The sequence below is a fragment of the Dasypus novemcinctus genome, chromosome 13 (assembly GCF_030445035.2).
Source record: "Dasypus novemcinctus isolate mDasNov1 chromosome 13, mDasNov1.1.hap2, whole genome shotgun sequence".
Taxonomy (NCBI): Eukaryota; Metazoa; Chordata; class Mammalia; order Cingulata; family Dasypodidae; genus Dasypus; species Dasypus novemcinctus.
Genome location: NC_080685.1, coordinates 23,134,590 through 23,250,429, shown reverse-complemented (window position 1 = coordinate 23,250,429; position 115,840 = coordinate 23,134,590). Strand labels below are relative to the sequence as shown.

Sequence of the window (115,840 nt, the reverse complement as noted above, 5' to 3'; positions counted from 1 at the left end):
GCCTCGTGCTGGGCTTGCCAGGAGCCAAAGGCGGACACACGGTGGCGGGAGCCAGGCCTGTGGACCAGGTGGAGGGGAGGCAGCGAGAAGGGGAGGGGCGCCAGGGAGCCCAGGAGGCTGAGCACCCACGGGCCTGCCTCTCCCGCCTCCTAAAGGACTCAGGCAGATGCCATGACTGGAGACAGGCTGGATGGAAACCTCCTTCCAGGAGCAAGGCCTCCAGGTCAACTAAACTCCGGCTCCTCTGCCTACAACCTGCCGCACCTGCAGTTTTCCCAGCTTCGGTGGTGGACACTCCATCATCGTCTCAGTCCCAGAAACGCAGGGCTGTCTTTGCCCCGGGGCTTTTCCTCAGACCCCACATCCAGCGAGTCAGCAGTTCGTGCTTCCTCGTGGGTCCGGCGTGGACTCTGACCTACACCGGGCTTTCTCCTCCTGGGCACTATGGATATTTACCTTGGACAGTTCTTTCTGGAGGCTCTCCTGTGTCTCTGCCGACTCCATGATGGTAGAACGCCCGCCAACTACCACCCACACACACAAAAAACAAAAAACACAGAGGGCTAGGGTAATCAAGTACCTCAGACGGACCTCAGGGGTAGGTGGATTTGGGAATGGGAAGTCCGTGATATTGCAGACTCAAGGTTTGTGAGTCTCTGGAGCGTGGGCTACCAGGGTTTAGGGGATACAGACCTTGGAACCATGCATCCGGTAAACACAGGGTTTGGGAACACTGCAACACAGCAATGTTTTCAGGGATAACCACAGCCAGGCCGCCAGCCCTAGGGGAGTGGTCCCACCCCCAACTTCTGACCTCCATGTCAGAAACCCAAAATTCTACCTCTTGCAAGAATCTCTTCTCTTACTGTCTCACCAAATCAACGTCCAGACACCTCCTGCCCTGCGAGTCCCCGAAACAGCCCGCTCCAGCAGGACTCCAACCCTACTCAGCTGCTTCTTTGCAGGAGAGATTATGAAGTGCACACACTCAGATGCCATCTTGCCCCACCTCCCTCTTATGGACTCTTTATTTCATGCAGTAGTTGTGAAATACCCTTCCTCATTTTCCAGTCTGTGTATTTGCATCTTCTCTTTTCTTGGTTACTTTAGCTAAGGGGTTTTTCTATTTTGTTGATTTTCTCCAAGAACCAGCTTTTGCTTTCATTTGTTTTTTTCTAGTGCTTTCTTATTTTCTATTTTATTTAGTTCTGCTCTAATCTTTGTTATTTCTTTCTTTCTACTGCCTTTAGAGTTAGTTTGTTGTATTTTTCTAATTCCTCAAGGTGTGCTGTTCATCTGATTTTTTTTCTTTCTACTTTTTTTATATATGCATTTATGGCTATGAATTTTTACTGCTTTTTCTGCATCACATAGGTTTTGATATGATGTGTTGTCAATTTCATTTGTTTGAAGGTAGTTACTGATTTCTTTTGAAATTTCCTCTTTGACCCACTCTTTGTCTAAGAGTGTGTTGTTTAACTTCCATATCTTTGTGCCTACTATAGCTCTTTGGCCATTACTGAATTCCAGCTTCATCCCTTGTGGTCAGAGAAATTACTTTGTATGATTTTAATCTTTCTGAGTTCACTGAGAATTCTTCTGTGACCTAGCATACGGTCTATCTTGGAGAATGATCCATGTGCACTTGAGAAGACTGTATATCCCACTGTATTTAGGTGTAGTGATCTGTGTATATCTATCAGGTTGAGGTCCTCAAATGTATTATCCAAAGTCTTTGTTTCTTTATTGATTCTCTGTCAAGATGTTCTGTCTCATGGTGATAATGGTGTATAAAGTCCCCCACTATAACTGTAGTGGCATCTATTTCTCCACTTAAGTTTTCCAGTGTTTGCCTTATGTATGTTGAGGTGCCATGGTTAGGTGCATAAATGATTATGATTGCTATTTCGTCTTGAAATATTACCCCTTTTACTAATATATAGTGTCTGTCTTTGTCTCTTACAATAGTTTTTCATTTAAAATCTATTTTGTCCAATATTAGTATAGCTACTTCCATCCTTTTTTGGTTATTATTTGCTGATAAGATGGTTTACCAGCCATTCACCTGCAGTTTCTTGAATCCCTGGGTGTAAGCTGGGTTTCTTGTAGACAGCATATAGATGGGTCACATTTCCTTATCCATTCTGCCAATCTGTGTCTCTTGACAGGTGAGTTTTATCCATTATCTTTCAGTCTTATTACTTGCAAGGAATTACTTATATTAGCCATATTTTCTATGGGTTTATGTATGTCATATGTTGCTTTTATTTCTCTTTTTGTCTTTTGAGTTTTTCTTACATTCTCCTACAGCTCTCTCTCCTGTTTTTTCCTTTCAACCTGCAGAACTCTCTCTAATATTTCTTGAAGAGCAGATTTCTTATTGGCATAATCTCTTCATTTCTGTTTATCTGTAAATATATTGAACTCTTCCTCTTTTCTGAATGCCAGCTTTGCTGGATACAGAATTCTTGGCCAGAAGTTTTTTTGTTTTGTTTTGTTTTGTTTTTAGCGTCTTAACTATGTCATACACTGCCTTCTTCCTCCATGGTTTTAGATGAGAAATCAGCACCTCATCTTATTGAACTTCCCTTTTAGGTGATGGTTTCCTTTTCTCTTGCTGCCTTCAAGTACATGTGTTAGAGTAGGCCTGTTGGGATTTGTACTGTTTGGGGTGGTTGAGCTTCCTGGACATGTACATTCATCTCCCTCCATAGGACTGGGATGTTTTCATCCATTATTTCTTCCAAGACTCCTCTGTCCCCTTTCCCTACTCTTCTCCCTCCGGGATGCCTATATTGTGTATGTTTGTGCATTTTGTGTTGTAGTTCAAATCCTTAGGACCTTCCTGGATTTTTTCTCTTTTATGTATCTGCTCTACTATCAGTTTGATTTTGGATATACTCTCTTCCCCATGACTAATTCCTTCCTCTGCTGATTCAAATCTGCTGTTGTGTGCTTCCAGTGTATTTTTTATTCCTTTCATTGTGCCTGTCTTCACCATTGTATTCATCATCTTTTTATCTATGCTTACAATTTCTTAAGTATATTATCCCAGTATCTTCTTAAAATCCTTCATCTCTTCCTTCACTCATTAAGTTGGTCCATGATATTTGTTGGACAGCTTTGACTAGTTGTTTGATGTTCTGCATCTCTTCCCAGTTTGTAGTTTGTTCTTTGTACTGGGTGATGTCTTCCTCTTTCTTCATATGGCACACAATTTTTGTTGCTGTCTAGTCATCTTTTTATCTTGATGGGTTTATTCCATTGATTAGCTTATCTCTCTGCTCTAGGACCTTGTTTAGTTGCTGTTTTTTTGTATATGTTAATTTTTCTCATTGACACTTCTTCTTCTTCTATTTTCTTGCTGATTTCTATGTTCCCCTGAAATAGGGAGCTGAGATGGTGCAAGAGAATGATCACCTCTCTCCCACTCTGGAAGTCCCCAGGTTTGGTTCCCAGAGCCACTTAATGAGAATACAAGCAGACACAGAAGAACACACAGCACATGGACACAGAACAGATAATGGAGGGAGGGTGAGGAATAAATTAAAAAACTAATAAATTCTATGTTACCCTGAAAGAAAATGTTTAGGTGCAGAGAAAGTGAATGAGGTAAGAAAAGTAAAAGGATAATACTACTAATAATAGTAAGAGTTAGAAGAGGACCTGTATGAGACCTAGGAAAATATTTAACTCAGTAAGCAGTGTCATGTAATAGGAATAATAAAGTGGAGTACCTACAATGAAATGGGAAACCGAACAGTGAAATATATATGGAATGAATTAAAAGGCTAGAATGATAAGGAGAGAGGGAAAGAAAAATGAATGGACAAAGGAAAAAAGTTAATAAATGAAAACAGAATAGATGAGATGAAATAAAAACCAGAAAAATTGAGGACTAAACACAGGTGGAATGTAAAAACAATGACTGAAAGCAGGTGATAGAAAGATGAAGGAAGAAAAAGAAGATAGCATTGGTAAGCAAAATTGGTATACACAGAAAAGGGGGACTCTAGGAAGAGGAAACACAACAAACAAGAAAGAACGCAGCTGCAATTAATTTACAAAAGGGGTATCAGGAAAGAGGAAAAAGAAACAAGAAAACAAAAACAAATTAACAAACACACAAGCAAGCAGTAAGCAAAAGCTAAGGAAGAACAACTTTCCCTCTTAGGTCCCTGTGGACCTTCGAAGGCTGAAGGTATTCATCAATGAATTAACCTGCAGCCTTCCCTGTGCAGGTTTTTGGACTGTGTTTTAGAGAGTAAACTAAGTTAAATTGTTTTAAAAAGTAACCTTTTTTTTTGGGGGGGGGGAATAAGAGACCGAAGAGCAGCTAGTACAAAACTAATAATTATGTGTTCCCTGTCCTGAAGGATCAGCTGGATGTTTGATATCCCAGTGGATCACTGCTCTAAGAGGAGCTAGAATTGACCTAGGGATCTCATGCATTCAAGGCAGACACTCCTCCACTGAGATAAATTTGCTCTTGGGCCAGTTAGTTCTTCAGAAAACTCTCTAGTCACTTTTCCTCTTGAGTAGGTTTGACTCTATACTTGTATGGATTCCTGCTGATTAGGAGTCTGTCCCTGCCCTGTTTCTATTCTTATTCCTCTCTCTCCCAGGGCAGCAGGATGCAATAACTTGTGTGAGGAAATCATCCCTCCCCTCTGTCAGGTTGAGTTCCCATTGGAAATACGAATGGGACCCTGGTGACTGAACTCACCACAGAAAAATGACTCTCATCAGTCTTCCAGACCACCACTCCTTCCAGGGGATCCTAAACAGGCTCTTGGAAGCTTATTAAGCCCTTCCTACTGCACACCTCCCTTAGGGGAGTTGAAATTTTGATAGTTTTCACCACAGACTAGACAATTGCCTTACTCTGCCCTCTTCCTGGCCAAGTTCCTCAACCCAAGTTGGCTAGGGAATCCTGGTTAGCTCCAAGGGTGAAGCAGCCTGAGGAATGGGGAACAGGTTATTTTAACCCGAGAGACTGCAGGAGCCAGGTGGGAGGGGAGCAGTTGGGAAGACAGAGCATCTGGCTTTGACTCAAAATACTCAGGGTCTTGACTCAACGTCTCTAGCACCAAATGTGTGCTCAGCAGAGCACCGAAGCGGTGGGGGAAAGTTCTCAACCATGCCATGAATATTCAAGGTGTGTCTCTTCAGGCCATTGGCTTTGGCCTCAGCTATTAACTGACAGGTTGGTGGTTGAGCCACCCAGGGCACCGGGCATGTGAGCTCTTCATAATTTATCAAAGTCTTTCATCCCTACCTAATTTACAGATAATAAAACTCACCCATTTGAAATCTACAATTCAATGATTTCTAGTACCTTTATACAATTGTACAGCCATAAACATAATCCAGTTCTAGAACATGTTCTTGGATCTTCCAAATTCCCTCTAGCCCCTTTGCAGTCAGTCTCTGCACTCTCTCTCAGCCCCAAGCAACCACTAATTTGCTTTCTGATCCTATAAATGGCCTTTTCTGGACAGTTACTGCAGATGGAATCACACCATATGTGCTCTTTTTGACTGGTTTCTTTCATCAGCATAACGCTTTTGATGTTTATCTATATTGTGGCATTTTCGGATTCCTTTGTTTTTTTTTGTATTGCCTAATAGAATTCCACCCTGATGATGCCCCACATTTTGTATATCCATTCCCCAGTTGATGGGAAACTGAATTGTCTCCATCTTTTGACTATTATAACTAACAAAGTCTTGAACATTCATGCACACATCTTTTTAGACATACTTTTACAATTCACTTGATCTCTTCAAGTGGACTCACTAGGTCCTGTAGAAAGGTTAAGTTTAACTTTCTCAGCAATGGTCACACTAATTGCCAATCTGGCTGCACCATTTTTATATTCCCGCCAGCAGTACAGGAGGCTTCCAGTTTCTCCACATCTTCAGCAGCTCTCTGTATTTATCTTTTTGCACAGAGTCAAAGGAGTGGTGTGAAGTGGCATCTCACTGTGGATTTAATACGAAATTCCCTAATAGCTAATGATACTGAGAACCTTTTCAAATGCTTAGGAATCATTTATATGTATTCTATGGTAAGTGTCTATTCAAGCCTATTTCTGGTTTTAAAGATTGGGGTTTTTCTTATTAAATTAAGAGTTCTTTTTATAGTGTGAATGCAAGTCCTTTATCAGAAACATGATTTGCAAATATTATCTTCTAATTTCTGACTTGTCTTTTCATTTTCATAATGGTGCCTTTTGAAACTCAAAAGGTTTAATTTTAATGAAGTACAATTTATTAGTTTTTTTATAGCTCATGCTTTGTGTGTGTTGTCTTAGAACTCTTGTCTAATCCAAAATCACACAGATTGCTTCCTATCTCTGCTTCTTTAAATTTAAAATGTTAACTCTTACATTTAGGTCTCAAGCCATTTTGAATTAGTTGACAGGTAAGGTGTGGTATCAAGCAAAGTCCCTCAGGGGAGGTTCATCCTTCAGGAGAACATGGAGTGTGAGTTAAATCTAAGAGTCTTTCTGCTCCAGTCCAGGAAAAGGAGATTTCCTATGTTTGCCCCAGTTATTGATTGTTGGGGAGTGGGGTAAATGGGGTTTGGGGGTCACACACTCCCAGGTTATTCTGGATGAGGTAGAGCAAAGTGGCTCCAGTACCCTAAAGGTAGAGCCCTCAGAAGCAAAACCCAAAACAGGGGAAGATGCCCAGAGGGTAAAAGGGCTCCCTGTTGATCTGGCTGAGCTGCTAGAGGGTCTTCTTCTGGGAGGATGGAAAGGAAGGCTTGCACACAGCCGGAACTAGGAAACCCAGGACTGGGCATAGAAGCAGAGTCAGGCTATTATGTAGTTAGTACTTATTTTTGCCAATGGAAAAACAGTGTTGTTTTGTGTTTTTCCTTTGGTTATCATAAACTGTCTGTATCTGTAATCTAGAGTTACAACTACAAAGGAAATAGGGATGTTCGATTATCAAGGATCCTGCCAGATCATGAGCCAATCTGAGCTCTGAGAGGATTTCAATGATGGTTGAATGTTCCCAACCCAGAGACCCTATATTGTTAAGGTTGTTGGGCTTCCTGTGTGTGCTACAGGTAGACATGCACACTAATGATGATACTTTTAGTACACAAATAGACAAGGAAACCAGCTATTACACAGACGTATCACATTACTTATCAGCCTCCTTGTGCAGCATCCAACAGGGCATGGGGAAAATGTGTAATTCTGGTTTATTAGTTTAAATTATTTTGCATCCTCAGATTGAATTGAAGGCAAGTAACATAGGGACTCTACTGGAATATTCTCTAGGTTTGGGAAGTGAAAAGGTGGGCAAAAAGGACAATTCAATTGTACAACCCAGTATAACAGATAATTTCTTAGCTTTCCCACTTCACAAAAGTTTTCTTTCATTTTTTCCAACCCCATGGTCCCTGACCCAGGGCTAAACATACTTATACCAAAGAATTGGACATAATAGAAAAGGCACGATATCTATATCTATATGTTTGGCAGTGCATATTCCTTCTAGGACTTTAGTGTGGGTTATGATGTCACACCACGTAGCTAAATTAAGGGTAACATTTGACCTACCTCATGCAGACTTCCTTAGGCTTATCCTTAACCTCCTCTCTAGGTAAAGGTACATCTGAGCTGGCTCAACTATTGGTGCATGATATGAGTCAATGGGGGAGATGACAGCAGACAGAAGGTGAGCTCCTTTAAAGTATACCATCCACGAGATCTGGCAGAAGCGCAGTGAAAAGCAGAGAGTGGCTGTGTTTCCAGGCCCTCCAGCAAAGACTGCAAAGGCCTTGATGGGCCTGGATGGTGAGTAATTTTTTAAAAATTATCTCTTCTTCCTTTATGTTCTGAGGTGCCTGATTTGTTAAAAGTAGAGTTAGTAAAAGAACACATTTTCTAAATAGCTTTTTGTTAAAATTCATATGAACTATTGTGGGGTTATTTGGAATGACTAAATCTCCTCTCTGGGTAGTACACGTTTTGTGCACTGGTTTGGAGAGGAGGGAGAAGGACCTGCCAAGGGCTCTATGCTAGTGTGATTATAAGAGACACGGTTAACCACTGTCCCTACATTCATGCATTTGGTTTTCCACTGTGCTGTGTATATAGTGCATATAATGGACAAACACAACCTAATTTACCATATCTAGTCCTCTAGATGTTAAAGAGGTGGCCAGTGTATGAAAAGTTGAGTTAGTAAAATTAGCATGTTTTATACACTTTGTGTTGAAATTCATTGCAAAGCTTTTCTTCTGGACATGACTTTTGGGTTTGACTTTGTTCACCCACCTCTAGTCATTACACTTGCCTGCACTTGTCCCCTGAATTGGTGGTGGAGAAAAGGGAGTGAGGAGGGGATGGTTTGAGGCCAAGATGGTAATGCTTAGACAGATTATAGATTCATAATCTATGGTAGACTGATGGTCAGAGTACAACCATTGTTGTGTGTGTGTGGTTTTATTTAGCAATACTATTTATGTAAAGGACAAGTAAGGTCTTTTTTGAAATAACTGGTCTTTAAATATTTTAGAAGTGTTTGATTTGCATGAAAATAGAGGTAGTAGAGCACTAAAGAGCCTTTGAAAGTAGGTCAGAAAGGGGTGTGGATGTGGCTCAAATGATTGGGCCCCATCTGTTATATGGGAAGTCCAGGGTTCAATTTGTGGGGCCTCCTGGTGAAGGCAAGCTGGCCTTCATGAAGAAGTGGCCCACACAGAGTGCTGACCTACATGGAATGCTGACCCGCACAGAAGTGGTGGCCAGTGTGGAGAATTGGAGCAGGAGGATGACACAACAAAAAGAGACACAGAGGAAAAAATGGGAGACTTAGCAGACCAGAGAGCTGATGAGGCAAAAGAGATTGAGAGCTTCTCTCTCACTCCAGAAGGTTCTCAGTGCTGCCTAAGGAGAGGGCAGGTAGACATGGAAGAATGCGCAGCAGGTGGACACAGAGGGAAGACAGTGAGCACATAAACAAAGGGGGGGGGGGGAGAAGTAAATAAACCCTTAAAAAATTGGTGGGAAATATTGTTTTTAGAATTGGAACTGTACTCTTGTTTATTGGTCTGAGGAAGTTGTAGGGAAGAAGGTGCAAAAGTTATTTACTAGTGTGTACTAGAGTACATCTGATCATCCATTGGTTGATGGATGATCCATTGATCATCCATTGCCCTGGTGTTACGTGCATTCAATTAGACTTTGCTGTGCTGCACATATTGTGTATATACTGGGCAAATTTGTCCCAATTTTATAACATCTAGTGTCTAGATATTAGAAGTTTGCCAATGTATGGGAAAAAGTAGGGTTATTAAACTAAGACATTTTGTACTCTTTGTGTTAAAATTCATAGAAAGGCTGTCTTCTGAAAATGGTTTTCATAAATGAGATTGTAAACCATTTCTAGTGGCACATGTGCCTGTCACTCGTCCACTGGGTTTGTGGTGGAGAGAAGGGACTGGGAGAAATGAACAACTCTAGACCAGATATTTTCTATTTAGAAGCCACTTTTAAATGTAACCATTGTTACAAATGTATAGTTTATCAATACTGCTGTGTATACAGTGGGCAAATTTAAGTCCTTATTTCAAACGTATACTATTTCTAGATATTTCAAAGGGCACAAAGTATTTTAAAAGTATAGGGAGTGGGGAAGCAGATGTGGCTCAAGTGATGGGGCCTCCACCTACCATATAGGAGAACCTGGGTCTGTTCCCTGGGGCCTCCTGGTGAAGAGGAGGAAGAGAGGGACATTTGGGAGCTTCTAACAGATACACTGTAGGTGTTGATCTAGGAGGGGTTACATGTTCATTTGAAACTCTTTATATAAGCTCTACATTTGTATGCCCTTTCTACATGTTTTATTATATAGCTAAGACAAAATATCATGTCTTAAGGACCCATCTTCTAAGATTTGATATTAACTGAGTTTTCTTCATCTGCAAATTGCTTTAAATGTGTAGCTGATTAATCCCAATCTGCACATTTTCTGAGGTGTGGGTCCTACTATGTCCACAGTGAATCACTGGAAAAGGAGAGGAGGTGGCCCCTGGCCCAACCTGTTAATTGGTGGTGCCAGGTTGGGCATGAGTCTTGGGTGACAGAGGCAGAACTGACAGCCACAGACCCGAGTGAATGTCCCTACCAACAGCAGGGTCTGTGAGGGTCCTGGAACCTAGTGTTTGGTGGAAGACTTGGCCTGAGGAGTCAAGCATTGTCGGGGAGAGAGAATTATCCTAACTTGTGGGGCTTGCATGGTAAGAAATGTAGTAGCCATGGCAGAGAATAGACTTCCCAGTACCTTGAGGTGTATTTTACTCATAGCAGAAGTCATCTGCATAAGAGCAGCAGATGCTTAAACAGCAGCCTCTGCAGGTGGCTCACCCACATACTATGTCCCCTTTTGTGATCTCACTTGACTTGACTTTCCCTCCAACACATGCTCCACCTCTTCCCTGATCCTTTCTCCTCTCACTCTGCCAACTGGCCAATGGCAAGCCAGCACAGGGAGGGAGAGGTGACTTAATGAATCCCACACCATTTTCACTGATTCTATGGCTTTGTCACCCCTTGATGCTTCTTCATTCAGAATACAACTTAACAATATTGCTTTTGGAAATTAAAATGATAATAGCAAGAATATAAAAAACACTTTGCAAGATTTTCAATATAATATTAAGGATGTCCTCTGGAAATCAGAACAAGAATTGTAAGGAAATAGAGGAGAAGAAAGATAAGAGCAGAGGGTCTGCCCACAAGTGCAGATACGTGTCTCAGGATTTCCAGTAGAAAAGAGCTGTTTGGATATTAGGGACTCACTCTCAACAGGGGGAAGGAGTTGAGAGCAACATCCTGTAGTTACATGGGAAGAGACAGGACAGAGGGGCCAGGGGCCTCCTAGAGAAGAGGCTGGACAGCGCCTTCCACTACCCAGAGAATAACCTTTCTACAGGATCCAGTAAAGCATTTTAGAACATCATACATTAAAGATAGGTGGGGGAAACCTACCAATCTATATTAAATGTCTCCTAAAGAAATGTAGCCTTTCCTTGGATACTAGGTATATAGAAATTGTGTAAATTTATTGCTAACAGAACTTCCTGATCCTTTACATATTGCTCAAGTATCTAAAGGAACTCAGTGTTTAAGTTGGACCACCAGAAGATTGGAGAGCACTTCAGCTTGATGGCAGAGAGAGTACACATGGTGCTCAGTGTGTGTCTCTGTCCAAGAAGTTGGTGGTTGGAGTCCATCTAGGCAAACTAGGTTTTGCCTAATCCAGGCCCTTGAAAGCTGTGTTTGTGTTGCACTTTCTCATTTAACCAGCCTTTCAACATTATCCTCCATCTCTCTACTTTAAATCATACTGGGAACACCCTGGCAGAACCCCGAAGGTTCACATTACTAAAATGGTTTAGCAGAAAGTATTATTTCTCAAAATAATTTGAATCAGTAGGTGTGTAAAGATATAGCTCTGGCTTGCCAGATGCTAAAGCTTGTTTGCACATTGTTCTGGATTTGTGAGTGATGAGCTGATTCACAGGAGAGTCTTGAGATTGGCTGCATTTGACTTGCCTTGACTGTGATCCCAGGCTGCAGTGCATTGGTGACTCTCCCAGTCTGAGAAAAAGAACTCCTTGATGGAGATTGAGAAAAATAAAAATTTTCAAAAGAGAGATGATTTTTTTCTTTGTTTTTTAAATTTATTCCCCCCACCCCTTGAGGCTTGCTTGCTGTCTGCTCTCTGTGTCCATTTGCTGCGTGTTCTTCTGTTTCTGCTTGACTCTCTTTTTTGCATCATCTTGCTGTGTCAGCTCTCCATAGTGTGCAGGCTGTCAGCTCTCTGTGGTGCACAAGCCAGCTTGCCTCCACAAGGAGGCCCTGGGATGTGAACCCACAGCTTCCAATATGGTAGACAGGAGCCCAATCAATTGAGCCACAGGTGCTTCCCAAGATTGTTTCTCATTTCCATTCAATTGGGACTTTAGATAAGAGGGAAGAGTTATAAAAAGAGGAAGATTGCAGATGTCAAAGTTGAGCTGGAAGAAAATAATGGTCATTGTTTTATCACTCTTCTTGGATTTGTTTCATCTATACTGGTAAGTGATACTTAGTAAAAACCTCCAAATGTGAGCTCAGGTAAACAGAGGCTAATACCAACTTGCCATAGGAAATAAAGCTAGATCATGAACTCCCAGATACTGTTAAACTGACATCCAGTATTTTACCTTCTTCATTATTTCAGAATTTTGGTTCAGAACATTAAGGAGACATTCCTCAAGTGAGTGAAATGTCCCTTAGAGTGTCTTTCCTTCAGGAAGTAAGGACTTTGTAAGAGTTCCATGAAAGGGAGTGCAAGGTTTTCATCTGTGGTTCTCTGATTTCTTTTACTCATGTTAGTTTTAGCAGACATTTATATGAAAATAAGAAATCAGAGAATTAGAGGGTGCAAGATGGTGGCTGCGTGAGCTTGCCTGGTAGTGTCTCTGCAGGGGGCGGCTGGGCAGCGTTGAAGGCTGTTTAGGACTGCGCTGTTTCGGGGATTTTTGCTGGTTGGAAGGTGTCTGGACGTCAATTCAGTGGGAAGGTAACAGAGAGGATATGTCTATAATATATAAACGGAGATCCCAGCTGGGCGCGGGAAGTTCCCTCCTTGGGTGGGCGGAGCCGCGGTAGCGGGTGCTCTTGCAGCTCGGGAGCCGCGGCGGCCAGGGTTTTTGTTTTTTTTTTCCTTTTTCTCGAGGCTTTGCGGTGCTGAGAAATTCGCGGATACTGTGCTGGCTTGTGGGGGATTGTTGGGACAAGACTCCTTGGCGGATTGATTTGGGGAGACAGACGGTGTTTTCTTGTGAAGCGGGGGACGTTTTAGTCGCCGGGCAGGGGGGGTTGCGCTTCCGCCTGGAGCCCCATCCCCACAGGTCCAGCTGCCGATCTGCAACGGAATTGGATTTTGAGCAATAAGGGGACATAATTGGGAGACTGTTGTAGGGTGCAGTGAGGGAGGAGGACACGTCTGGAAGCTGATTGGGGAATATTTTGCGAAGTTTGGGATTTCGGATCTTAGAGTCTGTTTTCCGCGTTTCCAGCTGAAGCCCAGCCCACCCGGCGGGGCTTGGGATATGGGTCATTGAACTGGCCGTGGTGTAGAGGCGCCCTCAAGTGGCCGTTGCGTGGGAGCACAGGGAGCGAGCTGTCCAAAGGCTGATACCCTGAGGAGAAGGTGAATTTCAGGGATTAGACATTCAATTTAGAATTCGCGGATCTGGCTTCCCCCACGGGGCTGGCACCCAGCTACAGGGATCCCTGAGGGCTGTGTTGCACTGCGGGGCTCCTAAGCTTTCTGTGGACCAGATTTGAGGTTCCCAGGTCTGGGTCCCCTGGACTCTGGCGGTCCACACCCCAGACTCACACCTCTTGAGTCTTCAGTGTCTCAGACTTTCCACCCCTGAATCCATCACGCTCTGGGGTCTACCTGGGATCCTTGAGTGCTTTGGACCTTAACGTTTGTGTTTTATCTATATTGGTTCATATTGTTTTGTTTTTATTTTCACTTTATCTTATTTTTTACTCTTTTTGACGCCCTGATTGCTAATATTGCATTATCCCCTAGTCTTTTCTCCTAGCGTGTCCCCCAAAGTCCTTTTTTTTTTAATATACAGTTATTTAGGGGTTTTTTTGGTTGTTGTTTTAGACAGTGTTACAAATGTGACACGTGTATACCTGTATCACTCTTCCCCCTATCTGTTCCCCACCGTTTGCTTATCCTCTTTTTCTTTCTTCCTTTCTTCTTGTCTTTCTTTTTTTCTTTATTATAATTAGTTTTTTTTTTCGGTTTTCTCTTTCCCCCTTGTCCCTCATTTTCCACTTATTTTATTTTAATTCAAGTACACAATAGGTGCTACAGGGAACACCTCACATTTGCTGGGTTTTCCCATCCTCCACTGCCTCATTTCTGTGTGAACTGATTTAGGTTACCTACACTATCCCCCTTCCCCTGCATCTTGATATCCACTATCATCTACTGTCTCTACTATATTCCAACCCCCACCTCCCATTCTCTGATCCACAAAGTGTCTAACTCTTAATTTCTAATACCTTTGCTCTGTTTTCTGTCTGTTATCCACTCTTGAAACTATTACCTTTCTTTTCTTTTTCCCTCTCTCATGAAAACAATAGCTTTGTAGTTCATACCATATTCCGCCCATATTCAGTCATCTACTTCATAAAAGGTACTCTACCTACAGCTATAACTCTGTACAATCTACATGAATCTAACCTCCATCCTCCCAGATCTCATATTCTTGCTTTGTTAACATACATTACTAATACTACTTTACACTTTTCCCTTGCTGACACAATTGCCTTTCCCCAACACTAATACTTTCTTCTAAAGTGAACTTAACCAACAACAAGTAACTAGAATAAGAAGAAAAAAGTGACAAAGAGAAGATATAACACCTATGCAAAAATAACAACTAATTAACCTCCAAAAGCAGACAAAGAAGCTAAGGAACTGATTAAATTCGTCAAAATAAAGAGATGACCAGAAAGCAACAAAAATCTACAAACCAAACCAATAATCAGGAAAACATGACTGAATCCAATCAACAAACCAATAATCACGAAGGGGAGCAAAACTTGGCACAAGCAATGAAAGAACTCAGAACATTTATCACCGACAAATTTGATGCAGTAATGAAAGAGGTTAACAACATGAAGACATCACTTGGAGGGGAAATTGCAGACATACGCAAAAACATAACAGATATGATGGGAATGAACACCACAGTTCAAGAAATCAAAAATACACTTGCAGCAAATATCAGCAGACTAGAAGAGACAGAGCAGAGAATTAGTGATGTGGAGGACAGTACATCAGAAATCAAACAGATAGTAGAAGGGGTCAATAAGAAGATAGAAAAAATCCAATTAGGATTTAGGGACCTGAATGACAATGCAAAACGCTCAAACATACGTATTATAGGCATTCCAGAAGGTGAAGAGAAGGGAGAGGGGTCAGAAGGAGTGTTGCAGGAAATAATGGCTGAAAACTTCCCAAATCTACTGAAAGAGACAGATGTACATATCCAAGAAGCACAGTGCACTCCACAAGTCATAAACCCCAACAGGCCCACCCCAAGACATATACTTATCAAATTATCCAAAGCTCAAGACAAAGAGAAAATCCTAAAAGCAGCAAGAGAAAAGAAAACCATCACATACAAGGGAAGCTCAATTAGATTAAGTGCTGATTTCTCTTCTGAAACCATGGAGGCAAGAAGACAGTGGTATGATATAGTCAAGGTACTAAAGGAAAAAAACTTCCAACCAAGAATACTCTATCCAGCTAAACTAGCATTCAAACATGAAGGAGAGTTCAAAATATTCACAGACAAACAGAAACTGAAAGAGTATACCAACAAGAAACCTCCCCTTCAAGAAATTCTAAAGGGAGTTCTGCAGGAAGAAAGGAAAAAACAGGAAAGGCAAAGTTGGAGGAGAGTATAAGACCAACAACAACAACAAAAAAGACAAAAAAATATACAAACAAAATATGACAAACACAAATCCAATCAAAATATGGCTAACACAAATAATTCCTTGATAGTAATAACACTGAATATCAACGGATTAAACTCACCTATCAAAAGATTCAGACTGGGACATTGGATAAGGAAATATGACCCATCCATATGCTGTCTACAAGAGACACATCTTAGACCCAGAGACGCATGGAGATTGAAAGTGAATGGCTGGAAAACAATCATACAAGCTAACAATAACCAAAAAAAGGCAGGAGTAGCTATATTAATATCAGACAAAATAGACTTTAAATGTGAAACAATTGTGAGAGACAAAGAAGGATACTACATTTTAGTGAAAGGGAAAATCTGTCAAGAAGATCGAACAATCATAAATATCTATGCCCCTAACAAGGGTGCCTCTAAATACGTCAGGCAAACGCTGGAAAAACTAAGTGAAAGAATAGTTACATCTACACTTATAGTGGGGGATTTTAATACACCACTATCAACTCTGGACAGAACATCTCAAAAGAGAATCACCAAAGAAACAAAACATCTGAATAGTATATTAGAGGAGCTCGATCTAATAGACATATATAGATCGCTACACCCAAACACAGCAGGATATACATTTTTCTCAAGCGCACATGGATCATTCTCCAAGATAGATCATATGCTAGGCCACAAAGAAAGGCTGAACGAATTCAGAAAGATTGAAATCATACAAAACATTATCTCTGACCACAGTGGAGTCAAGCTGGAGATTTGCAAGGGACAGAAGCCCAGATTTCACACCACGATTTGGAAATTAAACAGCACACTCTTAGAAAAACAGTGGGTCAAAGAGGAAATTTCAAAAGAAATCAATGACTACCTTGAAACAAATGATAATGATAACACAACATACCAAAATTTATGGGATGCAGCAAAAGCAGTACTGAGAGGGAAGTTTATAGCCATAAATTCATATATCAAAAAAGAAGAAAGAGCAAAAATTGAAGAACTGCACATTTGAAGGAATTAGAAAAACAACAACAAAGTATCCCAACAGGAAGAAGAAGGAAGGAAATAACAAAGATAAGAGCAGAACTAAATGAAATAGAAAATAAGAAAGCACTTGAACAGATAAACAAGACCAAGAGCTGGTTTTTTGAGAAGATTAACAAAATTGACAAACCTTTAGCAACACTAACAAAGAAAAAAAGAGAGAAGATGCAAATACACAAAATAAGAAATGAGAAAGGCGATATCACCACTGACCCCACAGAAATAAAGACTATCATAAGAGGATATTTTGAAAAACTATATTCCAACAAAAATGACAATCTAGAGGAAATGGACAAATTCCTAGAAACACATAAGCAGCCCATATTGACGAAAGAAGAAATTGATGATCTTAACAAACCAATCACAAGCAGAGAGATAGAATTGGTTATCAAAAATCTCCCAACTAGGGAAACGGACTTTGGCCCAGTGGTTAGGGCGTCCGTCTACCATATGGGAGGTCCGCGGTTCAAACCCCGGGCCTCCTTGACCCGTGTGGAGCTGGCCATGCGCAGTGCTGATGCGCGCAAGGAGTGCCGTGCTACACGGGGTGTCCCCCGCGTGGGGGAGCCCCACGCGCAAGGAGTGCGCCTGTGAGGAAAGCCGCCCAGCGTGAAAAGAAAGTGCAGCCTGCCCAGGAATGGCGCCGCCCACACTTCCTGTGCCGCTGACGACAACAGAAGCGGACAAAGAAACAAGACGCAGCCAATAGACACCAAGAACAGACAACCAGGGGAGGGGGGGAAATTAAATAAATAAATAAATCTTTAAAAAAAAAAAAAAAAAAAAAAAAAAAAAAAAATCTCCCAACTAAGAAGAGCCCAGGGCCAGATGGCTTCACAGGTGAATTCTACAAAACATTCCGGAAAGAACTGACACCAATCCTGCTGAAACTATTCCAAAACATTGAAACGGAAAGAACATTACCCAATTCCTTCTATGATGCCAACATTACCCTAGTACCAAAGCCAAACAAAGACATCACAAGAAAGGAAAATTACAGACCAATTTCTCTAATGAACCTAGACGCAAAAATACTTAACAAAATACTTGCTAATCGTATTCAACAACACATTAAACGTATTATACACCACAACCAAGTGGGATTCATCCCAGGTATGCAAGGATGGTTCAACATAAGAAAATCAATCAACGTAATACACCATATAAACAGATTGAAGGAAAAAAACCACATGATTATATCTATTGATGCAGAAAAAGCATTTGACAAAATACAGCACCCTTTCTTGATAAAAACACTCCAAAAGATTGGAATACAAGGGAATTTTTTGAACATGATAAAGAGTATATATGAAAAACCTAAAGCCAATATTGTTTACAATGGAGAAATCCTAGACTCCTTCCCTCTAAACTCAAGAACAAGACAAGGATGCCCACTGTCTCCGCTTCTATTCAATATTGTCTTAGAAGTACTTGCACGAGCACTGAGGCAAGAACCAGAAATAAAAGGCATTCAAATTGGAAAGGAAGAAGTCAAAATTTCATTATTTGCAGATGACATGATCCTATACATAGAAAACCCTGAGAGATCTACAACGAAGATTCTAGAACTCATAAATGAGTTTAGTAAAGTCGCAGGTTATAAGATCAATGCGCAAAAATCAGTAGCATTTCTGTACACCAATAATGAGCAAGATCAGGAGGAAATCAAGAAACAAATACCATTCACAATAGTAAATAAAAAAATCAAATACTTAGGAATAAATTTAACTAAAGAGGTAAAGAACTTATACAACGAGAATTATACAAGATTGTTCAAGGAAATCAAAGAAGACCTAAATAAATGGAAGACTATTCCTTGTTCATGGATAGGAAGACTGAACATTATTAAGATCTATCCTACCAAAACTGACCTACACATTCAATGCAATCCCAATAAAAATCAACGCAGCCTTCTTTAAGGAACTAGAAAAACTAACTATGAAATTTATTTGGAAAGGAAAGAGACCCCGAATAGCCAAAGACATACTGAAAAAGAAAAACGAAATTGGAGGAATCACACTACCTGACTTCAAAACATACTATAAATCTACGGTGGTGAAAACAGCATGGTATTGGCATAAGGAGAGACACATAGACCAATGGAATCAAATTGAAAGCTCTGATATAGAACCTCACATATACAGCCACATAATATTCGATAAAGCCACCAAACCCTCTCAATTGGGAGAGAGTGGCCTATTCAACAAATGGTGTCTGGAGAACTGGATAGCCATATGTAGAAGAATGAAAGAAGATTACCATCTCACACCTTATACAAAGATCAACTCAAGATGGATCAAAGACCTAAATATAAGAGCCAAGACCATTAAAACCTTAGAAAGCAGTGTAGGGAAACATCTACAGGACCTTGTAATAGGAAATGGATTTATGAATATCTCACCAAAAGCACGAGCAGCAAAAGAACTAATAGATAAATGGGACTTCCTCAAAATTAAAGCCTTCTGCACCTCAAAGGAGTTTGTCAAGAAAGTAAAAAGGGAGCCCACACAGTGGGAGAAAATATTTGGCAATCATATATCTGATAAGAAACTTATAACTTGCATATATAAAGAACTCCTATATCTTGAAAATAAAAAGATAAACAACCCATTTAAAAAATGGGAAAAAGACTTAAACAGACACTTCTCCGAAGAAGAAATACAAATGGCAAGAAAGCACATGAAAAAATGTTCCAAATCTCTAGCTATCAGGGAAATGCAAATGAAAACTACAATGAGATACCATCTTACACCCATAAGATTGGCAGCTATGAAAAAAACAGAAGAATACAAGTGCTGGAGAGGATGTGAAGGAAGGGGAACACTCATCCACTGCTGGTGGGAATGCGGAAGGATCCAACCATTCTGGAGGACAGTATGGCGGTTTCTCAAAAAACTAGCCATAGATTTGCCATATGACCCAGCAATACCACTGCTGGGTATATACCCAGCAGAACTGAAAACAAGGACACAAACCGATATATGTACACCAATGTTCATAGCAGCATTTTTCACTATTGCCAAAAGTTGGAATCAACCCAAATGCCCATCAACAGATGAGTGGATCAATAAAATGTGGTATATACACACAATGGAATACTACTCGGCTGTAAGAACAAACACACTACAAACACATGTGATAACATGGATGAATCTTGAGAACCTTATGTTGAGTGAAGCAACCCAGACATTGAAGGACAAATACTACATGACCTCAATGATATGAAATAAACAAGCTGCCCTAGATAGCAAGAGACTGAACGATAGGCTTACAGGAAATCGGAGGGTGGAGGAAGGATATGAGCCGATGTCTGCAGGGGGGGAATTTAAGACGAGATGGTGGTAAGTATGAACACAAAGAAGAGATAAAAGGGGGGCAAGGGGTTGCCTTTAGTTGGGGCTTTACGGGTTTGAGGGTGGCTGGGGAGGGATGGTTGGGTAACGTTGCCCAAAAGTGGGGGGAGGGAGGGGGAGCATACGAACACAGGAGAGGGTCAGGAGGTGGTGGAGAGTAAAATGCCGAGAAAATCATATCAAAATATAATAAAGAGGGTTACCTGTTTAGAATGCTCGGAGGGGAGGGTCTGATGCAGGACGGGCTCCTGGGGAATGCCTAAATGCTCATTCTGCCAGAGTGGGTGACACCATGGGGTAAAATCCCAAGTAGTGAGAGTGGGGGTGGACCCACATCCTGGGGAGGACTAATGCCACCAAATAGAGGGAACTGTATCCCTTGAGAGAAAGGGTGGCTCCCAGGGCATTGGGGCAGTTGAGCAAGTTAGGCCCTGAACACTATTCCATCTATCTCTGGAAGTGGCTCCTCAGGAAACGAAGGTTGGCTGTCACTGTGGGCACCAAGGTGGAAGGGAAAATGGACGTTAAATGTGTGGAACCAAAGTAAAAGGGGGGCAAGAGAGGAGTTTTTTGAGAGTACACAAGGATGGATATAAAATATGTAATATTACACCATAACATATAGGAGATGACAGACTGATAATGTAAACCATAATGTAAAACATAGGATAACTAAAAATGTAAAGAACTGTGTATCCTAAAGTATGCACCATAATGTAAGCACAGATATTACCTTGTTAGAAAGCTAATATCTCAGACTCTGTACATCACCTTAAGTAAATATGATGTGAAAAGGGTGTAAGACTATCGCTGTGGAAGGAAAAAGGTTTTGTGGTGGATGTATGGGAGTGCTGTATATTATATATATGCATTGCTGTGGTCTAGGACTCCTGTGAAGAAATGCTGAATAATTAGGGGGGGGGGGGGGGAAAGGATAGGATGTGGAATTTTTTCAAGTCAACATTCTTTATCTAAGTTCTTTATCTAACTTTATCCAAGTTCTTTATCCATCCTTTAAACCCATCGCTATATACCATTCCCTAGTAAGGGACCATGACATTATATTGGGCTTCAAATTTCGGGGAGTTCTGGACCACAGAGTGTTTCAACAATGGCAATGGAGGGATACTGGTATGGGATACCAATGACAGGTGATATATGGCTGACAGGGAGCTGTACAGAACATATGTCCAGGGGGCATGGTAATGATTGGATATACTCATAGTGGCAACAATTAAAAACCACAGCAGGGGGGGTACTGGGTTCCTGGCCAGTGGTGCTCTGCCGCGGTCCCTAGGGGAGCAGCGACAGTCTCCCAGGTACAGCGGCGGGGACCTGGAGGGAGTGAGGGTTCAACAGTGAGCCCCTGATGCTAATGACTATGCTTGTGAGCTGATAAACCTAAAATAAGAACAAGGCCTAGAGCAACATTGTGCCTGGGAATTTCCTCCTGTCAGCCTTCATGTTACTCAAATGTGGCCAGTCTCGAAGCCAAACTCAGCATGTAAATGCAATGCCTTCCCTCCAGCGTGGGACATGACACCCGGGGACGAGCCTCCCTGGCAACGAGGGACCACTATCAAATACCAACTGATGATGCAACTGGAAAAGGACCTTATACGGAAGGTTCAATGCGGATCAGCAGAATATCCATGTCTACATAAAATAACATGACTTTAAAATGCTGTTTGACCTAAAGTAAGGGGGAAATGGAAAGGAGAAATGAGTTTATATGGCTACAAGTTTCTAAAAAAGAGTCTGGAGGCTGGCAGAAGGATTGCCCTTATGCACAACTGAGCAGAGTCAGAGAGACAGATAAAGCAGATACAACCCCCAGATATTGGTTCCTTTGAAGGCTAAAGAGACCCATGAGAGTTATGGCCATGGCTGATGGGGTTAACTACCAGGTCAGATGGCCCCTCTTTGGAAATGGTGTTTATGTGTGATGAATCTGGACTTAGGTGGGATCTCCCTTCATAAGACTTTCATGCTAATGTGCTGGAGGTGCGGTTAACGTTGGGATTTAAGATATATTTAGGGGATTTGAATCTCTGGACTGACAATGTGATAGCCAGGTCCTGAGCCTCAACAGACTCCAGCACCTACAATCTGATTTATTGGACTTACCACACTCAGCTAAGATGGAGTTGAAGAAGGACAATCACCACACCATGGAGCCTAGAGTGATTACAACTGAAAATGGGAGGATTGCATCCAGCATCCATGTGGAATTTGAGCCTCCTATTGACATAGAGGTGCAATGGACACAACCAATCCAATGTCCACATAGAAGAGGTGGTACTGGATTGAGAAAAGTGGACATGGTGGACGATGGGTATGGGGAAAGGCAGGAAGAGATGAGAGGTGGAGGTGTCTTTGGGACATGGAGCTGCCCTGGATGGTGCTTCAGAGGCAATCACCGGACATTGTAAACCCTCACAGGGCCCACTGGATGGAATGGAGGAGAGTACGGGCCATGATGTGGACCATTGACTATGAGGTGCAGAGGTGCCCAAAGATGTACTTACCAAATCCAATGGATGTGTCATGATGATGGGAACGAGTGTTGTTGGGGGGGGAGGGGGGGTGGGGGAGCGGGGTTGAATGGGACCTCACATATATATTTTTGATGTAATATTATTACAAAGTCAATAAAAAAAATAAAAAATTAAAAAAAAAAAAAAAAGAAATCAGAATAGCAGAGAGAGGCATCAGGGTATAGGTTTCTATTTTTGCAAAACAAATTACACAGAGCTATTGAATAAGTGTGTGTTCAGAATAACACACACTTAATAGTGCACAGTTCACCTCATACCAGCCAGACCAATCTCTGTGCATTTAAGGAGTCATGTGATTAGTCAGGCCCACCCCTATAATCTTCTACTTGAAGTCAACTATGCCATAGAAAATAACATAATCACAGAATTGATGTCTCATTATACACAAAGATTCTGGGGGTCTGAGTAAGACATAGTCAGGGGGCCAATTTAGAAGTTCTGCCACCAACGTTGGCACCCTGGGCCTCAGAGTTTCACATTCCTCCCTCATGCAAAACATTTTCACGCCTTCCTAAGATTCCTTAGGTCTCATCCTGATGCAGCATCATTTCAAATTCAATAAAATCTAATATAAAACCATTGGGTTCAAAAATCCAAAATCTCTTCTCCATCATTTACAGGTGTCGATGAGGCTTCTGAGGCAATCCATTTAATAAACATCCTGATTCCATTTCTTCTCCATGAGTGGTCCTGTGAAAATGAAGAAACAATTTATCTGCTCCCAACATATACTTGCAGGACAGGTATATGATAACATTTATTGACATTCAAGTTCAAAATGGGGATATTAACAGCAAAAGATGAGGGTCCCAGCCAGAGAGGCAACCGGGCTGACTGAAAATCACAGTGACAGTAGCAATCAGTTTCTTTCACCCAGAGTGACCTGCAATTCTAGCCTAGGCTTCAGCCCCACCTCTGGCAGTGGGGAGGCTGGTGAACCCTGCACCAGTCTATCTGGGTAACTACAGGTACCTTTGGCTGGCACGAACAGAAAATCTGAAGTCTATCAGGGCAATTGCAGTCATTTTGGACCCACACTGCACAGATTGCTGCCCATACCTGCAGCTCCATCCCTGCCCCAGGCATGGTAGAAAGGGGCATGAATCTTCATCAGTCTCTCTGGGCAACTGCAATCTAGACCTGCATGACTTGGATTATTCCACACAGCTGTGTCTCTGTCCCTATCCCTGGCAAAGGAGAAAGTTGGGAGATGCTTCATTGGTCCCTGAGATAATGAGGGCAGTTTGAGTCTCCACAGCTTATAGTATCAACTACAACCTTGGCCCCTACCACACAACCTGCAAAGGCAGAAAGGGCAGGAAGCACTAAATTAAAGAGAAAAATACTGCACCCTGAATAAATACTCTACTAAGCCAGATGTCAAGACACCAACAAAAAATTACAATCCACACCAAGAAACAGGAAGCTATGGCCCAGTTAAGGAATAAGATGATAAGCCTCCAGATGACATAAAGGAGTTCAAACAAATCTCCTTAATAAATACAATGAAATGGCTAAAGAGATTAAGGATATTAAGGAGACACTGGAAAAGCACAAAGAAGAATTTGAAAGCATACATAGAGAAATAGAACTTATGTGAATGAAAGGTACAGTAAAGGAAATTTTAAAACATTGGAACCATGGGGGATGTGGCTGTGGCTCAATCAGATGAACTCCCATCTACCATATGGAAGGCCCTGGGTTTGTGTCCTGGAGCCTGCTTATAAAGGCAGGCTCACCCATACATTGCAGAGGGCCACCTGGACCACAACTGCTGGGGAGTGATGCCCAGTCCACAGATGTGATGAAGCGCCACTTGGCCCACAAGCACTGTGGAGTGCCACCTGACTCACAATCGCCATGGAGCACCAACTCAGCAAGATGACACAACAAAGAAGGAAGACGAGCAAGTACATAGAAGTGCACTCAGTGAATGGACACAGAGAGCAGACAGCAAGCAAGCCACAAGGGGTGAGTGGAAATTTAAAAAAAAAAACATTGGAATCATGTAATAGCAGAGTTGAGGACGCAGAGGAAAGGACTAGTGAGCTTGAAGAAATGGGTTCCGAAAGTGAACATACAAAAGAAGAGATGAAGAAAAGAATGGAAAAAATTGAACAACTTCTCAGGGAACTAAATGACAGCAAACTGTGTGCAAACATACATGTCATGTGTGTCCCAGAAGAAGAAGAGAAGGGAAAAGGATCAGAAGGAATATTTGAGGAAATAATGGTAGAAAATTTCCCAACCCTATTGAAGGAAATGGATATCCATGTCCAAGGAGCACAACATACTCCCAACTGAAAAAATCTGAATAGACCAACTCCGAGACACATACTCATCAGGATGTCAAATGCTAAAGACAAAGATAATTGTGAGAACAGCAAGAGAAAAACAATGCATAACATATAAGGGATACCCAATAAGATTAAGTGCTGATTTCTCACCAATACCATGGAGGCAATAAGACAGTGGTAGGATATATTTAAGATACTACAAAAGAAAAATTTCCAGCCAAGAATCTTATATCCATCAAGACTGTCTTTCAAAAATGAGGGCAAGATTAGAATATTCACAGATAAACAGAAACTGAGAGAATTTCTAAGAATGAGACCAGATTTTCAGGAAATACTAAAGGGTGTGTTAGAGTCTGAAAAGAAAATCAGGAGAAAGGGGCCTGGAAGAGAGTCTAGAAATGAAGATTATATCAATAAAAGTAACTAGAGAGGTGGGGCAAGATGGTGTCTGAGTGAGTGTACCTCATAATCTCTCCTGCAAAGCAACAGCTGAGGAGGGTTGGAGTCCTGCTGGATCAGGCTGTTTTGGGTGTTTGCAGGACAAGAGGTGTCTAGACATCAATTTGGTGGGACATTGACAGAGGAGATTCCTGCAAGAGGTAGAATTTTGGGTCTCTTGCATGGAGGTTGGAGGTTATGGGTAGGACCCTTCCCCCTGGGGCTGGTGGCCCAGGTGCAGTGATTCCTGAAGGCTTTGTTGTGCTGGGGTGTTCCCAAGACCTGAGTGGGCTGTTTCAGGGGCTTGCAGGGTGGGAGGTGTCTGGATGTTGATTTGGTGAGACAGTGACGGAGGAGATTCTTGCAAGAGGTGGAATTTTGGGTTTCTGACATGGAGGTCAGAAGTTGTAGGCAGAACCCTCCCCCTAGGGCTGGCGGCCCAGCCACGGTGATCCCTGAAATCTTTGTTATGCTGCGGTGCTCCCAAACCCTGAGCAGGCTGTTTTGGGGGATTGCAGGGCAGGGGATGTCTGGATGTTGATTGGGTGAGACAGTGAAAGAAGAGATTCTTGTGAGAGGTGGAATTCTGGGTTTCTGACATGGTGTAAGAAGTTGTGGGTGGGACCTGGCAACCTGGCTGAAGTGATCCCTGAAGGCTTGGTTGTGCTGCGGTGTTCCCAAACCCTGTGTTAATGGGATGTGTGGTTCCCAGGTCTGTGTCCCCTAAATCCTGGTGGCCCACACTCCAGAGACTCACACACCTTGAGTCTGCAATATCACGGACTTCCCATCCCTGAATCCACTGTGCCCTGAGGTCCATCTGAGGTCCTTGATTACTCTAGACCTCCATGTTTTGTCTTTTTGTTGTTTTTCTCTCTCTCTCCTTGAACAGGTTGACTTGGGGACAGTCTGGGAAGAAAGGAGAGGTGAATCTGTCAAGAAAGCCCAATTTACCTAAATGTCCTGGCATAGGAAACTTGGCCTGGGAGAAGGTGGAGTCAGAAAATCAATTAGACCTCCCCTAGCACACCTAAGGGGGAGAGACTGTAGGAGGTGCTACCCAAGCTTCCAATAGCATATTTGGGGGTGCTGGTGAGGTGTAGGTGCTCTCACGCTGGAAATAAAGAGTCATACTCTTCTGCATTGAGTTGGTTCAACAAGGACCTACTTGAATCTCCTACCGGACATGTCAGGCAGCTTTCCTGCTGCCCGGGGAGAGAGAGAAGTGAGGAAGGGAGAAAGGGGGGAAAAGAAATAACAAGGGGAATTAAGAAATAGGTTGAGGTAAATGAAAATGAAAACACAACATACCAAAACTTATGGGATGCAACAAAGCCCAGGTTGAGAAAGAAATAGATTAACTACTTACATGAAAAAAGAAAGATCTCAAATCAGATAACAAATCTTGTGAATGAAAGATGTAGAAAAAGAACAAACTAAAGCCAAGATAAACAGAATGGAGGCAACAAGAAATTTAGAGTGGAGATAAATGAAATAGAAAATTTACAATATAGAGAAAATTAATGGAACAAAAGTCAGTTCTTTGAAAAGATCAATAAAATGGACAAATGTTTTGTCATTCAGACAAGGAAAAAGAGAAAGAAGATGCAGATGAGCTAAAATTAGAAATGGCAGGCAGGCATTACTATCAACCCTACAGAAATAGAGTATTTAAAAAAACAAAAGACAGATGTTGTATGACCTCACTGATAAGAAGTAATTAAAATAAGCAACATCTCTATTGTGAGAAAAAAGAATACAAGTGACCAGGGGCCAGGGCAAATGTAAGGAATGAGGAGGTAATGCTTAATTGGTATATAGCTTCTGTCTGGGGTCCTGGAAACTTCATAATGGATATTGGTGTTTGTAGCACAACATTACAAATGTTATTAATTTCACCGAATTATAGATTTTAATGTGGTTCAAAGAGGAAATTCTATGTTGTATATATATTACTAGAATAAAAAATTAATAAAAAATATAGGACTGCATTAGAAACATTCAACTCTAATGTATATTCTAATGTATACTATGGAGTATAATTAATAGTACAATCATAATAATATTCTTTATTTGAATAAAGATACCATATTAGTACAAAGTGTTAATAATAGCAAAAACTGTGTATGTCAGCAAGGGTGTATATGGGAAAGTAGATGACTTGTTATGAAAGGACAGAAGGAGGGGAGAAGGAAGATTTGATGCTTGTGATATAGAGTGTTTACAAATTTTGGAATTTAAAAAAAACTAATGAAACAAAATAAAATTAAATAAAAAGCAATAATATTAAATTACATTAATGGAAAGGACTTATACACTCTGGAAAAGGGATTGTCTTCCCAGATATAAAGAATATCACAGAGTTACTCAAATTTTCAACAGTGAAGTTCCTCCAAGGACTTAATGGTGCTTAATTATTTCCCTTTGTTTTCCTTTCTTCAAAGGATTGTTTTAGACACAATTGCTTCTGTTTCCATCTTAAGTACATTACGTAGCACAATTAGTTCATTGTGAATGTCAGGTAATTTAATGGTGTTTTTCTGTCTTATAAACGTGTGCATTTTCTCAGGAAACCGATTGATATACTTTGTCTTCCTTTATAAGAAATAATCAAAATAGGTCCCTGCACCAGTTTGATATCGTTATGAATTCCAAAAATAGATATTGGATTATGTTTGTAATCTGAACTGTACCTGAGCATGATTCAGTTATGATTAGGGCATTGAGTCCCCACCCACCAAGGTGTGGGGACTCACAGATAAAAGGCATGGCAAAGAACAGAGTTGAGGGTTTCTAATGTTGGAGTTTTGATGTTGGAGTTTAATGCTGAAGACTTAAGCAGGAGCCCCGGGAAGTAACCCCACAGAGGAGAGAGAAGCCAGCCCCATGAGGAAAGGAACCTTGAACCCAGAGAAAAGCAAACCCCAGGAACGTAGGAACCCAGGAAGCCTGAACCCTTGCAGACCTGGGCAGCCATCTTGCTCCAACACGTGAAAATAGACTTTGGTGAGGGAAGTAACTTATGCTTATGGCCTGGTATCTGTAAGCTCCTACCCCAAATAGATACCCTTTATAAAAACCAACCAATTTCTGGCATTTTGCATGAGCACCCCTTTGGCTGACTAATATAGTCTCTAAAACTTTTTTAAAATTTAAGGAATTACTGCCCCAATTAGTTTATGATCAGTAATAATCATTTGTATTAATTTTAAATAAAACATTACAAATTCCTAGAGACAGTTAGCTACTTATGCTTTAAATACAATGTTTCTTTAAGGAAAATTTTTCTTGCTGAATCTGTAAGACAGAAAAGTAAAAGATTTAGCTATCGTTTAAGTTAATGGTGTTGAAAACTATGCATAAGAAAAGGAAAATATCAAGGTGATAAAAGGGAGGGAACTTTAATACTTCTAAACAATTTAAAGAATTTAATATTTGATATATACTGTCATAAAATGCATATGTTATGTCATATTTCTTATTGGGATGACTTCTTGGACAGGTTAGACTAGTTGAATAATTTTATTCTAAAAGCAAGTATAGGTTTTCTGTAAGATTTTCTCATACTGTAAAAAATAATGATAGCATTATATTCTACTTTATGCAAGTCTTGGGCTTATGTCTCTTGAAAATCCTTCTTAAATTTCCTATACTGTTTGGTGTTGTTTTTTTTTTTAATTTTCTTTTTATTCATTTCCGTTCACCCTCGTTGTCTGTTCTCTTGTGTCCATTCTTCTGTGTTCGCTTGCATTCTCATCAGGTGGCACAGGAATCTGTGTCTCTTTTTTGTTGTGTCATCTTGCTGCATCAACTATTTTCATGAGGGTGGCTCTCCTTGTGTACGGGTCACCCCTATGCAGGGGACACCCTTGCATGACATTGCACTTCTTGTGCATGGCAGTACTGCACATGGGCCAGCTCACCACATGGGCCAGGAGGCCCTGGGTTTGAACCCTGGACCTCCTATGTGGTAGGTGGATGCTCTATCAATTGAGCCACACTCCCCTTCCCTAAATTGATTGTTCTTCTCAAAGAATCTAACATTACTTTCAATGGATTTTTTCTTAGGTACTAGGGCAGGGGAGTGAACCCTGAACTCATGTGGGAAGCTGATGCTCAACCACTGAGCCACATCAGCTCCCCTGAGTTGGCTTTTCATTTGTTTGCTTGTTTGTAGGAGGCATCAGGGACTGAACATGGGAACTCCCATGTGGGAAGCAGGCATCCAACCACCTGAGCCACATCTGATCCCCCAATAGATTTTTAAATGTATAAAATTTTAAAATTACACATTCAAGTACATTAAACATGCTAAAAATATCTTTTGAATGGGATTAATTCTTATAATTCTAGATGCCATAAGACACAATTGTTATCATTTCTATGTAAATGTTTCAGGCATCAGCTACTATATGACTACTGCATTCTCCATGGCAGCTTCATTTGTGATTTCAAGATGTAGAGTCAACTTCACAATCTCCTACTAATATTAAATGAATTAGTGAATCATCTTTGAATTTTGTATTAGTTAGTGTTCTCTACGGAAACCAAACTGACAAGAGATACCTATAAATAGTGTGAGATTTTATAAAATTTTCTCACATGACCTTGAGCTTGCACAAGTCCAAATTCTGTGGGGCAGGCTGCCAGGTGGGGACCCTCATGGAGGTGCTCATTGCCCTCCCCAGGAGATGCCTCCTATCTGCAGTAGAGATGGGAGCTCTCTCCCTGAATGTTGAAGTCACTTCTCTTTTTAAACCCTTCAGGTGCTTGGATGACACGTCACTCATTGCTGAAAGCCATCTCCTCAGTTGATTGTAGGTGCAAGCAGACGTCTGTGCAGTCAAGAAATTACAGTCCATGAGGTGCCCTTGTATTTAAACTAGCCCAGTGCTTGCTTGACCAAACAACTGGGCACCATCACCTGGCCGAATTGACAAATTAGCCTAACCATCACAATTTCCTAGAACCCGCTCCCCTTCTGGTCACTTTTATCTCCTAATAGATTGGCCTACAACAGTAATACAAGTATGTCACTCTTCCTGGGGAAGGCTGAAGTTTCCTGGCTCTCATCTAGTTCTACATTTTATGGGAGTGTGGTAGTGCTGTGGCTATTATTCTCCTGGTTCTTGGGAACTTGCTCCTCTCCCCTCTTCCTGTCTCCTGACAGCTGTTGACAAGGTTGCCTTTGCTCCAGTGCTTTTCCACTACTCCTTATTGACTCTGGGAGACAAGAACCTGCTGCAAGTGTCTGCAATTCATGATAGTCTAGTAAGCGAATCAGACAGGACAAATGCCAGCACTTACAATATATTGGGCTCACAGCACCCAAGAACCAAGGACATTTTCAAATAAATCCAAAAGTTAACTTTAAATTTTTAAATCTTCTCATGATTTCAAATACCTGCTACCTTATGACTATGCTGCCTTGTTTTAAAATGCCAGCTTGCCAAACTCAGGATAAGTAGAATGATTTCCCCATTTCCTTTTCCTCAAAAAGCTGAAATGATTGTTACTACCACTGGTAGGCTTCTTTTGGTTTTTAGTAATTATAAATTGGTTAGATGGTGTGGTAAAGGGAAGTCTATGAGTCATTAAATGAAGAGTGCCTTCTTGGCGGTGGACTTGGCCCAGTGGTTAGGGCATCCGTCTACCACATGGGAGGTCTGCCATTCAAACCTTGGTCCTCCTTGACCCGTGTGGAGCTGGCCCATGCACAGTGCTGATGCGCCCAAGGAGTGCCCTGCCATGCAGGGGTGTCCTCGCATAGGGGAGTCCCACACACAAGGAGTGCGCCCCGTAAGGAGAGCTGCCTAGCGTAAAAGAAAGTGCAGCCTGCCCAGGAATGGTGCCGCACACATGGAGAGATGACACAACAAAAAGAAACACAGATTCCTGTGCTGCTGACAACAACAGAAGCAGACAAAGAAGAACATGCAGCAAATAGACACAGAGAACAGAGAACCAGGGTGGAGGGGGGGAAGAGGAGAGAAATAAGTAAAGAAATCTTTAAAAAAAAAAAAAGAGTGCCCTCTCTATATCGTGTTGATATAATTAAATAATACATTAATATATTTGTATATAAAACACTCAGATCAGGCTGAAATCCTTTTGATCACCAATCTTCATTCGTCCTTTAATTTTTTTAAAGCATCCATTTCCCAGGTGATTCAGTATTCTTCAGAGAATCAGAAACTCAGTTTGGCTCAAACCTACCTTTGAATCCCAGACCTGCCTTTACTACACGTGTGACCTCAACAAGTGGCCTGACTGCTCTTTGGGAAGTAAGGTGGGATTAACAACCTACTTCTTAGGGATGTTGAGGGGATTCAGTGAAGTAATGTGATGTGCATAGAACAGTGTTTGGCATCTATATAAGGACCATTCCTAGATATGCTAATACAGGACCTCCAGTCCTGTGTAAAGTGTTCCCCAATTACTTCTGAACATCCCCAGGGATGTCTCACATAGTATCTGGCCGTGAGCCTACAGAATAGATTCTGCAAGAGTTCAGTGGGCACTTGAGACCAAAAACGAAAAGGCCACTCCCTATAGCAAACTAGCAATCCGGGAAGCCATTCCTGCACAGCCGCAGGACGTTCAGAGTAAAGGTCAGCGCTGCCCTGGAGCTTCAGTGGTTATGTCGGGTATATCCGGTAAGAAGAAGGAAAGCGCAGAGCCTTGTCAGTACTTATATGATGGTAACAATGTTTCTTTGAAGTTACTGTTAAGTGGAGGAGAAGTTTAGTACAGATAGCTATTGTGCTTAGGAATATGCACGTGTGCTTTAGGATGACTCTACAGGGAGGGATTTTTTTTTGCTTTATCTAGGAATTTACAGCTTCTCTGGTTTGTGGCCTCACAGGTAGGATCATAGATAAGGTCTGCCTAAGGTAACAGGGTATTAGTCCTGATCGTCTTAAACAGTGGAATTCCCTACCTCTAAAACAAAACAAATAATTCACTGCATACCACAACAAACAAACAAAAAAACATATGCCTTGGTGTTTTGTACTGCACAATTTCTCACAGCTTCTCAGATTGCCACCTCATTTCTTGTTACATGTTGATTTCTTTTCATGGTACTTGGTTATTATCATAGCAACCACCAAAATCCCAGCATTGCAAAGATATATCATTGAAAGGAATGTAATATATAGTGTTGAGGAATTTTGCTGTATGAAAATTATACCTCATTAAACCTGAACAAAAAATAAAAATAAAAAAGAAACAATCTCAAATGCTGTCAGGATGGAGAACACTGGAAACACTCAGTTATTGCTGGTTGGAGTTTGAAAAGGCTCAACAACTTTGGAATATTGGTCGATAGTGTCCACTAATAGTAATGCATCACATAAATAAATGCTGTGACCCAGCAAGCCTACCTTCAGCTCTCTCCTCTACAGCTGATAGCTGTGCTGCTCAGTACACTGCTCAGTATTAAACACGTGACATGCTGCTAGTGTCTCATGCTGGAATGACAGTATTTGACACGTAAGTTTCAATAATATACATTGTTAAAATTAATTTCCCACAAAGCGGATGTGGCTCATGCTGTTGAGCTCCTGTCCACCATATGGGAGGCGCTGGGCTTGAGGCCTGGGGCTCCTGGTGAGGGCAAGCTGGCCCGCGCCACAGAGAGCCGACCACAGTGCCTTGGAGAGCTGCACAGGAAGAGGATGCAGCAAAGGGAGACGCAGAGGAGAGACAGCAGCCCAGGGAGCCAAGGTGACTTAAGCTATTGTGTGCCTCTCTCCCACACTGGCGGTGCCAGGCTCAGTTCTCAGTGTCTCCTAAAGATGAGAGGACAAGCAGACACAGAAGAACACACAGCGAATGACACCGAGAGCAGACAGCAAGTGCAGGTGGCAAGGGGGTGGGCGATAAATAAAAATAAAATAAATGTTAAAAAAATTAGTTTCCCATCTTTCTCTTTACTTTTTAGAATATCTGTACTAGAAAACTAAAAATTGCAGATGTAGCAAGGATTTTACTTCAACTGGAATGTACTGCCCTAGAGATATGTGTGACTCTGCCCACTGAAATGCGTAAGAATGCATGTATTTACTCAAAACAGCCCCAAACAGGAAACAACTCAAATATACATGTAGAAGAAAGAAATATTTGGCAATAATTCTTTAAAACATATACACATTGAAAGAAAGAACTACACGATATATGGTTGAATCTCATTGACATAATGTTAAGAAAAAGAAGTCAGACCCATGCCACTTGCCCCCCTGCAAATAACATACTTTGTGATTTATATATGTGAAAACTGAGGGCAGGAAAAACTAACCTATGTTGATAGAAGTAGGGAAAAGGGATAGCTCTGCGGGGTCACCATAGCCTGGGAAGAGGCATGACAAAGCTTCCTGGAGTCTGGAAATGTTTACACATTCATCTGAGTGGTGGTTACTCAAGGGGGGGACATATCAGAAAAAAAAAATTTTAATTGTGCACTTTGAGTGCTTTATATTTGTTATACCTCATAAAAATTTAAAGCCGCTTGGTTCTTACTAGAGTGGTGTTGATATCTATTCTCCTTGTAAGGCCTAGGCTAAGATACAAAAGATGTTCAAAATATTAATTGTGTGTGGGGGCAGGTGTAGCTCAATGGTTAAGCACCTGCTTTGCTTATACGAGGTCCCACATTTTATATATGAGCATATTTAGGAGGTACTGGGGAATGAACCCAGAACCTCACACATGTGAAGAAGGCACTCAACCACTGAGCTACATCCACTCTGTGTACTTTAAATTTGTTGTACCTCATTAAAAATATTAAAACCACTTGGTTATTACTAGAGTGATGACGATGAAGTGAGGAACTTGTACGTGGGAAGCAGGCACTCAACCGCGGAGCTCCACCCACTCCCTACACACATACCTGCGTTTATGCGCCATTCTGCTGTCCTCAGACTTTTGGCCTTCCTCTGCCAGCTGATGTCATGTTACCCCTATGTTCCTCACAACCACTATCTCGAGATGACACCCAACTGTTAATGCTGAGTCCAGGAGACTGAGGTGCTCATGGTCAAATTTGTTGTTTTAAGAGTAATTTTGTTTTTTCTTTAAAAAAAAAACAGTGACAATTAGAAAGAAGAGCAATAATGATCCAAAAGTGGGGGTTAGAATTGAGAAATACTGATGAGGAAAATGGTGCACTCCTGGCTTAACTAACATAGAGGTGACAATGAAAGGACACATTAGATATTACACAAAAAAAGCCACCACAGCAAAACTTCCAAAAACCTCTTGAGGGAGCCATAAACAGCCAAAGCTGTTTTCCTAATATGTTAGCCCACTGCACCAGATTAAACTTCCAAACTAGTTGTTTGACAACTTTCAGCTCTTAAATTTTCCAAGAAAAGGAAAAAACAAAGCTCTCCATTTCCAGACGTGGGTTTTTTGTTCCTCTTTTCTGCCTTTTTATTTTTAAAAGGTTTTTAAAAAAGATTTATTTGTTTGTATATTTATCCCCCCTCCCTCCATTGTCTGCTCTCTGTGCCCACTCGCTCTACGAGCCTATGTGTCTATTTGTCTTCTCCTTAGGCAGATCCGGAAACTGATCCTGGGACCTTCCAGACTGGGAGAGGCAATCATTCTCTTGCACCACCTTGGCTCCCTGGTCTGCTCCCTCTCTTATTATCTCTCCTCTGTATCTCTTTTTGTTGCATCATCTTGCTGTGCCAGCTCTCCATGCGGGCCAGCATTCCCAGATGGGGCAGCACGGGGCAGTACCCCATGCATGCCAGCTTGCCACATGGGCCAGCTTGCCTTCACCAGGAGGCCCTGGGTATTGAACCCTGGACCTCCAATATGGTAGATGGGAGGCCAATTGCTTGAGTCACATCCATTTCCCTCTGCTTCTTTTTTTTTTTTTCATTTTTTAAAAAAATATTACATTCAAAAAATATGAGGTCCCCATTCACCCCCACCGCCCCCACCCCACCACTCCCCCCACAGTAACACTCTCCCCCATCATCATGACACATCCATTGCATTTGGTGAGTACATCTCTGAGCATCACTGTACCCATGGCCAATGGTCCACACCATAGCCCACACTCTCCCATGTTCCATCCAGTGGGCCGTGGGAGGACATACAACTTCCGGTAATTGTCCCTTCTTCTTATTAAAATCCTATTTTTGTCTTTGTTTAATGACAAAATTCTAAGGAGTGTTTCCCTTTTTTTTTTTGAGCGTAACCTTGTGAAATAACCCATTGATGTCTCTTATTTACTATTATTTAAACAAAATTTTCCTATTAACCTCTATATGCAAATCATAGAAAGCTTTAAAATATATTCTGGGGTGGAGACACTCCCTGAAAAATGTAACCCTGGAATCACTGGAAGACAAACCCATCTTCATCTTTTAATAAAACCTGCACCCAATCAGTGTATGGTCTACAAGCCCAATCTAGTACTTTCTGTGTCTAAATTCTTTGGTTCTGTATTTTGGCCCTTGGACCTTACCCCTGAGGGGCGTGGGGACCAGTTGTGTTCTGCTTGTACAGGGTGCCCTTTCCCTGTCAGGAAGGGAAGTGGCACACATCGTTGAAGCCCCTGAGGCCCCAGAGATTCTCTGGGTGCTGCCATTTGGCTCCTGATGAAGGACGAGAGCCCTCCACCACCGTTCAAAATCTACTTCAAAATTGTTCCTCCCCAGTCCTCAAGGCCATTGTTTTTTCTGGCTTCCATTCTTATTCTGCAGTCTTGCCTATGCAACAGAGAAATCAACTTTGCACAACTCAGTAAACAGCACTTCTTGGCTTGTGGATCAAGCAAAAATTCTGACACAATTGTCTTAAACATATTATCTAATTCACACAAATATTGTGTAGCCCATTGTGAGCTATACCATCACCAGAGCCTGGACTTCCACTCACTTACCCCAGGTGCCTTCACAAACAGGGAAACTCCTGCAATGTACAGCACTTCACATTTGGACAAGAAGAGCATTACAGTGAGATCAGTCAAACTTGGGAGGAAAAGAGAGAAGCCAGCACAGCTGAGGCTGCATCTAAGACAACATGACTGGTTGAGACCCCCAAGCCCTTGGTGAAGATGAGAAGATATGATGAGGAAGGAGAAACCACAGGGGAGATGGCTACCTTGGGGCGGAACTGGCATTCAGGTGGAGAAAGTCAGTCAGAATTGTTATTAAATGTGGGATCTTATTCAATCTGTTTATTGCTATATGAAAATAAAGCAGACAAATTTTTGTATAAGGGTTATTCTCTAATTGGTGTTTTTCTGTACTGCATCTTCAAACTATATGTGACTTTAAATTAAAATCCATTAAAATTCAATGAATTTAAAAATTAATTTCTTCATCATATTAGTCACATTTCAAGTGCTCAATAACCACATGTCTAGTGGCCACTGTGTTGGAAAATGCAGGTCTAACTCACTCATTAGTGCAGTCAGTGGCACATAATATTTTTTATTTGAAGGTCCCAAAGTCTCGCAAAGCATTAGACTCGCTCTGGACCATTTAGTTCATCCCTAGTACCAGCAGCTCCTAGGCCTGTACTGATGTCCAGGGGGTTCTTGACCTGTGGCTGAGAGGAGGAACTAAGTATTTTCTCTTGCCAATAAATTTCTATTTCCCTGGCAATTGTGGGGTAGTGGTGAACTGTGCAGAACCATAGCTTCTTATATGGATTATTCCAGCCTCAGCATTGTCACTGTGAAGGCTGGCACTGCACAGGCCTCGAGGAAAGCTGTGGAAGCTCATGGGCTCTGTTAGTGCTTCCCTTCTCTGTCTCCCCAACAAAGACCCTCTATTAGTCACAGTTCTCTAGGGAAACAGAATCAACATGAGATCTGTCAATAGTATGTGATTTTGTAAGAGTCTCTCACGTGACCGTGGGGATGCACAAGTCCAGGTTCCGCAGGCAGGCTGCAACCAGGAGATCTGATGAAACCCCAGTGAAGATTCTTGATGAGTTTTGGGAGACGTTGGCTTTCCAAAGATGAGCTGGGAAATTGTCACTCAATGCTGGAATCACTCCCCCTTTTAAGGCATTCAACTGACTGGATAAAGCATCACTCATCACTGGTGGCAATCTCCCTGATTGATGTAATTGTAACCAGCTATCTGTGATTTACCACTGCAGTAAAGTCAATGGTGACTAAAGTCCAAAAATGCCCTTGTATTACAGTTAGCCCAGTGCTTGTTTGACCAAACTGGGCATCATTCCGTGGCTGAGTTGAGACAGTACATAACCATCACAGACCCCAACTTGCCCTAACCAGAGACTTGAGGAAATGTTCTCTCATCTCCCTCTCCAAGTATATAAGTCCATTACATTATTTTCATTCACTCCTCCTAAACATCTATTTTAAATTTTAAAACAAAACATTAATTTTGGGGGTTTGTCACCCAATAGACCTGGGCTTGACCTTGGCTGTTTCACATACTAGCTCTGTAAGGTAAGTCCAAATTTGCATTTTAATGCTCCTCAGAGCACTAAATTGCCTAGTGCACTTTGTGCCAGTTCGTAAGATGATCATTTTGTTTGAAAGACTTTAAAGTGTTATGCTATAATAATACTGACTTGTTTCCTTTGTCTTTATTTTTACAGTTACATCATCCTTGTTACAAAAATTCAAATGGGCATTTCACTTGCACTGATACAAAATTAATTTTGAAGTAAATTTTCTCTATAATCAATGTAAAGAAAATATTAGCCATTTATGGTAATCTTTACCATGAAGATGGTCAAATACAAAAGTGCTATGATAATTCATGAACTTGAAAAACATGACAGTGTTCTTTCTACAAGCTACCCTCCTCTCATTACTCCAGGAGAACTCCCTCCTGCACAGCAGTCCCCTCCATGCCTTGAACACTAAAGGTCCTGCCGACCTTCCCTGTGAGCCCCTCCAGGGAGCTCCCTTGTCCAGTCCAGTAAGAAGAATCAAGGTCCACAAACACTTCTCTTTGGGAGTTGTGATTGCATCGTCCCTGGAGCCCTGGAGTATGTCTGGGGAAGACTAAATAGTTTTGTTTCCTCTTTCTCCTCTCCTGCTTTATTTCATTATTACTCCTGAACATTTGGTAGGGTGTTTTTTTTTTTTTTTTTAGATTCATGAGATTGAAACTGGGATCTAATACGTGGAAAGCCGATGTGGCTCAGTGGTTGAGTGCTGGCTCTTGCTTATTGCTTGCTTTTTCAGGAGACACTGGGAACCCAACCCGGGACTTCCCGTGTGGGAGGAGGGCACTCAACTGCTTGAGCTACATCGCTCCCCTACAGCAGGTCTTATTTTTAATCTCCGTTTTCTCTTAGAAACCTTTGAGGTTAAACCAGAAGGAAGAGGGAGAATCTGTGTGGGCTCTTCTCAGTTACCCCTGAGCGTGATGGCTGAGGCAGGGGCTCAGGAGGAAAAGCGCCTGGGCCTGAGCCCTGCTCTCACCATTGTAGAGGCGGGGCCTTTGGGAGGGTGAGCTCAGGCTGTCAGTCCTTCAGTGTTCTTACCTGCAGCAAGTGGTGTAATGAGCAACACTGACTGACAGGGCTGTTATGTGGACTGAGTGTGTTTTTACATGGTAAAGCAGCTAATAACTAGGCTGATCACAGTGTAATGCTCTGAGGAAACTATCAATATCATTATTATAAAGTGATTTGTTTCTTTTTTATGGCTTAAATAATCTTTTATTAAATTTATCAATTGAAAGATTTGAGCACAATAAATAAAGATATCTATAAAACTATTTTGGAAAATAAGACATATTTAATAAATTTTAAAATGTTTGTGCTCTACAGCCCTGTAATTCTATGCTTTGAACTGAAGAAAACATAAATAAGAATTTTCAAATACTGGAAAGTGACAAAAATGGGAAATTTTCTGTGGTATATATGTTATCACAATAAAAAATTTTTAAAAATTTAAATACAGCTTTGATTAAACTATTCATTCACTGTAATGTCTGGCAGCAGGAGAGCAAGAAAATAAATCATAAACTAAAATACCAAATAGCTACAGAAATTAATGCACAAGAGTGCATTCATCATAATATATACGCATACATGTTAGTCATCAAGGTCGAACATAAAAAACAAGCTTAAGACAAAAACAATAGAATACCATTTATGTAAAAATGTAAAACCTGCAATAGCACATCATGTTTATGGATTCATATACTTATAGAAAAACTTAAGCAAATACACAGTAATGATATAAATTGATATTAGGCAGTGGATACCTTGGCGGGAGGAGTGAAGAGAGGCAAATGTGGGAGCTTCGACAGCACTGGTTAAGTACAGGCATTTTACCTTAGTATTCTTCATCTTTTTTCTTTTTTAGGTAAAATGCATGTAACATGAAATTTGCCATTATAACCACTTTTAAGTATACAAGTCAGTGGTTCCCTATGCCTTTTTGTATATCTTATATAGTTCATAATAAATTAGAAAACATTTTTCTGTCAGGTGACAAGGTCTTGTTGATGCTGCCAGGTTTAAAGGAGTCTTGATGATTTCTTGGGAATCTGGTTGGATGACTTTAAGTGTTGGAACATCCATTAGTGTCATCTGACCCGCATATTCTCCGGTGTAACCTCAAGAACATCAAATACCACAGCATCAAAGCTTTTCTTCAGTTCAGGACCTTCGTCCTTAATGATTCAGAGCTGCTACTTTTCTCAGAAGCAGTGGCTGCACTGTTAATGTCGCTTGCCTGCCGGTTCATTAGGTCCATCCTTCCACAACGTCAGTCCCTGACCCCAAGTTCACAGCAACAGGGGACTAATTACTTCACGTCCAAGACCACAGACACATTATTCCTGTCCAGCCGCGGCCGCCCCCTGGGAGGGTGAAGGAGGACGCCTGCCCCAGCTCGGCCGCCTCCAAGGGCGCCGCCTAGGGACGTGCTCACCCCAGAGCAGGCGGTGTCCCTCCTTCAGCGCCTACCGCCGCCAACGAAGTGATTTGTTTCTGCTTGTGATTACAGCAACAAGGATCCTCAGTATTCCTTAGAACAAATTAGGAGTGTTATCGGTATTTTATTTTGCTAAAGGCTGCCAATGCAATATACCAGAAATGACTTGGCTTTAAAATGAGAATTTATTAGTGTAAAAGCTTGCAGTTCTGAATCTGTGTAAACATCCGGATCATGGCTTGGGGGACACTCCCTGAAGGCCAGCTGCTGACAATCCTGGGCTCCTGCCCCATGGGAAGGTGCAGTGGCAGCTCTGCGACCTGCGGCTTCCCCACAGGCTCACTTCTCCCTGAGCTCAGCTGGGGCGATCAGGACACAGCAGGGCGTCAGGAGCTGTGGGCTCCTCCCTCCCCTCTCCTCTGGGCCTTGCTGCTGGTTCTGCCTTCCGCTGCTGTCAGTGCCTTTTCTCTGTTCTTTCATGTCAACTTCTGGAGGCTTCACTCTGTCAGTTTGACTCTTTATGCCACTGTTTCTAAAGGATTCCAGTCAGAGAATTAAGACCCACCCTGGGTCAGGCCCTACTGAAGTGATCTAATCAAAAGGAAGATCCCATGATGAACGTACAACTCTGTGATTATACCAAAAGCCATTGGTTACACATGTGGATACAATAGCCAGAGACAGCAGCTATGTACAGTGGGGGAGGCATAGAGAGAATGAGAGGGGAGGGATTTTCTCGTTATTTGTCTTTTTTTTATTTTGTCATCATTATTATTATTGAAATTATCAAAATGCTCTAAAAATGATTGAAGTGATGAACACACAACTATGTGATTATACCAAATACCATTGATTGTGCACTTGGGATGAATTGCATGCTTTATTAATATGTATCAATAATATTGATTTGTTAAAAAAAAAGGAAGATGCCTAACTGCATCTACTCAGGAGGCCCCATCTGCACACGGTTTCACACACACAGGAATGCACTGGCTTTAAGACCATGCGCTCTGCTTGCTTTGGCAGCACATGTGCTGGAATTGGAGCGATACAGAGATTAGCGTAGCCCCTGTGCAAGGATAACACGTGAGTTTGTGTAGTGTTCCAAATTAAAAGAAAGAAAGTAAAAAGAAAAAAAGACCATGATCTTCTGGGAACCACCCAGCTTCAAACTGTCACACATGATTTTATTGATTCTTCTCCCCATATTAGCAGTCAGGCATCTGGAAAACTGGTTCCTTGGACCATCCTGCAACGTGGATGAACCCTGATCCTCCATTACAGAGTCAGTAGACTGGAGGATTGTGGGAAGGTGGCAGAGCAGGAACCTCCATAAACATTGCTGAAAGGAGTTAAAGAAAATCTAAGCAAATGGCAAGACAACCTCTGTTCATGGTTTGGAAGCGTTAATATCATTAAAGATGTTCATACAACCCAAAGCGATCTATACATTCAATGCAATCCCTATCAAAATTCCAGCAGCCTTTTTGGCAGAAATGGAAAAGTCAGTCTTCAAATTCATATGGAATCATAACAGCCTCCAAATAGACAAAACAATCTCGAAAGAGAAGAATAAAGCTGGAGGACTCACACTTCCTGATTTCAAATTTTACCACAGACAGCAATTAAAACAGTGTGGCACTGGCATAAGATACTGGAATAGAATTGAGAGTCCAGAAATAAACCCAACCAGATATGGCAGTTGACTTTTTACCAGGGTCCCAGTGCAATCTCTGAGGAAAAGAACAGTCTCTCGGCAGATGGTGCTGAAAAGTGGAAATCCACACGCAGAAGAATGAATTTTGACCCTGACCTCTCACCATATACACAAAGTAACTCAAAATGGATAAATGACATGCCTATATATAAGAGTGAAAATCATAAAGCTTGTAGAAGAACACATAAAGAAAAATATGTAGTACTTATCTTTGGCAATGGATTCTTAGATATGGCATGAAAAGCATGATCCACAAAATAGATAAACTGGATTTCATGAAAACGGACAACTTTTGTGCATCAAAGGACATTATCAAGGAAGTGAATAGACAACTTCTAGAATGGAAGAAAATATTTGCAAACCATATAACCGATAGGGGGGCTTAATGGCCAGATTATATAAAGAACTCCTGCAACTCAACAAGAAGGCAACTCAATTAAAACACGGGCAGGGAAGGGGATGTGGCTCAAGTAATTGAGCTCCCACCTACCACATGGGAGGTACGTGATCCAATTCCCAGTGCCTCCTAAAGAAAGAAAGAAGAATAACAGACACGGCAACTGCAAACAACGAGGGAGTGAGGAGAAATAAATAAATAACATAAATCTTTAAAAACAAACAAACAAACATGGGCAAAGAACTTGAATAGACATTTTTCCATAGAAGATATACAAATAGCCAGCAAGCACATGAAAAGATGCTCGACAGTGAGAAACCATGTCACACCCACAAAGATGGCTATTACCAGAAAAACAGGAAATAACAAGTTTTGGTGAGGGATGGGATATTTTGGAAAATTCATGCATCATTTGTGGACATGGAACATGGTGCCACCGCTGGGAGGAACAGGTTTGTGGTTCCTGAAGAAATGAGTCATAGAATTATCATGTGTCTCAACTATTCCACTCTTAGGTATACACCCAAAAGAACAGAAAGCAGAGATTCAGGAAGATATGCCAATACTACTGCAGCATTATACACAATTCAGTTGTCTATTAACAGAAGATAGATAAAGAAATTGTGGTATAACTCACAAGGGGGTTGTGTGGGATGCTTTTTACAAGGAGTAGGGGAGGAGATCAATTACTACTTGGACTCTACTAAGTACTAAGTGCCAAACATGATTCAATTACTCTGAGTCATAGTGGATACCAGGCTATACCTTATTGCCGTATTGCCAAATGGATGGCAGACTAACACCCATTCTGTTCAGTCTGTAGAGAACTTTCAGGCAGAGCTTTATTCAGATTTCCCTCAAAGCCCACACTGGCCAGGTCAGCCATGATATGCTATGGACAGGATTAGTTTGTTGTTCCCCCAGCACTGATCCTGGCTGCTTGGTGGGCAGGCACGTACCCTGCTTGCCTGAGCCGCAGAGCTACCCATGCAGGGAGAGATTCTTCCGGGAAGTGCAGCTGCCCTCCCTGCTCCTGCCTGGCTCTGTGTGCCAAGTATCCTTACCCAAAAGAAAGTTAGTGAAGCTCTCCTGTGGTAGGAGAGCAAAGGAAGCACTTGGAAAACTGATCCAAGGTGAGGGAAAATTCCCTAGGAGCTTTCTAGAATTCTCTGGATAGGTGCTGTCAGGTAGTGACTGCACTGTGATAATTGTGCTAGGTCTGTCTTCACCTGGCCTTGGTCCAGGCTCCAGGCTGTGAAAAAGCAGTCAGACTTCCTGACGTGATGCAATTGTCGGAGAGGAACTGAGGATCTATTTTCATGATTTCAGTGTAGTCCAAGGATACTATTGGTGTTTCATTTGTTTTTTTCTTTCACTTCCAGAGAAACCCTTCAGAAAAGGGATACATGAAGATCTTTCACACATGGGGACTGTTTCTGCCTGAATTCTGTCTGGGAAACGTTTCTGTGTAAAGAACCAACTGATTCTAAGGAAATAAAGTGGTTACTTAAATTTAAGGATGCTTCTCTGTTTTTAACACTTTCCTTAATTCTAGGTAAAATTTCTCTCCTGATAACCTCTAGGTCAGCTAAAAGTAAAAGGCAAGGAAATACAAGGACAGGTATGTGAAAGGGAAGAAGCACAACTGTGGCTTGCAGAGGATATCATCATCTCTATAGTAAAAGAAATGATCATAAGACATACCAAAGAAAGAAGGAAAGGAAGGAGGAAGGAAGGAAGGAAGGAGATAAGAAAAAGAAAAGGAAAACCTAGAGCACAACACGTGTGGCCTGGACATGGGTGCTGAACTAGGAGGTGATCCTGTGATGCAAGCAGTTAGTATTTGGTCTCATGGCCTGGTCTTCTGTCCAATGCAAGCATGTAATCGAGGACTGACTTGGGGTGAATGTTCACCATTTTAAAACAGCCCAACGCCATGAGAACTTGAGCCTTGGCTATGGAACCGGTAGAAACATGAGGGCCTGACTCAAATACTAGACTTAAGATTTGCCCAAAGAGAACAAAAGAAAGTGGCAGGAGCCAGAGGCCTATTTCTGGGGGCAAGGTAGCAAAGAGACCTGGAAACTAAGTGGCTTGAGAGGAATTACCTGTCAAGGCGAATGCAATGAAAGAGAAGGATAGTGGGGCTGGGGGCTCTCCAGGGCTCCTGACTTGCAGGGAGCACTCTCTCATGCCGCAGACCTATGTAGGAGCTCCAGTGTCCAAGGGATGAAACTTTCATCAAGTGCTTTGTTTTGGAATTGGGAATCCTGACTGAGATGCGAGATTTTGAATCCAGGATGGGAAAATCCTGGTCCTGACTTCCAGGAGAAGACAATGGCCTTTAAGCATGGGCCTATGGGCTGCCGAGGTCTCATGGGGATAAAGCACGCTCCTTGTTCTTTTGTAGGATTGTTTCTGGTATGTAATGCGATGAATTTTGTTTGTACAAGTCCTAAATTTCGACACAGCTGATAGCACTCTATTCAGAAAAGGGTAGTGACAACTGTCCAGATATTGGATAAAATCATCTTTTTTGCTGAAAGACTTTAATAAACTCTTCTCTGATGGGTCTTGTGAGAAAATGTAAGAAATATAAGACATCTGCTGTATTGTTGAACTCCAAAGTTCACTGAGATAAGCAAGCGTTGCAGCCAGGTTTTGAGCATAGAATGTCTGCTTTCCAAGAAGACCTGGTTACACAGAGACAAATCTGGCAATACAAGAAATTTATTTGAGGACAAAGTTCACCTCTAATTTTCAAATCTCCAGGGGAGAACCTTCATGTCATGTCAACTGAGATTTTGCTCAGTAGGGCTTATTTCATCTGATTTAAGTGATAAGGACAAAAAGGATGAGTACATTGCTCAATGACAACAAGAAAGAAATCCAACAGTATAGAGAATCTACCTGAAAAGACTCAAAAGGAAGCTGGTCATTCTAGGGGGGTTACACCACCAAATATTTAGTTAACAGCCCAATAGCCCACAGTTAATAGCCCAAGGACTTCCATAGGAGCCCCTGGTTTGCCGCCTGCCTGGAGAACCTGGACTCGTGCATCCCCACCGTCCCTGTGAGAGACTCTTATAAAATCTCACACTATTTACAGATATCTCCTGTTGATTCTGTTTCTCTAGAGAACCCCGACTAATACACTCATGCCCCGAGCTTGTCTCCTGTTTGAATAGATTTCTGAGGTGCTGTGCATCAAAGGCCTCAAGAGCCTAGTCTGGCACTAATCGGTGGCCCTTAGGGGAAGCTCATCTCCAGGAGGCAGTGCTCTGGAGATGCTGCGGAATCACTTCTTATCCCTTCGTGAAGGGTGGAGGGACACGTTATTATAGATAGACCTCAACAGCTTTCCTTTGATTGGTTTGGTAACTGAAAAATTAACAGATGTGCCTTGAGCACACACTCTGAGCAGGCCCGTGAGTAAGACAGTCCCTAAAGGAGAACACGGAGCTGCCCTTGTGCTCGGGACTAAGAAGCTGCCACTGGAAAGGAGTAGTAATGTTTTGATGGTTTTTCGTAATTGATAACAAATGTTCCACAACAATGAAGGTGTTGATGGAGGGGTAATGTAAGGAAATTCTGCATGACTGTTTGGTAAGCTCACAACTTCTCTAATTAAAAAAAAAAAAATAGGGGAATTCATGTAACTGGAGTGGTTGAGCGACTGCTTCCCATGTACTAGGTCCTGGGAAAATTTAAAAATATATATACACACACACACACACACACACATATATACTTAGTTGCCCCACTCTTAAGTGCATGTCTGCTGTGAAGAAAACAAAAGGAAACATCCCCAATTCAACCTATAAGAAATGACTTGATAATTTTTGCTGAAAAAAGAAAGGAGAAAAACACAAAGGAATTAATAATACAATCAGATTAGAGAAGCATTGCCTTGGTAAAACAAACAAAATAAACAAACAAAAAACAACAACAAAGAAGCATTGCCTTGGTAAAACAAACAAAATAAACAAACAAAAAACAACAACAAAAAACAACGCACAGTCAGTAAGAATGAAAGGTTCCTAAGAAGACACCAAGTTTGTCGTCAATGGCTCCCGTGAGAGCAATGGGAGATGCCTTGCTTACACAGCCTCCTGCTGAGGGTTAGACACAGAGGAGAGGGAATGGGCCTGTAGGCGTGTAGGGGATTATGCCATGGGGAATGGAGAGCAAACGCCTCACATTTTAAAACAAGCTGGCAGCCGCCGTCCCTGGGTGGGCTCGAACCACCAACCTTTCGGTTAACAGCCGAACGCGCTCACCGATTGCGCCACAGAGACGTCTACACGCCGGCTTCCTCCTCGCAATGGCTCCCGAGCATTCACTAACCACCAGGCGGTGCCGCTTGTCTCCGCAGAACAAACGCGCAGGCGCCAAGGCTTCGGGAATTGGACGGGTTGGGGCCACACGTGGGACACCCGGGCGCTGGGTGGCTCCGACGCGGCGACAGCCGCCGGCCCCTCCACTCCTCAGAAGCCAGAGCCCCCCGGGGGGGCCGGTGCCCGCGCCCCCCAGCCCCTCCCCGAGCCCGCGGGGGCCGTAGGGAGCTGCGCGTCCCGTGGGCGCCTGCGCGGCGCTTCCCGGGCTTTGCTCTTCCAGCCAACCGACTGCGCCGCTCGATCCCGCCAGCGGAGCCCGCAGGGGCGGTGGGCGGGGCGGAGGAGGCGGCGGGGCCCCCTCGGCCAAGGGCGAGCGAGTGGGGGAGCGAGGGGAGGCGGGGCCGGGCAGCAGCCCTGGCGGCAGGCTGTGCAGAGGCGAGGCCGGCTCCCGAGGAGGGGAGCAGTGGGGAGGGAGGGACAGAGAGGAGATGACAGAGAAGGATGGAGACCTGTAGCTGCCCAACAGCAAAGCAGCCGAATAGTTTTAATCTATTCACGACAAAATTAGGAAAGCAAGAAAAGTCGTTGTCACGAACTTTGTGGCCCTATGATCCTATGGTGGTTAATATTCTACGTTGTGGCCGCAGGAACATCGGTCCTAGTCCACGTTGCGGAATTTTCCTCAATATTTTTAAATCAATGTAATGCAGACAAGTAGTTTCAAAATGGTATAGTACTAAATGGAAAACAGCAATCCCTCTCGCCAAATTCCACTCCCTGGATACAGCCACTTTCACTACGTTCTTTCCTCTGATATTCACTTCTATAATTCTAAGTAAAGTCCTTATGCTACTATTATTTCATTAAAGTTTTTGAAAAGTAATACATTCACATGGTTCTCAAGTAAAACATACAAAAAATATACAAGTAAGAGAGTTATTGCTCCAACTCCTGCTGCCCATCCAATTAGTTGCTACCCAACTCCACCTTTCTCGGGTAACCATTGTTATTAGTTTCCTGTGTGTACTTATATACAAGAAAATACAACTATGTATTTACTTTTTCCTACCTTTGTTAACGTGCAAAACGTGGTATAGTAGCCTCTACCCGTGATGATATCTCACAATAACAAACAATCAAAACAATTCAGTGGCTTGTTTCTACTGGCACTGCATGTCCATCCTGGGTTGGCCAGAGACTTTATTTCACATCTTCCTCACCCAGGGTGCCAGGCAAACAGAGTCTCTATCATCTGGAGGGCCATGCTGGGAATGGCATGGGCAGGGTACATTTTAAATCACTCTCTGGTCCTTAGACACTTCCTCCCAGATGTGACACAAATCACTTCTGCTCCCATTTCATTGACTAAATCATGTCACACAGACCTGACAGTTCAAAGGGAAGAGAAAAGTATGAAATATCCTGGGCCCAAGAGATGGAGAACCAGACATGCTGGGGAACAGCAAGGAAGGTCACCTCGTATACACATTGTTCTGCACTTGCTTTTGTCAGCAAAGAAAATATTGAATTAAGCACACCATCTTAGTGAACAGAGAGAAAATCCTTATTCTTGTCTTTAAGGCTGATGGACATTTGTATTATTTCCATTATTTCCTTTAAAAAATGCTACACTGAATAAGCATTTACAGTTGTTATCTTGCACACATGTAAATGTGTCTCTAGGATAAATTACTGTAAGCGGAATTCCGCTTCAAACAGTATAAACTCTGATAATATTTATAGCTCTGGCCAAGTTGCTCTCCATAGAGGTCAGGACAATTTACATCCTTGCCATCAATCTATGAGGATGTCAGGTTTACCACCACCTGCCAAGAGCATATCATCAAACTTAGGGTTGTTCTCCAGTCTAATAGGTGAAAATAGACTCATTTTAGTATTTAATTCCATTTCTCTTCCTATGGATAAAGTTGAGTTTTCTGCTACTTTTTGATTTTTATAATTCAGAGTTTCTATAAGAGTAAATGAGAATTTATTTCTCTAATACTACCTACATCTACTCAAATTTCTTACCCACAAACTCTCCATTCCATACATTTACATCTTGGTTTGGTGTTAGTTCATAATCAATTTATATAGTGCCAGATTGTTTATTATAAATTTCCTCTTATATACTCTCTTTTTTTAGAATTGATAAGTGCCTTGAGTTTTTTACTCAAATATTTTTCTTTTATTAATTCTTAGAATGTTTGCATTTGTTCCGTGGTCTCCAGTACATCTCTGTCAGTACTTTCCCCCAAATTATCAAATGTAGTGTATTAATTTATTCATAACATTTTTTCCCAGAGACTTCTTTGGAGAGCCATCTGATTTTTACACCATTCTGGACTCTTTATTCTCTAGCCCTGCTTCTTAGATCCCATCTCATCTTTTTCTTAGATTACTTATTAGAGTATATCATTTAATAACTTCCAGAAAATTCTAGTTTCTGGTGTTTGATGTCTTTCTTCTAATATCACTTTTGACATTTGACTAGAATGGCAATTTTGAGTAAAAATCAATTTGCCTCCAATTTATGAAGACATTATTCCATTGGCTACAAATATCCAGACATGCTGTGAAGAAATACAATTCCATCCTGATTTATATTTGTGAGAGAGGCTTCTATCTGTCCTCCAATATCCATTCTTCCTATTTCCATTAGGAAAATAACTCCTAACTTATCGCTCTAGCATTATAGTGGTTTATGGGCATGTGACTAAGTTTGCCAAGTAGAGTGTGAGTTGAAATTATATTGTCTACTTCCAGATTTATACCTAAAGTAAACAACGCCCAATAACCATTCTTCCCTCCCTCTTCCCTCTGGGTGAGATGCAGACCTGATGGAGGGACCTACGCTGCCATCTTGAACTCAGAATGGAAAGCAGCATGTTGAGGATTCCAGAGCTGCCCTCCCTGCCCTGGACCTACCTCTGAACGTAAATGAGGAATAAATTTCTAACTTTGTTGTGCCACTCCACTTTTCAAATCTCTTTGTTAAAGCTGCATAGATTCTTTCTTGATATACTATAATTTTGTATATGGTTTCTCGTCTCTTTCTCTCTCACATGCAGCATTAGGATCTTCCTTTTATCCCCAGTGTTCTGAAAAATTTTCAGTATAGCCCTGTCATGGGTCCTTCTTTTCTTCAGTGTGCACTTTTTCTCTAAATTGTTTTGTTTTTCAATTCTGTGAGATGTACTTGTATTATTTCTTCAAGAATTAGCTTCTACCCACTTTCTCGGTAGCATTTGCCTCTGTCCCTGAAGACTTTTCTTTCCTCATTTCCAACTTTTCCCCACTTTCTCAATTTTATCTTTCAATTCTTTTGGCACGTTAAAAAATATATCAAAGCTGTGCTGTGCTCATTTTCCCAGAGTTCTTTATCATTATTCTGTGAATATCTCTGAAGATATTTATTATAGCATTTTTTCCCTTCAAATTTCTTTTGTTCCCTCTTTATCCTGTTTTTGTTGTTTGTCTTACTTTGGAGTCTTCTTTTAATGTTTGGTAACATTCATATTTAGCCATCTGTTAAATATGTTCATCTTTAAGAGAGAGGTGCTCTAAGTGGAACAGCAGGATTTGTCAACAGATGGTGACTGGGTGGCAAGCAGTTCTTCTTTCTTTTTTTTTCTAAGATTTATTTTCTGTATTTCTCCCCCTTTCCCCACCCTCCCCCAGTTGTCTGCTCTTTGTATCCATTTGCTGTGTGTTATTTTGTGTCCCCTTGTAGTCATGTCAGCGGCACCAAGAACTTGTGTCTCTTTTTCTTGCGTCATCTTGCTGCGTCAGCTCTCCATGCCTGCAGCACCACTCCTAGGAAGGTTGCACTTTTATCACGCTGCGTGGCTCTCCTTATGGGCATACTCCTTTCACTTGGAGCTCCCCTACACAGGGAACAGCCCTGAGTGGCAGGGCACTCTGTGCGCTTCAGCACTGCACATGGGCCAGCTCACCACATGGGTCAGGAGGCCCTGGGTTTGAACCCTGGACCTCCCATGTGGTAGGGGAATGCTCTATCCCTGAGCCAAATCCACTTCCCAGCAGTTCATCTTTATGAGAGTACTCTCAAATGTCAATGTCTTGACAACTTTTCTTTAGAGTGGATTAATTTTGCAAGAGAAAATTCTATCGTTTCCTGACATGTTGAGGGACATAATCCTCACTAGTTTTGACACCGTGAAAATGTCCAAATCTCGGCATCATCAAGATGTCTTCCTGAAGACCAGCTTCCTGAGGTCCTGGACTCCTCTGGCACATGGCAGCATCTGCTGCTCTTGTTTGCTTTGGTTTCACTGCTTTCAACTTCTTGCTTCTGTAGCTTTATCCTCAAATTAACTTTTGTGTGCAGTGTGAGGTAAAACAAAGGTTTTTTATTTCTCCAATAGCTGTGTGCATTTGTTCCTGAACCACTTCTTGAAAATATTTTCTTTCCCTATCAAACTGCTTTTATGGAAAACCCACTGCCCATATACTTGGGAATCAGTTTCAAACTCCACAACTCAGTCCATTTCTCTGTCTTGGCCTGATGCCACTAGCACATGGCCTTGTTTAGCATAGCTTATTGTTCTGTTTTAAAATTTTTATTTTACTTGTTTATTGGTACACTCATCTTCTTCTTAGGAGGTACCAGGAACCGAAGTGGGGACTCAACAGACAGATATATGTCATGGCAAAGGACAGAGTGGAGGGTTCTTGATGTTGGAGTTTTGACGTTGGAATTTGATGCTGAAGTTTTAACTGGAGCCCTTGGGAAAGAGACAGAGCCGTTCCCTGATAATGTACAGCTAACCTTGTGGAGAGAGGCAAAGCCTAGAGAGCCTCATGGTCTACATCTGACCTAGTGAAAAAACAAGATCTGAGCCCAGCGAACCCAGGAAACCTGAACCGCAGAGGTCGGCAGCCATCTTGCTCCAACATGTAAAAATAGACTTTTATGAGGGAAGTAATTTATGCTTTATGGCCTGGTATCTGTAAGCTTCTACCCCAAATAAATACCCTTATAAAAACCAACCAGTTTCTGGTATTTTGCATCAGCACCCCTTTGGCTGACTGATAGAAATGGTAAAACCAAAAAACAAACAAACCAGAACAAAACAACGCTCCTCCCAAAAAAAGAAAACAAAAGACACCATGTAGAGTTACCCCCACTCTCAGTCGAGTGGTTCACATGATGAAGACTGAGACCACCCAAGCCTGGTGAAGATGTGGAACAAGCACAACTCTCACACATGGTTCAGGGGAATGCAAACGGGTCCAAGTATCTTGAGAAAGCTTGGGCAGTTTTTGAAGTTAGGCATTTATCTCTCTTTCATCATAAGAATTGCTCACCTAGCAATTCCTCATTTCTCCCGGACAAATGAAAATCTCTGTCGACAAAAGCGCTCTTGGAGCCATTGTTGAAAGCAGCCTTTAGTCACAAAAGGCAAGACTGGAAAGAAGTCAAATGTCCATTACCTGGAGAGTCACAAAGCAGTTGTGGTCCATGGTGCCATGGGCTAGTACTCAGTGCTCAAAAGGGAATGAGTCGTGAGTCATCAAAGACTGGAAGGAAGACAGGCCACCATCTGTTTCTGTGGTGCAATCAGTTAGCACCTAAGGCTGTTAATGGAAAGGTTGGTGGTTCTAGCCCACCTAGGGAAGGACACAGCCTTTTCCAGTGGGAGGTGCTTGCTGTCCCCTTACACCTCGCATAGCTTCTCCCACCAAGACATCCACCACTCCCCACCTGCTGGCTTCTGTCGCTCCCACACCAAAGACAGCCAAACTTAACTGCTCCAACACCCTCCCCCAAGACTCCCAACAACAGCTACTGTCATCCTGCAACCTGCTGCCATCCTTCCTACCCTCTTACATATACGGAGGCATATTTTTCTTTCACCAATGCATCTCTACCCTAGTTTATTTCCACCAGTCCCTATTTGACTCTTCTCATAGTCTTCCTATAAGAAGCAGTTTTACTGAGATAGATTCCTATGCCATACCATCTCGCCAAAGACCACAACCAGTGGCTTTTAGTCTAACCAAAGTGTTGACACTTCATCACCACAGAAAAATTTGGGAGATTCTCATTACTCCAAAAGACAAAATTCCACCCCTCTTAGCAGTCACCTCTCCATCCCTCTATCCACAAATCTAGTTCCACCTTTATAAATTCATTTATATTTACATTTTGAATAAATGCAGTCACACATTATGTAGTACTTTGTGAATGGTTGGTTTCTTTCACTCAGCACATTTTCATTTCATTTTTGTACCTTCTGTAAGGCAGAGGAGAACCCCAGGAAATGTGTGAGCTGGGGTGGGGGGAGGGAAGTTCTGTGGCACAGATAGAAAGAGAGGAAATCAGGAATCATAGTAAGCCAGGATAGAAGGGGGAAAGGAAGGATGAGGAAGCCAGGTGAGGCGTCAGAGGCACGTGGATAAGCCGGAGGGGGCAGCTTCGGGGCCCACCAGCCTCCCTGCGACCACAGGCCCCTGGCTTCCTTCTGCCTGGAGGAGGTACCTCTCCTGCCTTCAGGTCCCCAGGAGGCTCTGGAAAGGCCTCTCCTCACGTGGGAAGCTTGAATCCGAGCCCCACTCTGTGCTGAAGGTCCTCACAGGGCGGGGGTAAGGAAGGTGATACGGGTGGGAGAGGCTGCGGCTAGAGGGGTGCTGGGTGAGGGGTGGCCCCGCTGAGCCACAGGAGTTGACCAGGCCCGCGAAGGCCGAGGCCCCAAGGCGCTGCGCTGAGGGGAAGAGATGGGGAGGGAAGAGAGGCGAGAAGGAGGGCAACCTAAGCAGCGGGTGCCTTCAGGCTTTGGTCGGCAATAAATGAGTTTTTGGAGCCCGAGAAAGTGACACCGTGGGGAAAGGGCGAGGTTCCTTTGTATCAGGAGAGCAGCGGAGAAGCAAATCCTGGTCGGAGCACTTCCCTGCACACGTGGAGGGAAAGCCAGGGCAGCAGTAGGTTTTCAAGTCTGCCTGGAGACACGGAAGGTCAGGGAAAGCGCAACCTCAACTTCCACCAACGCAAATTTTGCACTCAGTGTCCCCCTCTGGGGCAATCGCAGGGCTCAGCAGATCCTCAGGGCAATCTATGAGCCTCGCCCTGGGAAAGCACCCATGGGTGTCTTCCCTGCCAGGTAAGTCCGCAAGCAGCAGGGCAAGCACGCGGCAGCCTCGTCCATTTCACTCCACACCACGCAAGGCCACCCTGCTTCCCGCGCCCCGCCCGCCGCCAGCCTCCCAGCCGCTCTCCGCTAAGTCATTCCAGCCCCGGGCGCCAAGCGCAGGCCAGGGCCGGGACAACTCTGCCCCTGGAAGCACGAGCAGGTCTGCAGCCCTGCGGCCACTAGCTGGCTCCTCTGCCCCGCGCAGGCTGCCTCTGGCGCCTCAGGCAACGTCACCTCCCTGGATCTCGCCCTCCCAGCGGCTGTCAATGCACCCAATATTTATCCGCACACCTCTTGGTGACAGCGCATGGAAACGAGAAGAGAAGAGGTGCGCAGCGCCTGGTGGGCGGCGGCGGGCTGGGGTGTCCACGGGGGTGAACCCCCACCGGGTGTCTGCTGGCTTGTGGGGGGGCGGGGCGCAGAGCGGCGTCTGGGTGTCCTGGTGTCCTTTGGACGCCGCCTCCTGCCCGTGCCCTGACGGCGCTTTTCCGTGTCTGCCCAGCTCGCGAGCTGCACGTGTGCCCCGACCTCCTCACCTGCGTGTATAGACGCCTCCGCGCGGAGCCTCGGGGACCCCACCCGCCGCTCACCTCCCTCGCACGTGGCGGGTGTCGCGCCGGTCACCTCCCCCAAAAGCCTAATGAACACTCGAGCAGCAGCCGGAGCCGAGGAGCAGGAGCGGCCGCCCCTTTCCCAAGCGAGTCAAGACCCCCGGGCTCGGCCTCTGCCTCCCCTCAGGGACTCCAGCGCAGCCAGACCTGCTCCCGGGGCGGCCAGTGCGCCTCCTGCCACCCCACAGGGAGGAGACTCGCTGCGGGCCCGTGTGACGCGGCAAGAGGCGCAGGGACCCTCCAAAGCCGCGCGGGCCCTGGGGGTGTGGGCGGAAGGGAAGACTGGCGCGGCCTGAGCAGCGCCCCAAGCCCCCCTCCTCCTCCCCCCGCAGCTTTGGGGGGCCGCCCACTTGGGCGCCTGGAGGCCCCAGCTGCCCGCCCCCCCTTCCTCCCGCGGTTCCATGTCTGCCTCGAGGCCTGTCTGTCTCCCGAGGACCTTTGTCCAGGCCGCCGAGGGCGTGGGGACGCGCGGGAGGCTCGGGGTCGTCCCGCCCGCGGAGGTCTCTGGCTCGGCAGCGGCTAAAACTGAAGGCGGCCAGTCTCAAGCCCGGACTTCGCTGGAGTCGCCCTGAAGGAAGGAGAACTTGGGGGGCGCCGGAGGACTTGCCTCGGCCGCGGAGGAGCCGCAGCGAGAGGCCGAGGCGAGAGCGCTGCCCCCAGGCGAGCGGGTCTGGCCCGTGGGCGCGTTGGGGCGAGGGCGCGGCTTCCTGGGGGGCCTGGAGGCTCGGGTCATCCGTGCAGAGCCCAGAGCCCCGGCCGCGGGCTCCAGAAGCCGGGACGGCGGCGTCGGCAGCCCCGGGACGGTGGGAGCGGCCCAAAGGCGCAGGGGCCTAAGGCGCCGGCCCCGCAGCTGCAGGGGCTGGAGAGGCTGTCAAGGCCAAGAGTGTCCGTGGGCGCTTCTTTCGGAAAGGAAGTGAGATTCGGGAGGCGGAACCCAGAGAGTGGGGCTCGGGCTCCTTGGCTGAGGAGTGGGCGTGAGAGTGGGAGGCGGCGCCTGTGGGGAGCAGGCGTGTGGTTTTCGGGAAAGGATGGGGGGTGGTTGCCGAGGCCCTTTTCCAGCACTTGGCTGCTGTCGCTTGAATTTGGAAGGGAGGTTGCATTTGGTAGCTTGCCAATCCTGCCAGTTGGACGCCTCGGCATGACTACTGTCATGGATGGATATCTGAGACTACTGGCTGTTTGGTTTCCGTAGTGTAGTGGTTATCACTGTCGCCTCACACCCAATAGGTCCCTAGTTGGAAACCAGGTGGAAAAAACTCCCTTTTCCTTAGGCTTGGGAATTGGGCGGATCCTAGCTTTGGGGGAAAATGCTTCTAGCCACCAACAGTTTCCACCGCAGCTGCTGCTCTGGCCTTATGTGTCAGGATACCATGACTGACAGAATGAGGTAAGCGCCTCCAAAAGGATGCTGCCCCTTTTCACAGCACTGCTCCTAAAGAAGCAGTCAACTAGGTAAGAAGCCAGATAAGATGGATAAAGTAAAGATTTTTAAATTATACCTCCTGCTTTTGCTGGCGACTCAGAAAAAGCAGGAGGATAAATGCAGGGGGAGAAACATTGAGTGAGATTTCCAGTCCACAAACTTTAGGCTCAAGACCAACCTGTTGTTTGATTGCGGACAGCTACATTTTAAACCCAAACCAAAACTGCCTTACTCGAGTGAAGGACCAAAGCACAAAATGTGGGCAGTCACTGCAGTTGTAAAGTTGACGGGGAAAAGATCAGAAAGAGGAGAAGCTGAAGCCAAGTTCCAAATCTGGGTAAAACCCTCCCTGATTTCTGGCTAGCTCTGGAATTATGCAAACAAAGTCCTCCAGCTGATATTCCACCTGCCATACACTCCAGGGTAGAACCAACGAGAAGGGATGCTGATCATCCACAGGATTACAGCCTGCTCTTTAAAAACAGCCAGTACTCGTTGTGATGCCTAAGAATCCAGAGTCAGGCGGGCATCTTTCAAGATATCGAGAATACAATTCAAATGTATCTGCATCTGTTAATCGCTTAAAAGAAACGGGAACGGTGACCCACGATCCAAATTCGGGAAGAGTGACGCAGAGATGATCCAATTGATAGACTGTGGAGACAAAAAATGTCTCAGATAAACTTGTAACTGTGCTCCTGATTAAAGGGAAAATAGAACCACCTTCAAAATTCGGAGGTTGTAAATGTCCTCAAGAAATAGAAATAATAAAGAGAAGACAAAATCAATAATATTAAATGTGAAAGGGAAGTTGTCAATTTAGAAAAACGGACTCACTGCCTAGAATTCACTACATTTGGAGGATAACAGGAAGTCTCTACCTGAAGGACAAAGGCCGGGGGAATAAAAATATAATTAACACATGCTGGTGTTCATAGCGGCCTTATTCGTGATTGCCAAAAGTTGGAAACAACCCGGCTGTCCATCAACAGGTGAATTGGGTGAACGACTTGTGGTGGATAGAGATGGTGAACTGTTTTGCAGCAGGAAGAAGAAATGAAGTCGTGAAGCCTGTGACAACAGGGGTGAACCTGGAGGACGTCATGTTGAGTCAAGCACACCAGACGCAAAAGGACAAATACTGTACGATTGTGCTATTATGAACCGAATGTATCGTGTCAACTCATGGGGGGTATAATTAGAATGCAAGTCACCCGTAAATAGGAGGAGGGAAGAGGATGGAAAGACTGATCTGTGGAGAACTGGTGGGGGAAACGGTTGTGTGTAAATCTTTGGAGATGACTAGAAGTGGCTAAAGCATATCACGGTACTTGTCACTAGCAGTGCTAGTGGATGGGTCTGACAGTGGCTGAAAGGCCTGGTCTAAGGCTGGCAGGAAAGCTACAAACTGTAACATGGGACTGGATGAGACAGTGAACCTTCATGTTAAACATGAACATGGGGGGAGTGCGTGTATATGTACATAAGACTGCTTTACACAGTATCATGCAAGCCGACTAGCGAGGAGGAAAGAGGACTGAAGCTATGTAGCGCAGGCGAGGCCCAGGGAGATTGAGAGATGATGAGTTTTGTTAGTTTGGTTTCTGTTTATTATTGTTATTGGAATAATGAGGGTGCTCTGGGAACAATTGGGGTGATGAATGCACAAATATGTGATAACACTGAATACCATTGTTTGTATTCCTTGCATGGATTGATCCTTTATTAGTATGTAACAATAAAATCGACTTGTTAAAAGCATTAATTCCCTTCAAAATAACATCAGAGAATAAAATAACACTTGAGAGCAAATTCACTAAAAGGGCTAAGCTTGTATTCAATTGGTACAGATTTCCTGTTGGAGGTGAGGAAAAGCATTTAGTAATGAGTTGTGGTGAGTGTAGAAAAACAATTGTGAATGTAATTAATACCCTGGACTATAAACATGAAATTAACATGAAATGTTTGTGTTGCAGTAATATGTATATATGTGTGTATATTTGCATGCATACACACACACACACACACACACACACACACTTAAGAGAGCCTCGGGACCTGAAGGCAATATCAAATTTCCCACATTTATCTATTTTGAGTTTAAGGAAGAGAGGAGAGAGAGAATTAGGCCAGGAAAAGTATATCTAATCACCCCAATTTGGTGGAAAAACTAGACATTTCCCACGCCTACCCTTTAGTAGCCTGTTGAAGAATGTTCGGGGAAGGAGAGGGTCCACGGTCAGGCCACCGCCCCACTACCCTCCACGCGGGGGGCCCTCGGGGGCCTCCCCCAGCGCACCCCCGTCTCACCTCGCAGGCTTCTCTTCAGAACGTGGAAGCAGCCGTTCACCAGCCAGCGGGCTGAGCAGAGCAGCCCGTCTCCAGGGGACGCACGAGGACGCGGCCTGGCTGGTGGCTGCGTGGTCCTGCATTAAGGGCGGGATGCGTGTGTCTGCGGGACCCCGGCGAGGAGCGCAGGGCGCGGGCTGAGGCCGCCGCGGGCTGCGACGCCGCGCGGGGAACTTGGGGACACGCTGCGGCCCTCGACCGCCGCCCCTGCCGCGTGAGGAGGGAGCGCAGGCAGGACCCCGGCGCCCCTGACGAGCCCCGCCCGCCTCTCCCGGCCTCGGGGCGTCGCTTCCGCCTCCCGCCCTGGCCGCGCGGGGACCTCGTGGGAGCAAAGGAAGCTCCCAGCGTGAGGAGGGCGGCGCGAGGGACGGGGACGAGCGTCCGGCGCCCAGGGCTGCTGGGGAAGGACGGCCCCTCCTGCTCCTGCAGGAGCCGCGCCAGCCTGAGGGCCTGCGCCTCTGCGGGCCGAGGGGCGCTGCGGGGGTCTCTGCTGAGAAGCGTCGCCGCCGCCAGTGCGTCCCTCCAGGGCGGGTCTCGGCGCCCGAGCGGAGGACGGTCCTGAGAAGGCGGGGACGGGGACTGCCCCGCGGCCCCGCTCGCTCAGCTCAGGCGCCCGCCTCGCCTCAGGCCCGCCGCGGGCTGCAGGGGGCTGTCCCGCAGAAGCAGGAAGCGGCGCCTCAGGGCTGCGGGCCGGGCGTGTCGCGCGCCCTCTCGTGGCTCCTCGGGGCGGGGCAGGAGCCCGCAGGCCTTCACCCGCCCCGGCAGCTTCCCGCCCCGCACGGCTCCCTGCGAGCTGCTGCTCCCCGCGGCGCCGCCGTCCTCCCGCCCGTGGGGAGGAGGGAGAACTGCCCCTCGTCCTGACGGTCCCGACGGGAGGGGAAACTGAGGAAACTCCTCTCTAGTGCCGGGGAGGCGGGCGGGAGCCACCTCAAGGGGAGGGAGGGGAAGTGCGTGTCCCTGAGGGGCGGCTCTAGCGCGGCGTCGAGTCCGCCTGGCCTTCCGCAGGGCGCTCTGTGCGGGGAAGGGAACTGGGCGGAGGCGCCACCACGTCCCTGGTTCGAGCCCGAGCGCGCGACGCGGGGCGCCGTGAGCCCGTCCCCACTGCGCGGCCGCGGGCGCCTTGCTCGGAGCGGCCGTCCTTGCACTTCGGGTGCGAGGGAAGCGCGGCGACCAGGGCACAAGAGAAGAAACTGTGGGAGGAAGAGGCACAGCCCTCCCCAAACGTGGCTTCCCTTCACCTCCACAGGAGATTCAAGCAGAGAAACACACGCAAGGCTTTCCGCCAACCGCAAACTCTCTCTTCCCTTTTGGTTGCCTGTGTGGCCTTTCTAGAGACCTCCCCACGCTGTAGGGAAACCGCCCTTACGTCCTTGTGCAAATTCCCACTCCATTTCCTGTGAAGCAGGACCTTTTTAAAAAGGCAAATAAAAGAAGTTGCAGGAGATATAAAGGGTAAAGGAAAGCTGCCCTCTCCGTAGTCTCTCAGACCCTGGGGGAAAGAGAGCAAGAGTGACAGGGGCAGGGGCTGTTCCCGGGCCCTCCAGCAGGTGGGGCGGTGAGAACTCTGCGCTTCCTCTAGGGCTCAGGCTGCTCTTCCAACAAATTCAACAGCAGTTGCCTGAGGTGTGGCGCATTCCACAGCCACATTCCCTGAGACCTAGTCTCTGCTAGGGCACTAACTAACACGTGAAGGTGCAATTCAAGTCTTGGACTTAAGTCAAACAGAGCAAGTCTAGTAGGGGTGAGAGTTTATCCAGAGAGGAAAGCAAGATCCTGCTTTCATGACAGGATGGAGGTGCTTTGGGCCAGTGGACTAGGCATGGGGAAGAAGAGCTAAGGGGTGTTGTTTTATTGGATTGAAACACTCGAGATGGTGGCGCAGTTTTCTGGAGAGGCTGGGCTTGGATCTGATTCTGGTGTCCTGAGGTCCATCGTGGTGTGTGAAGCTGAGAGGGAAAGCACGGAGGCGCTGAGCCTTAGCGTTCTTAACTCAGAGGAGCCCGTAGTGCATGGACTTTTGCAGTTCTTCACAGCTTTCTGCTGTGACCTGATGGCAATAAATCTGGCTGCATAGAAGAAACCTGTGGCAGTGACCCTACTAAGAAACATCAGAGACAGTGGTATTTTAAGGGCCTGGAATAAGCAAACAAGTGGGACAAGCTGTAAGGTCCCTGCTACTCTATCAAATTATTAAATGTTGTTTGGTCGGGTAAGACAAAAACTCTACATCGTCTGTATTTGATAAAGTACAATGTTTTCTCATGTTAATAGAATTTGCAATATTGTTGGAACACTAAAAAACTTGTATCTCAGTAAGATGTGTTAATTTGGAAAGGTTCTTCATGGGAGTAGGACGGCCTCCAGCAGGCTGCTTTTAAAAATAAAAAAAGAGGGGGAAGGTGGATATTAACTTAGCCTGTGAATTGGCTATGGCCAGCACCAATACTGGCTTTGGGTGGGGTTTGTGGCAAAGGCAATATTCTAACTGAGTAACCCTTGGGTTTTAGTCACAATTGTGGGAAGAGGCCAAAAGTACTATATTAAAAAGCAATTGTGTGCAGCATAGGAAGCCCTGCTGCAAGTGAAAGATCTAACCCGACAGTGTCTGGTCACTCTGAAGACTGCCATCCCTATCCAGAGGTGGACTGCAGATACTAAAAGCAGAACAGAAACAAGGGACTGTTGTGAATTACCCTCTATGGGGGAGAGATCTGTAGAAGAACATCTGGGACGCCTGCCAGCGGTGACAGGTAAATGTCAGTAATGTCCCTGCCCCCTGCTCTAACATCCCTCTCAGGACTGTTGAGGCACATGCCTCAGGAAGCTCCAGAGCCATACAAGTGACAGCTGAGAATGAAGCAGAGTGGCTCCACCAGAAAAGTGAACATCGTGAATACCAGCCCTTGTGGTGCCAAGCACAGCAGTTCCCGCTGCTTGCTATTCACCAACAGCGTGTGGCCTTAATGTCACTTCAATGACTGTGACATCAGCACCCTCCTGCTCTTGGAAGGGGCAAGATACGCTTTCACTACTACAGACACTGCAACAGGACTCCTATAACAGGTCAGCTATTGCTTTCCTCACCTCACAATGATGGACTAAGTTTAAATTCAACATTGAGGTATGGCCCCAGGTCCAGTGAAGATGCTAAGAGCAGGACCAAGGAAGGCACTGAAATTATGTGATAAACTTCCAGCATGCCACAGCCCCAAATGGGCAAGTAACAATAAATCATCATTGCCTATGCCTCAAACTACACAAATTGGGGGAAATGAGGACATTTTTGATTGAGTACTGGCCTATATAGCCTTGCTGGTAGGAAATCTTAAGTCCATGAGAAAAAAGTCATCACTAGTTGAAAGTCTGTATAATCAGTTGTAGTTATGGATTATGTATAAAATGCTGTTCTAAACTTGGAAGAAATATTACAAAATGTAATGATGGCTGGAATTGCCAATGGGCTAGTCACTAAACCCTATGACTTGGGGAGAAAGTTGGGAAGGAGGTATTCTGGGAGAAATGTTACTTGTTGGTCTTTGTTTTTTTTTGAACTTAGTCCTCAGAAGCACACAACAATCCCTTCGGGATATGAAGCAGCAAGAAAGCACAGAATCCACCTTCATTGCTTTACAAAAACAAAAAGGGGGAAATGTGGGAAACTGGCTTACCTGTTCCCTATTTGTTGCACTTGTTCCCTGTTACTGTAAACATTGCCGTGCTATTGAGGAACAGCTGCTCTGGAGTTCCTAATAATTATGAGGCAGAAATTAGGGTGGGGCTCTCAATTTCAGAAGCTGTGAGTCCTGTGGTCCCATCTTTGCTCCTCTCCTGTGTCTTTCTCTCTGTCCCTTTATTTTGTAAAGTTCTGCATTGCCTTCCCTTCAAGGCAACCTATCACGCAGCTATTGCAGCAACTGAGTGCAGGCTTCATCTTCATGTATCTTTTTATACTAAGGATATATTACACATCTATCCAAGGCTTTGAACGCCAGGCAAAGCATACCATTGCCATCATGATGACAAGACCGAGTCATTCCTTTGGCACAAAAAATACCTCGAGAGATCTAATGCCACTGACCAAATTTGTTTCTCCATTATGTCTCTTGTAATCCTGGCCGTTTTCTTGGCATTCTACTTCTGTTGCTTATTTCTTCCCTGGATTGGAATTGGAGTTACCAAACCTAGCAAAGGAGGGTCCCTTCTCAGACCCTCTGAGTAGCACCATGGGGTTGACAGTTGAAGGTTTGGGGTCATCAACCAGGGCCCTGGATGAATTTGTCATGTTTTTGGATAGGAGTCTCTCATGCAGTTGGAAAGGGCCTTTTTCAGACACACACTGACAAAAGAGGTGTTTTGATAGTTTCATTTGCCCGTTGTCACTTTATGCTGTTGCCTGAGCCAATTGTACCTTGTAAGCTTTGGCTTTGGGCGTTGTCGCTCGGTCTTTTAACTCTGTCCTCTGAAAACAACACTATGGAAAACTGCCTTGGAAAACGTGAGCATCGTAATAGCAATTCTTCATCAAGACAGTTGTTGGACACTGAGCCCAGGAATAAGCAAGCCCTGGGAACGAAAGGACCTTGAACCCAGAAAGAAGCAAAACCCTGGAAAGGAAAAACCCGGGAAGCCTGAACCCTCACGCCATTAGCTGCCATCTTGCTCCAACACATGAAAATAGACTTTGGTGAGGAAAGTAACTTATGCTTAATGGCATGGTAACTGTAAGCTCCTACCCAAAATAAATACCCTTTATAAAAACTTAAAAAAAAAAAAAGACAGTTGTTGGATGAAAAACACAGCATCACCACAGCATTGGTGGTTCAGTGGTAGAATTCTTGCCTCCCATGCGAGAGACCCGGGTTCGATTCCCGGCCAATGCACATAATCATCCGGAGGGGTGTTTTCTTTTTCCTTTCCTGCCTACACCTTCCTCACCCTCCTTTTCAACCATTACCCAGTGCCTGCCACATCTTTTCTGCTTCTCACTGCCAGCAGTGCGTGCCCACAAACCCACTTTTCTAACAACCTTCTTACAACTCAAAAGCCCAAAATGCACTAGAAAACCAGTAATACTTGACTCATGTTCTCATCTCAGTTCATTTCTACCTTCCAAAACCCTGCATTTGTCTTCAGTTACTGCTCCTACCTACTTTTCTCCATCTCATTACTTTTCTGCCTTTTGATTGGGAGACTTAGCTCATTCAGGAGTTCCCAGGATTCTCATTCAAGGCGGTTTACCATCCTTGAGGGACTGGCTTGACTGCGCTGATATGCGCAGTGTTTTCATCTTTGATCGGTCCAAAATATATTCTAATTGCAATTCTCGTATTTGCTTTGGTACAAGGATTCATGGAAAGCGTTCCAAAGACATGGGAGTTCCTTCTTACATTTTCAGAACTGAATTGCCCAAAGACAATTTTGTTTTCCTTCCTCCAAGCTGTTTTGGAATTTGCCTCTGCTGTCCCTTGGCAGTCAGGGCCAGTCAGGAAACCCACACCAATCTCATGCCCTCACTGGAAGGGGAAAACCCATGAGAGCTCAAGCTTGTGGCCACGAATTCTTGTGAACTGATTTTCTAAAAAAAAATTACTCCTCCAGATTCAGTTTGTAAAGTCAAGCCCGCCCTTCACAAAGAAATCAGAGATTTGAAGGGATAGGACTAGATTGGATCACACTTTCCCCGAGGGCACAGGATTTGCTGCTGCAACTTCTTGGGGCCAGGACCTCCTGAAGGACTTCTCAAAATCGCCTGGGAGAGGAACTTGAACTAAGTCCTCTTTGTCCTCAAGCCCACTGAACAGAATTCCTCATAAACCACGTTAGCAATCAACCTCAGGGCATAGGCAGTTTGGGGACTCCATTTTTACTTCGCGCCCTGGCACCTGTGAAGGTTCCTGGCAGGCTGGCCATGCACCTCCAGTCAAAATGTTTTCACGCTATCAAGCTTTTAAAAGGGAGAAATCATCTCTAAAAGACATTGTATTCTCTTACTTACAAAACAATTACAGGATGACACCTGTCGGAGTCTTGTTCGGTGACCCGAGGTATCGGGAATGAAAGACAAAGAAAGATTGGGTTCAGGGGATCTGAGAGCATTGATTTCTCAAGCTCATCAGACAAGTTTATTGAGTCGAGGGGCTAGTATATATACCCCTAACCTACGTGACATTCAGCACAAAATCAAGTTACCTATTACCCTTACCTCATACTATATTAACTAGTGGTTGATGAAAACCCAACAAACTTTACTGGAACTATTATTGTAAGAATCAGTAACTATACTCATAAATCCTGTTACCCAGGTTGTTCTGTTCTATATGTATTGTTCTGCCTGCAGGTGTGCTTACCCAGCCAAGACTGTGCTCCGCACCGATAATCATAAGGGACAGCTTGACTCAGTGGTCAAGGAAGTAACTTGCTTCCATGGAAACAACATGCCTTTGTTTCCCACAGACACCCCAGAGGTAAAGGATGGATTTAGAATCCCTGGACTAAGAACAGGCTGCATGAGGAAAAGGGAGAGTGGTCCACACCTCCTGTGCCACTTGCCAGAGTCTTGCTCCAACCAGCTGGTGCTCTGCTCTGTCTGCACCTCCAGCTCCATCCACTGACTGTCGCTTCACAAAAGGCCGTTTCAGTACACCTCCCCACCCCAGCCCCAGTCCTAGGTGTGAGTAGAGCCAGGTTACCTTTGGTACCCACTTCAAATGCTCAGGTTGTGGAAATGGTACCCACGGGCTAAAGGAAACTTGGGATCGGCATTGTGGCATTCTGTGTAGCGTGGGTGGGTCTTTGGAGGAGAGGGACATGGATCCCATGTGGGCATGTCCCTCCACATTATCCTCACCCAGGGCAGAGAGCTATAGCCAGAAGAGTGGCCAGGCCAGATTCCTTCTTCCCTGGCAAGAAGCACAATATCCTGTATACAAGCAAGCATACCATGGGAGCACACACATTCCCCAAGCAACCGTGAGATCCTGATATTGTCATCACTAGTCACTTTAGCTTCCCTCATTGGGAGCACACAGAGAAAACAGGCAAGTGCAGGCAAAAGGAAGTGAGTTTCAATGAAGCCAGGATGTTGCGTCCACTGTCCAGGTTCCCTAACCTTGAGGGGAAGCAGCTGTGCAGATTTGCCCTCAAGGCTGCTTGTTGGCAAAATGTGCGAAAGTTATGCATTGACTGGTTGGAAAAAGGATGGCTGAAAGAACACAAGTGCCAAGGACAGATGTCTGAGAATATTCGCTAGGCAATTTATCATTCACGAATGAAGTGGCATTTGAACATTTTTAATATATTCGGGCATGGAAAGGAATGCAATTGGGAAAAAAGGAATTAGAAAATAATGACCCAGAGGCTAACACGGATAACCATGATGAGACTAGATGACAATTACTGGATATTAATGTCACTGTTGTACCTTGCTGTACCTTGGTTCTGTTATGTGTCAGGAGAGCCATAAAAAAGGGGTGATTCTGGGGTGGTGGGAGTGAGGTTTCTGGGGCAGAAAGAAGACCAGAACAGAAGAGGAGGAGGAGGAGGAGGAAGCCAAGTGAGGCATCAGGAGTCCACGGATAAGCCAGCCTGAAGGCACGGTGGGGGTGGAACCCGGAGGCTGCCAGCGTTATGACCGTGTCCTGGCTGTGCTTGCCAAGTCTGCCATGAAACACAAAACCCCGCGGGAGAGCGCGCTCGCAGCCCCCCACCACCCCAAAGTGCACAATTGAGTTTCCCCGATGCGGGGAAATCGCAGGGCTCAGCAGGTGCCCAGTGCAATGGACCAGCCTCGCCCTGGGAAAGCCACCGTCGTGACCGTGGTGTCCCCCCTGCCAGGTAAGCACGCAGGCAGCGGGCGCCCGCACGCCGTCACCGCATTCTTCCCGCCGCAGCCTCCCAAGCCGCTCTCCCCACGTCATTCCAGCCCCGGGCGCCAGCCGCAGCCCACGGCGTGGGAACTCCCCTGCCCGGAGCAGGGACCGTGGCCCGGCCGCCAGGACGTGGCTCCTCTGCATCCGGCACAGCTGCCTCTGGGGCCGCAGTCAGCCTCACCTCCCTGCGTCTCCGCGGGGCTCTCAAGGGGCACTGCCTGGACTCCTGTCCATCCGCTGTCTCCAGCCCGCTGGGCGACACTGCGTGGCCACGAGAAACCTGCACAGCGCCGAGGTGGGCGGCGGGGGCGGCTGGGGCAGGGGCCGTTTACGGGATGAACCCACCCCCGCCGTCTGCTTGTGGGCGGGGCCGGGGCGCAGGGCGCCTTCTGCACGTCCTGGGGTTCATTTGTGCCCCTGCCTTCTGCTCCTGGCGCTGAAGGCGCTTTCCCATTTCCTCCAGGCTCCAAGCTGCGCGCGTGGGGCCCCGAACCTCCTCACTTACGGCGGGCGGCCCTCGGGGACCTCACCCACGCTCACCTCCCGCCCCCCTCAGCGGGGGTCGCGCCCCGTCACCTCCTTCACAAGCCTAATAAACACTTGACCAGCAAACGGCGCCCAGGAGCCCGAGCTACGCCCCACTTGCAGGCGAGGCGGGATCGCTGAGATTCGGCGTCCCCGGCCCCGCCCCGGCCTCGCCCCGGCCCCACCTGGGCGATTCCCAGCTCAAGCAGTCCTGCCCCTGGGGGGGAAGCGGCGCTGGGGGCTGCAGAGGACACTCTCTTGAGTTTAAAGCCTTAGGGATTAGTATCGCTGCATGCCTGGCAGGGGAAAGAGGTTGAGAAACTCTAGATCAGCCGCTTCTGCCCTGAGCGGTGTGGACTGAAGGGAAGACTCGCACAGGCCTGAGAAGCGGCCCACAAGTGAGTCCCCACAGTTAGGGAGTGGTTGCCTAGTCTCTTGGCCTTGGGTGCTTGGAGCACAGCAGCCAGCCATGTGGGGATGGATCCAACCAGGATCAGTGGTCCCACAACGTCATCCAAGTGCAAAAGCTTTCCCTGGCCAGGAATCGATCCTAGGCCACAGTGGTGAAAGCACCGAATCCTAGCCAATAGACCACCAGGGAGGTATGCACTGCACATCTGCAGCACTCCTTCCCCCACGCAAAGCCAGGACACCCAGGCACAGAAAGGGGCCCCTCCCGGAAACCTTCCCAAACTCAGGGCCTCCCTGCTTTCTCCAAAAGGCACCCTGCACGCCACGCACTGAGCGCTCTGCCAGACCAGGGTGGTGCCGGCAAGACCCATCAGGACCACAAGTTGAGGAGCTGAGGGCCTCGCGCTGGCCTTTGCCAGGAGCCAAAGGTGGACACACGGTAGGGGGCCCAAGCCTGTGGACCAGGAGGCGAGAAGGGGAGAGGCGCCAGGGAGACCAGGAGGCTGAGAACCATGACGGAGACAGGCTGGACGGAAACCTCCTTCCAGGAGCAGGGCCTCCGGGTCACCTGAACTCCGGCTCCTCTGCCTACAACCTGCCGCACCTGCAGTTTTCCCAGCTTCGGTGGTGGAAGCTCCATCATAGTCTTAGTCCCATAAATGCAGGGCTCTCTTTGCTGTGGGGATTTTCCTCAGACGCCACATGGACCTACACCAGGCTTTCTCCTCCTGGGCACTAGTGATATTTACCTCGGGCAGTTCTTTGTGAAGGGTCTCCTGTGTCTCTGCTGACTCCATGGTGGTAGAACGCCCGCCCACCACCACTCACAAGTGCGCCTGCCTAAGGATGACCAAAGAGGCCTCCAGACAATTCTTCTGACCTTTTCTGGATGTTCCCACCTCTTTCCGTTCAGCCTATGGAGATTCTGGAGGTACCCAGGGCACCCAGAGCAGCAGATGAGGGGGCACGAGGAACAGTTGCTGAGCCTGCCACTCCTGTCCTCTTCTGTCTTTCCACACTCCCCGGCACATGCTGCCCTCCCGAGTCCTCCAGATCCCACCCAGAGTTGAGTCCTGGGGCAGCCTCTGCTCTGTTGACACCCGGCGGGGAGGTGCACATCGGAGCAACCATCAACCCTCCGGTCCTGTCACAGAGGAACCTCAGAGGGTCCTGACGCCATCCGAGAACGGAGACTCCACTCCTGTTGGGGAAGGTGTAATAGGAGAGAGAGCAAAAGAACTAGGAGATCCTGGGAGATTCCCTGATCTAAAATGACCGGGAATTTGACCTCTTCTGGAACTGGGTCCACCAGTGACTGAGGAAGGCGGTCCCATACCAGGGTCCAGTCTGCCAAGTACACAAAGCAGACAGCCATCGCCCGGCTACCAGCCCTTAGGCCATCCCCAGACTTCCCAGGTGGGAGCACTTGAACTTCCTTACCCAGGATTTCTGTGATTCCATGGAGGGAAGGCAAAGCTTTTAGGTCCACAACAGCCCCTTATTGGAAAAAGGGATTGTCTATTAAGGAACCTGGAAAATCACCAGAGAAGGGAAAGCAGATGTCGTTGAGTCTATAGGAAACACGTATCCTGCTTAATTTTCCCTGCAAGTTCCCAGATTTTCTACCCTCACACCACTAGCTTGCGCTCCTTTTACTTTCAGTGCACAGCTGGTGGAACCTAAGAGGAATCTGGGAGGTTCGCAGCAGAAAGCTTGAAGTACAGGAGTGGTTTTTATGCAAATATGCTTTCCAAAAGAAAGCAAACAGACAAAACAACATATCAAGCTCACCTATGCCCTATGTATAAAGATGGTTAAGGAGAACCATACATAAACAGCTGAAGAGGTCAGGAAAGAACTTAAATATCTGCTGTTCCCACTAAAGTGCATCTCTTTTCTTTCTGCAAAATTAACATCCACCGCCAAAAGGAAATTTGAATTCTGGATATAGCCGACTCTCACTGCCCCCCCACACACTCCTGCCTGCCCCCTCCATTGCTCCATTTCTCAGGCTCTCCAGCATCTTCTTTCAAAACCTTCAGTTCTCCTTAAGTCTGCCTTTTGCAGCCTCTCACCCAACAACCAGCTTCGTGAATTAGGGACCCTCCCTATGACTCTATCTCCCTTGAAAGAAGAGGATTTTGTAAACATGAGCCTAACCATCATTGTAGAAATACAAATGTTTGCACATTTCACAGTTAGTAATAACTAAAAAAAGACTGTTCTGAGGATGAAAGTCCTGGAGAGTGAGCTGGAAAGCCCTCTTGACTCCCACCCAGGAAATACCCAGAGGCAGTTCTGAGTTTGGAAGGCACTTTGTCTCCTCATCAGCTTGGCAGACACCTGCAGATTTATTCTCTCTGGAGGGTACAATAGGGGACCTTCGGGCCCCGAGGGGCCACCTGTGCACGTGTGGGCACATGTGCTACTCTGAGAAGAGGCGGCTCAAGTGACAGCGTATCTTGCTCTGCAGGGTGGTTACGGGGGTATTTATACATTTGAAAAGTTCTTGAGCCATACGAAAGAGAAGAAGAAAAGTGGTAGACTTGTATTACTGCACTTTAACATGTACTATAAGCTACAGTAGACCCGGCTGTGACCTAGAAGTATTGGCCAGGCAGGTCAAAGATAGGACTGAGCTGAGCAGCGTGAAATGGATCCACAGGTATACGGTCTAGTGATTTTCCATACAAACCCATTTAATGAGGCAAGGAAATAGTTGCAAAAACTGGTGCTGAAGCTAACAGTTATTGATATTGGAAGAATAGTAAACCTTTATTTCTTTCTCACATTACACCCAAAAGTTTGTTTCCGGTACAGCATAGACCAAAAAACACACTCATTAAAGCGATAAAGCTTTTTCAAAGTATCTTGGTGACTCGGTGGAAGGTAAGGTTTATTAAACAGGATTCAGAAAGCGTAAGTATGAAAGAAAGAAGTGATGTATGAGTCTCATCAATACGAAAAGTACCTTCTTATCAAAAGACCCTGTATTAGTCAACCAAAGGGGTGCTGATGCAAAATACCAGAAAATGTTGGTTTTCATAGAAGATATTCATTTGGGGTAGGAGCTTACAGATACCAGGCCATAAGGCATAAGTTACTTCCCTCAACAAAGTTTATTTTCTCGTGTTGGAGCAAGATAGTTGCTTATGTCTGCAAGGGTTCAGGCTTCCTGGGTTCCTCCCTTCCAGGGTTTTGCTTCTCTCTGAGTTCAGGGTTCCTCTTTTTCCTTGGGCTCCAGCTTGAGGATTCAGCATCGAACTCCAACATCAAAACCCCAATATCAAAAGCCCTCAACTCTGTTCTTTGCCATGCCTTTTGTCTGTGAGTCCCCATCCACCAAGGGGTGGGGACTCAATGCCATAAACAAAACACAGTCATGCCCAGGTACAGATCAGATTACAAACATAATCCCATATCTATTTTTGGAATTCACAACCATATCAAACTGCTATATACCCCATTAAGTAAATGTACTGGCAAGCCAGAGACAGGGGAAAGTGCTCACAAAACACACCTGAAAATCAGCCTGTATCTAGGGTACATAATGAACTCCCCCAACCTGAGAAGAAAAATATCTTGGACCTAAATTCTTTAATCTGGTCAAAGACAGAAGATACTTCTGAAGGAAAGATACACACATGGCCTATATAAGAAGACACATCACAGAGTGCTCAGTATTATCAGTTGTCAGGGAAATGGGTGTTAAAACCACATGGACTGGGAGGGGAAGGGAGGGGCATGTGGGAATCCCTCATATTATTTATGGAACATTTATGTAACCTAAAGCTCCTCTTAGGATAATGAAAAAAAATTAATGGTGAAACCAAAAAACAAACAAACCAAACCAAAAGAAAACAAACAAAAAAAGAAAACAAAAAGACAGCACATAGAGTTACCCCCACTCCCAGTCCAGTGGTCACATGGTGAAGGCTGAGAACACCCAATCCTGGTGAAGATGTGAACAACCATAACTCTCACACACGGTTCATGAGAATACAAACGGGTCCAACTACCCTGGGAAAGTCTGGGAGCTTTTATGAAGTTAGGCATATACCTCCCTTTGATCATAGGAATTGCTCACCTAGCAATTGCTCACTTCTCCCAGACAAATGAAAATCTCTGTCGACAAAAGCACTCATGGAACGATTGTTGAAAGTAGCTTTAGTCACAATAAGCAAGAGTGGAAACAGGCCAAATGTCCATTCCCTGGAGAGTCGCAAAGCACCTGCGGTAGGTGGTCCCTCGGGCTAGTACTCAGCAGCGAAAGGGGAATGAGTCCGGGATCATCAAAGACTTGGCAGCATGACACAGCTCTGTCTGTTTCTGCGGCACAGTCGGTTAGGGTATTCGGCTGTTAACTGAAAGGTTGGAGGTTCAAACCCCCGGAAGGACAAGCACAGCCGTTTTCCAATAGCAAGTGCTTGCTGTCCCCTTCCAACCTCGCACAGCTTCTCCCCCCAGGGCATCTACCAGCCCCTCCTGCTGTCCTCTGCTGCTCCTCCACCAAAGACAAACCAAACTTAGCCGCTCCAACACACCTCTCCCAGGAGTCTCGCACCAGCTACTGTCATCCTGCCCACCTGCCGCGACCTTCTTTCCCTCTTACATACAGGGAGGCATATTTTTCTTTCACCAATGGGTTCTCTACCCTAGTTTCTTTCCACCAGTCCCTGTTGGTCCCTTCCCATGGTCTTCCTCTAAAAAGCAGTTTTCTTTAGATAGATTCATATGCCATAAAACCTAGCCAAAGACCACAAACAAAGGCTTTTAGTCTACTTACAATGGTGAGCCTTCATCACCACAGAAACATCCAAAAAGCAAACTTCTACCCCCGTTAGCAGTCACCTCTCCAGCCCTCTATCCTTCTCTTCCCCAGCCCTATAGTGCTCCGACCAGCACAGTTCCATCGCTGCCAAACAGGTTCCACGCTGTTCTGAGGAGGTGGAGAAGCGAGGGTGAAGAAATGAAACACAGAAAATAGCGGTGACCACGTGGGCTTTGAGGAGACTGCAAGGGCGCGGCAGCTGCATCAGGTACCCAGGTTAATCAGGCACGTTATTTTATCCCTTCAGTGACCTCATCACATCCAGCAGTTTGCAGGAGAAGCTCTTGTTTCTAGGTCAGTACAAATACAGTAGTTATTTTTATTTTCAATACCCTATGAAAACTGTTCTCCTGGAATTCTCATCCACACTTAGCATATTTTGTTCAACACATAACCTGGCCCAGGGGCTCCTCCTTTATCTACATTCTTCCTGTGGACTTTGGAGTCTGCTTTGCAGGTTTCTGGGGACCCTCTTTGCAGGGCTCCTCAGACTAGAGAACCACGAGTCTAGTTCCACCTTTTACATCGATTTATATTTGCATTTTGTAGAAATGCAGTCACACAAGGTAGTACTTTGTGAGTGGTTGGTTTCCTTCACTTAGCACATTTTCATTTCATTTTTGTACCTTCTGTAAGGCGGAGGGAACCCCAGGAAATGTGTGAGCTGGGGTGGGGGGAGGGAAGTTCTGTGGCACAAAAGGAAAGAGAGGGAGTAGGAATCAGAGAAGCCAGGATAGAAGGGAAAGAGGGGGACGACGGTGAAGCCAAGTGAGGCGCCAGAAGCCCGTGGATAACCCGGGAGAGGAAGCCTCTGGCAGGCGAGCCTCCCTGTGAGCACAGGCCCCTGGCTTCTTTCTTCCTGGAAGAGGTACCCTCCCCCGCCTCTCCTCACGTGGGAAGCTTGAATCTGAGCCTCACTCTGTGCGGAGGGTCCTCACAGGGTGGGAGGCAGTGAAGGTGATGCGGCTGGGAGAGGCTGCGGCTGGTGGGGTGTTGGATGTGGGGTGGCCCTCCCGAGCCACAGGAGTTGAACAGTCAGAGAAAGCCTAGACCCCAAGGCCCTGTGCTGAGGGGAAGAGAACAGAACGGAAGAGAGGCCGAGTAGTAGGAGCGCAACATAAGCACCGGCTTGGGTTGGCAACAGATGAGCTTTTGGAGCCCTGGCGAGCCCACGCGCGGGACGGGCGAGGCTCCTGCGTATACTGAGAGTGGAGAAGTGAAGCCCCGTCGCGCGCTTCTCCGCGCACGTGAAGGTAAAGCCAGAGCGACAGCAGGTTTTCAAGTCTGTCGGGAGACACAGAAGGTCAGGGACAGTGCGACCCCACCAGTCCACCAACACACGTTTTGCACTTTATTCCCCACTGGGGCAATCGCTGGGCTCAGCAGATCCTCAGGGTAAGGATGAGGCTCGCCCTGGGAAAAGCCCTTAGAGATCATGGTGTCTTCCCTGCCAGGTAAGTCCCCAAGCAGCAGGGCCAGCACGCGGCAGCCTCGTGCATTTCGCTCCACACCACGCAAGGCCACCCTGCTTTCCGCGCCCCGCCCGCCGCCAGCCTCCCAGCCGCTCTCCACCAAGTCATTCCAGCCCCGGGCGCCAAGCGCAGCCCAGGGCCGGGAAGGTCTGCAGCCCTGCGGCCACTCGCTGGCTCCTCTGCCCCGCACAGGCTGCCTCTGGCGCCTCAGGCAACGTCACCTCCCTGGATCTCGCCCTCCCAGGGGCTTTCAGCGGACCCAATATTTATCGCACACCTCTTGGTGACGGTGCATGGAAACGAGAAGAGAAGAGGTGCGCAGCGCCTGGTGGGCGGCGGCGGGGTGGCGTGTCCACGGGGGTGAACCCCCACCGGGTGCCTGCTGGCTTCTGGGGGGGCGGGGCGCAGAGCGGCGTCTGGGTGTCCTGGTGTCCTTTGGACGCCGCCTCCTGCCCGTGCCCTGACGGCGCTTTTCCGTGTCTGCCCAGCTCGCGAGCTGCGCGTGTGCCCCGACCTCCTCACCTGCGTGTATAGACGCCTCCGCGCGGAGCCTCGGGGACCCCACCCGCCGCTCACCTCCCTCGCACGTTGCGGGTGTCGCGCCGGTCACCTCCCCCAAAAGCCTAATGAACACTCGAGCAGCAGCCGGAGCCGAGGAGCAGGAGTGGCCGCCCCTTTTCCAAGCGAGTCACGACACCCGGGCTCGGCCTCTGCCTCCCCTCAGGGACTCCAGCGCAGCCAGACCTGCTCCCGGGGCGGCCAGTGCGCCTCCTGCCACCCCACAGGGAGGAGACTCGCTGCGGGCCCGTGTGATGCGGCAAGAGACGCAGGGACCCTCCAAAGCCCCGCGGGCCCTGGGGGTGTGGGCGGAAGGGAAGACTGGCGCGGCCTGAGCAGCGCCCCAAGCCCCCCTCCTCCTCCCCCCGCAGCTTTGGGGGGCCGCCCACTTGGGCGCCTGGAGGCCCAGCTGCCCGCCCCCCCTTCCTCCCGCGGTTCCATGTCTGCCTCGAGGCCTGTCTGTCTCCCAAGGACCTTTGTCCAGGCCGCCGAGGGCGTGGGGACGCGCGGGAGGCTCGGGGTCGTCCCGCCCGCGGAGGTCTCTGGCTCGGCAGCGGCTAAAACCTGAAGGCGGCCAGTCTCAAGCCCGGACTTCGCTGGAGTCGCCCTGAAGGAAGGAGAACTTGGGGGGCGCCGGAGGACTTGCCTCGGCCGCGGAGGAGCCGCAGCGAGAGGCCGAGGCGAGAGCGCTGCCCCCAGGCGAGCGGGTCTGGCCCGTGGGCGCGTTGGGGCGAGGGCGCGGCTTCCTGGGGGGCCTGGAGGCTCGGGTTATCCGTCCAGAGCCCAGAGCCCCGGCCGCGGGCTCCAGAAGCCGGGACGGCGGCGTCGGCAGCCCCGGGACGGTGGGAGCGGCCCAAAGGCGCAGGGGCCTAAGGCGCCGGCCCCGCAGCTGCAGGGCTGGAGAGGCTGTCAAGGCCAGGGGTGTCCGTGGGTGCTTCTCTTCGAAAGGAAGTAGATGCAGGTGACGCAATCCAGAGAGTGGAGCTCGGGGTCCTTGGGTGAGAGGTGGGCGTGAGAGTTTGCGGCAGGGCTAAGGGAGCAGGTGTGTGGTTTGCCGGAAAGGCTGGCGCGGTGGTTGGGGAGGCCTTTTTCCTGCACTTGGCTGCAGGCGCTTGAATTTGGAAGGGCGGTTGCACTCGGTACCTTGCCAATCCTGCCAGTTGGACGCCTCAGCACAACAATTCTCACAGATGGATCCCTAAGAACACTTGTTTAGTTTCTGTAGTGTAGTGATTATCACGTTTACCTCACACACAAAAGGTCCCCGTGTTTGAAACCGGTGGGAACAGCTACCTTTTCCTTAGGCTTGGAAATTGGGCGGATCCTAGACTTTGGGCACAATGTGTCCTAGCAGTGGAGAGTTTCCACCCAGCTGCCGTTCTGGCGGAATGTCAGGCTGCCATGACTGGCAGATTGAGGTAAGCTGCTCCAAAAGGATGCTGGCCCTTTTCACAGCACTGCTCCTAAAGAAGCAGTCAGCTGTGTAAGAAGTCATAAATGACGGGCAAAGAATAGATTTTTAAATTATGCCAGGGTGCTGGCAGACTCAGCAAATGCAGGAGGAAAAGTGCAAGGGGAAATATGTTGAGTGAGATTTCCAGTCCACAAACTTTAGGCTCAAGACCAACCTGTTGCTCTATTGGGGTCAGCTGCATTTTAAAACTGAAACCAAAACTGCCTTACTCTATTAAAGGACCACAGCACAAAATGTGGGCAGTCACTGCAGTTGTAAATTCAACAGGGAAAAACTCAGAAAGAAGAGACGCTGAAGCCAAGTTCCAAATCGTGGGTAAAACCATGTCCTATTTCTGGCTGGCTCCGGACTTAATGCATGTACAGGCAGACTCCAAGTAGTCCAGCCAAAGACAAAATCTCCGAGCTTTACATTTCACCTGCTATCCACTCCAGGAGAACGAACAAGAGTCGGCAGGCTGACCATCCACCAGAATTACAGCCTGCTCTTTAAAAACAGCCAGGACTCTTTGTGATGCCTAAGAATCCAGAGTCACACCGGGCTGCGGCGGCTTGCTCGGTCGGTAGAGGTGGGGTCTGGCTGCGGACGAGGGGTCGGTCCCGCTTGGGACGGGGGGCCGGTCTCACAGGGGTTGCGCGGTTCAGCTGACGGGGTCGCCCGGAGAAGCAGGCGATGAACTGGGGACAAGGGAGGCCAGGCCCTTGTCGGGGGCTCTCAGGACTGGAGGGCGCACAGCAGAAGAACTACCGCGGAGACGAGGTAAACACGCAAGTCCAACTTTATTGAGGGAGAGGCAACAGTTTTATAGGGGCTGGGGAAGGCTGATTGGTCGAAGCCATGCCCTGTTCTGATTGGTTGCCAGAGAAAGGTCAGTGGGAGGTACTGGAAGGGGGAGGGGTGGTGGTTGGGGATTGGCTGTTGCTGTTGCTGGGGGAAGTGGCAGGGTTTAGGGATTGGTGGCTGCTGTTGCTGGGGTAGAGGGCAGACTTGAGTTTCCTGCCCACGCCTGGCTGTTGCTGTTGTGGGGGGGGGGGAAGGGCAGACTGGAATTTTCCACCCTGCGCCTGCACAGGGAGAAAGAAGAAGAAGGGTGTTGCCTCATAAGGCATTGTGTGGCGCCATCTGGGAGGAGGGGCGGCGGCGGAAGCATGGCTGCCGAGAAGGGGAGACCCGAGGGCACTCTGCGCCCATGCTGAGTTCCCTTCAGGGGTGGCGGTGAGTCCGACCAGCCACCCTATTATGGGGGCAGCGGCTTGGCCTGCCGCGGCTGCTCCCCCGCCAGGCCAGCAAACCACACTTCAGCCCGAGGGGTGACCGCACCGGGCGTCTTTCAAAATATCAAGAATACGGTCCAAATGTATCTGCAACAATTACTCACTTTAAGAGAAATGGGAAAGATGACCCACAATCAAAATTCAGGAAGAGCGATGCAGAGATGACACAAATGTTGGAATGTGGAGGCAAGAAATGCCTCAGATATACTTGTAACTGTGCTCCTGGTTAAAGGGAAAATAACACCACCCAAAAAGTAAGAGTAAAAGTCCTCAAGAAATAGAAATAATAAAGAGAAGACAAAATCAACAACATTTAATGTGAAAGGAAGGCTATTAAATTTTTAAAAAAGGAATCACTGTATAGAACTCACTACATTTGGAGGATGACAGCAAGTCAGTGAATTTGGAGATGGAAAAATAGGAACTGTCCTACCTGAAAGTCAGAGGGGGGGATGAAAATACAGTTAACACACGCCCATGTTCATAGCCGCCTCATTCGCGAGTGCCAAGAGTTGGAAAAAACCCAGGTGTCCATCACCCGGTGAATAGACGAACGACTTGTGATGTACAGAGACTGTGAACTCTGTGTAGCGGGAAGAAGAAATGACCCGTGAAGCCAGTGACAACGGGGGTGAACCTGGAGGATGTTATGTTGAGTCAAGCACGCCAGACACACAACGCAGATTCTAAATGATCGCGCTATCATGAACTGAATGTTTCGTGTAAACTCATGGAGTGCATAATTAGAATGCAGGTCACCCGTAAATAGCTTAATCTGTGAAGAATTCATGGGGGGAAGTGGTTGCGTGTAAATCTTTGGGGATGACTAGAAATGGTTAAAGCATGTGATGGTATTTGTCACTAGCAGTGCTATCGAATGGGTCTCACAGTGGTTGAAAGGCCTAGTTTAAGGTCATGGATACGGCTGGCAGGAAAGCTACAAACTGTAACTGGGACTGTATGAGACAGTAGACCTCATGTTAAACATGAATATGGGGGAGATTGCGTATATATGTGACTGCTTTACACGATATAAATGCAAACCCACTAGTGAGGAGGAAAAAGAATTGAAGCTGTGTACAGCAGGCAAGACCAAGAGAGACTGAAAGATGATGAGTTTTGTTTGTTTGTTTTCTCTTTATTATTATTATTATTGAAATAATGAGAGTGCCTGGGAATGACTGGAGTGATGAATGCACAAATACGTGATAAAAACAAATACCATTGTTTGTAGTCTGTGGATAGATTAATGCTTTATTAGTAACAATTTAATCAACATGTTAAAAAATTAATTCCATTCAAAATAACAACAAAGAATAAAATAATGCTTGAGAGCAAATTCACTAAAAGTGCTAAGCTTGTACTTAATTGGTGTAGACTTTCTGTTGGAGGTGAGGAAAAGTATTAATAATGAGTTGTGGTGACTGTAGAAAAAAAAATTGAGAACATAATTAGTACCCCTCAACTGGACACCTGAAATTGATTAAAGTTGAAATTAAGTGTTGCATTTGTATATATAGCTATATAATTGTAGTAAAAAAAATTGTGAATGTAATTAGTACCCTCGATTATAGACATGAAATTAATATGAAATGTCTGTGTTGTAATTTTATGTATAAATGTGTGTACATTTGTATGTGTACAGACAGACACACACACACACTTAAAAGAGCCTTGGGACCTGAGGAACTATCAAAATTTCCCGTGTTTATTTTGAGTTTAAGAAAGAGAGAGGAGAGAGAATGAGGGCAGAAAAATATAGAGCTAATCAGCCCAATTTGGTGGGAAAACTAGTCATTTGCCGCGTTCGGGTAAAGGAGAGGGTCCGACCATCAGGCAACCGCTCCACTACCCTCCAGACAGGGTGGCCCTCGTGGGCCTCCCCCCAGCGCACCTCCGTCTCACCCTCGCAGGTTTCTCTTCAAAACGTGGAACAAACCGTTTACCAGCAAGCGGGCTGAGCAGAGCAGCCCATCTCCAGGGGACACACAAAGGACACGACCTGGCTTGGGTGGCTCCGTGTTCATGCATTTTGCGGCAGATGTGTGTGTCTGCGGTGACCACGGCGAGGAGCGCAGGGCTTGGGCATGAAGGCGCCACGGGCTGCTGACGCCACGGAGCTGGGGAAGCTTGGGGACACGCTGGATGGCCCTCGACAGCCTCTCCTGCCCGAGTGTGGAGGGAGATCAGGCAGGACCGTGGTGCCCCCCTGTGGGAAACAAAGGCATGCTATTTCCATAGTAGCAAGTTACTTTCTGACCACTGGGTCATGCTGTCCCTAGAGATACACTGTGCAGGTGGCTAATCTCTCAGGGAAACATAACATTCCAGCAGAACCCGGACTTGATAGTACGAGTAACCTGGGCAACAAGATTTATGAGTATATTTGTTTCAGTAACATAATAGACCATCTTGAGCTTTAGTTATTATCTTATCCACTGTGCACTGTGTTTTCAAGAGTGAGGTAATGGGAATAGTTAGCTAGACTAGTTGCTGGTTCTCACGACTGCTTGGGGTATATAAAGAAGCCCCTGATATTAATAAACTTGTCTGATGAGCTTGAGGCTTCAGTGCTCTCAGATCCCCTGATCCCAATCTCTCTTTGTCTTTCATTCCCGATACCCTTCGGGTCCATGACTCGGACAACCCCCCTGACAAATGGCCACACCTGTGTCTCACAGGCAACTCAGAGTCACAGAGGGTAAAACTCAATTTAGCATCCGTAACAACTAAACACTGATGGCAAGCTTCATCTTCATGAATCTTTTAATACTAAGGATATATATTACACATCCATACAATTGCTTTGAACGGCTTGCAAAGCATACGCATACTATTGCCAACATGATGACAAGACCTTGTCATTCCTTTGGTACAAAAAACAGCTGGAGAGATCTAACACCACTGACCAAATTTGTTTCTCCATTATGTCCATTATGATCCTGGCCTTTTTCTTGGCATTCTACTTCTGTTGCTTATTTCTTCCCTGGATTGGAATTGGAGTTACCAAACCCAGCAAAGGAGGGTCCCTTCACAGATCCTCTGAGTAACACCATGAGGTTGACAGCTGAAGGTTTTGGGTCATCAACCAGGGCCATGGATGAATTTCCCTTATTTTTGGATATGAGTTTGTTATGCTTTTGGAAAGGGCCTTTCTCAGACTCTCACTGACAAAAGAGGGGTTTGCATAGTTTAATTTGCATGTCGTTACTTTATCCTGTTGCCTGAGCCACTTGTCCCTTGCAAGCTTTTGCTTTGGGTGCTGTCACTCGGTCTTTTGGTTCTGTCCTCCATAAGCAACACTGTGGAAAATTACCTTGGAAAATTTTGAGGGATGTTAAAGTCATTTTTCCTGCAGACAATTGGAGGGAAAGAGAGCCAGCAATTGTAGTGGCATTGGTGGTTCAGTGGCAGAATTCTTGCTCCCCACACAGGAGATCCGGGTTCGATTCCTGGCCAATGCACCTAAAGGCAGGCAGATTGATTTCATATATTCCTGCCCATCCTCATACGTCTGGCAGATTATTTTCAACCATTACATAGTGTCTGGCAGATCATTTTGTGCTTCTCACTGCCAGCAGTGGGTGTCCCCAAAACCATCCTGCCTAGCAGATTGTTTTTGATTCTCACTGCCAGCAGGAGGTGCCCCAGGAACCCAACTTTCTGCAAGTTCTCTGACAACCCAAATGCGCTCAAGTCACTAGAAAACCTGTAATAACTTTGCTCATATTCTCTTCTGAGTATTCATTTCTACCTTCTGAAATCCTGCTATTGTCTTAAATTTCTGCCCCTAGTGTTTTCTCCATCTCATTCCTTTTCTGCCTTTGGACTTGGAGACTTCGCTCATTCAGGAGTTCCTAGGCTTCTCATTCAAAGCGGTTTAGCGCCCTCAAAGGACTGGTTTGGCTGCAATGGTATACACAGTGTTTTCATTTTGGTTCAGTCCAGAATATTTTCTAATTTCCATTGGCGTCTCTGCTTTGGTACAAAGATTCATGGAAAGGGTTCCAAAGACATGGGATTTCCTTCTTATATTTTCGGGACTGAATTCTAGATGCCGACTGATTCTGATCAACTGCCTGAAGATTTTTTTCCTCCCTCCAGGCAGTCTTGGAATATGCCTCTGACCATCCCTTGGCAGTCATGACCAGTCGGGGAACACCACACCAATCGCAGGTACTCACGGGAATGGGAAAACCCACGAGAGGTCAAGCTTGTGGCCACGAATTCTTGTAAACTGTTTTAAAAAAATTCCTCTTCTTGATACTGTTTGTAAAGCCAAGGCCACTCTGTGCAAAGAAACCTGGGGTTTGAAGGGGCAGGTTTAGACTGGATCATCCTTCCCCTTACGGCATAGGATTTGCCCCTGCAGCTCCTTGGGGCAAGGACTGCCTGTAGGACTTCTCAAATTAGCCTGGGAAAGAAACTTGAACTCAGGCCTCTTTGTCCTCAAGCCCACCAAAGAGAAGTCCAAATAAGCAATGTTAGCAATCAACCTCAGGGCACAGGCAGCTTTGAGGACTCTGTTTTTACTTTGTGCTCTGGCACCTGCGAAGGTTCCTGGGAGGTTTGCTGTGCACCTCAGTCTAAATGTTTTCAAGCTATCTATCAAGTTTTAAAAGAGAAAAATCATCTCTAAAAGACATTGTATCTCTTACTTTGACAACAATTGCAGGACGAGGTCTGGGAGGGTAAGGATGGATTTAGAATCCCTGGATTAAGAACAGGCCCATGAGAAAAACGGAGAGTGGTGCAAACCTCCTTTACCACTTGCCAGAGTCTTGCTCCAACCAGCTGGTGTTCTGCTCTGCCCACACCTCCAGCTCCATCCACTGACTGTCTCTTCACAAAAGGCGGTCTGGCCACACCTCCCCACCCCAGCCCCAGTCCTAGGTGTGCGCAGAGCCAGGCTACCTTTGGTGCTCACTTTGACCACTCAGGTTGTGGAACTGCTACACGTGGGCAAAGGACACTTGGGCAAGCAATTCTGGCATTCTGTGTAGCTGGGTGAGTCTTTGGAGGAGAGGGGGCATGGTTCCATGTGGGCATGTCCCTCCACATTGTCCTCGCCCAGGGGAGGGAGGGAGGCCGGAAGAGGGCACAAGAGGGGCCGTGCCAGATTCCTTCTTCCCTGGCAAGAAGCCCAATACCCTGTACAGGAGCAAGAGAACCACGGGAGCTCACACATTCCCCAGCAACGGTGAGATCCTGCTGTTGTCATCCACACCCACTTCAGCTTCGAAAGTTGGGAGCATGGAAAGAAAATTGGCAAGTGCAGGCAAAAGGAAGTGGGTTTCAAGGAAGCCGGGATGTTGTGTCCACTGTCCAGGCTCCCCAGCCTGTGAGGGGAAGCAGCTGTGGAAATATGCCCTCAAGGGTCTGCTTCTTGGCAGAACGCGTTACAGTTATGCATTTACTGGTTGGAAAAGGATGACTAAACGAACAAAAGTGCCAAGGATAGATGTCTGTGAATATTCCTTAAGCAATTTATCATTCACCGATAAACTGATGTTTGAACATTATGAATCTATTCAGGCACAGAAAGAAATGCAATGCCAAAAAAAAGTTAGAAAATAATGACTTAGAGGCTATTACTGATAACAATTATTGGATATTAATGTCACTGTTGTACCTTGTCAAGGTACCTTGGTTCCGTTATGTAAGGGGTCAGGAGAGCCGTAAAAAGGGGGTGATTCTGGGGTGGTAGGAGTGAGGTTTCCCGGGGCAGAAAGATCAGGACAGAAAAAGAAGCGGAAGAGAAGGAGGAAGCCACGTGAGGCATGAGGAGTCCACGGAGAAGCGGCTGGAAGGTGCGGGTGTGGTGGAACCCCGAGGCTCGCCAGGGTGTGACCCGTCCTGACACCTCTTCAAGTCTGCCATGAAACACAGAACGGTGGGGGAAGCGCGCACGCAGCCTCCCACCAACGCAAATGATGCAGTAGAGTTCTCCCCACGTGGGGAAATCGCAGGGGTCAGCAGGTCCCCAGTGTGGTGGAGCAGCTCGCCCTGGGGAAGCCGCCCTCGTGACCGTGGCGTCTCCCCTGCCAGGGAGCTACGCAGACAGCCGGCGCCGGCGCCGGCAGCCCCGTGGCGCTTCACTCTGCGCTCACGGTCGCCACTCTCCTGCCACCCTGCGCCGCCAGCCACCCAATCGCTGTCTCCACGACATCATCCCAGCCCCGGGCGCCAACCCCAGGCCACGGCGCGGGAGACTCCCGCCCGGAAGCAGCGGCTGCGGGCGGCCACCACCGCACTGGCTCCTCCGCACGCCGCACAGGCTGCCCTGGCGCCCCTGTCCCCCTCACCCCCCTGGGTCTCGCGCTCCGCGAGGCTCCCAAGGGACACTGCACGGAATCCCGTCCATCAGTGTCTCCAGGCCGCTGGGCGGTATCGCAAGGACACAAGAAACCTGTGCAGCACCTAGGTGGGCGGCGGGGGGCGGCTTGGGGACGGGGTGGGGGGGCGCCAACCGGGATGAACCCACCCCCGCCGTCTGCTTGTGGGTGGGGCCGGGGCGCAGAGCGCCGTCTGCACGTCCTGGTGTTCATTTGTGCCCCTGCCTTCTGCTCCTGGCGCTGAAGGCGCTTTCCCATTTCCTCCAGGCTCCAAGCTGCGCGCGTGGGGCCCCGAACCTCCTCACTTAGGACGGGCGGCCTCGGGGACCTCACCCACGCTCACCTCTCCTCAACCCTCTCGGGTGTCGCGCCCCGGTCACCTTCTCCAAAGGCCTAGTAAACCCTTCACCACCAACCGGCGCCGAGGATCCAGGGCTCCACGCCCCACTTGCAGGCCAGGCAGGTTAGCTAAGACTTGGCACCCCCGCCCCCACCGCCCCCGCCCAGGCCCCGCCTCCCCGATTCCCAGCTCCAGCAGTCCTGCACCCTAGGAAGGCGGCAGCAGGGGAGGCCGAGGGCGCAGGTTTAAGGATTACAATCGCTGCAGGACTGTTTAGACATGGGAGAGAGGTTGAGTAACTCTCTAGATCAGCCACTTCCTCCGTGAGCGGTGTGGACCGAGGGGAAGACTCGCACAGGCCTGAGAAGCGGCCCACAAGTGAGTCCCCGCAGTTTGGGAGTGGTTGCCGAGTCTCTTGGCCTTGGGCGCTTGGAGCACAGCAGCCAGCCTTATGGGGATGTATCAAAGCATGGTCATTGGTCCGGCAACGCCACCCAAGTGCAAAAACCTTCCCTGGCCGGGAATCGAACCCGGGCTGCAGCGGTGAAGGTGCCGAATCCTAGTCACTAGACCGCCAGGGAGGTGTGGGCTCTGTTTTCGCCAGGCTCATTCCACCAGCAGTGCTGGTGGAACCTAACATGAACATGAATCTACACTAGCCTTTTAAAAAAGTTTTTACAAAGATTTATTTAACTTATTTGCACATACCCCCATTCTTTGCAGTCTCTGTCTGTTTCTTGTGTGATCTATGTGCCTACTCTTCTTTTTGCAAGCACCAGAATCCAGACCTGGGACCTCCTGTGTGGTAGGCGGGTGTCTGACTGCTTAAGCCACATCCTCTTCCCTGTGGTAGGTATTTTTATTTATTTAAATATGCATCCCCCAAAACCCGAACACAGAATAAGCACATCAAGCCCACCTAGCCATATTTACAGAGATGGTAAAACAGAATTCTACATAAACAAAGGAAAATGCCATAAAAGGACTTTAAATAGCTGCTGTTTCCACTAAAATTCATCTCTTCTCTTTCTCCAAAATTCTGCCAGACCCTGTCTTAGGTTGCAACAGGCTTACCGATTCTAAGTACCAGAAATACATTGGTTTTTACAATGGGAGTTTGTTAGCAGAAACTCTTAGAGTTTCAAGGTTGTGAAGTGTCCAAATCAGAGGACTATCAGAGATCCCTTCTCACCAAAGTCAGCTACTGGTGATCATGGTGTCCTGCCATGTGGTCAAGCAAGATGGCCACCGGTCCCTGACAATGTCCTTACCTTCCCCACCAGAATCTATCATCTCTCAGAGCAAGCTGTGGGTGACCAGGCATAAAGTTGTCTCTTTCTGGGCCTCCTCTCTTAGTCTTGGTTGCTCTGCTCTCATCCCAAGTTCAGCTGTGGGTTATCAGACCTATGGCAGGGTCTGTCTCCATGGGCCCAGCCTCTCAGAGGCATCTTTTCTTGCCTTTAAAGGAGAAGTGATTTCAACAATCAGAGAGAAAATCTCCATCCCTACTTCAGATAGCCAGTAGCTCCTGGGGAATTTAACAAACACCTTCAACTGGGTCCCTGCCTTAAAGCCTGCCCTACAGAATTTGGATTTCTGCATCCCCATGGTGGCCCATCAACTTGATAAAATCTCATACTATTTAAAGATATCTCCTGTCTGTTCTGTTTCCCTAGAGAACCCTGACTAATGCAGTGGGTTATTGTAAACTTAATCGGGGTTGACTCCAATTGCAGCTGCAGTTTCAGATGTGTTATCATTGCTTGAGCAAATAAATACATTCCCTGGTACCTAGTATTTACAGCTATTAATATGAAAAATACTTTTTTTTCTCAATAGCCATTAGTAAGAACCATGAGAAACAGTTTGTTTTCAGCTGGCAATGCCATCAACATACCTTCACCATCCTACCTCATGGGTATATCATGTCTCCAGCCCTATGTCATACTGTCCACAGGGACTTTGATCATCTGTCCTTCCCCACAAGTCAACATATTGAGGATCTCATGCTGACTGGACCTAGTGAGCAAAACGTATCCATGACTCTAGACTTATGTGCAAGGCATTTGTGTGAGAAAAGATGGGAGATAAATCCCACAAAAATACAGGGGACATCCACCTTGGTGAAATTTCTCGGTGTCCAGTGGTGTGGGACATGTCAGAATATCCCTTCTCAAGTGAAGGCTAAGCTGTTGCATCTGGCCACTCCTACAACCAAAAAAAGGGCAGAACACTAAGTTTGGAATAACATATTCCTCATTTGGGTGCCCTACTCCAGCCCAGTTACTGAGAGACCAGAAAAGTTGCTAGTGTTGAGTGGTGAATGGTACAAGAGGAGGCTGCTGCTCAGGCTGTGCTGCCACTTGGGCCATATGATCCAGCAGATCCAATGGTGCTGGAAGTGTCAATGGCAAAATAGAGATTCTGTCTGGAGTCTTTGGCAGGTCCCTATAGGATAATCATAATGCAGATCCTAAGGGTTTTGGAGCAGATAACAGCTTTTGGCCTGCTATTGGACCTTAGTAGAGACTGAACACTTAACCATGGGCCACCAAGTTACCATGAGACCTGAGATGTCCATCATGATCTTGGCATTGTCTGACCCACAAAAACATAAAGTTGGGCTTGCAGAGAAGCACTCTGTTATAAAGTGGAAGTGGCGTATGAGAGATAGGGCTTGAGGAGTCCTGAAGGCACATGTAAGTTACATGAGGATGTGGCCCAAATACCCATGACCACCACTCCTGCCACACCACCTTCTTTTTTCCCTGAGGCCTCTTGGGGAGTTGCTTAAAATCAGTTGACCAAGGAAAAGAAAATTCAAGCCTGGTTTATAGATGGTTCTGCATCATTTGCAGGTACCCCTCAAAAGTGGACAGCTATAGCACTGCAGTCCCTTTTTGTGATGTCCCTAAAGGACAGTGAGGGCAAATCCTTCCAGTGGGCAGAACTTCAAGCAGTGCACCTTGTTGTTCATTTTGTTTGGAAGGAGAATGGCTGTAAGTATGTTTGTACATGGACTTATATGCAGTTGTGAATGGTTTGGCTGGATGGTCAGGGACTTGGAAGTAACATGATTGGAAAATAGGTGACAAAGAGGTTTGGGGAAGAGGTATATAGATAAACCTTTCTGATTAGGCAAAAAACAAGAAAACAAAGTGGTCCTGGTGGTAGGGATGGAAGTTATGTACAGGCTCAGCAAATGGACTTCCCTTCACCAAGCCCGACTTGGCTACAGCCAAGGCTGAGTGCCCAATCTGCCAGCAGCAAAGACTCAGGTCCCAATATGGCACCATTCCCCAAGGCGATCAGCCTGCTATCTGGTGGCAGGTTGATTACATTGGACCTCTTCCATCATGGAAGTGGACAGCGATATGTTCTAACTGGAAAATGGACATACCCCAGACAAGGTTTTGCTTTCCCTGTGAACAATGCTTCTTTCAAAACTACCATCTGTGGATTTACCAAATGTCTTATCCACTGCCATGGTATTCCACACAGCATTGCTTCTGATAAAGAAACCCACTTCACAGCAAATGATGTATGGGAATAGGTTCATGGAATTCACTGGTCTTACCATGTCCCCACCATCCTGAAATAGCTGTATGAATAAAATGGTGGGAAAGCATTTTGAAGACTCAATTACATTGCCAACTAGGTGGCAAGACCTGGCAGGCCTGGGGCAATGTTTTCCCAGAGGATGTGTGCTCTAAATCAACATCCACTATATCGTGCTTTTTCTGTCATACCCAGGATTCATGGGTCCAGGAATCAAGGTATGGAAATGGGAGTGGCACCACTCACTATTACCCCAAGTGATCCACTGGGGAAAATACTTTCTTCCTGTCCCTAGAAACCTAAGCTCTGCTGGACTAAAGGTCTTAGCTCCAAAAGGAGGAGTGCTTTCACCAGGGAACACAATAATGATTCCACTGAACTGGAAGTTAAGACTGCCACCTGGCCACTTTGGACTCCTCAGGACTCTGAATCAAAGCAAAAAAGGGAATTACTGTACTGGCTGGAGTGATTGATCCCTATCAAGGGAAGATAGGACCACACCTACACAATGGAGGTAAAGAAGAGTTTGCCTGGAATACCGGAGATCCCCTAGGGTGTCTGTTAGTCCTGAAGGCACATAAATGTTACATGAGGATGTGGCCCAAATGCCCATGATCACAACTCATGCCACACCACCTTCTATTTTCCCTATGGCCTCTGGGGGAGTGCCTTACGATCAGTTGACCAAGGATGAGAAAACTCGGGCCTGGTTTACAGATGGTTCTGCATGATATGCAAGTACCCATCAAAAGTGGACCATTATAGCACCACATACCATGCCTTGTGATCAAAGAAAATGGAAAATTTCAACAACCCAATCCAGGCAGGACCAACAATGGCCCAGAATCTTCAGGAATGAAAGTTTGGGTCACCCCACCAGGCAGAGAACCATGGGCAACTGTGGTGCTTGATGGGGATAAAAGGAACATGGACTGGGTAGTGGAAGAAGGTAGTGATAAATATCTACTCCAACCATGTGAACAGTTACAGAAACAAGGATGGAATGGTCATGAATATTTCTTCCTTGATTAGTAATGAGCATGTTTGTATATATGTGTAAAACAAATATCTTTGTTTTCTTCCCTATCATTTCTGCTTACAATATGACATAAATTGTATTAGTTTCATGTTGCAGAATTTAAGTTTAAGAATGAATATTACCCAAGGACTTACACCCTATTCATGGGTTTTAATCATCAGTGAATTGACTCCATAAATGGCTGGTTACATCTACCATCAACTGAGGAGGTTGCCTTCAGCAGTGAGTGAAATCTCATCCAATCAGTTAAAGGCCTTAAAAGAAGTTATTTCAGAATTCAGAGAGAGGATCCCATCTCTACTTTAGATAGCCAGCATCTCCTGGGGAATTAAATGGGACCTTCCTCTGAGTCACTGGCTAGCCACCTGCCCTACGGAATTTGGATTTGTGCATCCCCACAGTTGTATGAGACAATTTTATAAAATCTCGTGCTATTTACAGATATCTCCTATTTGTTCTGTTTCCCCTAGAGAACCCTGACTAATGCACCATTTGACAAGCTCAGGACTAAGTACCACTGACAACCAGCCACAGAATGCCACAGTCTTTGAGAAGAAAGCACCCAATTTATGATACCTTTATTTTGGCTTTCTTTTAGCCTCAAAATGTGAGCTAATAAGATCCCACTCTTTAACCCCACCCATTTCATGGTATTTGCTTGAGCAGCCAAGGAAACTAAAGCAACATACTTGGTTTGATTTGTTCTTAGGTATTTTGTTTCTTGAGTTACTATTATAATTGGAATTTTTTTCTTGATTTCTTATTCAGATTTTTCACTACATGTATAGAAACACTACTGATTTCGCACATTGTTCTTGTGCCCAGCCACCCTGATGAATTTGTTTATTAGTGCCAAGGGTTTCATTGTGGATTTTTCAGGACTATAGAAACATAGGATCTTGTCATCTGAAAATATGAGAAATTTTACTCCTGGCTTTCCACTTTGGGTGGCTTTTATTTCTTTCTCTTGCCTAACTTCCCTGTCCAGAACTCCCAGTACAGCGTCGATGCTAGTGGGGGCAATGGGCATCCTTGCCTTGTTCTGATCTTAGAGGGGAAGCTTGCAGTTTTTCACTGTTAAGTATGATGCTAGTGGTAGATTTTTTCCCCCCATATAAACCCTTTATTATGTTAGGGTGTTTCTTTCCAGTCTTCATTTTCTAAGTGTAGGTAGTTTGTGTACCTCTAGGAATTTCCATATTTAATCCAGGTTACTAATTTGTTGGCATACAGTTTTTAAAATATCCTCTTATAATCTACCTTATTTCTGTGTGATTAGTAACAATGTCTATCCTTTCATTTCTGACTTTAGTTATTTGTGTCCTCTCTCTCTCTTCTTTGTCAGTCTTTTGGATTTGTTGATTCTGTATATTGGTTTTTTTTAAACACCTTTTTAAAAATTAAAGTGAAGAGATCACAAGGAACGTTACATTAAAAAACATAAGAGGTTCCCATATAACCCACTCCCCACCCCCCTATTGCTTTTTTTTAAAGATGTATTTTATTTATTTATTCATTTGGATTCAGGTGAGAAATCAGCACATAATCTTATTAAGAATCTTTTGTACGTAACATGTTGCTTTTCTCTAGTATCTTTCAGACCTCTCTGCTTGTCCTTGGCATTCAACAGTTTGACTCCTATGTGTCTGGAAATGTTTGTCTTTGGGTTTATCTCCTATGATATTCTTTGGGCTTCTTGAATGTTCATATTGATGTCTTTCATTAAATTTGGGGGGTTTTCTGCCATTTTTATTTTTCTCACTAAACTGTTTTAATGAGTCTCAAAATTCTGTGACAGATTTTTGGTCAAGTTGTTTCCATTTTAAAAGTACTGATAACTTAAAACTGCCACACAAAAACAAGTGATCCCACAAAACATCCATTTCCTTCTGAAGGTTTTACAATACATTGCTGTCATTAACCAGTTTTTAATATTAAACATAAATGGCCAATTGAGGCAAACCATTCTGAGACTACCTTCCACCACTGATTAAGGCCAGGGTGGCAGGTATTATGAATAATATTGATTTAGACTTCTGAACTCTCTGGGCAGACTTGGTGACCTTGCCAGCTCCAGCAGCCTTCTTGTCCACTGCCTTGATGACACGCACAGCAAATGTTTCATAATACAAATAGAAAACTGATGCAGAGGAGGATAGTTAAAGAAGCCCTTAACACTCATGGGCTTGCCAGGAACCATATCAATGATGGCAGTATCACAAGATTTGAGGGATTGGGGTCGTCTTCCAGCTTCTTACCAGAATGGCAACCAATCTCTTCCTTGAGCTCAGCAAGCAATGTGAGGTGACAGGTGCATAAACAGCACTGATTTGGCCTGGATGTTTTTCAGGATAATCACCTGAGCAATGAAGCCAGCTGCTAACATTCATGGGTCATTTTCTGTGACCAGCCACATTGCCATGAACATCTTTTATAGAAACTTTCTTAACATTGAAGCCACACGTTGTCCCTAGAAGCTTCATGGTGCATTTCAACAGACTTTACTTCAGTTGCAACCCTGGAGCAAAGGTGACCCCCCGTGCCCGGTTTGAGAAAACCAGTCTCCAGTCAACCCACAGGGACAGTTCCAATTCCACCATTTTTGTAGGGAACCTGAAGACCTAGGAAATGGGTACAAATTTGCTTTGTGTCTGAAGATTTCAGGGATTCTATCTTGTCACAGTATTCCACATGTGGCCTTTAAGAAATGGTTAAAATTTCAAATATTTTCTCCGTACCAACTTTTGTGGCTCTACCACTTTTCCCTTCCATTGTCCACCAAAGCTGAAATGGTTCATGTGTATATTCCTCCTTGGAGAAATGTATTACCCTTCGGTTTCAATGACCTCGGTTCTCTCGTTGGCTCCAGAAAGATGAATTTGTAGATGACTCAACTTTTTCTTGTTGAAATGGAAGCAACCAACTCTTGGGGCTTTTTACATCTTAAGTAGATGTGGAAATACCCCTTTGTTTTGGTTTTGATAACATCTCATTTATTTCTGGGCTAAACCACATAAAGTCCTTTAGCTAATGACAATGTCTTATGGATAATGAGTACCTTGAAGATCCAAACATAAGCCTATATACTGGGACTGAAGTGAAACCTGACTATTGACCAGAACTGAAATTTACAAGTATTATCCAGAGCTCTACCTGAGGTTTGCAATGGGGACTCTTCCTTGTCAATCATGTTAATAATCTTTATATAAATTGGATATTAGGGCTCAGGTTCCCCAGAGGCAGGTAAGATTGGCTGTATTCCACTTTGTGTTCCCATGTCAATTACCAGAGTAAGGAAGACACTCAGCCCAATGATATATAAACATAATATTACATGGGCAGTATATCTAAAGTGTACAATCAATAGCTTTTGTATAAGCACAGTGTTGTGCATTTTTCACCACAAATTTTAAAGAACAATTTCACTACTTCAAAAAGAAAGAATAGGTAGAATGTGAACATATTTCAATAAAACTGCTTAAAAATATTACATGGACACACAACATCTTTTATCATTCTCAGAACAGGGTCTCACTGAAAATGGGAATGAGTAATTGAAATACTCCTTAAAAAAGAAAATGATGGAAAATTTAAAACATAAGCTTAATTGTTTTGTGATTGTGTATTCACATTGAATTTTTTAAGAAAATTTTCAAGGTGGTAAAATACAAACAACATAAAAATTTCCCCCTTTAACCCACTTTCAAATATACAATTCAGTGATACTCTATTCACAATGTTGTGCTACCATTATCACAACTCATTACCAAAAAAATTTAGTGCCCCAAACAGAAGTTCTGTATCCATTAAGCAATAACTCTTCCCCACTCTTCCCACCCCAGGTCTTGGTAATCAGTAATCTACTTTCTATCCCTAAGAATTTGCATATTTTAGGTATTTTATATAAGCAGGATATGCAAATGCCCATTTCTGTCTTGCTTATTTCACTCATCATGGTATCTTCAAAGTTCATCTATGTTGTAGCATATAAAAGAACTTCATTCCTTTTTATGGCAACCTTATTCACAATAGCTAAAACTAGAAGTAACCCAGTTGTCCATTAATTGTAGTGTGTTCACATGTTGGAATAACACTCATCAATGACTCTAAAATAAACTACTGATACACAACCTGGATACATCTGAACAACATTATGTTACATGGAGGGAAAAAAGTATATTCATTTATGTGAATTTTGGGAGCAGTCAAAACTAGTCTATGGAAATGGAAATCAGAATGGTGACAGCCAAAGTGGAGGTGGGGTGGTGATTGACAGGAAGAAGGTCTTACCTTTCTGGGCAGAGGGAAATATTCTAATTTGATCTTGGTGTTGTTACATTTGTTAAAATTCATTGTACCTTAAGATTGTGTATTTTACTCAATGTGAATTATATTTAATAGTTTTCTGTTAGTTTAAAAATTGGGGGATGGGGTGAAGGATAACTTCATATTTAGATTGCATTGTCTTTATTTGATTTTAGGGTAAAATTAAATACTGTCATATGAACTTTGATTTTGTCTCATTTATCGTCTTATCTGAAAGGCCGTACTGATATGTGAAATATCTAAACCAAAGAATCAAGTATAAGCACATCATCTCAGGCACAGAAACTATTAACATGGTTGAGTGAGAGTTGGCCTAACGTCTTTGGGGATATTTCTGCAAATGTTCAACGTGGACTGAGTTCAACTTTTCCTGAATCCTGGGCCCAAGATGTGTGCAGTGGAGGTTTCTTTTCCTACTCCAGACCACTGAGATCTAGAAACTCCTTAGAGTGTTGCTGGTGTGAAGATCAACTGAGGTTGCTGCAGCCACAACACAGAGCACTAACCACTACATGATCAGGGGCGCGCCATGGCCTGACCTGTAAGAACCCTGAATTCTTTCATTCTTTGATGTGTACTCAATCAATCACAATCTTTACTGCCATCTCCTCGAAAACCCCATGTCCTTGCACTTTTCTCTTTTTCGTGCTATTTCTCCATTTTCCCTCCTCATTCTAATACCCAATATGAATGATCCTCATCTACACAGGATCCTCCCTTCACCTCCGCAGACTTCCTCAGAGGTCTCAATGACCTCGTCCCCGCCTCCCCTGCTTTCTTTCATCCTTTGGGTTCCCATTACAGCTCTGCTCCTTTGCCGCTCCAGCTTATGAAACCCACCAAGTCCATGGTATGCAGGTGAGTATGGGGAGCTCGTGCAGTGCAGATGTGCACGCTAGGATTTTCTGTTGTCCCACCTACGTGGCATCTGAATACTTCAAACTTAGTTAAATGGAATAAAGGTATTTTAAAAATAACTCCCCATTTGAAAAAAAACTTTCATTGTTTCCATTCTCAGGGTTCTTCAAAAGACCAGAAACTTAAATACAACAATGCATTAACTGAACAAATCCTAAATGAGCATCCTGATGTGTGCCCTAGGGGAGGGAGGGGAGGAACTCAAGAGAGACCATCTCAAGACCCCTGTCCCCAGGGAGCTAGACAGAGAAATTGAAAGTTAAAAACATCACATGCACCCCAAAGGCTCCTAGGTAGAGTGGGTAAACAGTCCTTTCATGGGTTTATGCCCTTCCCACTTTCTCCACAGGAGTGAGTGTAGGTCAGTGGTTGAACACCTGCTTTTTAACTACAAGGTCCTGGTACCTCAAAAAAATTAAGTTGGCATCAAAGCAAACATGATAGTTATGCATTGAGTATGTCAAATTAAAGTCCCAAGGTTACCACAAAGAAAATATCAGAAAATTACATTCAGACATAAATGAGAAGGGACACAAAATGGTACACTATCAAAAAATCAAATAAATATCAAAGTAGGCATTAACAAAAGAGTTGAGAGTCTAAAAAGGTATAAAGAGTACAAAGAACAAATAGGAAAATGACAGAGGAAGACAGACACTATTAGTAATTACTTTAAATGTGAATGGCCTAAATTCTCTAAACAAAAAGCAGAGATGGGCAGAATGAATTTTTTTAAAAGGAAAAAGAAAAATATGACTCAACTCTATAGTGTTTACAAGTGACTCACCTTAAATTCAAAGACACACATAGGTTGAAAGTAAAATAATGGAAAATATATATTACTATGAACCAAATATGCTGTGTAACATATTGTATGATTCAAATAAAATTTTAGTAATTTAACTGAGAAAGGGATGTTTTTATTCAACTGTATTTTTTACTTTTTAACTGCTTATATTTTCAATTATTAAATGTATAAAATAAAGTTAAAAAAACAAAAAACCAAACTATACACACACACACACACACATACACACACACACATATGCAATGCAAATAAAAGAGAACTGATGTAGTTGTACTTAGATAAAATGAACTTTAGGTCAAAAACTGTTTTAAGGATCAATGGAAGGCACTATATACCACTAAAGGGGTCAATTCAACAGGAAATCTAACAGTTATAAATATATATGCATCTAATGGCAAAGTCCCAAAATATACAAAGCAAACATTGACAAAACTGAAGGGACAAATAGAGGGTTCTACATTAATAATAATGGTCCACAATACACCACTTTCAATGAAGGTTGGAACATCTAGAAAGAAGGTCAATATGGAAATAGAAGACTTGAACAATACTATAAACCAACAGGCATGTAGAGAACATTTTACCCAATAGCATCAGAATACACATTCTTCCCTAATGCTCATGGGCCATTCTCCATAAAAGACCACACTTTAGGTCACAATACATTTCAATACATTTCAAAATATTGAAATTACACTTTGTATCTTCTCTGACCAAAATGGAATGAAGCCAGAAATTAATAAGAGAGGAAAACTGGAAAGCACACAAGTATGTGGAAACTAAACAACTCATTCAAACAACCAATGGGTCAAAGATGCATATATAACTTCTAAAAGCAGCAAGAGAAAAGAGAACCATCACATACAAGGGAGGCTTCATAAGATTAAGTGCTGATTTCTCATCTGAAACCAGGGAGGCAAGAAAGCAGTGTATGATATAGTCAAAGTACTAAAAGAAAAAAATTTCCAATGAAGAATACTCTACCCAGCTAAGCGAGCATTCAAAAATGATGGAGAGTTCAAAATATTGACAGTTAAACAGAAATTAAAAGAGTATGCCAACAAGAACCCTGCACTTCAAAAAATACTAAAGGGAGTTCTACAGGAAGAACAAACAAAAAACAAAAAACAAAACAAAACAGGAGAGGCAGTAGGCATCTGAGTATAGTGTTGTGTTTAATCTGATGGCTAATTTCTTTTCCACAGTTTTTTTTCCCACAGTTTATTTAGGTCTTTGGTTCGACTTATTCTCAGTCTTAAAAAATTGCCCATCATAAGTTTTCAAAATTGGGCCAGAGACTCACATTTGGGGTGCAGATTTTCTCCCAGGGGATGAGTACAGAGAGCAAGAACAGTTTTTGTTCATGCAGTTTCAGGACAGGCCAAGAGATGGTGCTAGCCAATGCATTTTTTTCATGGAGGTGTTTCAGTCCTGGCTTTATGTGTTCCTGTGTTGGATCCAGATCAGAGATTCTAAGTGGACTGTGCTGGTCAAATCCACAGGGGGAAAAACCCAAAAACCCAGGCATCCTCTTCCTTTTCTCTTGAAACAGCTGACAGGAAAGAAGAAGAATTCTGTTCCAATCTCATTTGGCTACAGTGGGACAGGGGTTTTACCCAAGTTTAATATCTTGGGGGTGGGGGAGCATAGCCCTTCCTGGCTGCTAGGGGGCTTGGTAACTCATGTTTCTTATTTTGGCCTTGTCTCTATTCTGCACCCTCCTGAGAGTTGTGAAGCACTGTCCTGGATTAGTGACTCCCAAAGCAGGTCCCTCAGACCACTTTTTGTTCTATCTCCACTGTTTTTGAGAGAGCACTCAGCTCTGCTTGTTAGTCTGTCTCCACCTTCCCACAGTCCTCACAGGTGCTATTTTATCTTCAAGTGTTTGATGTTATCTTCTCTTCCCTTTAGCTCCTCCTTTCCTTCTTGATTTCCCATAACAGCAAACAAGACTCAGGGCCACCAGCTAGGTTGTTCTTTCTCCTACTCACTTCCCACCCAGGCCATGTCATGAAATCACACCAAATGCCAGCATTTACAGAAAGAATCATTGTAGGTTGGACTCTTAGTTTTATTCTCACTCTCCTCCATCCTGTGATTTCTCCCTGGCCCCTAACAGGTCATCAGTTTCCCATTATGACATCTCTCTCTCCTTCTGTTCCTACATTTTTTGAATTCCAACTACCAGAAGAGAGATTAGAATGCCATATTCAATGGGATAGAGGAATAAAGTATGGATTAGAGTGGACTTACTGCTGTTCTGCTGGGGAACTATTGTGACTAGTAAGGGAAGAAATTGTAATAGTGATGTGGAGAATGTGGCCACGGTGGCTGCTGATGGCAGGGAGACAGAAGAAGAGATATGGTGTGGGGGCATTTTCAGGATTTGGAGTTGTCCTGGATGGTGCTGCAGGGATGGATGCTGGACACTGTGTGTCCTGCTGTGGCCCACTGGGTGGACTGGCAGACAGCGTGAACTACAATGTGGACCACTGTCCATGTGGTGCAGTGGTGCTCCAGAATGTATTCATCAGGTGCAATGGATGTGTCGCAATGATGGAAGAGGTGTTGGTCTGGGAGGGGTGGATTGGGTGGGATGGTGGGTATATGAGGACCTCATGTTTTTTGAATGTAACATTTAAAAGAAAATAAAGAAGGAAAATGAATTCCATATTCAGTATCACTAAAATCCTCATTAATCATATATTCAATTAGATATATACACACAAATATATATGTACATTCATATCTTATGTCATAGAAATGATATTTATTTTCTATATGTATTATATAAGGGTTATATATAACATATATCATGTATTTTAGCAAGTACTTTAAATCCAGTTGAAGGCCATGAGTACTCCATTTTAAAGAGAATTAACTTCCACCGGACTCAAGAAGTCTTTTTCCTTTGGGGCTTTCCTTCAAATTTTTATTGTGTTAACTTCACTCCAATCTCTCCATTCCCAATAACTGTCTGCATCCAGTGTGATTTCCTTGCCTTTGCCCTCACCACCTATGGACAATTCCTTTTTAGTAACTCAACTTTTATTTAATATTCAATATTGGGAGCGGTTTCCTCCTAGCACTCTATTATTGTTGTTGAATGGAAAAGAGATCAACAAGAAGGAAATCACTGAAGTGCTTCCATAGGCATGAAAACCTCTCCCAAGTTAGAGTGTGATTCTCTTGAGAATCTGGCAGCCAACAATCATGGATGTCAAGTCATTGCATACCAATTCTCTGGCCTTCACACTCAGACAGAGGTAATCACACATCTGTGGTTCTTCGGGGCATGTTTTTCTTCTTGCTTTTTATATGGGATCATGGCTCATTCTCCTACTACAGTTTTACATCTTTATCTGCTCCAAGAGATGATATTACCTCATCTAGTCCTAACTTGCTTTTACTTGAAGTTGACCCAGGCCACACCCGACCAACTCCATCTCCTGTTTATTTTCTGAACTCTGCTTTGTTTCACAGCTGCTGTCCAGCTGGTCACACTCTCCTTGCCTCACAATAACAGGGAAACCCTGGGACTTCAAATTTGAGGAGGGCCTGTTTCCCAGCAATGTGCCCTCTCATTCCTACTGCAGTCAATTTCTGAATCTGCATTTCTTTTTTTTTTTTTTTTTTATAATTTTTTTATTTTTTATTGACTTTGTAATAATATTACATTAAAAAAATATATGTGAGGTCCCATTCAACCCCACCCCCCCACCCCCCCTCTCCCCCCCCCCCAACAACACTCGTTCCCATCATCATGACACATCCATTGGATTTGGTAAGTACATCTTTGGGCACCTCTGCACCTCATATACATTGGTTCACATCATGGCCCATACTCTCCTCTATTCCATCATGTAGGCCCTGTGAGGATTTACAATGTCCGGTGATTACCTCTGAAGCACCATCCAGGGCAGCTCCATGTCCCGAAGACGCCTCCACCTCTCATCTCTTCCTGCCTTTCCCCATACCCTTTGTCCATTATGTCCACTTTTCCCAATCCAATGCCACCTCTTCTATGTGGACACTGGATTGGTTGTGTCCATTGCACCTCTATGTCAAGAGGAGGCTCAGATTCCACCTGGATGCTGGATGCAATCCTCCCATTTTCAGTTGTAATCACTCTAGGCTCCATGGTGTGGTGGTTGTCCTTCTTCACCTCCATCTTAGCTGAGTGTGGTAAGTCCAATAAATCAGATTGTAGGTGCTGGAGTCTGTTGAGGCTCAGGATCTGGCTATCACATTGTCAGTCCAGAGATTCAAATCCCCTAAATATATCTTAAACCCCAACATTAACTGCACCTCCAGCACATTAGCATGAAAGTCTTATGAAGGGAGATCCCATCTGAGTCCAGATTCATCACACATAAACACCATTTCCAAAGAGGGGCCATCTGCCCTGGTAGTTAACCCCATCAGCCATGACCATAACTCCCATGGGTCTCTTTAGCCCTCAAAGGAACCAATATCTGGGGGTTGTATCTGCTTTATCTGTCTCTCTGACTCTGCTCAGTTGTGCATGAGGGCAAACCTTCTGCCAGCCTCCAGACTCTTTTTTAGAAACTCGTAGCCATATAAACTCATTTCTCCTTTCCATTTCCCCCTTACTTTAGGTCAAACAGCATTTTAAAGTCATGGTATTTTATGTAGACATGGATATTCTGCTGATCCGCATTGAACCTTCCGTATAAGGTCATTTTCCAGTTGCATCATCAGTTGGTAGTTGATAGTGGTCCCTCGTTGCCAGGGAGGCTCATCCCCGGGTGTCATGTCCCACGCTGGGGGGAAGGCATTGCATTTACATGCTGAGTTTGGCTTCGAGACTGGCCACATTTGAGTAACATGAAGGCTGACAGAAGGAACTGAATCTGCATTTCTGATGCTAAACCCAATCCCAGTCTGTAGGTGTGAAAATCTGATTTTGCTCTACACAGAGGTGAAAACTGGCAGCTGAGGATAGGATGTTAGGGATCACACTTGGCCTCTGTGCAGTGATGAGTAGGACCATTGCTGGTTCCTGGGATGGGTTGGGCAGATCTCTGTCTTCCTCCATAGTCTGGACTGTATTTTAAGGGGGGCCATGTTTCCTTTAATATGTGGCTATCACTACCCATGATCCATTCTGCAGCTCCACCATTTAGGATCATAAGTTCAATAGAATCTCAGTACAAGCCTGATCTCTATCACAATTTAGTAGTCACTCCAGCTCAGCTACCGGCAATCACTGACAAGGATTATCATTTGATATTTTTTGCTTTTTTTATCTTAAATATTAAGTTCTGCTGGAAAGATACTACTAATTTGAATGAAACTTGATATTTTTTAAAAGTACCTTTTCTACCTGATGAAAAATAAAGTATAAAACAACAGTCCAAGTCAAAGTCCAAACAGATCCTTGGAGCCATTCATCCCTGGAAATCAATTTCACAGCTACCAGTCACTTATTTTTAGTCCAAAAGTGTATATTGATTGGAAAAATCATCTTCTTTCCATAAAATGTGATTTCTCCTTAGTTGGACCAATGTCAAATTTGACAGACAAATATGAGTGTCCTTAATCCTTGCTCCTCTCCATCCCCAACTTTTGTAATTGGAATTAGGAGCAGGTGGAAGAAACAGCATCTCAAACTGGACATCTTTTGACAGCAGATGGGATTGCTAGGAAGCACACAGCATTAACTATGCTGTGGTCTTGCTCAAAAATTTTAACCTGAATTTATTCAGGAGGAAATTATCAAACAACTACAGAATATATTCCATTCAACAAGACAACCCAACCTATCTGTCCTCTTCAAACAGCCAACATCACAAACAACTATAATAACACAATGGCGTGGATGTATTTTTGGTTCACAACCAAGGGACTTAGTCTGTAGTACTTTTGAACCAAAAGTGTGTCCTCACTGTTTTGTTGTTCTAGTTCATAGTGATGTCGAATTTTTTGAAGGGGCCAGGTCAGGTTTCTCATGGAATGTTCTATATTTTGAAGTTGTTTGATTATTTTGCTCAAGACTAAATTCAGATTAACATTTTGGGCAAGATTTCTGAAAGATTGTGTGCTTCCTAGCACATGCCAGTAGAGGGATGATGTCCTGTGTTCACCAGCATTACTGTGGTTCTAGCTCTGGTCACCCAGGTAAAGAGGGCTCTAGCAGAACTCTGCAACATGGAGATACATTATTTTATTTTTATGATGAAGTAATCTGGAGATAGGAACTTTGAGAGTAGTTTCCTCCTGTTCTATAATAATATTTCTTTGAATTGTCCAGCATCATTGATCATCTCTGTTCCTTGGCAATTACACTATTTGTGCTTCTATTTGATAATTTCCTAATTTAGTCATTTTTCTGTAGTTTTAATTGCTGTTATTCTGCTTTAAAAAAAATAGTTTTCCCAACCCTTTCCTTACTATTAAATTTGTTTTGACTATTGGTATGGACTCATGTATTTTTGATTCAATGTGATCATTATTTTTGGTTTCATATGGATATACATCATCATAAATATTATTTTCCCTATTATATTTATATTTACAACTCATAAGTTGTAGACTCTCTAAACTGTATGTATCAGATTACATTAACTGTATTTCTCCATGTTATTTCTTTTGTTTGAGCATGTGATTGTTTTGTGTGTTTATATGTGTGTTATTTCTTACTGAGGAACAATAGTATAGGCTACATTTATCATTGGAATAAAATCATATTAAGTTATCCAACATTTTTTATTTGGTTAACAAGTTTTAAAAGATATCTCTTCACTTCAAACTTCTACCCCTTGATCAATGACTGTATTCTATGGTTTTCTCTGTTTACCTGCCACTTGTTATTGTGTCAATTTTGTCATCCTAGACATACACCACTGATAGACTATTTACTCATCTTCTCCCCTCTTTGGTTTTGGATTTAGTTCTACAAGGAGAATACACTGGTTAGATCCAGAGCCAAAACCACTCAGGAATGCTGCTCCCAGATTATGGATCCACACAAAAATGTGTGAAATATTAAATGTTCAGTATTTTAAGCTGCCAAACTTTGTAGTAATTCATCATAAAACAAGAGAAAGTGAAATAAAGAATTTGGCAGTGTACTGCCATAAAATGTGGCAGTAACTTTGGAACTGGGCTGTGGGTGAAAGCTTTAAGATGTTTGAAGAGGCTTCCACATTTGAAAGCTTAAGCCAAAGTGAGAAACACTTTAAACAGGCATGGGGACCATGTGTATTCTGTAGCAGCCATAATTTAACAACACCATTGCCTGTTGTTCTGTAAAAATGAAAAATACACATAATGAATTGTGTGGTCTAACTAAAGAGATGTCATCAATACCAAAAATATCACCTGAGTTTTCTTGATTTATGTAATTGAAGGCCAGAGTTATCAGATAAGCTAAAAGAAGATCTACCAAACAAAATGGAGTTCAAGCTTGCCTAAAATAGTCAAACATAAAGAAATTTACTGTAAAGTAGTAACTGAAGAACAAACAATAAAGGGAACAAAATATACTAATAGAAAGATGGTGGACTCAAACTGAGCCACATCAATAATTTCATAAGATGCCAATAGATTAGTGTTGCATTAAAGAGCAAGGTGGCACTCTACCTGTTTAGAAGTAAGTCACATTAAATAGAAGGAGCCAGACAAGTTGAAAATAAATCGATGGAAAAATTAATTACCTTGCAAACACTAAGTCTAATTAGGCTGGTATGACTATAAATAAAAAAGAAAAATCAAAATGAAAAGTACTATAACCAATATTTTAAAAACCTTGCTAGATGGGCTCTATAGTAGAGATGACAGAAGATGGAATTGGTGAACTTGAGGACAGATCTATGGAGTTTGCTCAATCTGGATAACAGAAATAGGCTTTTTTTTTAAAATGGGAAGAAAATAATCACTGGTGCCAGTGACACTGAGTCATGTCATTGGGTTCCTTTTGGTATCGACAAGGAGTTCAAGTGAGTGCAGGACTCTGGCAATCAAATGCCAGGCCCTTACCTTCCCCGCCTCCATCTCACTACCTTGAAAGCTGCCCCCAAGGGTGACAACCACAGTGTCTCAGGCTGAAGTCATCCAAATCCCATTCTTCACTCTACTTCACCTGTCATACTCACCCATAATCCACAGATCTGAACCAGCAGATGGTCATGGAAAGGACACAAATTGCCTGTCTCAAGAGTGCTGTCCCTCTTGATGCCTCCAGATGTGGGTCCCATGGGGTGGGGACCTTGGCTTTGCTCAGGATCCAGCCCCTTATCAACAGCTGATCATGGTACCTAGTAAGCACCAAATAAGTGCCCAGTGAATGAAGGCATTCTGTCCTAGGAATTCAGGGGAAGGGGTACGCCTAACATTTCACTGTGTATTCAATGTTCTCAGTCCTAAAGTTACCCCAAAATGGAAGGATGTTAATGGTTTTCAACAGTGGGAGTTCCTTGGCCTTTCCTTATAGATTTTAGAATGTTTGTCAGTAACCACAAATGACTTGCTGGGATTTTGATTTTGATTGTACTGAATCTATTAATCAAATTGGGAAGAACTGACATCTTAGTAGTACTAATCCCTCCTCTCCAGGACATAAAATATCTCCCCATTTATTTAGATTTTTTAAAATTTCTTTAAGTACGGTCTTCTAGTATTCTATCTATAGATCCTCTACATATTTTGTTAGACTTATGCTTTTTGGGAGTGCTAAAGTAAATGATAGTATATTTTTAACTTCAGTTGTCCACTGCTGGTATTAGGAAAGCAAGTGATATTTGAGTATTATCCTTATAGCCTGTAACCTTGCTACAATCACTTATTAGTTGCAGGAGTATCATTTTCTTTTTGTCCATTCTTTGAGATTTTTCTATATAGACAATCATTTCATCAGCAAAGGAAGAAAGTTGTTATTACTTCTTAATCTGCATACCTCTCCATCCTTTCTGTGTCTTCCTCATTAGCTAGGATCTCCAGGACAATGTTGAATAGGTTTGTTAAGAGGGAACATCCTTTGCCTTGCTCCTCACCTGGAGGAAAAGCATCAAATTTCTCACCTTTAAGTATTAGGTTAACTATAGGATTTTTGTAGATGTATTTTATCAAGTTGAGAAAGTTCCTCTCTATTTCTAGGTTGTAGAGAATTTTTTTTTTATCATAAATGAGGGGATTTTGTCAAATGTACTACTGTATCTATATATTTTTGGCTTTTGACCTATTGATGTTGATGAATTACATTAATTGATTTTATGTTGAGATAGTCTTGCATACATGGAATAAGTATCACTGGGTCACTGTGTATAATTCTTTTTATACATTGTTGTATCTCCAAAATTTCTTTTAAAAATTTATGTCCACATCTGTTTTAAAACCAGATATAGGTCCTGATCATGGGAACATCTAGAGGGCACAGCTTGGAATAGCTCTAAACACCCCAGCCAGTATGGGACAGAGGCCTCAAACCCTCAACCTGGGGGACACAAGCACATGGGGAAGAGGGTGAACTGGGAAAGCTGAAGGGATACAGAGAGAGAGGAGATGCCCCTCTAGTCCTTGAGGAGAAGAAAATGTTGTCTACTTACAAGAAATGGTAACTTACACCTGACCACACTGGTTCCAGCTGTGACCATGGCATGACTAGGGACCTGTGTTAGGACCATGGCAGTTTCTGTTCAAATCCTGATCATAACAGATGACTCTCTGTGCCCGACTGAGGCCAGCAATGCTGTGTAGTGTGACCCTTAGGACCTGGCAGTGCTCCACATCCAGCTCACAGTGGACAAGGCCTTCCCTACAAGGAGACGCTACTGGAGGACCCTGAGGCCACAGGTTGGCAGCACTCTCAAGAGCCTGTGGTGCTGAAGACTCCCCACATCACCAGGAGAACAGAAAGACCTTGAGAAAAGCTGAAGGTCAAGAGCCACAGGAGACTGCCCCAGGTTGTCAACAGGGCTTTAGGCTGGTTTACTTTGGACATGCCCCTGGCCTAGGTGAGGTGGGTCCCTGTAGAGACACATGGGAGTCCTGTGATCCTTCCACTTTGAATTCTGCTTGCACACAACAAAGGTTTTCTCTGGTTTCCATTTCCCTGGACTCCCAAGGACACACATTCGCCATTCTGGACCAGTGTTTCCTTATAGGAGTCACCCAATCCATGGACCCAATCCACAGGGGTCCTGTGTGATCAGGATAGGAAATGCCTGGGAAGGAAGTCCTTGAGAAGGAGACAGGCTGGGAAGAGGCCCACACACCTCCAAAGCATCAGGGGTGGTTCTAGGGTGAATGGTAAGCACTTTGGACCCTGAGACTAGCATAAGACTCCACATCTCAGTGGGACTGTTCCAGGTAATGAAATAAGTTTTACTCTGAACCCATACTGGTGGATGTCAATTCCCTTACCTTGCCAGCAAAGACTTCCAAAGGGTCTAGAACAGGGGGAGATGTATTCCTTATCCTCCTCTCAGACTGTGGCAGTTCATGTCTATGTTGGAATGCACTGCATTGGGGGAGGAGGATCCAAGGAAGAGCGAGGTGATGGGGGATAGAAAAGATGGGGAGTGGAAGACAACTGGGGGAACAGTGTTCAAATATTGGTGGGACCTTTCTCTTTAGTGCAAGGAAACACTCTTATCCTGTCAGCCCAGAGAGTCATTCTGCAAACTAAAAGCATGTCTCAAAGAAACAGCATGTGCATAGTGATTTCAGCTTTCTGCATCAGTCTGCTGCTCCGACTTTAGGGGAAAGGAAAGTTTCTGACTGGAAAACCACCCTGAGTGCAGCACCATGTTTCAGGAGCAGGAGCAAAAATTGTAGGATATCACTTATAAAAGTTGATGAGAAATAACAAGTTTGCAGAGACAGAAAACAGATTAGCAGTTACCAGGGGAAGGGGAGATGCAGGGAGGGGGGAAAAGGACATGTGTGTTTGCAAAATAAATGAATAATTTTATTTGATTTAACTCTATTGTATATAGCTTTAGAGATACAGAATTGACTTTACAGTAATAAAACATGAATTTAAAAAATTGGTAAAGAGCAGATGATAAAATTAGCTCACAGAAGAGCATCCAGCAGTCTCTCAATCAGCCATGGCCCTTTCTGATGGTTTTCAGATGTTTTGACCATTGCTAAAGGTTAGGGGTGAAGATATTTCCAGAATACACTCAAATTCCATCTGCCTTAATGTAGAACTACCACTCTCAGGTATAAGAGGAGAGGACAAACAGTACTGGGTTGATCTGTTAATATTTTCAGGAATCAGTTGTAAGAAGCATCACCAGGCATTGAATGATGCTGTCCTATTGATACGCATCCAGAATAAAATTCTTCATGGCCCCTGTGTGCACTGCCTTGCCTTGATCATCTCTGGCAATGGCTTTTAATGAGGACCATTTCATCTAAATGAGTCTTGTCTCCAAAATATGCCCTAGTAGCAAAACCACCTCTGTAGGGTACTCTATTTTTTATCTTTCCCCAATACCCTTTAACATACCAAAGTGCTGATTTTCTTTTTTAATGGCCATTGCTTTGTGCAATGTTTTTATAGTAGCAGCCAATGCTCCTTGAAAGTCCTTCCCCACTGAAGGGTCTATAAACTCAGACCCCATCAAAGTCCATGAGAAAGTTAGCTTACCCATTACCATGTAAACACACAAACTTATCTATAACAGTAATCTCTCTCAGCATTCTGAGAATGCTGGACATTCCAGGAATTCCACAAGCCACCAGTTTCATATACATTTGCAGATGCTTAGAATGGAGACTGAAGCCCTGACTGCAGCTTTTGTGAGTGGTGGGTCCTCTAAAAGGCAATCGCCTCTCGGGTGCCCACCATCTTCTGTCTGAACCAGTTTGCAGTCTGTGAGGCTGCTGTCTCGCATTGCCCCAGGATCCATTATTTCTCCTACAGGTGGCCACTGGCTCATTTGCAGGGCTTTTCACAAACTAGATAAATGACATCTCAGAAATTCCTCCAGGACAGTATGGGTGAACCCTGACAAAAGGTTCTAGCTCTTCAGATGGGCCATTTACTTGGAGCCCTGCTGCTCCAAAATTTACAGTTTACACAAAAATAAATGCATCTTATTTTTCCTATTTATAATTTCCCAAGGAATCTACAGCCCCAACCTTTGGGGTCACAGTCTCTTAGGTATTCCTAGATTGGTCCTGACATCCATGTATAGAGCTTTGCACCCTGTGAAAAAACCCCTACAAGCTGAGAACAGGATTTATTCAGAAAGATATATTTTATGTCCTCAGTAGGCTCTCTGCATCTTGGTTCTCTACATCTTTGTGTCTCCTCCAATGGATAGCATGAATGTCTGGTAATTTACCAATTTTAAAAACTTTCTCATACTCTGTCTGATTAAGTCTATTCTCCTTAAGGCCACTTGCAATCTCCAAAAAATAGTTCCCTTGGGAGACAAAGGTCACTTACACTCACATGAAAAAGATTAATTTCACTTTTATTCAGACTCATTATCTTCATGTTTTCTTTGCCCTCTCAGCTCCAAGGACTCTCTATAGGTTTCTAGGCAACCTTCCCCCCTCCCACAATTTTATTATCATTTTTTAAAGATACATAAATTATACAAAACATAACCTTAAAAATATAAGAGATTCCCACACAGTCCACTCCCCACATCCCCACTCCTCCCACGTTGACAACTTCTTTCATTAGTGTGGTACATTCATTGCATTTGGTGAGTACATTTTGGAGCACAGCTACATAGTATGGATTATAGTTTATTGTAGTTTATAATCTCTTCCAGGCCATTCATTGGGTTAAGGCAGTATATGTAGTGTCTTGCAATTTTAGGCTTGTGTGTTAGAGGACAGAGGATTTCATGTAAAGAGTCACTGTGATATTATTAGTTACAATATTTGGGCCAGATCACCATCTATTCCACTTTGCCCCATCTTGAGTCACAGTCTGTGCCCTGAGGCCTGACTTATTTTAGATGTGCTCATTTTGAGAAGACATCTCAGCTTTATGATAAAGTATGACCATTTTTCTCTGTCTGCTTTTAACAAGAACTCTGCCATGTAACATTTCTTCAGAGCTGGACAATGTCCCTTCAGTAAGTCAAGGCACAGTTGGTCCTCCTTCCAGATAATCAAAGGTAGGGACAGCATTAAATCAGGTGTCCTGATATTCTTTGCTCTTACCATACCAAATTAGGAATCAGTGGGGATGGTCATTGAAAGATACAGTATCTGTCCTGCAAAAGTGTCTAGTCACTGTCACCCTCCACTTCCTCCTCCTCATCCCAGCATCACCCCCACCATCACCACCACTCATCATCCTCTAAACTTTCCTTTCCTCCAACATTCATTCAACTTCTGTACTGACAGTTATCAGTTCACCATGAATGGCAGCGTCCAGCCCGACCCCTGCCTGGAGGGACGTGGGGTGGGGCAGGCAGGCTGGTGAGAGGACAGGAAAGTAACGCCCTCCTCCAGACAGGCCCGCGTCCCGAAGAGGCGATCACGGGAGGCGGCACTGACAGGGGGCGTCTAGGACACCGGGGCTGCTGGGCCACCGCCACCCCCGCGGCAGGCGAGGGGCTTCCGCCCGCCCCGCCCACGGCCCCTGCCGCCCAGGGCTCGGGAGCGGGACGCCCTGGCAGCGGCAGCCTCGGGGACGCGCGCGCCGGGCTCCAGCAGCCTCGGGGACGCGCGCGCCGGGCAGCAGCAGCCTCGGGGACGCGCGCGCCGGGCACCAGCAGCCTCGTGGACGCGCGCGCCGGGCAGCAGGCGGGCGCACCCTGCGCGGCCCCAGCTCTGCCCGCGCCGAGGCCTGTGCCGAGCCCTCCGCCCTGCGCCTCGGAGTCCACGCGGGGCCCGGGCTGCGGGCGCCGGCCGGGACGTCCGGCGGGCACGGGGGGACACCACACACCCGGGTGCGGGGCAGTGGGGCAGCCTGCCCCGCCCGGCTCGCACCCTGGCCCCGCGCGCCCCGTGCACTCTGCAGAGACGCTCAGCGCCCACAGCGCGAGGGCACGAGATACGCCCAGGACGAGAGAGCAGATCTCGAACTTTCCCTGAACCCACCATGGCCAGCGACGTGCGGGGAGCTGCGAGCGGGAGGCGCTGGCGCTGCAGCTGCGGGGCAGGAGCTCCACGCGGGGGCCAGGGGCGAGTCCAGCACGAGGGCCGCCCTCCCTCGCTGCCCGCAGCAGCAGCCGCGGCCCCGCACGCCGCCGCTTCTCCTCGGGCCTCCCGGGGCCTCCCGAGGCAGGCGCCGCGCGGCCGCACAGGCTCGGGCGCCGAGCGCCGCCGCAGGGGCAGCCGCTACAGTGAGAGCAGCTTCTGAGGGTCAGCCGAGCCCAGAGGGCCCGGGTATCGTCTCTGCCCTAGGCCAGGATGTGCACTAAACACTCAGCCCGCGTGAGCAGGAGGCTCCGGGACTGCAGCTAAAAACTGAGAGGGGCTGGCAAGATGGGAAAGAAAGACATCCTGCAACAAGCAGCCTTCCAGAAGCATCTACAGAACAAGCCCAAACACGGCCCGTAAGCCTCGCGTGGATGTTAATCAATAATGACGTATCAACTCAGGTTCATTCGTTGTGACAAATGCCCCACACTAACGAAAGATGTCAACAGTACAGGAACCTGCTGGGGTGATAGGGGAACCCTACATAAGCTTCCTTTTTCTGTAAATGTAAAACCATTCTAAAACTGAAGCCTATTTATTATTTACTAAAAATATAATTACAAATATGAAAGAACATTTACACAACCTCAAATAAAGAAGACACAAACAGAAGGGGTTGGGGGAGAGGAGGGTGAGGAAGCCAGCGGGTTTCTGCAGAGAACTGGAGGAACACAAGCGACCTGGACGATGCGCTCGCAGGGAGGGTGGGCGGCCAGGCTAGAGGTCTACACCCACAACTGCATTCCTCAAAGTAAAGGAGGAACAAAGACCTCTTTGCAAAACAAGAATATGAGATAAATCCACATCTAGGAAATTCTGCAGATGGAAGGGAAAAGCACCCTGATGGAAACTTAGAGAACAAGGTGGTGATAAAAAGTAGTAATAAACATGGTAACAAATATGAGTAAACAGAAGTGAATATATCAAAACAGCACTAACCGTAATGTCCATTCAAACACAGAAGCATGTATATATACGTAATTTAAGTACTTAACAACAATGGCCTATACATGGGGCAAGAGGCAAAGAGATACAAAGTGCTTTAAGGTCCTTAAATTGTCTGGGAAGAGATGTAAGTATATTATTAGACTTTGATAAGTCAAGTGCATATTGTTTTAATCACTAAAATAGCTGCTAAAAACTTACATAAAAGCATAAATTTACTACCTATATAGTGAGGAGGGAGAAATGCAAAGAAAATGTCTTTATTGAACAAGGTCCAAAAGAAAAGGGGAAAAATACAAACAAGAATATAAAGAAATTAAAAGAATCCATAGAGATAGAGAATATTTCACAATAATAGAAAGTTAAATTCACCAAAAGATAACTTTCAATTTCTATGTGCCTAATAAAAGAGCATCCAAATATATGCAATAATTGACAAAATTAAAAGGAGAATGAGACAAATCCACAATCATACTGGGAGATTTGAACACAACTCTATCAGGATCTGAGTGAAGAGAGAAAAAGTTCAACAGGATAGAGAAAACATGAACGATATGATTAAACAACTGATACACAGATATACAAAGACATAGCACCCAACAACTGCCGAAAACACATTATTTTCATGTGTGCAAAAATTTAAATTTACAAAAATTGACTTTATACAGGATCATAAAGCAAGTCCGAGTAAATATTGGAGGATTAATATTATTCAGAGTTTGGTCTCTGAACATAATGAAATTAAGCTAGACATCAATTTTTTTAAAAAAGGGAAAAACACCAAATGTCTGGATAGTAAAATATATATATTTTTTTAAAGATTTATTTATTTATTTAATTCCCCCCCCCTCCCCTGGTTGTCTGTTCTTGGTGTTTATTTGCTGCGTCTTGTTTCTTTGTCCGCTTCTGTTGTCCTCAGCGGCTCGGGAAGTGTGGGCGGCGCCATTCCTGGGCAGGCTGCTCTCTCTTTTCACGCTGGGCGGCTTTTCTCATGGGTGCACTCCTTGTGCGTGGGGCTCCCCCACACGGGGGACACCCCGTGTAGCACGGCACTCCTTGCGCGCATCAGCGCTGCGCATGGCCAGCTCCACACAGGTCAAGGAGGCCCGGGATTTGAACCGCGGACCTCCCATGTGGTAGACGGACGCCCTAACCACTGGGCCAAAGTCCGTTTCCCAATAGTAAAATATTTAAGATATTTTTTCCTGTTTCATTTTTTTTGAATTGTTAATTAATTGCCTTCTTAAAATAAGATACATAGATCACAAAAAATGTTACATTAAAAATATAAGAGGTTCCCATATACCCACCCCCCACCCCTCAGCCCCCCACTCCTCCCACATCAAAACCTCTTTCATCATTGTGGCACATTCATTGCATTTGGTGAATACATTTTGGAGCACTGCTGCACCACATGGATTATAGTTTACATAGTAGTTTACACTCTCCCCCGTCCATTCAGTGCTTTATGGCAGGATATATAATGTCCAGGTTCTGCCCCTGCAGTATCATTTAAGACAAGTCCAAGTCCCAAAAATGCCCCCACACCGCATCTCTTCTTCCCTCTCCTTGCCCTCAGCAACTACCATGGCCACTGTCTCCACATCAATGATAAAATTTCTTCAATTGCTAGAGTCACAATAGTTCTATAATGGAATACCAATAAGTCCACTCTAATCCATATTTTATTTCTCCATCCCGAGGACTCTGGGATGGTGATGTCCACTTCACCTCTATATCAAGAGAGGGCTTAGGCCCCACATGGTTGATGGATGTGATTCTTCTGCTTGCTGTTGTAGGCACACTTGGTTCCCTGCTGTGGTGGTTGATCATCTTTAGCACCCTGTTAGCTGACCTGGGTAAGTCCAATGAGCCTGAATAACCAATGGATCAAAATAAAAATTACAATGGAAATTGGTAAGTATTTTGAACTGAATGATATTCAAAAGGCAATGCATCATGGGTTATATGGGAACCTCATACTTTTTAATGTAACATTTTTTGTGATCTATTAACTTTAAAAAAGAAAATTAAAAAATAAAATAAACAGCAATGTATCAAAACTTGTGGATGCATCTTATTTTGTCACCTTAAATGCATACATTAGAAGAGAAGAAAGCATAAGGACCAATGCCTACATACACAAATCAAGGAGTCCAAAAAGAACAGCATGCAGAGACCAAAGAAAGAAGGCAGTAATATATGTAAAGAACAAAAACTAATGAAACAGGAAACATACTGTAGAGAAGCAATAATGCCAAAAGTTACTTCATTCAAATGACTAATAAAACTGAAAAACACTTGATGAGGCAGAGCAAGAGAAAGAGAATAAATAAATAACCAATACCCTGGTTAGAAATGGAGACCTAACTATAGGTGATAAAAATATAAAAAATACAAGAAGGTATCATGAGCAACTTTACACAAATTAATTGAAAGGTATAGCTCTACTGGTCAAACTCTCTCATAAACCAAGTCAAAATGCCTAAACAAATTGTAAACATTGCATCCAAAGGATAATGCCTTGACAAAGATTGTTTATTCCTGGAATGAAAGCTTGGTTTACCATTTGAAATCAATTAAGTTAATTCACATCATTAACAGAAGAAAAGTAAGATGATCTCAATATATGCTGAGAAAAGCATTTGGATTAAAAAGAAAATGTCTTAGCACAGGAGGACTATGACAGAGCTTCTTTCAACTGATTAAGACAAAGGACAACAGTGAGATGAAGGCTTTCTTGCTGGGACTGAGGAGGAAACAAAAATACCTGCCACCAACACTTCAAAAGGGTCCTGCAGAGTCTCAGCAGAAGAATAAGGCAAGAAATGACAAAAAGTTATAAGGACTGACTGAATCTCTGGACTGACAATATGATAGCCAGGTCCTGAGCCTCAACAGACTTCAGCTCCTATGCTCTGATTTATTGGACTCACCCCACTCAGCTAAGATGGAGTTGAAGAAGGACAACCACCACACCATGGAGCCTAGAGTGCCTACAACTGAAAGCAGGAGGATTGCACCCAGTATCCATATGGAATCTGAGCCTCTTCTTGACATAGAGGTACAACAGACACAACCAATCCAAGGTCCACAGAGAAAAGGTGGCATTGGAGTGGGAAAAGTGGCCATGGTGGCTGATGGGTATGGGGAATGGCAGGAAGAGATGAGATGTGGAGGTGTTTTTGGGACTTGGAGTTGCCCTGGATGGTGCTTCAGGGGCAATCACCAGACATTGTAAATCCTCCCAGGGCCCACTGGATGGAACGTGGGAGAGTATGGGCTATGATGTGGACCATTGACCATGAGGTGCAGAGATGCCCAGAGATGTACTTACCAAATGCAATGGGTGTGTCATGATGATGGGAGTGAGTGTTGCTGGGGGGGGAGTGGTGGGGTGGGGGTGGTGGGGTTGAATGGGACCTCATATTTTTTGAATGTAATATTTTTACAAAATGAATAAAATTTTTTAAAAAAGATATAAAGATTGAAAAGAAATCAAGGTTATTAGTAGATGACAAAGTTAGTAAATTTTCATAGAAAATTCAATAGAATTATATGTTTACATACCAGCGAAAGTCATTAGATACTGAAATTTGGAAAAGATGCCATTTATAGTGTCATAAAAAAAAATCAAGACACAAAATATTTATCCAGAAAGTGCCATAAAACATTACAGAGAGAAAATAAAACAAAGACCTAGAAACAAGGACACATACAAGATGTAAATAGATGAGAGAGACACCAGGGAGAAGAGATCACTTCTCCAAGCTGATCAAGGCATTCCAGTGAAAACTCCAGCCATTAGCTGATGGAGATGGACAGGCTAAGCTCTAAACTTTAAATGAAAACACAAAGATCATGAATAGTCAGGACAATGCTGACAAATTCAAAGTAGGAGGCACAAGACTTGTGAGAGTTGCAAAGTAAGGGAAGTCTCCAACACAGATGGAGAGCCAACAGAACACTGGTATCCAGAATACATGAGGGATTCTGGGAAGATGACAGACTAGAAAGACACCGGCTCTCTTCTCTCTAGAAAAGCAGCTAGAGAACAGGCAGAAACAGCCTGGAAAAAGATCTTCTAGGGTTTAGAACACCAGGGGGAAGGCTGAACACTGCCCAGAACAGAGACTAAGAAAGGAGGGGAATTATGTCAGCAAAAATGTGAGTTAACAGCTATGGCTGCTGCCAGCACCCTCCCACATCCTGTAGACACTTTAGAATTCTCAGACTTCAGGCTGGGCTACAAAGAAAGGGTGCCCAAGGGATCCACCTCCCCAGGAAAGGGGAGAGAAGGACACAGCCTGAGGCTGACTCACCTGACCCACAAATTTGGTCTGCTGTGTCCCATGAGCCCTTCCAGGCTGCACCATTGTTTGCCTTGGAGCTGGCAAGAGGCTAAAGAGAGCCAGGAATAAAGGGATCAGATCCTTCCAGCCTCCCTCTCTCCTGACCAGGACTGGTTGTTGAGGACACATTGGCGAGTGGAATTATTTCTGGAATTTACCTGGGAAAATGGAGGGGGGGGGAGCTGCCAGCAAGGTTGGAGAGCTGCCTCTGAGAAAGTTTGAACTTCGAGCTCTTGGCCTCCTGGCAGGACACCCTCCATCACATTGATCCAGTCTGTCACAACAAACACACTCCAACCAGGCATGGAACTGAGAGGGCTGTCAAGGAACACCATCTGCTGGTGGAACAAGGAAGTGCATGTGAAAAAATTAAAAGTAAATAAGTGAGAGAGGCCTTTTCATTCTTTCCAGCATCCCTTGCCAAGACCCTTGGAATTGGGTCTGTGACCTGTTATGGGTCCAAGGCCCAGGTTTGAGCAACTAACAAGGGCCATCTTAATCAGAACAGGATGAACAAAGAATCAAAGAATAGCAGTAAAACACAGCCTCCTGCCATTAAATCTCTACAAGGGAGAGAAACTGAGCATCTGAGAAAACTCAACATCCTAATCAGATTCCTAACCATCAGCAAATATTTTCAGCCATACTAAGAAACTAGAAGACATGAACCCCCACAAAAAGGCATATATCAAATCCCAGAAGAGACACAATTTTTGAGACAAATAATCACCGAGATGCATACAAATTTCCAAATTCAAATTAATGAGCTGAAAGACAATATGGCTAAAGAGTTAAAAGGCCTTAAGAAGATTCAGAGCAAGCAAAAAGAAGAATGTGAAGACCTGAATAGGAGAGTAACAGAGCTCATGGGAAAGACACGATAGGTGAGATCAAAAACACACTAGAGGCCCACAACAGCAGACTTGAAATGATAGAAGAAAGAATTAGTGATACTGAAGACAGAAGAGCTAAAATTAAAGAGAGAAGAGAATGGAAAAAATTTGAGCAATGGCTCAGAGAGTCGAATGACAAGATGAAATGCAACAACATACATGGCATGAGAGTTCCAGAAGGAGAAGAGAAGGGAAAAGGAGCAGAGAGAGTATTTCAGGAAATAATAACTGGAATTTGCCCAACTCTCAGGAAAGAAATTAATTTACAGAACACATAAAGAAATCCTATAAGTCTGAAAGAAGACATTAGAAAAATGGGGGATGCATCTGAAAAAGGCTTCCCCAAAGTGGAAACCCCCCAGTAGCCAATAAACATAGGAAAAGCATTCAGTGAAATGCAAACTGAAAAACAAACTAAAGTGAATGACAACACCCAGCATGAGTGTGTAAATCAGCTATCAAAGTGGACACATGGCAACACCAAGCATGAGCATGTAAATCAGCTACCAAAGTGGATGTGTGGCAACGCCAAACATGAGCATGTAAATCAGCTACCAAAGTGGACACGGGGCAACAAGCAGCATGAGTGTGTAAATCAGCTATCGAAGTAGATACGTGGCAACACCGAGCATGAGCGTGTAAATGAACTATCAAAGTGGACACAGAACATGCTGTGACTGAGCATTTCCTCTCCACATATGCACACACAAGTGCACACCGACATGCACCAAAGACAAGTCAGAGAATGCTCAAAGCAGCACTGCCCAGCAGGGCTAAGCAAGTGTGAGAGCCCACGTGCCAGAGATGACCAAGGGCCTTAGTGTGGCAGCGTTCTCATAACAGAGATGTGGAACAGCGACGCTCAGTAGCACGCTTCATGTGAAAGAGACCAGCAAGGCCGCAGACCGTGGGACTCCACCATGTAGTTTTGGAAATGGCTGAAAGGGACGTGTGGGTTCAGATCAGAAGGGGGCTCTTGGTGCAGGGGGAAGGGCAGCCTCGCGCCACTCCCAGGTCCTGGAGACGGCACGGATGAGCCCGCTTCTCTGGAAGCATGCCCTACCCCAGCACGAAGCTGAGGAGCAGTGCACAGTTTAAAAGCGAGCTACCAGGGTGTAGACTCATGGCTGGGGCTGGCTGCTCAGCCACACTTGTGGAGACCTCATGGGTGGGAGACATCCAGTGCTCCAGTGGCCGCAGGGCGGGACTGAATGGGGTAGGAATGTTCCAGAAAGGCGGCATCAGGCACATGAGGCACCAGATCCAACTGAGGCAGGTCACTCCATGTGAGAGGACAGAAGGCGGCAGGCAGAAGGCACACTGGGCCCCGGTCACAGGGCAGGGGCTGGGAACCTGACAACCCAGGAGTCCTGTAAAGGGACAAAGTGCATGGAGTGCCACTTGAAGATGACCCCACGGGAGCCCCCTTCAAATCTGACTGTGAAATGTGACTGGCTTCGCATGTGTGACCCGAGCCCCTCTCCGCTGACAGGCCTTCCCTCCCCAGGGTCACCACACAGACTGACCCGCTCCAGGGCAGCGGACTCTGTGGTGGCCAGACCTCGATCCGACTCCTGCCCCGCCACTCCCGCAGCGTCCCCTCGGCCAGCCTCGCATCCTTACGCAAAACGGTGCTGCCTGCGGCCAGCGGGAAGGGACTTCTCGTCCA

The 115,840-nt window shown here is 44.9% G+C and overlaps 2 long non-coding RNA genes, 4 other non-coding genes and 1 pseudogene across 8 annotated transcripts; 3 read left to right on the top strand and 4 right to left on the bottom strand.

The window, feature by feature from the left end:
* Window positions 1-22,642: 22,642 nt before the first annotated feature.
* Window positions 22,643-66,572, bottom strand: LOC131280876 (uncharacterized). 3 transcript variants are annotated; one of them, XR_009188529.1, is made up of 3 exons: window positions 66,155-66,572; window positions 32,610-32,696; window positions 22,643-23,179 (listed from the first exon to the last, which is right to left on the bottom strand). It is a non-coding gene; the product is annotated as an uncharacterized lncRNA (long non-coding RNA). The 3 variants fall into 3 exon arrangements; XR_009188531.1 differs by lacking the exon at window positions 66,155-66,572 and adding an exon at window positions 58,067-58,688; XR_009188530.1 differs by lacking the exon at window positions 66,155-66,572 and adding an exon at window positions 46,512-46,811.
* On the top strand, window positions 41,132-41,231 carry LOC131273176 (U6 spliceosomal RNA; annotated as a pseudogene).
* On the bottom strand, window positions 46,456-46,529 carry TRNAN-GUU (transfer RNA asparagine (anticodon GUU)). The gene has a single exon. It is a non-coding gene; the product is annotated as a tRNA-Asn (tRNA).
* On the top strand, window positions 62,915-62,985 carry TRNAG-CCC (transfer RNA glycine (anticodon CCC)). The gene has a single exon. It is a non-coding gene; the product is annotated as a tRNA-Gly (tRNA).
* Window positions 65,640-92,297, top strand: LOC131280877 (uncharacterized). Its single transcript, XR_009188532.1, has 5 exons — window positions 65,640-65,938; window positions 71,792-71,948; window positions 80,623-80,694; window positions 83,967-84,042; window positions 86,947-92,297. It is a non-coding gene; the product is annotated as an uncharacterized lncRNA (long non-coding RNA).
* LOC131273180 (U1 spliceosomal RNA) lies at window positions 65,783-65,946 on the bottom strand. The gene has a single exon (XR_009180340.1). It is a non-coding gene; the product is annotated as a U1 spliceosomal RNA (small nuclear RNA).
* Window positions 82,412-82,574, bottom strand: LOC111758860 (U1 spliceosomal RNA). The gene has a single exon (XR_002793004.1). It is a non-coding gene; the product is annotated as a U1 spliceosomal RNA (small nuclear RNA).
* Window positions 92,298-115,840: the final 23,543 nt, after the last annotated feature.